The 141,168-nt window shown below is 40.1% G+C and overlaps 1 protein-coding gene and 1 pseudogene across 3 annotated transcripts; one reads left to right on the top strand and one right to left on the bottom strand.

Annotated features, from left to right (window-relative positions):
- Positions 1 to 20,867: 20,867 nt before the first annotated feature.
- On the top strand, positions 20,868 to 88,286 carry SLC39A12 (solute carrier family 39 member 12). 3 transcript variants are annotated; one of them, XM_028114200.2, is made up of 12 exons: positions 20,868 to 21,197; positions 28,442 to 28,723; positions 32,721 to 32,928; positions 40,643 to 40,809; positions 45,410 to 45,581; positions 49,617 to 49,789; positions 52,384 to 52,536; positions 54,807 to 54,917; positions 57,754 to 57,820; positions 62,278 to 62,436; positions 64,231 to 64,418; positions 88,158 to 88,286. In XM_028114200.2, the coding sequence occupies exons 1-12, from the start codon at positions 20,937 to 20,939 to the stop codon at positions 88,284 to 88,286; spliced, it is 2,070 nt and encodes a 689-aa protein (XP_027970001.1). In that variant the 5' UTR covers positions 20,868 to 20,936. The 3 variants fall into 3 exon arrangements, with proteins under 3 accessions (XP_027970001.1, XP_027970002.1, XP_027970003.1); XM_028114201.1 differs by having other exon boundaries at positions 20,937 to 21,197; positions 54,810 to 54,917; XM_028114202.1 differs by lacking the exon at positions 54,807 to 54,917 and having other exon boundaries at positions 20,937 to 21,197.
- Positions 88,287 to 110,848: 22,562 nt separating this feature from the next.
- On the bottom strand, positions 110,849 to 111,144 carry LOC114217353 (small ribosomal subunit protein uS14 pseudogene; annotated as a pseudogene).
- Between the last annotated feature and the right edge of the window lie 30,024 nt (positions 111,145 to 141,168).

Here is a 141,168-nt window from a genome sequence, read left to right as displayed (position 1 = left end):
ATCTCCCCACCCCAACCCCATTCATATGTTTGAGACCTAATTCCCAATGTGATGGTCTTAGGAGGTGGGGTCTTCGGGAGGTGGTTAGGTGATGAAGGTGGAGCCCTTGTGAATGGAATTGTGCCCTTATAAAAGAGGCCCCAAAGAGCTCCCTTGGCCCTTCCACCATGTGAGGAGACAGGTAGAAGGTGTCTGTGGATCTGGAAGCAGGTCTTCACCAGATACTGAATCTGCTGACAATTTGATCTTGGACTTCCCAGCCTCCAGAACTGTGAGAAATAAATGTTTGTTGTTTCTGGGAGCAGCCCAAATGGTCTAAGACATTCTCCCAATGGTATCCTGTGCCTATACCCCCTTTATAATTACCATTAATAAATATGTGTGAGTTGATGATTTGTCTCTCTTGTCCAGTCTTAGAATATTAACTCAGGGAAGGGAAAAGCCAGACATTATGTGGTCCTGAGCAGAACCTTAGATCCTTTCTATTTGCTACCGGAGAAAGCAAAGAAATCATCCCTAGAGAGACTCCCAGCTCATGAAAATGTCAGTTGCTGTGGGTCAGGGTTTGCTCATTAACATGAAGTACATGGAAACCTTCTAATGCTGTGACCATCAGAACTCTGTAATTTACCTTTATTTTCTTGAGAAGATGGAAAAAAACATCATCAGCTTCTTTGATAAAAATTGCAATGAATATTTCAAAGAGGATTCTGTCTCTTATTTTCCCTCAATTTTCTGGAAATCAGGAGCAGCCCTTGGCAATGAAGGTAATAGGGAGACTGATTAAGTCCCTATCATGCTAGACACAACGGCCTGCAACTGAGTAATTCCAGATGGTCCTAAAGTGTGCCTAAAGTGTGTTCTGCTGACTGCCATGTGCCACCTTAGGGGTGAATTCCAAGGACCCCCCCTCCTTGAGCTGTGGGGACAGAGGAGGAGATTTGAAATTTCTAAAAGAGAAGAAAGAAGGATGTGGGATCGATACTCTCTAGGTATCCACATCTCTGAATATGACGGTTTGCTTATCAGGCAAGATTTGAATCCCTTGAGGAAATACCGGGTTAAAAGATGAGCAAAATCTCTATGTGTTTTGTGTTATTGATCTTGGGTCTCAATAAAAAGTCCCGATTTTCTCTGGATGTGTCTGGACTTCTCTCTGGGCCTTTGTTCCCATATGTCAGTAGGCTGTAACTAGATACGGATTATGCAAGAACTGCTTTTGTCAGAAGAGTCTGCTTCCATATCCCATGTGCCCCGTCGGCGGCTGACAGCAATGGCTGGATGGTAGCCGTGCTGGAAACACCTGGACTCAAGCACCTGTGGTGTGTGTGCCACAAAGCAGGTAGTGGGACTCCTGCTTTTACCATCCAGGGGGCCACACCTCACCCAGTGAGGACCCCCAGGCCAACCTGGCAGAGCATGAAGAAGGAAGCGGATCCAGTGTGGGGCCTTCTTCACTTGAGCAGCTGACAGAGATTCTACTGCCAAGCAACAGAGAATCTGGCATAATCTCTGAAGAGCCTCGGCCAACTGGAACTTCAGAAACCACAGCTTTCCTCTGAGCTCCCCCTCAAGATGTGTATAGTCACTGTGCTTGTTTTGCTTCCTCCGTGTTCTTGTTTAAAAGCCAGATTTCTCCCTGGACAGGAAGCAAAATCTCAGTCTTCTGGGGTTGCCATGAGGGCAGAGAGGAACAGGGAGAACAAGTTTGGGGAGGTTAGGGCAGTATCAGGTAACCTTTCCTGAAGTCAATCTTTAGAGTATCCAAGCCACTGTGTTCTTTTGGACTGTCTTCAACTAAGCATTTTCCACAGTGCCAAGCCTCAGGATATCAAAGAACTCACAAAATATTCTCTCTCTCTCTCTCTTTCTCTCTCTCTCTCTCGTAAGCAGCAGAATGATTTAGCTAAGAGGACATTTCTGCCAACACATATCACATAGACTGAGACAATAAAAAAAAGAAAGAAAAGAAAAGAAAAGAAAAAATTAAAAAAAAGACCAAAGAGAATGAGAGTGAGTTCTTGGTGGAAAGAACACAGTCACTCCCGTTCCAAGAGTTCCTGTGATTGGCCAACTTAAGCTACTTTGGTGGCTGCCGTCACCCCTGTGGCACTCAAAAATGACTAAGACAATGGGAAACGTGGTACCTCAATGACCATAACAGGTACCACAACTGGGTAGCCAACAACATCCACAATCATGCATTTTTTAACTCACACTTTGTTTTCTTCATTCGATGGTATTTCAGTTTCCATTGTATCTAATAGTAGTGTCCAGAAGTCAAGTGCTGTAAAGAACCACAACAGAAAAATGACAATAGTGTAAGCTACAAACTCAAAAGCTGTTGCTGGGACCTAGCCAGGGGTACATGGTCAAATAGACACACTCTGTTCTTCTGAACACACCAATCGTAACCTGACAACTTCCCCAAATATTTGACAAATCTGCAAAGGCGGTCACCCCCACACTTCTGGCAGGCCATTCTGTAGTTAGTACAGAAAGCAGAGTTACATCCGTTTGGTTGAGTGTTGAGGCCAAAACCACCATCACAGGGATGATCAACATCATCACCCATCACCCCTAAGGAGTCCTGTCTAAGACAGCAATGATCACCACTAGGGCATGAAGAGTTGAGTCAGAAATGAAGATACCATCCATACTGACCATGGGGCTGAAGGCCACACCCAATATCACATGCACATTATGAAACCTTACAACTTTCAAGAAGGAGGTTGAGATAGTATGCAGATTACTGATGACAGAAAAATCCGGAGTTGAGGCCATTGTCGGCACTGTCTTGACAGAGCTTATAAAAATGCTAAAGAGGCCAACAACAAACTCAAGACAGCATGGATCCATTGAGTCATACATGCTTGTTGTCACAAAGCTTCTGAACGGCACTAAACAGATTTTACCCTTGGTGGCCCTTTTAATTTCTCTTGTCATATTTATCTTTAAAAGCTACAAGAAGAACTACACCCAACAAAGTGCTTAACTAATAGACTTTAGATGATTATGAAGGAATTATTGGAAGGACACTTAGACAAAAAACGATTTCTGTATTAAGTGTGCTGGGAAATCTGGGGGACATTTCTCCTTTGTGATCTGTTAAGTCTGAATCAGGTATTATTTTATGCATTATTTTGATGCAATTTGAGAGAGATGCTAGATACTTAATAGATCTGTTACAAAATTAATGTATTATTAAAAGCTCTCTCCTCTTTTTGAAATTAAAAAAAAAAAAGTTATGTCACAGACCAGGAAAGTGTAGTAACTCTGTCAGCATAGATGTAAGTGATCCCAAGTTCATCATGGACTTAGTTTATTGGGTCGTTTTTCAGCTTGATCACATCTAAAGAGAGAATTCTTGTGGATCTTGACTTTCTTCTCCCTTTTGATATGATGTTTATGGCCCATTCTAGTTAGAACTTCTGTGAAATGTATGGTGAGTAATTAGTTTTGTTTTTGTAAGTAGTCATTTAAAGAAAAGAAAAATAAGATCCTAGAAAAATAAGTAAGCGTGAGAATGAATAAATACCACGTTCACGGCGTGCCTGAGTGGCTCAGTTGGTTAAGCATCCACCTTCAGCTCAGGTCATGATCCCAGGGTCCTGGGATCGAGTCCCGTGTCATTGGGCTCCTCCTCAATGCGGAGTCTGCTTCTTCCTCTGCCCCTCCCCCCATCCATCACTTGTGCTCTCTCTCTCTCTCTCTGTCTCTCAAATAAATAAAATCTTTTAAAAAATACCATGTTCATGCTGATAAATCTCAAATTTATATCTTTAGCCTTAACTTCTGCTTGGAACTTTTAACTTGCCTCCTTGACTGCTCTACTTGAATGTTTCATAGATAGCTCACATTTAACCAAATAGAACACAGCCTTGCCCTCACACTATTACTACTCTGATCTCCATTTTGTCAATGGCAACATGAGGTATCCAGCTGCTCGCTCTAGACAACTTGGAGCCATTCTTACTTCACCTCTTTCCCTTGCACTCTGTATCTGTCACCAAGTCTGTTCAATTCAACTCCCCAAACAAGCTCTTGGACTTGTCCATGTTGTCCTCTTTCTATGGCAGCTCCCCAGTCTAGCCCCCATCATCTCAAAAGTAGCCTGCTCCCTGATCTCCCTGTTTCTGCTTCTGTTGTCCTCCATTTGTCCTCCACCTTGCAGCAAGTGGCTTTATTAAAATATGAGTCATATTATGTCTCTCCACAACTCAACACCTTTCAATAGCTTTTAATTTCATTTAGAAGACCACTCAACATTCTTACCATGACCAGTAGGACCCATGTGATCTGGCCCTGGCTTGCCACATGCTCACCACCCATACTCCAGCCAACTAATCCTCTCTCAGCATTTCAGAAAGTAGAACTCTTTCACCCCAGGGACCTTCCACATATTGATCCCTCCACATGAAATGTGCTTTCTTCCCAGCTTCAAGAGCTAGAGCTATTAGATCCCTCAGGTCATTTTCATTAAGGTAGACTCTGATTCTGTTGGTCTTCAACTCAGCCTCCTGCTTGTTTCATAACACTCATAATTCTTTAACAGTTCCTTTATTTGTTTCTTTCTTTCTTCCTCCCCTTCCCAATGTAATGAAGGCAGGAACCAATGTCTAGTTTGATTCATCAGTGAATTTCTGGTGCCTTCTGCAGTCTTTGGCTCATGATGGTGTTCAATAACATTTGTTGACTCCACTGAATCAATGGAAGAATTTAAATAATAAAATAATAAAAGAGGGCATCGGGCGGAATCCAGGGGAGTGCTAAGATGAACATTGAGGTGCAGGATACAAACCTACCAGGAAATTCAAAAGAAGCAGTCAGAGAGGAAGAATTCTGCTAGAATATTCTGAAAGCCAAGCAAAGGATGCACTTCAAGAAGGAAGGTAGGGGAGAGGTAGGCTCTGCCAGATGCTGCCAGATGTCAGGTGAGACATGGGTTAAAGCTGTCTGCTGGATTTAGCACTACAAGAATCATTTGTGACCTTGGCAAGAGCAGTTTCAAGAAGACTGGTGAAGGAGAAGAGACATCAGGCACAAGTTGCTGGAAGGAAAGATTTCAGTACAAGTATAGGAAAGGACCTAGGAGAGAGGGAAAATGTAAGAGCCAGCAATGAGACTATGATTAATGGAATACAGCCTTCCTGGCATCCACTTCTGTGGAACCCAAAGCCCAGGTGGAAGAAAGAAGAGACTTCTCTAGAGTCGCAGTGAAAGTCACCTGGGGGGCTTTTAAAAGTATCAATGTCTTTGGCCCTACTCTAATCCAATTAAATCAGATCTGTAGGGATGGGGTCTAGGTAAGATATTTTTATAAAGCATCCAGGCTCTTCCAATGAATGTGCAGACCATAGTTGAGAAATGCCAGTTTAAATAACTGTTTTTACCTTTCCTCCTTTTGTGTGCTGAAATAGCACTTGCAGTTGGGGGTAGTTTCTTTGCTGGGCAAACACTAAGTTGGGGTAGTTGACTGGTGTCAGCAGGAAGGGGTGAAGAAGTTAGTGGGCACCTTTACCTTTACCCAGTCAAATTGCTTTAAATCATGCATACATTCATTATAAAATGTGGTAGAATACACATAAAATTTGCCACTGTCATCATTTTTATGTGTGTAGTTCAGTAGTCAGTATATTTACATTGTTGTGGAACGAATCTCCAAAACTCTTTTATCTTGCAAAACTAAGACTCTACACATAAAATTTGCCACTGTCATCATTTTTATGTGTGTAGTTCAGTAGTCAGTATATTTACATTGTTGTGGAACGAATCTCCAAAACTCTTTTATCTTGCAAAACTAAGACTCTATACCTGTTAAATAACTTTCCATTCCCCTAACCCTCAGCCCCAGGAAACTACCATGCTACTTTCTGACTCCATGAATTTGACTTCTCTACGTAGCTCACATAAGTGAAATCATTCACATTTGCTCTTTTGTGACTGCCTTATTTCATTTAGCATAATGTTCTCAAGGTTCATCCATACTGTAGCATGTGTCAGAATTCCTTTCCTTTTTTTTTTTTTTAAGATTTTGTTTATTTGAGAGAGAGAGAGAGAGAGAGCACGAGTGGGAGGGAGGGGAAGAGGGAGAAGCAGACTCCATGCTGAGTGCAGAGCCTGACACAGGGCTCGATCCCAGGACCCTGACACCATGACCTAGCCAAAGGCAGATGCTTAATCCATTGAGCCACCCAGGCGCCCCAGAATTCCTTTCCTTTTAAAGGCTGAAAAATATTCCATTGTATGTATAGACCATATTTTGTTTATCCATTCATTAGTCTTTTGATGCTTGGTTGCTTCTACTCTTGGGGATTGTAAATAATGCTGCTATTAGCATGGGTGTACAAGTATTTCTTCAAGACCCTGCTTTTAATTCTTTTGAGTAGTGCCCAGAAGTGGAATTGCTGGATCATATGGTAATTCTATTTTTAATTTGTTGAGGAACTGCCATACTATTTTCCACAGTGACTACAGCATTTTTTATTTCCACCAACAGGGCATAACGGGTCTAATTTCTTCACATCCTTGCCTACACTGTTTTCTGTTATTTATTTTTTGTTAGTAGCTACCTAAAAGGTGTGAGGTGGTTACATCATTCATTTTTACTTTCGCTAATTTTTTATTTTTTATTTTTTTGAAGATTTACTTATTTGAGAGAGAGAGCATGCATGAGTGGGGGGAGGGGCAGAGGGAGAGAATCTTCAAGGAGACTCCCTGCTGAGCAGAGAATCTCATGGGGGCTCAATCTCATGACCCTGAGATCATGACCTGAGCTAAAACCAAGAGTCAGACACTTAACCAACTAAGCCGCCCAGGTGTCCCAAATTTGCTTTTTTTTTTTTTTTAAGATTCAGATCTTTCTTTCTTTCTTTCTTTCTTTCTTTCTTTCTTTCTTTCTTTATTTGAGAAAGAGGGAATATGCCTGAGAGTGGGGAGGGGAGGGGCAGAGAGAGAGAGAATCCCAAGTAGGCTCAATGCTTAGCACGGAGCCCAAAATGGGGCTCGATCCTATGACCCTGAGATCATGACCTGAGCCAAGATCAAGAGTGAGACACCTGGGGCGCCTGGGTGGCTCAGTTGGTTGGGCATCTGCCTTCAGCTCAGGTCATGATCCCGGAGTCCTGGGGTCAAGCCCAGGGTCAGGCTCCCTGCTCTGCCAGGAGTCTTCTTCTCCTCTGCCCCTCACCCCACTCATGCTCTCTCTCTCTCACTCTCTCATTCTCTCAAATAAATAAATAAAATCTTAAAAAAAAAAAGAGAGTGAGACACTTAACCAACGGAGCCACCCAGGCGCCCCTACTTTTGCTATTTTTGAGAACTTCTTCAGTCAGGCTATAGTGGGTACTATTGGATTTTTCAATGGATCTCCACCCTGGGGGAGACTAGGATTGGGTAAACTGGACTTCAGCAAGGCCCTGACTCTCCTTTTCTTGTAGAAGTTTTTGACATCTTGAAAATAACAGAAAACCTTACAGTTACAAATCATGTCCTCCAGTCAGGTTCTTCCTCTCTGGAGAAGACATGCGCACACAGGCTTGTCTAAAGTTTTCTGTCACTCTGAATCCCGGAGAGGTGTGAGGAGGGCAGATTCCATTTCTCAGTGCTGCTTGTTTCTGGGCAAACCTGTGCTGCTCATTTTATGTAAGATCAAGATAGAGGCTTACAAAGCATGCGAGGGAATAGATAAACCAAGCCGTTGACCCCTTTCTCTGGCCCCATCTATAGAGGACAATGTTAGGCTGGGAGAGAAAATCATGATGTCTGCTGAGCTCAGGGGTGGAGGCTTTAAAAATGTATATATTTGTCAAGAATCTATGTACTTTACTATTACTCTATTATAACCCTGTTGACTTCAGCAAGCAGGACACCCTTGATGAAAAAAAAATGGAAAGAAAATATTAAGTTTGTGTTATGAAAGTTTTCATACCCAAGAGAGTTGAGAGTGTGGCACCTGATTGTACCAGATTTCTGCTTAGATTACAGAAATGTGAACCCCAGTGCCATTCAGGATCTAACTTTTGTTACAAGAGGTAGAGTTGCCCTTGCCTTTCTCAGAGAAGCCTGCACAGGCTAAGCCATTAGACCAAGGAAGTGCTTGAAGGCTTTTGTCTGCTAATGAGCCAGAATAAGCTGTGACTCCCCATGGGGTCACTTCAGAAGTCTTATTTATATGTCACCTGAGGAAACCTTGAGAGTTGAAACTAGATGGCAATTTGTGCTCAGTGATAATCATTTTGTTCAAGGGCATTTCCTACCTCTCTGCTTCACTTGATTTCACACAGACCTCTCTATTTTACTAGTGTTCAAGTCTACTTGCCTTTTTTTGGCCCTCATGGAGCCCACACGGGATAAGAGATTCCCACAGAACACGCTGTATGTATCATAGTACTTACCCTGCTGCATGCTGTTGGACTGTTGGCCAGGCTTTTTACCGACAAACTGTGATTGTGGGCAGGGATCATGCTCCATTCATCATTGTCTCACCAGCATACGGTGATGTAGGCATGCTCAATAAATATCTGAGTATGATACGATGTAAATATGCAAATAACACCTAGTGCTCATTGAGCATTTCCTATGTGCCATGTACAATCATTGATTGTATTAGTATTTAATTTAATTGTATTAGTATTTAGGTGAACCCTCACAACAGCTCTATGAAGGAAAGTTTCTATTCTTATCCTCTCATCACTGAGAAAACAGATAGAAAGTTTAGGAAAGTCACAGAAGGTCACACAGCTAGCAAGTGGCTGAACCAAAAATGGAGCCGGGGCAGTTGGGCCCTTGAGTCAGTAAGCTGACTTTGAAAGAAATCAAAAAGGAAAGGAATTAGGGAAAACAAGGACTTTTATCTGTCTGAACTCCCTTCCTGGGCAAAACAGAGCACACAGGTCACCAAAGGTGGACGAGGTCAGGCTGGAACGGAACTGGCCATGAGGCAGTTTCTGGGGAAAAAGCAAAGAGAAGGCCAGCAACAACCCAAAGTCATCAGCAGCAAGGCAGTATTCACCAGAGACAGCCACCCAGAGCAGAGGGTCTTAGTGGTGGGGGTGCAAGGCCAGTGGGCTTCCCAGCTCCACCCACTCTTCCTTCTCCAGGATATCACTCTTCCCCCGGGCCATTGGGGTAGGGTGTGATATCAAGGATTTCAAGTTGAATTGCCAATATCAGCACTGAGAATGACCAATCAGGTAATTCACTGTATTCGTTACATTTATCATCATCCTCGTGAATAAAGAGATAATGCATATACAGGTACTCAAAAGATTCAAGAGGATGGGGAACGCCCGCACCACTCACCCCTACAACCCTATCCCTCAGCCACTGGCAACCACAGTTGGACGTTTCTTGTATATTCTAGAAATCAACCATATATATATATACAGAGAGAGAGAGAGAGAGAGAGAGAGAGAGGTGTGAGAAGGGCAGATTCCATATGTATGTATATATACACACACACACACACATACACACAAATACGTATACACACACATACACACATGTTTATATATGCACAGCATTTCTCTGGAAGAATATATAAGAAACTTTTAAAAGTTGTATATATATGTCTATATATAGGAGTATCTACTCATCCATTTTCATCCTCCTAAGGTTTTCTTCCTTTTTTTTTTTCCACACTGCTGTCCCTTCTCTGTTGTCTTTATTAGATGAGTTATGCTTCTTTTTTTTTTATTGTCATTATAATGGAGTTTGGAGAGGCGATCTGAGATAAACACACACCACGTTTAACTAGAAGTCTTGTTAAAAGGTTTCGGAGCACAGGTGGAGACGACAGGCCCAGCATTGGGCAGTCACAGATGATCTATGGGAAGCTGGGTCAACTCAAAGAAGAAAGCAATCCAACAAAATCCTGGTTTTAATAATAATAACAGTAATGTTCATTTGACATTATCAGCGCTAGGTAATGTACTTCACACGGTCTCTCTCATTTAATCCTCACATAAAATAGGTACTAAATCATCATCTGCATTTCAGAGATAAGAACACTGAAGCTTACAAAGATCCAGTAAACTGGCCAAGGTCGTAAATCTTATGAATGACAGAGCCCAGGATTTAAACTGACATCTGCCTGAAACCTTTCTCTTAACTCTCTTAAACATAGACTCTTCTGGCTAAATCCTGACCACCATGAATAGATTGGCTCATACTTTAGTTTTATGAATGAATGAATGTCCGGGAGGACAGGATGTGCTGAGTGCGATTTTCCAGGGTCTGTCGTTCTCTTCAAACGGCATTCGACAAATAAGAAGAGTATTATCTTAGGAACTGGTTGATGAGAACCAGTTTTAATTCTACTCGAAGGCATCCCAGCTATGAGTTCTGAAGCCATCCCAAAGCACCCTACGCCTCCAGCATTCCCCTGGACTAGCCTTAATCTTTTTACACTCTCTTAAACTCCAAAGTCAAAAGAAGTTCAAATTGGACATGCTATGTAGTTTCAAAGAGAAGCTGAGTCTCCAGAAGTTCTTAATATAAGAGGAAGCTGGGTTTCAATAATATTATATTGATATGATAGTTAATATCATATGTCAACTTGACAGGACCATGAGTTGCCCAGGTAATTGGTTACACATAATTTCTGGAAGCGTCTGTGAGGGTGTTTCTGGATGAAATTAGCATTTGAATCAGTTGACCGAGTAAAGCAGATGGCGCATCTTAATGTGGGTGGGGCTCACGTAGCCAGGTAAGGGCCTGAAGAGAAAAAGGTGAAGGGGGAATTCATTCTCTCTATTTGAGGATTTCTGAGCTAGGACATCAGTCTTCTTCTGCCTTTGGACTTGGGCTAGAACTTATGCCATCAGCTCTCCCGGTTCTAAAGCCTTTGGACTAGATGTCTTGGGACCTCTCAGCTTCCATAATCACATGAGCCAAGTCCTTAACAATCAATGAATCAATATCTAGCTAGCTAGCTATATCTATCCATCATTTATCTAAACTTTATCTAATTATCTCCTACCGGCTCTGTTTCTCTGGAGAAAGTGACTAATCTAATTGGATGGGTGGTCCCCAAAATACAGTGAATAGGGCCACTGCACTGCCCATCTCTGGGGGGCCCCATTCACCTCATGGACTATGTGAATGATACTAAGTCAAGTTGAGATTTCTACTCTCATGAATCCAGGGCCCTTTACCAGCAGTCATGAGACCCCAACGAGGCTTCTCCTTATAATATAGAAACGCCCTCCCGTTCCAGGAAGGTCGAATCTAGGTATTTGCAATATACCCTTCACAGTAGGAATCCTGGGACATAGCAGTTATTTGAACAAAGGTGCTCAGTTCAGCAAGCAAGGCCCAGACATTAGCTGGAGTTTTTTGGTTTTTTTCCTTCATTTCATCTATAGAAGAGGAGGATTGTTAAGTAGAACAAGAGATCAGAGCATGGGTCCCCATGATAACATTTTCTCCTTTCAGCACCTTATTATCTTGACCATGACTTTTTCTTTTTCAGTGGTTGAGCTACTACTTTCTTTTTAAACTAGTCCTCTCCTTCCCCAGCAGCAGGTCTCCTGATCACATCCATTTTCTTTTATCCATACAGGGATCACACAGTTCTAATCTACTTTTCCTCCTCTGGCTCATTCATTCAATTATTTATTGACTCATTCATCAGATATTTTTCAGCATCCACTATAGGCAATGTACTTTGTGTGAAAACCGGGATACAGCAGGGACAGGAAGACATAGTCCTTGCTCCTAGGGACCTTGGGGGAGTGTAGGAAAGACAGGCTTTAAATAAATGATTTCATTATTGAAGCAAGTATAATGGAAGAAACTTACAGGAAGCCATGAAGGTACGTATTGCGGTCAGAGAAGTCTTGAGAAAGTTAAAAAGGACAGAATGAGTCAGAGTTCAGGGTAATTGCTAATTGGAGGGCCGAGGTGTGGGCAGGGAAGAGCGTGTGGGGAGAAAGTACAGAGGTGAGAAGGTATAGAGTGAGCAAGGTGGAAGGCCACTGCTTGGAGTGATCCTGCCCCATTTCTTAGCTCCCAGTCTTTACAAACACCTAGTTGAGATGATCTTTTTATTTTCCTTTAAATTCTCCAAAGTTTAATTAAAAAGGAGACCCCTGGATGGAGTTATTTTTCTCATTGGATGTAGTTCACTAAAAATGAAGTCCCTAATCAGAACTGAGAGATTCCTCCACCCCCCCACACAACACAGGACGTACCCTGAACCACTTTGTAGTATTGTTGTTTGGGGCTGGGCTGAGGTCTCCCAGCAGAAATGAGGACCGGGGAGATCAGAGAGTGTAGACCGTTGTATTTCACACGAGCTAGAACAGGAACTTGCCCATAGCAGGTTCTAAACAGGTGCTGGCTGAACTGAGTTATTCTGTGTGGATTTCAAGGTTTTCTGGAAATTATCTCTGGAAAATTTACTATTAAGGGAACCATTTTTCTCAGTAAATGGTAAGGACAACTTCCGTTTTCTAACATTAATTCTTCTGGGATTATTTCTCCCAAACAACCGCTCTATTTCCTGTCCTATTCTGAACCAGAAGCTGGAATTTCAGTGCCCCTTTGCCCCAGGGGTTTTGCACAGAGATGATGAGATAAACATAGACATCACCACAGTGTGAGACAAGCAGGATAAAAGCGAAGTATCGCCAGGCACCGGTGATGATGAGGATTCTACTACTACGGCGTGGGAACCACGGGGGGCTTTTAAAAGACAGTGGTGTCTGAGCTGGGTCTGAGGAAAAGCGACACAAACAAAAGGAACAAAGATTTGGCGGTGGAAGGGAGAGAGGGCCATTTCCACCTGAGAAAAATAGCATGAATACTAGAACCTGGAGAAGCTCCGGATAAGAGACGTGAAGGAAAGTGGCCTGGAGAAGGAGCTGAAGAAAGAGAGGCCGGAGATGGACTGTTCATGGAATTATTACTGTAGAGCTTGCAGAATAATTGCAGAGTGATGACAGTCCATTAATTGAACTCACATACCAAAATGCCATAAAGGCAGGTGATAGCCCCATCTTAAAAACGAGGAGGCCCAAAGGGCCCATACCATATCCTACGTGGGGCCAGCATTCTTTCCCCCAGGTCTGTCTGATTCCTATTATCACCACAGCCTGCTTTAAAGAACTCTAAAACCATCGCAGCTGGAGGTTTGAAAAAGTATTTCAAAGAGCCCTCAGCTGGTGTGGAGTTCCACAAACAATAAAAAATACTTTCCAAATCACAATTATCACTCTTCTCAGATTTATATATTAGGATTCCCTCCTTTAAAAGAAGCATTTTGATGCTAAAACAAATAAATGAATTAGAGAAGGAAAACTATTGATGTATTCCAATCATCTTTTTAAAATGATGATTTTCCCCCCCCGTTGTGCAAAATTACACATATTTATTATAAAAAATGTAGAAAACATTAAAAAAAAGAAGGAAAAATCACCTATATTCCTACCAATGGAATTACCCATCCGTTGACACCAACATCTTAATCTTAAAAGCAGGCTAAAGTGTTAAATCACGATTTTGCCACTTTTCTAAAAATATTCTAGAAACTTCAGTGGTTTTGGTTTGTGGAGCAAAAAAATATGTTCGAGGGTTATGTACCTGAGGAACTATTACTAATTTATATTAATATTCTCGCCATGAATATATTTGACATAGTTATGATCTCTGTAACATTTTACACAAATGTGTAAAAATAACTTTTTCTTATTACACAATGTGCCTAATAACTGGATAAATACTGGAAAGATTTCTTTCCATACTGAGAATAAAACCCACCAAATAATAATCACCAAACAATTTATTTTGTAGAATTCTTGTGAATGCCATTAGTTAATATAAACAGTGTTGAATTATTCTTTCTGGCAATAGTTGAGTTCAAAAAAAAATTTTAAATTGTCATTAACTTAAAGGCTATTCAAAAGATAGAAATTTCAGCATATCACTAATTCTGAAATACCCATCCGTTGACATCAACATCTTAATCTTAAAAGCAGGCTAAAATGTTAAATCAGGATTTTGCCACTTTTCTAAAAATATTCTAGAGACTTCAGTGGTTTTGGTTTGTGGAGTAAAAAATATGTCCGAGGGTTATGTACCTTAATATCCTTTCATCTCAAATTATAAAGGATTAGTTCTTCATTTGAGGAACAAGCAAAGAAGACATTAAATTAAAAAGGGACACATTTCCAGTGTGTTAGACTGGCACTGAAGATTCTGAATAAATATTAGATGTTGAATATATCCTTTGTCATATTTGTGGCTAACCCCAGGAGGGCTTGAAAACAAGTGAAGCTGGGGTGTGGCTGGAAGATGGAGAAAGATGTTGTAAGACGTTCTACCCTCTCCACTTCCCCAGAAAAGAGTACGGGTGAAAAATACAGCCTTTTGGATGTGAACTCTTGTAATTCCCCATGCTTCTCCCGTTGACACTTTATGTATGCTCCCCAGGGCTCCCCACCTCCTGGTATTCACCTCCTTCTGGTGCCCCTCCCAGTGTGGGTGGGACACGTGACTCCCTTCTGAAGGGTGAAATAGGAAATGTCCCTCTGTGATTCGAAGTCATAAGATGGCCAACAGTTGTGTGAGTCTGAAAGGCCCTCCTTCAACCCGCAAGTCTTCCAGAGAAACCCCATCATTGCCCGACATCCAGGCTGCAGCCTGATGAAGCTCCGAATCGCAGAGCACACGGGGGCCATGCCTGATGCACAGAAACCGTGAGATCATAGAGACTCTTAATCTCAGGAAACAAACTGAGGGTTGCTGGGCAGGGGGGCGGGGGGGGGTGAGGTGGGAGGGAGGGGGTGGCTGGGTGATAGACATTGGGGAGGGTATGTGCTATGGTGAGCGCTGTGAATTGTGCAAGACTGATGAATCACAGACCTGTACCCCGAAACAAATAATACATTATATGTTAATAATAAAAAAAAAATGTGTCCTGTTTAGAGCCTTGATTTGTGTGACTCTGGTATGCAGAAATAGGTGACTAATACACCTATTTACACAATGATTCACCCACAGTGAGTCAGAAACTCCTTATGAAATTAAGTGGTCAGTGGGCCTCTTCAAACCCACTCTCCATTTCCATTAGCTTTTTCCCTGTCTGCAAATGTCACTTCCAGAAACAGAAGATGACAAGACAGATGATTGTCTAAAGGGGTACCAGCATGTGCATGTGAACCTGAACAGAACAAATGAACAGAAGCTTTGGTGAAATGGACCTCACAGGGGTCAGGGCTTGAAACTGCAGGGACAGGCCGCCAGGCTTCCTGCAGTGACTTGGAGGAGAACTTTAGTGTTTAGGCGCCTTCCTCTGTCTTCCTGCTGCTCCAACTTGAGTGGGGAGGCCCTATGGCTTCCTGCTCCCTAGGTCACTGGGGCCACGTTCAGTGTCACTTCTGCCTTCCAGACAGGATGCTCCCTTCGGCATCCCCAGCAGACTCCTGCTCACATTCACCTCAGATCTGGGTCACACACCTCACTTCTAATGAGTCTGGAACAAAGTGAGGGGTTTTCGCTGGGTACTCTGTTGCCTTGAATAGATGGAAGGAGGAAGGACGGACATGGGGTAGACATTCTAGCAAAATTCTGCCACTTAAAGCTTTGTTCTCGCAGAAAGAACCACGGAAAGACAGAAAAAAGGAAGAGAGGAAATAAAAACAGCAGAAACTAAGGACATGGGAAACAAGCTATAAATGGGGATTCATCAAAGCCAAATGGGAAGGTGAATTTTTAAAATGACTAATAAAATAGATTCATTTCCAGCAAGACTGACACAAGATAATGAGTAAAAATGATGAGTTTTAAAGTCATGCATATAACATAATCCAAATTAGGTTAAAATAATAAAAAGAGATACATTAAAAGGTAACATATAATACAGAGAGCACCTTTTTTTATATATACTCTTAGGTATTTTCTATAGCTTTTTTAAATTAGTGATCATAGATGGGTTTTATAAAGAGAAGAAAAATATCGTTTGAAAGTTGCACATAATAAAATGTATGTTTTATTTATTTTTACTATCAGCTTCCAAATCAAAGATGGCTTAAAGGTCTAAGTTCAAAACAATTGACGTGTTCTAATTGTTTTTTTTTTAAAGATTTTATTTATTTATTTGACAGAGAGAGACACAGCGAGAGAGGGAACACAAGCAGGGGGAGTGGGAGAGGGAGAAGCAGGCTTCCCGCTGAGCAGCGAGCCCGATGCGGGGCTCGATCCCAGGACCCTGAGATCATGACCTGAGCTGAAGGCAGACGCTTAACGACTGAGCCACCCAGGCACCCCAACATGTTCTAATTGTTATTAATACAGTGATGTTGGTAATGTCACAGAATCAGAAGATGTGCAAGATAGTCCCTACCCCTTAGGGACTGCCATCTCAGCGGAATATTCTGCTTTTCCTCTGATAAATCGTTTAGAGTACACATAGCATTTGTTTAAAATGCCTGGTAGGTAGTCCTGTTAAGTATTACACAGGAGTAGAGCCCAAGGTTCTGCTTACATTCTTTCTTCCTCTGAGAGTTTTTGGACTGAAAGGTTTTGGGGAAGAATCGAAAAATCAGAACGTAGCAGATTATTTCCTTGTTGATGGGCTCTCACCTGATTCATTTGTGCATCCCACCCAGCCCATGCTGTGCTGTAAAAAAGTTTGCACTTACAAATAAAACCAAGGGAACTCATAGCACCAACTTCGATATGGATAGGCCTGGATTTCTGGTGATACCTACCAGCCGTGTGACACTGGGTATTTCTGAAATGGACAGTGAGAAGTTCATTAGGTTCTATTGATATAACAGGAGAAAATATACATGAAGTTGCTTAGCATAGTGCCTAGGCATAGAAGACACTCAAAAAGTGTTAATGAACATTTATTATTATTATTATTTAGAGAGGTTAGTGTCTTGGAAAAGAGGGAAGAAGACCATGTAAAGGGGCACATGGGGAGAAACTGGGGCCAGAGGCAGCTCCGAACGGTAGGACCTCCTATTCCTGCCAGAGCTGGCCCCACAGCGGGTAGGCTGGATGCTGAAGAAGTGCACATACATCGCTCCACCAAAAACAAAGCCTCCTTTCCTCAGGAAATTTCCTGGAAAATTGGTGAAATAAATATAGAAATCCATGATAACTATGGAAGTGAATGATGATCCCTAAAGTTGTACAATGCCGAATATGCAGAACTATACAGGGCAGCCCTGAACTGGACCCACCAGATGGCTCTATCCTGGTTTCAGTCTTTGACGTTGCTGCCATTTATTTTAGCTTTCCTGGTGGGCCCCTTTAAATTCTTTCTAGCTCAAGGCAGGGTACACATATAAAGACATTATAAGACCTGTAGAAGTTTGAAACACAGGCCATACCAAAAGACAAAGAATCGGAACTGAAGGAAAGACTGGTCGGTCCCACCTTCTCTCTCACTTCTCGTCCGCTACGACTTCCCGTGAGAGCACGAAGTGTCTGTATATTAAGACATACTGCATCAGATGAGCGTGGTCCCAAATGGGGCTAAATGCCTTGTAACTATCAATCAGGAGTAAATTAGCTCCTTCTTCGTGCAGGGGGCTAGCTAACATCTGAAACTCATTACCCCTAGAGGTTGGTTTGGTTTGCAGATACAAGCATGTTTAAGAAAGGCTGGTTTCAGGCAGGCTGCGCACCAGCGGTTAACGTTACAACCCAGAGTCAGGCCCAGAAGGTGACGCCACCACGTTCTGCTAAGTGTTCTGTTCCCTTATGACTCCTACTTTTTTCCTGCCGGCCCTCTATGGCTTGGCCGGACTTGGACCCTACATCCTGGGCTTCTGCCTGCCCCACCTGAAGGCCGCCTCACCAGGGAAAGGGACAGGACCGTGGCTGGTGGCTGACTGTGGGGTGCAGCAAGCCCTGGGGGCAAACAGAGCAGGCTCTGCCATGTGACATTGGGAGACAGTTCACAGGTTTGGGGGGTGTCGTGCGGCTGTGCGTAGGCTGGGGCAGGTGGTGGGAGCAGCTGAGAGTTCCTGCAGGAGGTAATGGCCTCGGGCCCTATTAGGAGGGAATCTGTAGCCACGCGGAGCCGGAGACTAGAAAACAGGCCTTCCGGGGTGGACATCGGCACAGAGGAATCGGGAAAAGTTCCCAGAGTCTCAGAAGGGCCACTGTCCTGGGGCCCCAGGTTAGAGTAAATCAAGATCCGGCCCTGCTGCACCCCACAGGTCATGCAGTAAAGACTTGGTTAGGGAGGACAGATTTCAGAACCTGCCAATTAGGGCAGGGTCGGGAAGCCAGGGCTTAATTCCAGAAACAAAGCCAAGCGGAGGTACTGAAATGTACCACATGACAGGAGCACTGGGTAATATGCTCAGTAGGTTTTGGACCACTTTGCTTTAGACACCTCCCAACCGATTCCTGAGACAGATAAGGCAGAGGTGGTCCCCCCGGGGGTGGGGGAGTGGTCACAGGCGATGAGCCTGAGCTGCAGAGAGCTTTCTCCATGCTCCTCTGCCCCAGCCCACTCCCTTCTCTGACCCAATTTGGGGCCCTAGCAGGGGAGCCCTGACCTGCTCCTCACTCCTCTCTCTGCTGGACTAATGATTTTTTTTTTAAAAGATTTTATTGATTTATCAGAAAGAGAGAGAGAGAGAGCACAAGCAGGGGGAGTGGCAGGCAGAGGGAGAAGCAGGCTCCCTGCTGAGCAAGGAGCCCGATGTGGGGCTCCATCCCAGGACCCTGGGATCATGACCTGAGCCGAAGGCAGACGCCCAACGATTGAGCCCCCTAGGCGCCCCTGGACTAATGATTCTGAACACTGACTCCGCTCAGCTCACCAGAGAGCTCAGGATAAACACACCAGGTCCCTTCCCTTGACAGTTTAGGTGAATCCACGTGCTGTGATGTGTCACTGAAGAGAAGCTGGGCATTTCTGGGAGCTTTTGCCTCCCCTGTTCCTATGAGTGTTACAGCATTCTCTTAGGTTGTCTGCCACTGTTGCTCCCAGTTTTCACATTGTTAATGGCAGAGAAGACGGATTCTCCCAACCGCTTTCTCTTTTCATTTCCTCTGCCCCCCACGCCAAGCCCCACTCCCTCCACACCCCCTCACCCCAATCCGGGAATTGAACTCAGAACCCGGTCCCTCCCCTGCATCCTTCAGCATCACTTTGGCTTTCACGTACCATGTGCCATGTACACGCACTCTGTCCATTTTGAAATCGTGTGTTTGAACTTCTCTTACCTCCTCCACAATTTAGCACTTTGTTCTCTCAGTCATTGTTTCCCTAATAATGTGTTGGGGTTTCACAGGGCCTTGCGGGCCTTACATAATCGCTTCTACCGCAGACTCTGGGATCAGAATATATTTGCTAATTCAAGTTCCCCACTTCCATTCACTTCCTTCCCAGGTAAGAACTTTATGCCTCCAACAAAATACTTTTCTTCTTGTTTGAAGACCTCTTTTTACAGATTTTCAAATGCCTTAAGTCTTTTAAACCTCTGCACCTTATATAATTAAGGCTTTAAAGAGCTTATCTTCTCAACAAAACTTTGGCTTGAGCGTGGCGAAAACAGTTACAGAATCAACTGGAAAGGAAAAAAAAATCTTGATCTAACTCTAAAGCCTTTCCATTCTGCAAGGTGAAATCCTTTGACCTAGATCTGTCCCTTAAAAGGCAAGTGACTGTAAGAAATTCTAAGATTTTTCTCAGACTTTTAAGAGCATTGGTAAATATTGATATAAAAAGTCAGGTTCATTAGCCACTTTTATTTGATTTTCCTGAAAACCTGCCAGACAGAAAGATCTCGTTGTTACCCCCAGAGCAGCTCTCTCCATAGCAACTGAAAACTTCTCTGGGTTGAAATAATCCTCTCCAGCTTCCAGGGCACAGTCAAGGAATTTTAAAAACAGAGGACTTTGTAACCACAAAATACTCTCTGAGATTTAAAAGGCCACGGAGCTCCAGATAAATAATCATTTCTCTTTCTTCTAACGGTAAGCACCACGTTTAGAAATGTTTGTCTCATCTTCTGTCATTTTCCAAATGCTAACATAAGAATCTTAGACTCTCTCTCTTTTCTTAACTGTAAAAGTAATCCCAATATCTCTGTTACTACCCCCACAGTCATCATTAGCTCATCTCTGGGCCAAGATGTGACATGAGATGCTGTTAACATTTTGCATTCCTTGAGCAATCAGTTGAAGAGATTAATTTTTTTGCAGAAAGTTGATTGGCTCTCAAGTTGTCCTTCATGCCTTCAGTGACCATTGAGTATGTGGATTTATCTCGGCTCTTGTGATCTTGAAACCCTCGGGCTTTTCTGATAGTTCGTCCTGGTAATAAACAAAAAACTAAAAAATGACCAGTGTTGTCTGGGCATGATTGTTTTCTTCTAGTGCCCTTCCTTAACCAAAACCGTCTCATTCCATGTGATATGGGTAATTTATTGAAATGTATTTTCTGTTTATTTTCATCTACTTACTTGAGCGATGAGGACCACCCAGCCCTGGGAGTTCTACTTTAGGATGGGATAAAGAGAGAGTATTTCCTGCCTGGGTCCTAGACTGGTACCACCTTGCAGGGTGAACAGAGAAACTTCTTCTTCCTAATTCTGCTCCTCTGGTGAGTTTAGAGAGAGGCAACCCCACAAACTTCTTGGCTGTTCTACAGTTTGCAAAGTCCACAGCCCTGAGCGCAATCCCACAAACTTCTTGGCTGTTCTGCAGTTTGCAGTGTCCACAGCGCTGAGCGTTGCCCGCTGTTTGTAGTTATAAATGACCTAAAGACGCCCCGCTGTTCAGAACCCGCTTGCCATTGCAAATCAGCTTAGCCACCCCATTAATGAATCCTTTCAAAGACTGTGCTGGCGCAATAATTAAAGCCTTTCCTTTTCCCCTTTAAAAGTCCTCCGATTACAAGTTGACACCGACAGCAAGCCACCCAACTCCATCACACACCGACTGGAGGTAAAGGAAGGGTGGAAATGAGCTTCTGGACAAAGCTACCAGTATTGGGGGTGCCATTGTTCCTTGTCCTCGGCCTTGTTCCCGCTACTGAGACGGAAAGACCCTCCACCCAGGCTAGCGGCGGCACCTGGAGCCCCGGCCACCTGATGGAAGTACTAGGAGCTCTGTCTGCTGGTAACCCCCCACCCCTGAACCATTCGCGGAGCCTCATCAAAACATTGCTGGAGAAAACTGGCTGCCCACGGAGGACAAACAGAATGCAAGGAGACTGCAGTCTGGTTAGTGCAATAGGATATGGGATCAGGTACCAGGGCGGGTTCAAAAAAGAGTGATGGCTTCTCTAGCCCTTTACTTCAGTAAAGCAAACTCGAAATGCAGTTTCCGCGTGAGCGGGGCGGGGCGGTGTAATACGCCCACTGCTAGGGTGCTGCCAGTCACTCAGGGTCCTCCCGCGAGCAATTCAAAACAGGGAGAATTTTCATTGGCTAAAATGGCAATGTTTAGGGAAGTCTTTCTGCAACCCTCCAGCATGTTGGGAGGTATTTAGTTGCAAGTGTGAACTTTTAGTTCTCTTTTCATGTGTGTGTGTGGTTGTGGAGCACTTGTGCATCACTGGTTAGATGCTATTATTTTTTTCGGGAGCAGAGGGATAGTGATAGGATATTTGTCTAGCATTGAATTTTTCTTAAGTACTTTATCCTGGTGTGTTCTAGTGTGTTGCATAGTGGGTCGTTCATGAACTGGATAATCATCCTCTTAAAAATGACACATCTGAGGGGCGCCTGCATGGCACCTTCCGTTAAGCCTCTGTTTCTTGGTTTCAGCTCAGGTTGCGATCTCGGGGTCATTGGATCGAGCCCCGCGTCAGGCTCTGTGCTGAGTGCGAGTCTGCTGGAGGTTCTCTCTCCCTCTCCCTCTGTCCTTCCTGCTCGTGCTCTCTCCCTCTCAAATAAATAAATAAATCTTTGAAAAAGAATGACACATCTGGTCTGGCGGAGCTAAAATGAGGCCTGTGGCTGGTGGGCCCGACTCCCAGCTTTGCCTTGGTCTGCCCCCATGGCTCTCAAACCCTGTCCACACCTCAGCATTGCATGGGCAGCTTTCACCGAATACCGCGTTCCGCCTTCTTCCTTCCTCCATAGAAGAGATTTAATTTGCTTGGGATGGAATTTTTATAAAATTCCTCCGCAGACCGCTTTCGTGTAAAATCCACATTAACATAAAGTCAGCAACTAACTAAAATCAGAAAGTCTCCATGGGGGAGGGGGGCGAGCCCATATTGTCAGAGGAAAGCAAACAAGAACAAGCAAAAACACTATTCACCATCCCTTTCCTGATTGACGAGATTTTTTTTCAGAATGAACCTACAAATAAATAAATAAAGACATAAATAAATAAATAAATAAATAAGCAAGCAAATAACTGCCTCCAGAAAAAGAAAAGAAAAGAAAAATTGGCAGACTTTCTCAATCATGCTTAGTTCTAGAGGAAACATTTCCTGGCCAAGTGTTTTGTTTTTTGTGTTTTTTTTGTGAGTGTTTTTGTTTTTGATTTTGTTTTTCATGACAGAAGGATCTTACTAATAGAATTTTTTTCTCTGCTCTGTGCAAACAGTACATAATTCGATAATTAGTGAAATTCCCAAAGGCTCCCAGAGAAAACATGTGTTATAATAGGCAACTCATCTGTAATGACATCAATTTATATATATAGCAACATAAGACTTCCCCACGGAACTAACTCGGAGTCATATCTTATTAATGTCCTCTGAGAATTTGCTTCAGGGAAATGTTCTCCTCTAATGACATCAAGTGCCTTATTAAGGCCGGTTGAATATTAGTCTAGCTAGGGCAAATGTAAACATGCAAAATTATTCTGTTTTTTTTTTGGGGGGGGCGAGGTTGTTTTGCACTTTTTGTTTTCCGTGACATTATCAAGTGTTTGGCCAATTTAGCTTCTGTTTGAGCTATTTCCTTTCTTAGGAAGTGAAACACTTGTCTTTAATAGCCCTCTTGTTGCTGCTATTTCTCAGTGGAAAAGACTGAGGTTAAAAAGAAGGGGGGGGCAAATTTCCACTTCACCTGCTCAGAGGACTTCACTTCACCTGAGTCCCCCATAAGCGAGGATCCCATGAAATCTCTCCTTGTCATTCGTAAAAAAGCCGGGGAGAAACAGTGTCCTATTGGTTTGACAAACAACTGCATTCTGGCACAAACCATAGCTCTTCTGCTGGTTGTTGAATCTCTTAATGTCTTTTTAGGGACTTTGTCCATTTAGAGGCAGGATTTGTATTAGAAATTCTGTGGTAAATAAACTCTTTAAAAAAAAGGAAATTCTATAGTGAAAAGAGGGCAAGGGAGTAAGTTCATATCCCTAAATGTCTGGGGAAAAAAGAGGGAAGTGGGTGTTTTAAATTTGTGGGGAGAAAAAATGTTCCCAATTTTACTTCAGGTTTAGGTAAAAACTGAATGAGTGTGTGTGTGTGTGTGTGTGTGTGTTTAAATCAATCTGCAGTATCTGAAAGCACTGTGCATTTAAAAATAAATCCATTCAAGCTTTAGCCTTTGAAAATGGATAGTCTTGAGCTTTTTTTCTTTTTTTATAAGAAGGGTTAAAATGGAGTTTTAATGAATTTAATGAGGGATTAAGTAACTCTAAGAGAATAAATTCCACTTCAGTTATGGTGGGAACCATGACCCTACATGGGTTCCAGACGTGGTGAAGGGATAAGAACCTGGTGTCTGGGGTCAGCCAGCACTGGGCTCAAATCCTTGTTCTGGTAGCTTCTAGCTGTTAGGACATGTTGAACCTCAGCTCCCTCATCCATAAGACTCCAGGGCTGGTTCTCTCCTCAGGGAGCTGTGTGTGAGGACCACATGGCCATGTGTGAACAAGCTGGGGCATGACAGCTCAAGCTCTCTCTGTCCCCTCACATTTCCTGTACATCATGGACATGACCAACCCCTTTTCCCAGGGACTCTGGAGCGGTGCTGCTGAGAAACAAGATATTCCTCAGCATCCCCCTCCTGCCCTGCCCCCAGACTCCCTACCCCCCACTGTCCCAGGAGCTTGGGGGTTTTTATCCAAGATCTCTAGAAGATTCTCAGACACCTTCAAGGTAGAGAACCACTGCTTTAAGGTCCTGCATTTAATTCAACCCCCCCTTGTCATTTCTGTCACAAGATAAACAGGGGACAGCTCAAACTTTATCTTAACTTGTTGATCTAACAGGTTTTTCTTATCTCAGGAAGACTTATCTCTGTCAGAAATGCCACAGAATCTGCTACAGACCCACAAAAAGCCAGTGCCTGCCATTAGCCAACATCCTTCCAACTCTTGGTTTGGCAGGAAAAGGAAGAAATATAATTTCCTTCTTACAGTCAATTATAAGACACCCCCCCCAAAAAAAGACCTTATAAAAATCTAAGAACTTGAAAAAGGCCAGTGGATTTATCCATAACCCAGAATCGAATTTAAACATCTTTGGATCTAAGATCTTTAAAGTTTGTCTACAAAGGTGACAGTTGCCCTATTAATGCAGGAGAAAGATTTCCTACCGCTTTTTGTCACTGGGGCTCTTCTAGCATTAGTGGTGAAGGAAACTGAATGAGGCAGCTGGGGAAGGCGATCTGATTTGACTCTAGGAATCCAGAATCTGTGTCCCCCCCCCGCACCCCCCCCCCCCGCTCCAAATCTTATGCCTCCCCCTGACAAGATTAAAGGGAAAATCAATGGATTATTCCTGAATGAGTCCATTCTTCTTTAACAAAGAATCACTTCACCAGAGTTAGCGACTTGAATGGATCTCGATGCCTAGGGGGTGGAAGTATTTGCAAAATTGTGCTAGACATCCTCTCCCAAACACAACCCAAGCCACTGCTAAAAGCTCTAGCCACTGAAACAAATCTAGTGATGATGAATTAGAAAGTCCAGTCCCCCACCCACCCCCATAGTGCTTTCTGTCCTGTCAATGTCTGTTAGTTCTTCTGATGTTCCTGACAGTAGACTTTCCTCAAGCCACTGCCTTCCACACGAAGGTAACTTCTTGCAAGTCAAATATCCTTAAAAGGCACAAAGTTTTCAGCCCACAGTCATTTGATTCCCAACTGAGCTTTATTCAAGCAAGCTCCAGAAAATTGAAGCAAGGTTTAGGTAACTTCTGTCCATTCAAGATGAAAGAAATCTCTTTCGTCATTCAAAATGAGATGCTCCGCAACTATTTAAACATTTTCAGTCAGAAATCAAGTTACTTTCCACGTTCTATGCTTTTCACAAACCGTATCTTACCTTATTTTCTGCTGCTCCAGGCCACATCCCTCCTATTCCAATCCTAGTGAGGTACATTGAAAAGGAACCACAAATGGAGAGGTGTCTCAGGCACCTCGGATGGGATGAAGGGTGGCCACGTACTCTGCTGTGTGCTGTCAACCAAACCCTGGCCACATGTGCCTGGTCTGGTGGCCTCGTGGAAGTCCCATTTCTTGTCCTACTGGCACTTTTTTCCGACCTACCCAGCCCTCCTCAAACAACCTGAACAGCACTTGACAGTTCGTCAGCAGGAACTCATTCAATCTTCTCATTGTACGATGTTCTCATTGATTTATATTCGAGCCTTACCCATCCCTTGGTCTCCTTTTTTTTTTTTTTAAGATTTTATTTATTTGAGAGAGAGAGAGAGAATGAGCACAAGCAGGGGAAGGAGCAGAGGGAGAGGGAGAAGCAGGCTCCCCACTGAGCAGGGAGCCTGATATGGGGCTCGATCCCAGCACCCCGGGATCACGACCTGAGCTGAAGGCAGACACTCAACGGACTGAGCCACCCAGGCGCCCCCAATCCCTTGGTCTCCTAACTGACCTCTTTTTCTATCAAACAGGAGAGAGAGAAAATTACTGGTTGAAGGGGCTGCACATTAAGTACATAGGTGGGTCTACAGCTTATGTTCTTCGTGGCACAAAACAAAGGAATAAGAGAATAAAACCTATCATTTGCAGAGGAGGAATTAAGATTGGGCAACCACTATTAGCTTCGTGTCCTTAGGTACATTACTTACCCTTTCTTTGACTTGGTTTTCACATATGCTATAGATATACCTTCCTTATAGAAGGAAGACATAACTCATGCTGGATTCTGTGCATTATCCCTGCATACTGCACAGAAATGTACCCATTATTCACTATGTGTTAAATAATTGGGTTATTGGTATTCTCAGTGCTTAACAGTACACAGAAGTATTTGGTGGGTTATCAAATAAGCTGAGGACATTTTGTTTTTCCATTTAAAATCATGGAATAATATTCTTACCATCAAAAAATTCATTATCTGACATTTTTTCCAGAACCAATTAGATTTGTTTTTCTAAAAGATTTTATCTATTTATTTGACAGAGAGAGAGAGCACAAGCTGAGGGGAGAGGCAGAGGCAGAGGGAGAAGCAGAATCCCCACTGAGCAGGGATCCCAACGCAGGGCTCGATCGCAAGACCCTGGGATCATGATCTGAGCTGAAGGCAGACGCTTAACCGACTGAGCCACCCAGGCGTCCCACCAATTAGATTTATGTACTGAGGAATGCTTGACTACCTAAGGTGCTTGACACTGTCCTGGGCACATGGCTTCCAATAAAGGATAGCTGATTTTTACCAATAGTTTGGTTTTAGGAGGTTATATGTTATTACAAAGAATGGCTTGATTACACTTTTGTTTCAACTGATTCACCTCCTTGAGTCTTGGCAGCAGTCCTGCCAACAGCTACCAACCCATGAACTTTTCTTGTGGGCTAATCAAGAAACAGAAAAGGGCTGGGTTGGTTTCGGTGGTGGAGCTTAATAGTCACGTTGAGTTGGTCTCGTTGGGAAGCCTGTTTGCTGAGTTCTTATCCCAGCGCAGTTGAGTTGGGGAGTGAACGGAATCTGTAGGGCTTGTGAAGAATGTGATGAATGCTTTGCTTTAGAGACAGATGACATGTTTCTTCCTGACTCAGACGGTATGTCCCAGATGTTAGCCAGTGGGACGCACAGCACACATGCAATTAGGACGCCTGGAGCTTCCACCTCAGAGAATAGATTAAAAGATATTCTAGTACCTTGTCCCACAGTGGGAAAAAAATCCCTCTGGGGGGCTCGGGACAGGCATCCCTCCATGCCTTCACTCTGAGGCTGAGGCTGTGCAGTGCGCTGCTTCTGGGATCCTAGGAGAATTCTTAGGAGCACCTCACTGTCTTTGAAGCAAGGCAGCTCCTGTCTTGTCAGGAGAGCTTCTATTCCACAACCCTGTGTGTATCTTTTTTTCTCATTGTCCCATCACGTTACCCAAAACACCTTCTGCCACGTAAACTTCCCAGATGAGCTGAGCCAGGCGTCAGGGCCGTGGGTGTGAAACAAAGAAAGCATCGTGGAAGTATTTTTAGCAATTATCTTAGGTAGGGTAAAGGTGAGGCAGATGGTGTTCATTCATTCCATTTCACGCCTCAGAAGCGCTAGGCATTGTGTTCGATGCGGAGGATAGAACTGCGCACAGACAAAACTTGGTCCTAATGGATCACTTCTTCTCAAGGGAAGAGAGAAAACAAACATGGAGAGCAAGCAATTTTAGAATACTAGTGCCACGAAGAAAATAAACCTGCTTTATGCCGGAGCTGTCCCTAGCCCCTTGTGACTGTTGGGCACTTGATACATGGCTCGTCTGAATTGAGACACAGTGGGAGGTGCAAAGTACACACCAGATTTTGAAGACTTAGCCTGACAAAAAGAATGTCAAATGGCTCCTAAATAATTTTTAAAAAATTTTGATGACATGTCGAAGTGATCCTATGTTGCATGTATGTTTTAATAAGGTACATTATTCGATAAGTTATTAAAATTAATTTCACTTTCCAAAATGTGGCTCCTGGAAAATTTAAAGTGATGTGTGGCTCACCTCTGTGGCTGGGGTCCTGTTTCCATCGAACAGCGCCACACTGGAGAACATGGGGCAAGGGTTGGGACTTCCTACTTTGGATAGGGTGTTCGGGAAGGCATCCCCGAGGGGGTGTCACTTTAAGCTAGATCTGAGAAATGAGGGGGCGGAAGACCTGGAAGGTGGTGGGAAGGAGCTTGGTGGGACTGATGGAAAATCACAGGGGCAGAAAGTTAAAGAGTGGTGGGGCGAGGCTAAAGGGAAGGGAGGGGAAGGACGTAGGCAAGAACCAGACCAATGAGAAAATGGTGTAAAGCTCGGATTTCATTCTAAATGCAATGGGGCATTCCTTTAAAAAGCCAAAGAGTCAACTGGTTTTACTCCAGGCAGCAAATGGACAACCGGAGATAGAAGGACTACCCTCAGGGAATAAGGGCTCCCCAGGAGGGTATCATTGATGTACAAAAGTCCAACCTGCACTCTCTTATTAGAAGCTGACTACTGGGGCTGCCCACTTTCCCCCCGTATTCAAAAAATAATAAGCAGGGGAGGATCGATGGTCGTTAGCGTTCTAGGACTATTTGCTAAGCTTTGTTTCTACTTGTGTGCTATTTTGTGTTTTTGGAACAGTGCTTTGAACCAGATGCCCTGTTACTAATAGCTGGAGGAGATTTTGAGGAGCAGCTCCGAGAGGAAGTGGTCCAGAGAGTTTCTCTTCTCCTCCTCTATTACATTATTCATCAGGAAGAGATCTGTTCTTCCAAGCTCAACATGAGTAATAAAGAGTATAAATTTTACCTACACAGCCTCCTCAGCCTCAGGCAGGACGAAGACTCCTATTTCCTTTCACAGAACGAGACAGAAGATATCTTGACACTCACCAGGCAGTACTTTGACACTTCTAGAAGCCAGGTAAGAAGGGCCAAGGAGCCAACTGGCTTTTGCTGCTAAGATACAGTCTCCGAGCCTTGTTCCCTGTCACTTATTTATCCCTAGGACAGCCAAGGACTTTCAAGAGAGGTATTTGTGAGTTTTAGCTATGGGATGTTAAGTGATGTCATTTAAAACTCTGAGTATAAAAGGGGGAGATGGGATGACTAATTATTGTAAAATGAGTTCCAGCCAGAAGGTGGGTGGGTGGGTGGGTGGGCAGGAAAGCCAGGTGACGGGGCAACTCTCTTCTCCTGAACACGAAAGTGAGTGAGTCACGGCTCCTGATCAGTCTCCAAGGACTGACCCACGTAGGGGAGGGCATCATGCCTATTTGCCTTGCCGTCTGGCCAGGGGAAAAGAAGGCGGGGCCGTTTGAGAGAGAGGAATTTATCATTAATTACCTCACTGGAGAAACAGCTTGCAAAAGTATTATTCATGACCGTCAGCACAGACAATATCCCTTCTGCAGCTTTTGATTCGTGCTGCTTCGGTTCAAGGGGTCTCTGGAAGTGGTTTTCTCCCCTCAGGGCTCCCACTGTGAGGAACCAGGTGTCTGGTCTCTTCTGGCCTTCCTTACTGTTCCAGCAAAAGCTGGCCTTTCAATTACCTTTATTAGCTTTGCAGTGGGAAGTCTGAGTGGATGAAGTGCTCTGAACATTAAAAAAAAAAAAAAAAGAAGTTTTTTAAGCCACATTTTCTTAAAGAATCGAGCAGCCGCCCATGCATTTTGAAGAGTGTCGTGAATCAGTTTTTTTTCTCTTGAATTTTTCATTGACATGTGTCTTTGAGCTGCTGTAACAAAAATACCATAGACCGAGTGGCTTCTACACAAGAGAAATTTCTTTCTCACAGTTTTGGAGGTGGGTGAGAGCCCCCCCATCCTGGTTTACAAGAGACTATCTCCCCGCATGGTAGGAGGGATAATGGAGTGCCCTGGGGTCTCTCTTATAAGGGCACCAATCCCATTCACGATGGCTTCACCCTCATGACCCAATCACCGCCGAAAGGCCCCACCTCGTAATACCAGCACAGTAGGTGGTAGCATTTCAACGTATCAGTTTGGATGGTGGGGGGGGGGGGGGACACAAACATTCAGTCTATAGTGATGTGTATAGGTGTGTTTGATTTTTTAACTGCAATTCTGGCTCCTGGGAGCCCCGAGGTACCTGTGCAATCATGCCGTGGCCTAATGACCAGCAAATACCTCCTCCCATTTGCCGTAAAAATGTTTAATTTCTCTTGTGATTGGCACACAGATGGAAAGACTCTTTCCGAAGGACTGTGTGGGCATCACTCTGGTAACTCTCATCTCATGAATCTCAAAATAGGGCCATATTTTTGTTTCCACTTCCAATTGAGAAAATGGTTTCCTTTCTAGAATTCAGTTTCTGCTTAAATAAGGAAAGAGGCCCACATATAATTTCGTCGGCGCAACATCTATACAAGATCGGTTCATATTAGCCACTAGGATTTTAGTCATCCCATCTGTTGCTGCCTTTTGATGCAGATTAAGTGAGAATGAGAACCCAGCACTCAAAAGCAGATGGTGTGTATATGTTCAACGCAGATTTCTGGTTATCCAACACATACTGCAAATACCTGGGCTTCCAAGTGTATGTGAGATTAAACATTCCTAGAGCAGAATAAAATAATTCAATATTATGGGTAGGCCTACTTTCTCCTTCTATTCATTCAAGAAGAATTAAGAGCTCTTGTTGGGTTGTAACCCTTGCTAGGCCTTAGACCAGTTGTCTCCTGGAGGATGGCACTGTCATCCTTTAGCCCATTTATTTGGGCTGGAATTCCCTTAGGAATCCTTAGTCAGTCAATCCAGACTTTTACAGGAGGCCAGTTGGCCTCTCACTGGAGGATGCTGCTCTCTCCAACTAGAGAGTGTGAGGTCACAGAAGGTGCTGGTAGACCAGGCCTACCACCACCAGCATCTCTAGGTCTTGGTCTGCACAGGATTCAGCCGCAATAGGTGAAGCCACTAAGAGCTGCTCCGGGTAGGCCTTCACCAGCTCAACAGAAACAGCTCTACACCCGAGTACGCTAACCCAGCCACCCTCCCTGGTGGCCCAGAATGTACATATCCCTCCATTCCTTCATTCTCTTTTGTCCAACTATTGTTTAGCTCCTTGACTCAATCTCTTGCTCCCAGTGCTCTCTGCTCTTTCCACTGTTGGCTATTACCGTGATAAATAGGGATCGGTATAGACTTCTCCACTAACTCTGACTCTTATATGGAGGAATAGTGGATGGTATTACCGTCCTACAGTTGATAAATCCAGAAACCTGAGCCATTTTTAACTCTTCAGACTCCTTCACATTTTCTTCCAAGTCCTTTGTAATATTCCTCAAATACATCCACTTCTTTCCATCTCCAGTGCTACCATCTGAGGTCAAGAAATACCTTGGGTTAATCAATAACTTCTTATTCTTTTTTTTTCTTTTTTTTTTCATTTTTTTTTAAGATCTTATTTTTCTTATTTTTCTTTTTTTTATTATGTTATGTTAATCAACCATACATCATTAGTTTTTGATGTAGTGTTCCATGATTCATTGTTTGCGTATAACACCCAGTGCTCCACGCAGTACGTGCTCTCTTTAATCAATAACTTCTTAACTATACTCCTGCTTTTAAATTCTAGCCCTGGAAATTTATTCACTACTTTGCCACCAGAGTGATATATTTCTATAACATACCTTATTGTATTATCCTTTTTTTTTTTTTATAACATTAATGGCTCCTCTGGAGCCTTTAGGGGAAAAGTTTTCATAACACTGAGTATAAGCCTCTTGCCACCTTCTCCAGCCTACTGTCTGTCAGATGCACAACTAGACACTGGGTCCAACAATAGTAATGCTAAGATTAGCTAACTCTGTCCTATGTACCAGCTACTATATTAAGAATTTTTCATGCATTAGCTCATCTAATCTTAATAACCTTTGTGGTGGGCAGCATTGTCCTTTTTTACCGATAAAGAACATGAAGGTTAACAAAGTTAATCATTTTGCCCGAGGTCACTCAGTTACAAATAGCAGAGATAATATTAAAGTCTTATCTGTCTATCCCAAGCACTGTGCCGTGGCACTCGCTTTGATGATATGAAAGTCCAGTAACGCCCCATCCTGTGTTTCCATTTATTTCTATATACAAGAGGAAGAGTATTGAAAAGCATACGCTGTGGAGTCAGATCTGAGTGCGCACTGGGACTCCGTTACTGGTCTGGTGATCTGTGTAAAGGGTATCCACTGCACAGAGCTCTGGGAGAATGAGAGAGCATAATATAATGGACTTAGCATAGTGTCTGGCACATAATACGCACTCGATAAATGTTTAAATGAGTGAATGGATATACTAGTGGAATGCAAAGCAAGATTCTTGCCTTTCAGATGCTCATAATTTAATTGAAGAAAATTGATGTGCAAATGGAAAAGATCCTATGTCTGATGGGAGTTCAAAGAACACAGACTGTGCTAGCTTTGATTTGCACTTAGCACACATTGAACTTGAGACTAAAGGCAGGGGTGAAAAGAGAAGTTTTCTGTGCTGACACAAGGCACCAGAGCCAATGTGAAGTCAAGGTCGGGAATATAGATTTGGAAGTCATTACACTGCAGGCTCTTCTTAAAGCTGGAGAGAAACAATTCACCAACTGGAAGGTCGTGAGCAGTAAGAGCAAAGGATCTTCTTGGAGAAAACACATCTCTGAGAGGGTAATGAGAAAGGTTAGGTAGATAAGGACCAAAACGATGGGAGTTAGAAGGTCCAGCGTCAGGGCGAATAAAAGAAACAAGAATTTTCCAAACAATTCTGAAACTAGAGAATGACGGTATTCATGTTCCTACAAACAATTCAGACCTCTTTAAGGTAAAGAACTATTTCTTGTGTTTTGGGGAAATCCTAGCGATATTTTAAACCAAATAGCTTCAGAGGTTCAAACTTTTCTTTTGACTGTGTATCTGATTTCAGTGTATGGAAACCAAAATGCTGCAGGAAAAATCTGGAATAGTGAGCAGTGACGGTGCTGATGAAAATACACTTCCTCAGTTGGCGGCGACAATCATCGCTTTGTCCCTCCAAGGTGTTTGTCTGGGGCAAAGGAATTTGCCTTCCCCAGACTATTTTACAGAATATATTTTCAGTTTTTTGAATAGTTCAAATACTCTCCACCTCTCGGGTAAGGATGCTTTTCATGAATTTAACTCCCAAGTCATACCTACTAAATGAATTGTGCCCAAAAGAAAGACTGATGCTTTTTGATGACTAAATTTGTTTGGGTATGTTCTAAACACCATTTTATCTTACCGTGTAGTAAGACAGCTCAGACCTTTTCAAGGCAAACATGTTATTGTCTCTATGTGGCGATGAGGCAAAAATAGGGACTTGGATCATTTGATGGTGGTATTGTGGATTCAGAGCCAAGGGAGAGATTTTTACGACCTGCTCTAAGTACTAATGAACACTTTTCGACTTAGTACATAGCCCTGAGCCAGGGGTCACAAAATATTGCATAAGAATGATGAAATAGTATGCCAAATGGTGCAAGAACCTTGGTAGTGTTTGCTTGTAACTATAACAGTAAACTATTTAATTTTAAATAAAAGTCATGTGAACTATCCTTTCTGGCTACATTCATGACTGCCAGCTTTTTGGAACTCCAAGGTAAAATGGGATGCTGGGAATGGAATCAGAATGTTTGTTTTGCACATTTCTTTGTCCTTGACAAGACATTAAAAATGAAATGAATTTTAATTTTTTGGTAAGATTTATTTATTTTAGAAAGAGCGAAAGAGTGAGGGGGGAGGGGCAGAGGGAGAGAGAGAATGTCAAGGAGACTCCCTGCTGAATGTGGAGCTGACTCGGGGCTTGATCCCACAATCCATGAGATCATGACCAACTGAGCCATCCAGGTGCCCCAGAAACAACATTTTTAAAAATCTGTATCAAATTTGTACACCAAGGGCTCCAGGAGTGTCGCATAAGAGCTGGTGCTGCTCCTGACGCACTTCCTCTTGCGAAGTCACAACATAAAGGGGTGTGACTTTACCAAGGGACCAACAACACCCGTGATCTGGATAAACCCCCCCAAGTCTGAAGGGATCGAGAGCTGGAGCCATACAATTCAGTGTTAAACTTTCCCTGGACCTATTTGCCCAACAATTTGAATGACAGATGTGGTTTTCTATGTATATTCCATTGTATATACATACCACATCTCCTTTACCCATCTGTCTATCAGTGGACACTTGGGCTGTTTCCATGATGTGGCTATTGTAAATAATGCTACAATAAACATAGGGGTGCATATAACCTTCTGAATTAATGTTTTCATATTCTTTGGGTAAATATCCAGTAGAGTTACAGGATTATATAGTGGTTCTATTTTTAGTTTTTTGAGGAATCTCCATACTGTTTTCCACAGTGGCTGCACCCGTCTGCATTCCTACCAACAGTGCCCAATGGCTCCCTTTTCCTCCACATCCTTGCTAACATTTGTTGTTCCTTGTGTTTTGATTTTAGCCATTCTGACGGGTGTGAGGTGCTATCTCATTGTGGTTTTCACTTATGTTTTCCTGATGTCAGTGATGTTGAGCATCTTTTCATGTGTCTGCTGGCCATCTGGATGTCTTCTTTGGAGAAATATTTGTTTCTTTTTCCCATTTTTAATTGGATTATTTGATCTTTTGGTGTCAAGTTGTATAAATTCTTTATATATTTTGGACACTAATCCTTTATTGGATTTTCATTTCCGAATATCTTCTCCTACTCAGTAGGTTGTCTTCTAGTTTTTTTGATGGTTTCTTTAGCTGTGTGGGAGCTTTTTATTGTGATGTAGTCCCAATAGTTTATTTTTGCTTTTCTTTCCCTTGCCTCAGGAGACATTTCTAGAAAAATATTGCTATGGCCTATGTCAGAGAAATGACTACCTATGCTCTCTTTTAGGATTTTTATGATTTTAGATCCCACATTTATGTCCTTAATCCATTTTTAGTTTACTTCTGTGTATGATATAAGAAAGTGGTCCAGTTTCATTTTTTTGCATATAACTGTCCAGTTTTCCCAAGACCATTTGTTGGGGAGACTTTTTCCCATTGCATATTCTTACCTTCTTTGTTGAAGATTAATTGACCATATAATCATGGGTTTATTTCTGGGCTTTCTAATCTGTTCTATTGATCTATGTGTCTATTTTAGTGCCAGTACCATACTTCTTCGATCATTGCCACTTTGTAAGTATAACTTGAAATCTGGAATTGTGATACCTCCAGTTTTTTCTTTTTCAAGATTATTTTGGCTATTTGGGGTCTTTTGTGGTTCCATACAAATTTTAGGATTTCTTGTTCCAGTTCTGTGAAAAATGCTGTTGGTATTTTGATAAGGATTGCATTAAATCTGTAAATTGCTTTGGATAGTACAGACATTTCAACAATATTTGTTCTTCCAATCCATGAGCATGGACTATCTTTCCATTTGTTTGTGTCATCTTCGATTTCTTTCACCAGTGTTTTATACTTTTCAGAATACAGATCTTTTACCTCCTTGGTTAAATTTATTCCTAGGTATTCTATTATTTTTGGTGTAATTTAAATGGGACTATTTTCTTAATTTCTTTTTCTGCTCTTTGATTTTTAGTGTATAGAAATGCAACAGATTTCTGTGTATTGATTTTGTATCCTGCAACCTTACTGAATTCTTTTATCAGTTCTAGTAGTTTTTTGGAGGAGTCTTTCGAGATTCTATATATAGTGTCATCTCATCTGCAAATAGTGGAAGTTTTACCTCTTCCTTACCAATTTGGATGCCTTTTATTCCTTTTTCTTGTGATAGTTGTGGCTAGGACTGCCAGTACTATGTTGAATAGAAGTGGTGAGAGTGGATATCCTTATCTTGTTCTTGACCTGAGAGGAAAAGCTCTCAGTTTTTCCCCATTGAGGATGATGTAAGCTGTGGGTTTTTTTATATAGGGTCTTTATTATGTTGAGGTATGTTCCCTCTAAATCTACTTTGTTGAGGGTTTTTATCATGAGTGGATGTTGTACTTTGTCAAATGCTTTTTCTGCATCTATTGAAAAGATTGTATGGTTTTTATCCTTTCTCTTGTTGATGTGATATATCATACTGATTGCTTTGCAAATATTGAACAACCCTTGCATAACAGAAATAAATGCCACTTGATCATGATAAATGATTTTTTTAGAGATTTATTTATTTGACAGAGTGGGGCAGGGGCAGAGGAAGAGGGAGAGAATCTCAAGCAGACTCCCCACTGAGCAGGGAGCCTGATGTAGGTGTCAATCTCACAACCCTGAGATCATGATCTGAGCGAAGACCAAGAGTCATATGCTCAACCAACTAAGCCACCCAGGTGTCCCAGTAAATGGTTTTCTAATGTATTGTTGGAATCAGCGTGCTAATATTTTGTTGAGGATTTTTGTATCTGTATTCATCAGAGATAATGGCCTGTAGTTCTCTCTCTCTCTCTCTCTCTCTCTCTCTCTTTTTTTTTTTTTTTTGGTGTCTTTATCTGGCTTTGGTATCAAGGTAATGCTGGCCTCATAGAATATATTTGGAAGCTTTCCTTCCTCTTCTAGTTTCTGGAATAGTTTGTGAAGAATAGATATTAACTCTTCTTTAAATGTTTGGTAGAATTCACCTGTGAAGTTGTCTGGTCCTACACTTTTATTTGTTGGAAGTTTTGTTTTGTTTTGCTGTGTTTTGTTTTGGGGGGTAGGGGCAGAGGGAGAGGGAGAGGGAGAGGGAGAGAGAATATTAAGCAGGTTCCATGCCCAGCATGGAGCCTGGTGTGAGGCTTGATCCCATAACCCTTGAGATCATGATCTGAGTGGAAATCAAGAGTTGGATGCTTAACTGACTGAGCCACCCAGGCACCCTGGAAGTTTTTTGATTACTGATTTGATTTCAGTGCTAGTAATCAATCTGTTCAAATTTTCTATTTCTTCCTGATTCCATTTTGTAGGTTTATGTTTCCAGGAATTTATCCATTTTTTTCTAGGTTGTCCAGTGTGTTGCCATATGATTTTTTATAGTATTCTCTTATAATCCTTCATATTTTTGTGATGTCAGTTGTTATTTCTCCTCTTTCATTTCTGATTTTTTTGAGTCTTCTCTTTTTTTTTCCAAGAGTCTCACTGAAGGTTTAGCAGTTTTGTTGATCTTTTCAAAGAACCAGCTTCTAGTTTCATTGATCTGTTCTATTGGTGTTTTTATTTTCTATTTTGTTTATTTCTGCCTTAATCTTTGTTATTTCCTTCCTTCTCCTGGTTTTGGGTTTTGTTTGTTCTTCTTTTTCTTGCTCTTTTAGGTGTAAGATTTGGTTATTTACTTGAGATTTTTCATGCTTCTTGAGGTAGGCCTGTATTGCTATAAAATTCCCTCTTAGAACAGCTTTTGCTACACCCCCAAAATTTTAGACTGTTCTGTTTTCATTTTCATTTCTCTGCACGTACTTTTTTATTTCTTCCCTGATTTCTTGGTTGATCCATTCATTGTTTAATCTCCATGCATTTGTGCTCTTTCCAGATTTTTTCTTGTGGTTGATTTCTAGTTTCATAAAGTTATGTTCAGAAAATATGCATGGTATGACTTCTATCTTTTTGAATTTGTTGAGACTTCTTTAGTGTTTATATGTAACCCATTCTAGAGAATGTTCCATGTGCACTTGCAAAGAATATATATTCTGCTATTTTAAGATGGAATATTCTGAATATATGTTAGATCCTGCTGGTTCAGTGTATCAATCAAAGTCACTATTTCCTTGTTGATTTTTGTTTGGATCATCTGTCCATTTATGTAAGTGGGGTGTTACAGTTCCCTACTATTTTTGTATTACTATCAATTACTTTCTTTATGTTTGTTATTAACAAACAAGTTTTATGTATTTGGATGCTCCCATGTTGGGTGCATAAATATTTACAATTGTTATATCATCTTGTTGGATTGCCCCCTTAATGATTTTATAGTGTCCTTCTTTGTCTCTTGTCACAGTCTCTGTTTCGAAGTCATTTTATCTGATATAAGTATTACTACCCTGGCTTTCTTTTTTAATCCTTGTGCATGATAAATGCTTCTCCATTCCTTCACTTTCAATCTGCATGCGTCTTTAGGGCTGAAATGAATCTCTTACAGGCAGCATATAGATGTGTCTCACTTTTTCATTCATTCTGTCATCCTGTCTTTTGATTGGAGCATTTAGCCCATTTACATTCAAAGTAATTATTGATCGGTATGTATTTATTGCCATTTTTTTTACTCATTTTATGGTTATTTTTGTAGTTCTTTTCTGTTCCTCTTTTCTCTTACTCTCTTTTGTCCTGATTAGTTGGCTCTCTTTAGCAATATACTTGGATTCCTTTCTCTTTATTCTTTGCATATCTATTACTGATTTTTGATTTGTGGTTACTGTTCAGCTTGTAAATAACATGTTCTATACATAGCAGTTTATATTAATTTGATGGTTGCTCAAGTTTTAACCGATTCTTTACTCCTCTCCCTGCCCCCACATTTTAGTATATGGTGTCCTTTATATCCTTTTATTTTGTGAGTCCTTTGATTTTCATAGATACATTTATTTTTATTGCTTTTATGCTTCCTATTTTTCTTGCTCTTCCTTATGGTCTTTCCTTGCCATGCAAAGGAAACATTTCTTGTAGGGCTGGTTTAGTGATCATGGGTTCCTTTAATTTTTGTTTGTTTGGGAAACTCTTTATCTCTCTTCCTATTCTGAATGATAACCTTGCTGGATAGAGTATTCTTGGTTGCAGTTCTTTTTTTTTCTTTCAGCACTTTGAATATGTAGTGCCACTTTCTTCTGGCCTGCAAAGTTTCTGCTGAAAAATCAGCTAAAATCCTTATGGGGTTTTTCTTATATGTAGCTGTTATCTTTTTTCTTGCTGCTCTTAAAATTCTTTTTATCACTACTTGTTGCCATTTTAATTACTATATGTCTTTGTGTGGACCTCCTTGAGTTGATTTTGCTGGGGGTTCCTTGTGCCTTCTGGGTCTAGATTTCTTTTCCCTTCCCCAGATTTGAGAATTTTTCAGCTGTTATTTCACCATCATTTCTGAAGAATTATTTTGTTGGATATAAAATTTTTGATTGACAGTTTTTTCTTTTAGCACTTTGAGTATATCATTCCACTACTTTCTGGTCTCTGTTATTCAGATGGGAAGTCAGGTACTATTTGTATTGTTGGTTCCTTGCATTTGATAAGTCATTTTTCTGTTGCTGCTTTCAAGATTTATTTTTTTCTTTGAATTTCATCAATTTTGCCTCAATGTGTCTGGGTGTGGATCTTTTTATATTTATCCTACTTGATGTCTGCTAAACTTTTTGAACATGTAAATTAAGGTTTTACATCAAATTTGGATAATTTTGACATTATTTCTTCCAATATTTTTTCTACATGTTTCTCTTCTGTGATTGTCATTACATATACGTTGGTATACTTGCTGTTGTCCCATAGGTCTCTGAATTTGTTCTTTTTTAAATCTTTTTCTCCCTCACTCTTCAGACTGGATTATTTCTATTAATCTATCTCCATTTTCAGTAAATCTTCCTTTTACTATTTCAAATATGCTGTTGAACTCCTCTAGTGATTTTTTCATTTCACTTATTGTAGTCAACATCAAAATTTCCATTTGGACACTTATATAATTTTGAATTTCTTATTTCTCCTATTTGTTGACTTATTATTGTCACACTTTAATTCTTTAAATATGATTTCCTTTAGTTCCTTTAGCCCACTTTTAATTAGCTGCTTTGAAGTCTTTTTCTGTTAAATCCAACATCTGGGAATACTCAGAGACCTATTTATTGACTGCTTTCTTCCCTGATTTTGGGCCCCACATTCCCATTTTTTGCAAGTCTTATAATTTTTTTTTTCACTGAAAGTCAGTTATTTAAAATGAAACATAGAAGTAAGTCTAGTTCGTAATTTTTCTTGTCATTAATGATAACATTCAGGAAAATACCAGAGACATTGTCTTCACAAGCAAGAAGATGGATAAATCCAAATAAATTCACCATTATATTTAATTATTCTCTGTATCAATCAATTTAAAGCCTAGAGCTCTACTAAGGGAAACTAAACTGTAATCTATAAACTGGCAACCATACCATGGTAGCATTAGAAAACAAAGTCAGCGGGGTGCCTGGGTGGCTCAGTTGGTTAAGCAACTGCCTTCGGCTCGGGTCATGATCTCAGGGTCCTGGGATCGAGCCCTGCATCAGGCTCCCTGCTCCACGGGAAGCCTGCTTCTCCCTCTCCCACTCCCCCTGCTTGTGTTCCCTCTCTTGCTGTCTCTCTGTCAAGTAAATAAATAAAATCTTAAAAAAAAAAAAGTCAGCTTGTCTCTACAATCTCAGATCCCTTTTATTTCCTTTCTGGTTTCTGCCTAAACAAACCCTTAAAAGGAAAATAATTTTATTTACGTAATCAAATTAAAGTTATTGTTAATCTACTAAGGATGTATATAGTACCTCAAGGAAATAAATTTCCTAGGGATTAGGCCAGTTCTATCTTTTGTTTGCATTTTTATATGGACCATCTAGAAAAAGAAATAGTTGGCTCAAGAGAAGGTATCTCTTGGGAGGAATTGCCCATTGTATCATCCCTAGGAGATAAAAATGGTAGGAACATCTTTGTAAGGCTGATTTAGCTCCAAAGCTTAGTCAAAATCTTGTGAGACAATCAATATTCACATGAAGTATAAGTGTTCTTTTATTATTGTCCAGAGTAACATCTTGACTTTTCATTAGAACCAAATTTATCTAGCAAAATATCTATGCTGTGGCCATAAGAAATTGTGATTATCCTGAGATTGACTTATCTTTATTCTATGTGACGCCAGATTTTGTGTGAAATTTCTAGAACTAGACCAACTCCTCAACATTCTCTGGACCAAAAGTACCTGTATCAGAAAAGATAAAATCCATCAACTTCAAAGGAAACAGAACAACCTATCAATCTATGATTGGGGCTACCCTAATCTATCCACGGGCCAAGAGTCAGATGATGGTTCAGCTTCCTGGGATGAGGTATGGTCGTTATTCTTATACCACCAGTTGCTACTGTCAAAGTTGTGAAAGTTCTATAAGAGTTGTGGAAAATTTAAAGGATAATGGGTATTTCCTTAAATGTAAAAATATTCTATTTCTACAGTGGTCATGGTTTTTTTTCTTCTACAAATAGATCTCTGTAGACATAAACATGAGGCCAAGACATGTAGGAAAAACATATAGTGTATGTGTGTGTGTATATATATTTTATATATATATATATAATATATATATATGACTCTTTCCGCCCTTGTGTCTGTATTAAATGCACAAATAATTAATTCAGCAAACACACTGAGCATTTACTACCTGCCAGTCACCGTCATGGCCATTAGGGATACAGTGCTGAACAAAAATATGCACAATTCCTTTGGTGCTTACAGGGTAGTAGGAGTATACAAACATTTACATATATACTTACAATGATGAATGAATGCTTTAAACGTAGATTAGGTTATGAAGAGATTACTTTGACCTGCGAGTAACAGACAAATATTTGTATAGTAGGTAGCACTGAGAAGTTTTTTGAGAAAAGGTGATATATGAACTTATAAACATATTTATATCCATTATTACCTAAAGTTGTACTCCAAAGTACATTCACTAGTCTATCTTAATGCTCTTTGAAAAGGAGTGCTGTGGTCAAATTGGTTTGGGAAATACTAGAAATGCATATTACTCTGTAGCTTATTAAGTTATCTGGGGAGGTCCTTTAGCAAATAAACTTCTTTAATCTTATTAAATCCAGCATTCCTCAAACCTTGACTACAGAATTCTTCCCAGCCCTAACCATTTAAAATCCTGATAAATTGATGTTTCACAAACATGGCTTATGTTTATTGAGTATGTACTATGTATTAGACAGAGCACTATTTCACCTGCATTGCCTCATTTAATTATTATCACAACTATATGAGGTTAGGGTATATTACTCCATACTACAGATGAAGAAATCAAGACATGGAACTAATAAATAATTGCTTCAGCTCACAGAAACTAGGATATACACATAGGTTGTCTAAAAACATACTCTGTGCTGGTAACAGCTGTGCTATTGTTTGGGAAATGTTGATTTAAATAAAACTATTTTTGTTATTTGTATCTTAGGTGAGCAAGGTGTAGTCAGTACCTTAAAAGGGCCAAATCCCTTACAGATTCTTAACAATGCAGAATGTTGTTCCTTTGAGTTATTATATATGACTGGGCGGTATCATATATTCCCTCCAACCCTCCGAAGTTTGTATCTCTTAATCCCCTTCATCTATTCTGCCCACCCCCCACCCCAAACCCTCCCCTCGGGGAGCCACTAGTTGGTTCTCCATATTTACGAGTCTGTTTCTCTTCGTTGTTGTTGTTGTTTGCTTGTTTTGCTTTTTAGACAAAAACAGATTATTAAAATATTAGATATTTTTAAAAGTAAATTTCTGTTACTTCTGCTGTATATGTGATATATATGTGAGATATATATATATATATAAGATATAAAGACATGTATGAAAGTTGATTCTTTCAAACTCATGCTAATTGTATTCAACACAAAGTGAAGAGAGCTGATGCCTATGTTAATCTTTGTTTGCCAGGTCTTCTTAGATGCTTCTTCAGGGCTGGCTTTTAGAAGGGAGCAAATTTGCCTAAGGAGACCTTATCTTCATAAAGAATGAAAATTGTTTCTTAAAATTTGAGAACTACCTACTTAAGGCATGTGACTTCCAAGAACAGTAATAGTCATTTCCTGTGCTAACAATGCAAATGGTTCTTCTCTGTCCCAATATGTCACTGTCCTTGTGACTCTTGATAGGACCCTAAGATAGACCAGATCTGAAGATCCTGCTTATGTTATTTAGACCAGTGGTTCTCAAACCAGTGTTGTACCTGGGAACTTCTTGGAAATGCAAATTCTCAGGTCCCACCCCAGCACCTGCTGAATCATAAACTCTGAGAGTAGAGCCCAGCACTCTGTCTTTTAACAAGCCCTCCAAGTGATTCTCAAAACTGAAGTTCATGAACCACTGCTTTAGAATGTTTGTAAAGTTATCATAGAAGTCTGATGACATCAAAACAAGGATACACATAATTTGAAGTTTTATGCAAAGGAATAAAGATATTTTAAAGGCTATTGGCTGGATAATCTAAATTTTCATTCTAGTTTGTTCTTTATTAAAAATATTGGGGTTTCAGATATATAGAATATAATGAATCACCATTAAGGACATTTGTGTTAGTGATTTCAGAAGAAATTTAAAACAAACAAATGACCTAAATAACACAGGAACAGCAAATAAAGATCAAGGGCACAGAAGCTTTTAATAGAATATCCTTACTCTAGGAGAAGGTAGTCTAAGACCAGAACGATTCAATTTCTTGGCAGTGAACTGGTGAAAGATGCATAGCATTCTGTTCATGTTTGTCTCTGCACTGTTTTACTTACCAGTCAAGCACTTTTCAATGAGAATGTTTATTACAAAGGATTCATCATCAAAAGTTTGTTGCCAGTTTCCCTTTGTTGTTGTCAGGATATTTAATGGTGAAGTAATTATATTCCATTAGTAACAAATGGTACAAAAGAGAATATTGTCTTTGGCACAGATTATTTTGACAAAGGGGAAAAGACAAACCCAGGTTTAGCTTTCTGTCATTGCTTTTTGTAGTAGAAACCTTTTGGAGTTTTGCCCAGTCCTTTTCTGAGAAATTCCTTCCTCACTCACAGGCGTGAGGCTGGCAGCCATGTCTGAACAATCTGATCCCACCTCCTATCTCGTGGGCAAAACTGATTGAACCAGAGGGACGTCTGACCCCAGAGAGCCCATCTGTGGCTTTGCTGAAGCAATCAGATCTCTGTCGGGACTTGCAGACTCCACTCAATCTTGGGTTTGTGGGCTGAGGGGTCACTTCAGAGTTGGGGCTTATATGACCTTGTGTTTACTAAAGGAGAGAACACTGGACCGCGAAAGGAAATAGATACATGCAGCAGGAAACAGAAAGGAGAAAATACTTGGCCCCAAACAGACAGAGTCAGAAACATCTTTGGTTCTGATTTTTCTAGCTTCAAGTTGAGTTCCTCTTGAAGTGTGGCTGCCTTTTCAATCTCAGAGATCCTTAGCATCCTTCCAATACAAACTCCTCTTGGTTCTCACTGATTTGAGTGGATTCTCTTCCCTGCAACCAAATCTTTCCTGATCAAGATAAAACATTTTTTATTCATGGACTCATCCCCCCAAAAATGTCTTTTGGGAAAACCCAGCAAATACGTCATCATTTTCTGATCAGCAATGTGCCTTTGTTAAAAATCCCTACATTCCCCCACAGAGCAAATCACACAAGCCTTGTAAAGTACTGGTTTTCTTCAACTACCATATTGATTGTGACTACAGCTCACAAAGACGTCGCCCTAGGGTTTGATTTCACCATTTGTGCTGCTGGAACTATATACACATTAAAACTTTTAAATGCCATTTTTGATACACACAGTCAGCCCCGAACACTCCCGAGATGCACAAATTTCCTTGTGGCAATGTTGAGAGACCTGTTGCCTTTGTTGTTTACGAATAACCCTTACCTCTCATGAACATGTCTATACAGCATAGAAAAACAGCAAAGGAATCATAATGATTTCAATTGTTTTGGTGGAGAAGGGAGGTCGGTTACAAAGGTGTCCGTATTATTTAGTGTTTACACACATGCTGGTTGACACAGCATTCACTTTTTTTTTAAAGATTTTATTTATTTATTTGAGAGAGAGAATGAGAGAGAGAGAGAGCATGAGAGGGGGGAGGGTCAGAGGGAGAAGCAGACTCCCCGCCGAGCAGGGAGCCCGATGTGGGACTCGATCCTGGGACTCCAGGATCATGACCTGAGCCGAAGGCAGTCGCTTAACCAACTGAGCCACCCGGGTGCCCAGCATTCACTTTTTAAAAACATTAACTTTTGCTTTTGAAAATACACGTTGCCCACACAGGTTTATCCAATCAGAGAATATTAAAGACAACGATCTCATTACCTCAGAGCTCCTGTTTATCATATGAAATCTTGACTCTTGAGACAAAGCCATCCCCACTGAAAAGCAAAAAAAAAAAAAAAAAGAAAAGAAAGCATCAAGGTTGCCTTAGACTGCTGGTTAGAAAACAATTCGACACATTGTAAAATACAGTGCATGTTTTCAGGAAAGAAAAAAAGGGTGCAAAACTCATTCTAATCATACTCAAAGCAAAAGTGAGGTGCAGCTGACTTTGATCAGAGGTTTAAAATAGGGATGCCTGGGTGGCTCAGTCGGTTAAGTGTCTACCTTCAGCTCAGGTCATGATCCCAGGGTCCTGGGATCAAGTCCCACATCAGGCTCCTTGCTTGGCAGAGAGCCTGCTTCTCCCTCTACCTGCTCTGCCGGCCGCTCCCCCTGCTTGTGCTCTCTCTCTCTCTGACAGAGGTTTAAAATAATCCTTGGAAATTATGATTGCAGGGGAAAACAGGCACGAGTGGCTTCTTGTGTCCTTTTTAGCCATTTGGTTTGGCTCTGACTTCTCAGGAACGGCAACTGATGGAAAATTTGTTTGCTGGAATTACTAACCATGTTTTCCCCACGCAGTCTTGCTTCTCTGCGGGGCAGCTGGTGGAGATATTTCTACAGAACAGTCTTTCACCCATTTCCAAGGAAGACTTCAAACGAATGAGTCCTGGAATCATCCAGCAATTACTCAGCTGCTCTTGTCAGCTGCCTGAGGACCAACAAGCAAAGCTGCTACCAACCACTCTGGAGAGTAAGTGGTGGTGCTTCCTGGAGAAAGTTAGTGCACACAGTGTAGTAACAATAGTGACCGTAGGATATGTATTCTATATACCAGGCACTGTTCTCAGCATTTTACATTTCTCAACTCGTTCAGTCCTCACAACAACACTATGAGCTAGACACTATTATTATCCCCATTTTACAGATACAGGAACAGGCACCTAGAAGCCAAGTGACTTGCCCAAGGACACACAGCTGGTAAGTGATGGAGTTGGGATGTAAACCCCGGCAAGTGGGCCCCAGTGTCATTGTTTTCAGCCACTGTGCTACGTTACCTTTCACTGAATATTTCCTATTTTGCATGTAAGTCACAGAAATTGATTTTATCCTCCCTGTATGACTCAGTCATGGACCAGCTTCAAAGTTCCTAGTTGAGAAGTGGCAGGGTATAAGAGAAGGAAGATGAGCGATGGAATCAGAGATGCCAAGTTGAGTCGTGCCTTCTGGCCCCAGCCAGCTCAGTCATCTTAAGCCCTCTCTTTATTTCCCCAAGGCTGGCTTTTATTTTTTTTCCTGCACGGTAGGAAAACAGTGATATCACACAGCTCTCCAGCCTTTCACACATCATGACACACGTTAAAAAAACAAAGGCATGCTGGGGTAAACCAAAGAGCTCCTCTGGGGTGGAAGTGGCCATGGGGGGAGTTGTCAGCCTCCCGAAGTGAGGCTGGATATTTGCACGCCCCGGGAAGTGAAGGCTGGATATTTGCACTCCCCTATAACCCACTGAATCACCACAGTAGGTGAGCTCCAGTATCAGGCTTCACAGGGTAGCTGTAAGTTTCAAACGGGATAATGTGGACAAAAATGGGTTCTGTCACTTAAAGCACTGTATATTTAAAAGAAAAAGAAATCGTGGCCAAAAACATCCAGGATGAATAGCAAAAATGTGACAGTTAACACATGCACGCTGTAAATATTGCCAGTGATCAGAGGGCCTTATGTAGGCTTTTTCAGAGCATTTTTCTTTCTATCTGAGATAGTCTTGCAATGTCCATCAGGGATGAACTGTCCAGCACTTCTAACACACTGTGAATTCTGCAGCATCAAGTGGCTCATTTGAAGATTTTATGTGAACAAAGACCTGCCAGAACCAAATATCTAAGACTCCATATTCACTGAAAGGAAAAAAGCTTCATTAAACCTGAACAATGAAATAATTCAGCACCTGGTGGTCAGCGTTTGCTCAGAAATGGAGAAGGGGAACAGACCATGGCACCTAGGAGCCTCCATGAGCATATTTACATGCCCACCCCCGGACACCGTATCTGTTACATGTGGGTCCCTGCAAAATGGCTTTCTGAGCTGAAAATCTGTGAGAAATGCTTGTCTTTCTAATGAACAGCTAGACCTCCCCTGGGGAATGGTCTTCCTGAGAACAATTCAGAGAAATCACACTTACCAGAGAACCCATTCCTGCGCTCAATTTAAAAAATGTTGCATTGTGTCACTTAAGGGGAAAGGCATAAATAACAGAAAATGTGGGATGAAGACAGAGGCTGGGGAGATGTTAGGAAGAGAAAGTGTTTTGCGTGCTAGAACCTGACCCTTAAGCACCACCTGCGCATGGGTTTCCAGGAAAGAGTGTTACGGCCCCGTATAAATTAGATTTCAGACTTGTTCAAGGGAGCTGCTCAAGAATGGCTAGGAATTTAATGACTAGGTCAAGTTCTATTGTAAGGATGTATAAATGTACATTTATATAGAACCCGTCTGCAAGCTGCCTGACTCCAGTCAAGATGCCATGACACTTCTGTGAGGACCTAGGGGGATTAGCAGAGTCCTGTGGCCACGAATGTCAGATTTTATGGTTTTCAGGCTGTCTTTGCCTCACGATCAGGTGAAATCTGATTCACAGAGGACCTGAACAGATTTCTCAGCTCTCGAGTTAGAAAGGGTCCTTTCCCCTCCAATACCATACTGTAGTTGCCTTTTAGGACAGAGGGGAGAGGAGTTAGAAGAATCAAAGGGCTGCAAATTTTCCTTTTGCCTGGGAAATGCCACACCCTGGTTTATCCTTGTGAATTCTCGACATTTTCTGAGGTTTTGTAGCTATCATAAAAATGTGGCAACTTTGAACTTCATTAGACGTCCTTTGAATGTCTGTAATTTACGTATTCAGTGAGAAGAATGACATTCCCATATAGAGTCTATTTTTGGAAGAGTGGGATACGAACCTTGGGTTAGTATCTCCAGGGATGTATTTATAACATAGGTATTTTTATTAGGTCGGAACAAAATAAAACCTCTGAGTGTATGTCTGTTCCAAACCATTTTTATTATTTAAAAATTTTTTTAATTGTGGTAAAAAATTGAAATTGAGATGAAATTTAATCATTCTTAAGTGTATAGTTCAGCAGTACTTTCACATTATTGTGCAATAAATTTCTAGAACTTTTTCATATTGCAAAACTGTAACTCTATATGCATTAAACAACTGTCTTATAGAGATTCCCTAGACGTGAAGGGGTGGGGTAAGAGTGGGAAAATTAAAATTGGAAAGTTTTTTGCTTCTTTTGAGTACACTGCCAACTCTATTTTAATATTAGACTCCTGTATAATTTAGAACTTATAATTCAATAAAAGTCTTCTTAAAAACAAGACTATTACTATGTTACCAGCTAGTATCATTAATACGACCTAACGTCGGGGTGAACCTTCCAGAAAAGTACAAGAATGATCAAAATAGGATATTTTCTATTTTAACTAATTTTAAGATGGCTGTTTCTCAAAATCTACCATAGGCTTTAATTAGTATGATAACTGGGTTGTTTGATTTAACTTATTATCTGTAGTCACTAATGATGATTTAATTTTGTAGTTACCTTCCTTCATTGTTTCCACATCAATTTGCTGTGGCTTATTAGTAATTTCTAAATAAGTAGAAGACAGAGTATTTGCTCTGAATATTTGCAACCAAAGGGAAGTGGTGGCCTGGAAAACTCTTTATCCCCAAATCATTTATACAGTTGACCCTTGAACAAAGGTTTGAATGGCACAAGTCCACTTATATGCAGATTTTTTAATCTATAATACCGTACTGTAAATGTATTTTCTCTTATGATTTTCTTTTCTTTCCTTTTAAATTTTTATTTTAAGTAGGCTCCATGCCCCACATGGGGCTTGAACTCATGACCCTGAGATCAAGAGTCGCATGCTCAACCGCCTGAGCCAAGCCAGGCACCCCTCTTATGATTTTCTTAATGACATTTTCTTTCCTCTAGCTTAACATTGTTCAAGGGTCAACTTTACTTGACCCTGAAAGCCATTTTTTCCCCTCTTTTTTCATCTTTTCTCTTTCCTTCTTTGCTTCTTCTTCCCTCATACATATTTGCTTTTGTTTGAATAATCTTAAAAATTGCACTTCCTGAATATTTTTTGAAAATTTAGAAACCTAGAAACATGGGATAAATTTAGGCATTCTAAAAAATGATTGTGATAATTTAAAACGTGGGCTGTCCAAATTCATATTATCAACCGTTACACATTCATTGATCAGTTCTTACTACTACAAGCACTCATCTTAGGCACTGATGAGTTACGAATAATTTTGAGAACTTTTGAAAGAAAAGTACTCACCTTCTACAGAAGCATAGGTCTTTGATGGCCCCACACCATGTGCCCCCTCTATACTCTGCTTCCTTGACTTCAGAAGGTTTAAATGGGATTAGAAGGAAATCATTACCGGTATATGGCAGCCGATGTTGTGGTTTAACGCGAGCGAAGTTCATTTCTTTGGCGGTGGGAGGTAAGCTATGTCCTTGCTTGCCATGGTGATTTCCGTAAGGGGTAGTTGGGATCACTTCAAAGCAACAAGGTTAATGGTGAAAGTCTTTTCATTCTTTTCCTTAAAAATGAAGACCTTTTACACACTCGACCACTCATAGAACAATTCCATATCCCCATCAGATGTATTGTAAGATGGGTTTTTCTGGCATTTTCTCTGGCTGGGGTACCACTAGCAGATGAGGAGCTCTGACTGCTTCGCACTCTCCGTTTGGCTTAGAATATGGCTACAGCACGGCGGCCGTGGCCTTGCTCACACTGGGCTCCATGCTCGGGACGACGCTGATTCTGTTCCACAGCTGTGAGGAGACCTACAAGCTGATTTTACAGCTCTTTGTGGGGCTGGCCGTCGGGACACTTTCTGGTGATGCTCTGCTCCACCTTATCCCTCAGGTAACACTGTTCTGTTTTCCATGGAGCGTTTCTAGTTTCCATTTCCATCGAGTCACTGGCCATGTCGATACACAATGTCACAGTGACTCGGCCAGTGTCCTTGGAAATAAGTATCATTTCCCCAAAGCACTTAAAGGGGAAAAGAGAGAACCAGTCCTTAGGTTCACCACATGTTATTCTTATTTTTTAAATAAACCAAAAAAGGTAATCAGATGCAGATTCCTATTAAGAGAAATTCAGGAAGTAGCCACTAATTATCTGTTAAATAAAAATGAATGGGCTGTAAGATGTTGTGCTGCGTTTTCTCCAGTTGGTCCCCAACGCTCCTCAGACCCTTTCTCTGTCCTCTGCTCTATTTTTTTTTTTTTCCTGCCCCAGAAGATTGCACCTCCTCAGCTTCGTCGCGGGCTGAATTGTTGTTTGCCAATGGGAGGCACAACAGAAGAGCCAGGGTGGGAGGAGAGAGGGGCAGGCGTGTTTCTTCCCCATGCCCTCCTGGCTCTACACTTGTTCTAGAAGTCGCTGATTACCTACAGCACTACAGCTCCCGTGGGAGGACTCCTCCCCGACTCCACCTCCCACTGAGCTGCAGAAATACTACTTCCAACCTTTGCCCTTTCGGCCCTAAGAGTGAGAATGGTTTCCTGGAGTTGCTAGCTTCTGGGCATCTCATTAGCCCTTGCTCCTCCTCTTGCTGCCCGCACCTCTGTCATCACACCATCAAGAAGCTCTCTTCATTGGAACCATCAAAATGTATTCCTTTTTTTACCTCATCACGTCTAGATTTTCCATAAGAAAAATGTAAGCACCAGGAAGCTGGCTCTTTGCTGAATTCCTCTGAGGCTCTTTATTTGTCAGAAGTGAAAGGACAAAGACCTGAGATGCAAGAGTTCAGGCAGAAGGGGCTCCAGAGGAGGTTATTTCTTCCCTCTGAAATCTCTCAGGATGGAGAATGATGGGCAAATGAGCCCCCCTCTTGCAAAGCCGGAGATGTTAAAAATTTCCACAAGCCTCTGGCAATTTCCTACAGGGTCACTCTTGTTGCTCAAAGGCTCAATAATTATTAGATGTTCTGAAAATCACAAAGTGAGCATTGGAAAATGAAACAAACCATTATTTGTTTTAATTTCCCTTGTAATCTAATTTTCTGGAAATATTTCAGGGCTTATTGGCTTGAGGCAGGGGCTGAGGCCTTTTCCTAGGTCTCTTTAGTGGTTGCAGAGTTGCTCACTGCCTGAGATTCTGCAAAACAGCAAAAGCTTCCTGTGCCTCCCCTCAACAGGAGCATGCAGTTCTGCGCAGGAGGCGTGGACTTGGGGGGACGGGAGGGGGAGGCCATCCGCTGGCTCTGCAGAGACATGTTCAGAGAGGAGCTTAAAAGATTAGCTAGGTTTCCTGAAAATTGGAAGGCAACTGTTTTCCTGGAAGGAAGAGTTGTGGGGAAAGGAAGAAAGGTGCAGTACAAGTGTTTGGAAAGCTAGAAAAATCAGTGGCTCCTGACTGTGATCTGTGGCTGGTGGTCAAAGGGCTACACAGAAACAGGAAAAACAAGACTGTCATGATTTCCTTTTCTCAACTAGCAACATGTATTCAACTGAAAGGTCTACATTTTATTCTGAGATTGTAGGGTTTTCTTCTGTTTTGTTTTGTATCCTTGACATGCCCATTATTTTGTGAAATAATAGTAATTATAAATATTAGATGGGTATCCTTTAATGTCTTTACCAAAAGGAAAAGTTGACTAACATGTATTGGTTTTTAGTTACGTTCATAAACTCAATGTATATACTCGGATGCATATGTACGCTCATACATGTACTCATGTGCCTATGTGTGTCCGTACCTACATATGTGCATGTATGTTTGAACACATACATGTACAGTATGTATGCATAGAATTTCTTTTTCCTTTTTTTACTTTGGCGGTCAGTAACATCCTAAATGAAACCACTGAGCTGTTTCCCAAACTGCCTTCTCCTGGGGAGGGAATATGATACATACTGATTTACTAGCTCACAAGAAATCATGAGGTCAACCAATGGGATGAGTCAACTAGAGGAAAATTCCTCCTACATTTCTTGTATCCTTTTGCTTCCCAGACAGCTGACAGTATTACTGGGTATATAGTACACACTCCATGGAAGAAGGCTTTCAGGCAGATTTCTCACTTATCTGAACATTTATTAAAAGTTTTCTGCAATTGCAGTGAGGCATGGGGGGAATGAACCTTGGATGAAATGTATCTTTATCTTTCTTCTGGATACAAAATACATTGATCTGTTATGAAGACTTGCTGTGCAAACACATAGGGATTGAACTCTTGGGGGAAACAAAAGGACTGAGAACATAGGAGAATTTGGTTCTCCTTTCTTTTCTCTTGTACACATTTTGTTTGACCCTGATCAAATCATATAGTGGAGGCAGTCACACAACTAAGAGCAAACTGGGCTTTGAATGATTCTAGCAGTTGTTATGGGGTTCCCCAGAAGGAAATGTGAATATATTCAATACTGGACCTATTAATCAATATTTAAGTCATCAAAAGCTATTTCTTTGTGTCTCTCCCCCCCCCCCACCCCTTTTTTTTAATAAAGGTCCTTGGTTTACATAAGCAGGAAGGCTCAGAGTTTGGACATTTCCATGAAAGCAAAGGCCATATTTGGAAACTGTTAGGATTAATTGGAGGCATCCATGGATTTTTCTTGATAGAAAAATGCTTTATTCTTCTGGTATCACCAAATACTGAGGTATATTTTAAATTTTATTTATCTTTTGCTTTAAAGCTTCACAATATTCATCTTTTATTTCAAAAGTCCTTGTTGAAAAGTAATTGACATCTTCATAAAATTCTCTAGGTAAGGGATGGGGCTCTGATTTCCAGAATATACTGTTGCTGGCCTGTTAAGGTATTTGTTAAAACCCGCTATTTGACCTTTTTGGCTAGTTTAGAAACAGGAGACTATTTCATGTCTGGGAATGAAGGGGCCCAAAGGTCTAACTACTAATCAGCATTTTGGATGTGTTTCCTAACCAAAAACAAACATGCAGACAAAAACTTTGAAAATTCACAAAATTACCCATCATTTTCTATCCTAAGAACATTTAAAATTATAAAAACAAGGAGCTCAGAAATGGGATTTGTGGCAGATCTCTTTTTTTTTTTCAGCTGAATAATTGTATCCATTGTGCCTGTATTTGATCAATTTCTACGTCTGTGATGAAATGTAAAATGCAGTATGGTTTTTTTTAATGGATTTGTTTTGCTCTTTCACATTATCCTATCAGACAATAGATTAACTGGTGGGATGGTTAAAAAGGTAAATGCTTGCAAACAGCTCTAGGAGACCAAAATAAAGCAAATTCTCCTCACAAAGTCCTGGGGCTCTCTAGTCCTCCGTAGTTTTCCACTTATTTTCTGGCTTTCTCCTTGTTCACATAATTTATAATGTCTGTGCTCAGGGAAAACTTTCGCAGTCCTTTAAAATATCCAGCACTTGTCTATTATTATTCCCAAATTTATCCGAGATTCCAATTCTGCACATCAAAAAATAAGATGGTTTTATGGATGGACAGAGGGATGACGGATGGAGAGGTGATAAAACGGCGGTAGTCAGATGTTAATGGTAGGATCTTGGGAGTGAGGATCTGAGTGATAACATTACAGTTCTTTCAGCGTTTCTGTCTATTTGAAACTTTTCACGGTAAAAAAATGCTGTCGAAATTTTCTTTTTTAATGAACAAGGGTTTTTCTTTGTCCTGGAGACAAAGCCAGAATACTATAATAATTCAGAAATTAGGAATGCAGGTGCCTGGGTGGCTCACTTGGTTAAGCGACTGCCTTCGGCTCAGGTCATGATCCCGGAGTCCTGGGATCGAGTCCCGCATCGGGCTCCCTGCTCGGCAGGGAGTCTGCTTCTCCCTCTGACCCTCATCCCTCTCGTGCTCTCTATCTCTCATTCTCTCTCTCTCAAATAAATAAATAAAATCTTAAAAAGAAAAAAGAAATTAGGAATGCTTGCCTTGATCACAGCCCCTACCCTTGCACATTCAACAACTTCACCTCCACAGAAGGGGTTCTCATCTCAATAAACACAAAAGACAATAATAGATCCTCTTTGTCCACAACAGATTAGCGTTCTCGGCCTGGGAAAATTAAACGACAAAGTCAACATATCAACCTGTGTGTAGTAATTAGAAATTTAACCAGGATAGAGATGAGTGAAATAAATTCTGGCCATCCAAAAATGTGCAGAGCTTATTCAGATTGTCCTTGGACTTGTCAGGGAACTTAAAACGAGCTTTAAGAACAGAATTTCAAGACTCATTATATTGAGTAAAATAAAAGGAAGGCAAATGTTTTAGAAGGTACAAGTGCTTTAGTGGATGAATACATTTCTGAAGATATTAATTTCATAGTTACAGGGTGTAATATAGTTTCAGTTATCATCCCTTTGGCATCCCCATCAGAAAGAATGCAATTTAATTTTGTAATAAATATAATTTTTCAGTAAAAAGACAGTATAAAAACTACCACTGTTCAAATCTTTTAAAATCATAACTAGACATTTAAAGTTTCATTCTTTAAGGCACTTGGAATATGAACGATGTTTCAGAGCAGTCCTGTGCTTCTCCAAGGTGAGACATTTTAGCAAGTATTTATCACGATGAAATTCTCTCAGGGCTTTTTTTTTTTTTAAGGATTTTATTTATTTATTAGAGAGAGAGCACATGCCAGGGGAGTGGCAGGCAGAGGGAGAGGGAGAAAGAAGCAGGCTTCCCGCTGAGCAGGGAGCCCGATGCGGGGCTAGAACCCAGGACCCTGGGATCATGACCCGAGCTGAAGGCAGACGCTTAACCAACTGAGCCATCCAGGCGCACCCCCCCCACCCCGTGTTTTTTTCTGTGCCACCCACCACTTTGGACAATAAGGAAACTGTTAAATGGAACCATGGAATTGACAGAGGCTACACCTGTGTTTTTCTGGCTTCGGCACTAATTTTAAAACATCCTCATCCAGCAGGGTGTGTCCTTGATTAATGGGCATGTGGGCCATTCCCACCATCTTGCACTCAACTCTGAATTAAGTGACCAGTCAGGCAGAGGCAAATCTGCTTCAACTATCCAGTTGGTAGGTTACTGATCTGAGGTATTTTACTGATTTGATTACCTTCTTTCCTTTATTCTTTGATGAATAGATGAAAATCAGTAGGATAGATAAATCCACTCCTGATTTGCCTTTCTTAACCACGATAAGTAGTTTGGAGAACTTTGCCAAGCACCCAAAAGCTGTTTTAAAGAGCAAAAAGCCTTCCCACAAATTCAAATCCTTGCTATCTATACCACTTTGAAACATATATGATCAGCTCGACATAATGTATATCTCAATCATTTTGTTAACAAGTTTTCATAAACCAGTTGACCTTTAGGTTTTCCATCCTGAATAATCCTTAGCCATGGCTAGATGGGGCCAAATAAATGTTGAGCAAGGAATTCATGCATCTAGGAGTGGGGTGATCATTTTATACTGCAGGAAAGAATGGATTCTGTCCCACAAGGTGTCTTTTAGTAAGTGGTTTCTGTTACATTGAGGTTTCCAGGACAAACATTCCATTTGAAGTTGCAAAATACACCTCCAATCAGGTTTAAAACAATGTCCCCGCTCTAATTCTCAAAGTAACAAGTAAAGGGACAGGAAAAAATATGAAAGTAGCAAATAATAGAAAAATTGCCTCCTCTAACCATGGCCTTGGGGGAGGTGTTTACAGTTCAAGGATAGATTCCTAACCTAGAGATAAGTAAGCTGAGCCTGAGACATTGCCATAGCAAAGAGAAGTCTGCTGGGAGATTGCGGATCTAGGGCTAACTCAAATATGAACAAAAACAAGTCATTTTAAAAGCCTTATTATGTTTATTGCTTAGTTACTTCACATGTGGCTTGGAAGAAGATAATTTCAGGCTGAGATTAGTTTTAAAATCACTTTCAGGCTGATTTTACTTTATTCCTTCTGTTTCAGTGAAGGGTTTCAGAATCCCAAGATGCATTTAAGCAAATCTTTGATGCTAACTTAGTGAGTTTTGAACTCTTTGAATATGCTAGCTTACTAAGAATATACTCACTATTCCTTTTGTTATTTTAGCTGCAGGATCACCCTTAAAGTGAATAAAAATAATATGAACTTTTAAGATTGTTTGGTTCAATTTCCTGGTTTTTCAGGAAGGAGCGGACCTCATAATTCTCACCAATCAAGGAGTCCTGAAGGCTTGCCTCTAAATTCCTTTATGCAGTATATAGTTTTTTGGGGAAAAAAAAATTCTAGATTATTTGAACTTCTGTCTTTTAATAGAACTTTAGAACCTTTTGATTTTAATCAGGCTTTCGATGTAATGTAACAAAAAAGAATCACGTTGTTTTCTTGTTCACTCTTACCCTGTATCCTTCGGGTCCTACCTTAATTCTCAGCCACTTATCCAAAAATAGCCCATTATTGCATCTTTTGAGTAGATGCTACTGTTCAAATATGTGAGATACAAGTTTACTTTCTGTATTTCACATTTTTTAAAAAGATGCTTATGCCTCACATTAAATTTGTCTCAAAGATTTTTTGGAAGTTTATTTATTTAAGTAATCTCTACACTCAACGTGGGGCTTGAATTCACGACCCCAAGATCGAGTCGCACACTCTTCCAACTGAACCAGCCGGGCACCCTTGTGAATGTGCCTTTAAAAGGACATGTTCAATAGGCAGATACAGGTTTCCCTCACTATCTGAACGTAGAGCATTCTTATGAAACCTTTTGTAAGCAAAATGGTATAAAGTGAAGAAGCAGTTACCAACAATTTACATGGAAAAATGTGTGAGCATTCCCAGACACAAAACATGACCTCTCTTAGGACCGTTTGATACCTTAGGACACATTTTGCTAACAGGTGCACACAATAAATCGAGATAAAGCACAGATGCTCACAGATACAGGTTGAAGCTCTGGTGGCTTGATGCTGAGTTCCCGGGGAAAGCGCTTGGTGGCGCCACTCAAGGCAGGGGTGCGCGCTGCCGCTTTAGCCTTGCCACAGAAGGGACGCTGAAGGCTGTTGGTGCTTTTGGCTTTTTTTCGTAAAAGCAAAGATCCTCTTCGGATTTCTTTCAGTTCATGAAAACGGGTCTTAGTGTAGGTTTTTCGTAAAAGCAAACGGGGTGTGACATGAGCTTAAGAAAAGCAGGGGCTACTTATGAAAAGTATTCTTTCACATCATGGAATGAGAATCCGAGGCCCGGCGAAGGGAAGTGACTTTCCCGAAATTGATCCGTGAGTCAGTCTCTGAAATAAAATCACATAATCTTAACTCACAGAAGTCAACTGCAAAATCCTACTTCTCTGTCCTATGAAAAGTATTAAAAAAAAAAAAGCTTAAACTGTATATTTATCTTTTGTAAGTCTGTTGATGTACTTTCTTCCTCAGTGAGATTCTTCTACTCGTGGGCAAAGCAGAATATTATATGCTCAGGAATAATGGGAGGCATTGCATAAGTTTGTTCTCTATGCACAATACACGATGTCCTTTAGGATCAGAGAATGAATCCTAGACCCACAGTCCACCATACAGAAGTGTCAAATTAGGTCAAGAATCAAGAATCGTTTTTTCTACAGCTTTTGGGTTTCATAAAGGCTTATATAATTTAAGAACCTGAATTACAGACTGTCTCGGTAGCCTCTAGCTCTGTGTGGAAGGTTCTGATCTACGTAAGAGAGCTATTTTCGTCTAAAGGTACACAGGGCCAAAAGTTTGCCCCCTAGCCCTTCGGCTTCACCTTCTATGCTTGCCTATGAAATTTCAAAGTTCTGATGTACCCTAGAGTATTCAAATGTTTAAAAATCAACATAACTCTCCAGAAGTTTCATTTTTACACCACAATGATGAGCATTGCTAATCTTTCATCAGTTTTGTTTTTTTTTATCTAAAATAGAAAGGCCCAGAAGATTCACAGGCAGCTGAAATTCCTGTAGGCAGTATGACAGCCTCCGACAGAAAATGTGAGTACCAATTTTCAAGAGCTATACTTTAAATATAGAAAGTACCACAGAACAAGGATTATGTCTGTTTGAAAACAATGTGTGGAAATCAGATAGATTTCTTCCTGGGTTTGTATCTTATTATTACAGGCTTCATGAGAAAATGTTTAATACTCATTCCTATTGGTCTTCCACACACACTGCGCATTAACATCAGTTGTACTCCATTCTTTAAAAATGATGTTTTCCTAAACTGTTTAAAACGGATCCTCTGAGAACTGCAGTCAGTGTAAATCCATATGCAGTTGTCAAGGCTTCTGTAAAATCGCGAGCGCAGCATACAGTGTAGACTTGCGGAATCACTATGTTGTGCACCTAAAACTAATGTGATGTGTGTCAACTAAATATCAATTAAAAAAAAAATTCATGCTTACATGATGACTGAGGCTTTTACTTCTTTCTCTATGAAGTCTGGAGACTTCTGTCACAGTCTCCTGAAATTTAGCACAAACGTCTGTCTCATGTGTGATGTTGTCCCTGGGACAGTGGAGGTCAAATCAGAGATAACTCATCATTCATATCTTATTCTACAACTCACTTGTTCGTATAAATTTCAACCAACCTTTTTCTTTCTGTGATTTTTCCCTATTTCTGAATTTAATGTACCAATTTTGTATACGACTTTATTCCTTTTGGCTTATGTTTTTGAATAATTTTCTGAATTCTTTTGGTCTCTTTCAGTTTTCATCCGTTGCTTCCAAATCTCTGCCCAGTATTTCTTACTGATAGTACCCTTTTGTGACACAAACTTCTCAGTGTTTTAATGTTAAACAGTCATGATTAGTTACTCCCATTCTACCATAATAGATTAGTTACCTCGTAATAAAAATAGCTAACATTATATGCCAGGCATAGTGTTCAACACATCATGGATTATCTTATTTAATACTCCTATGACTGAACAAAGTAAGAACAATTATTATCCCAGTTAAACAAGCGTAGAAACCAGTTGTTAGAGAGGGTAAGTTACTGCCTAGGATTACATAGCTAGTAAGCTCCAGCAGAACTAACGAATGCTAATGGACCAACAATTTCGTGTTTGTCATTCATTCATTCATGCATCCATGTCTTCTCTCACATTCTTTCATTCATTCAAGAAATTTTTGAAGATGTGCTGTGTTTCAGGCACTGATGCATGCACCAGAGAATAAAATAGAAAGATCAGAGAATACATTTATCCCTAGTTTATCCCTAGTTTGCAATGTGGTTGGGGATATAGATACTAAAGGATCAAACATCATTGTAACGAAATGTGTTATATATATTAACCTCGGTAACTTATTTATTTGATTCAAAATATGTGATTATGTAGTCTGTCTAATTCTGCTCTCAGGACACGGCTAGTAATATTTTTCCTTCTAAATCTTTAGTTCCCAAAGAGATTCTAGAATGCCTGGCACCTAGTAGGTCTGCAGTGGTCATTTCTTCACTATTGTTTTTGCAAGGAGGGAAGAAGGGAGAAGGGTACGCCCCGTCAAATTAGGAGTGCGGTGGTCGATGCTAGATCAGGGAGAAAGGATGGTCTTATTCAAGGATTTTGGAGGTCTCAAATCTTTCTACTTCAGATATCAAGCTTGGCATACAGAATGCACAGTGAACAAATCCAAATTTGATTACTCAACTGCCCTTTTGCCAGGGACATATTGAATTAGCTTCAAATATTTGATTACTTGTTTCGCATTACCTCATTGGTGGAACTCAGCTTGTATTTCAAAAGACAGGATGTGAACATCCTACCCACAGTCTGATTTAAATAAACAAAAAGCAACATGAGACAAGGTCCAGCCCCTGTTTCACCATGGAAAACCTCAGATAAGTTAGAAATGTGGAAATGAATATGACTGCCAGGGATATAAGCAAAGATAAAATATTATTGATAATTCTAAGTACATTAGATTACCAATGAATGCTGGTCTTATCTTCCACTGAATAATGTGTACATTATCTTAAACATTATATACAGTGTGCTTATGAGGTTTACATTACAAATATGTATATTTGCCTGTGGCTTGTTAATGTCCCTGATCTGACATTTAGAAACCCATAATCAGAGGTAATAAAATAATGGACAACGAAAATAGGTCACACTGTTTCTTAGCAGAGTATGAATTGAATAAAACTTGCCATTTGAATATATGCTACCTGTATCAAAGCTACACTAAAGTGCATGGAAATCACAATATATTTGCATGCTGCAATGTTGCCAAATGTATTGCTTTAAATTGTTTTATTTCCACAAAGAAGAGCTTTCTTTCTGAAAATTGGCAGGAATGGCAAAGCGACCTGGTAGGATTATTAGATTCTGAGAGGTTCCAGGCCATGCCAATAAGAACTCCCTGAATTCGATCATTTGATATTTATTCTATGTTTATATGACCATTGCCTGAAATTTTCTCACTTTTAATAAAGAATAGAATGAATTAGTAAACCTAGACTAACTAAAAAAAAGACTAACTAAAAAGTTAGTCTTATAGTGATAGGTCTAAATAAACCATGAATTTTAGAAGTGAAATGCATGGGACATGTTTGCACTGTAGTCAGTCTCGTGGCTGATAGTTGGGGCTCTATCTGCCATTTACTTGACTGAAGTTACTTATTATTTTTTTTAATAAGTAATTCTTTTTTTTTCCTTTTTTAAATTTTGAATTTAATTCCGGTTAACATACAGTGTGATATTAGTTTCAGGTGTATGATGTAGTGATTTTTTATTATGTTAATCACCATACATACATACATACATCAATAGTTTTTGATGTACTGTTCCATGATTCATTGTTTGCATGTAACACCCAGTGCTCCATGCAGTACGTGCCCTCGTTAATACCCATCACCAGGCTAACTCATTCCCCCACCCCCTCCCCTCTAGAACCCTCAGTTTGTTTTTCAGAGTCCATAGTCTCTCATGGTTCATCTCCCCCTCCGATTTCCCCCCCTTCATTCTTCCCCTCCTGCTATCTTCTTCTTCTTTTTTTTTTAACATATAATGTATTATTTTTTTTTAACATATAATGTATTATTTGTTACAGAGGTACAGGTCTGTGATTCATCAGTCTTGCACAATTCAGTGCTCACCATAGCACATACCCTCCCCAGTGTCTATCACCCAGCCTCCCCGTCCCTCCCACCCCCCACCCCTCCAGCAACCCTCAGTTTGTTTCCTGAGATTAAGAATTCCTCATAGCAGTGAGGTCATATGATACATGTCTTTCTCTGTATTTTGTGGTGTCAGATGTGAAATGAGTCAAACTGTATTCCCCAGACAAAATAGAAAACCGTATTATAGTACAGTGCCCCTGTAATATTGGACCACATAACAGAAACCAGGAGGTAAGCTTTTTCTATTTTTACTGAGTGTGTAATTATTAGAATATTGGGTTCAGTTCTAACAGCAACAACTACTTACGCCAGGCACACAGTGCATAACGGCTGAGTAATTAATGAAGTCTTATACAATGGAAATTGATTTGAATAGCTAGTCCTATCAAATGGCATCCCTAGGTGGTTTACTGTCTTAATAAGTGTTATCCCAGGAGTACTGTTTGAATGTATTAGTTGTCCAATTCCATGAGCGGGTTATGCTAATATTACAGTTTTAGGTTTTCGAAAACAGAAATTCTGTCCATTAAAACCTTGGACCCAATTATGATTGAAAATATGATACTAATCATTTCAGTGAGTCTCCACTAATCAGATAATGTATATTATGTAATGGAATCCCATGAAAACAACTCCTCTTTGTTTTGTTCAATGTCCCGCTGGCCTAATACTGAGGGTTATTTTTCGGAAAGACAAGGACACTAACTAATTGTACCAAAGCTAATTTGGGGGCCGGTGGAGTTGACCGTGGTTCTTGCTGGTCACAGGTGGGGAGTGAACAAGATATTTGGGGAGGACCATGAGTGCCAACCAGAAAGGGAAACTCAATGAGCAGAAAATGGCGGAGTGCATCCCAGCCGACTAATGCCAGGGACAGTCTGACCCAGAGGAAACAGTTTTGGAAAATAGCTTCATTTTAATGACATCCTATGGGGACAGTCTTCAATTATTTTAAAGTGCTTTACAAAAGATGCACATGCAGAGGTCACTGGTGGTATTTTGGAAGGTTATAACAATATCATGTTTATTTTTTTTCTTTTGGGATAGCTGAACAAGGTGACAGAATAGTGAATGCCATGCGTAATTCATCTCGTTACTAGTCAGATCCATTACGAAAACAATGACCTGCAGCCAAATGTGTCAATTACCATATGTGGGTCTCCAGTCCTGACTTATTTGAAAAGCTGAAACAAAGCGGGTTGCTTAATCTGATGCGATTTAAGAATGTCAAGGGTGGATGGGGAAGTTGGTTGTGTGTGAAGGGTTCCATGAAATGTCTGGTGCCCTGTTAATGCTTCTCACACCTTTCTTTGGTTCTTTAGGCAAAACCATTAGCTTGTTAGCAATAATGATACTGGCTGGAGACAGCCTGCATAATTTTGCAGACGGCCTTGTGATAGGAGCGGCCTTCTCATCTTCATCTGAGTCAGGAGCGACCACCACACTTGCAATCTTGTGTCACGAAATTCCACATGAAATGGGTAAGTCACAGAGTAGTGTGGCTGTCTCCCGCTTGTTGAGAAAGCCAGAGTGTATTTCTAGCTATGGTCTGTAGGCACCTTTTTCTGACACACAATTGAAAGGTGAATACTTTCCATTCGTAATCTATTTAAACGGCAAGAAGAAGACAACTAGAAAAACAAATTCTGTACCTTGGGATAAAATTCACTTAGACTCTTTCTGATGTTTCCCCAGGGCCAGAAGTCACTCGTTTTGGACTCTAGAGAGTTCTTTATGGAAGAAAGTCATTTAGAGAAACCTCGTTTTAAAGAACTTTGACAAAGACTTTAAAATCTGCATATTAAATGTGGGAAAAACATTAAGAGAGGAACTTTCCCCATTAGGTCAGCAAACAGGCCAATGAGATAAAATAACATTTAAATTAAAGCCAAACCATGGTTTCGTCAACTTGATTTATATAAAATGTCTAAGGCCAAGCATAAAATTGAAACGACAGGCGTCTGGTAGCAGATGCGCATCCATTTTTTCTGGATAATCTTAATAGCCCTGTAATTCAAATTCTGCCTCCCAGGAAACAAGAGAAGACAAAATAGACATTTCCAAAAGAGGCCCAGAAACAGCAAGGACTGGCTCCAGGCACACGCATGCCCTACAGAGGGAGCTCTGGACAATCTCATTGCCCCCCACAGCCAGGTCTACATTGTCCCTTTGTGCCACCCCAGCCTCTGGTGTTCAGTGTCTCCTGCTGGAAATCCTGTCACCCAACCCATCACCCATCCTTCTTTGAGCAGTTTATCCAAGGACCTTCCTGAATCCATTAAAATGTACCTGGTCTGGGTGCCATATACTGTGGCCTTGCCTTTAGCTATTATACTAAAACCACAGAGGAGTGTGACAGTCTGTGGCAAACCAGCAAAGATGTTTTAAGACCTATTCGTAGGGGGTGCCTGGATGGCTCAGATTGTTAAGCGTCTGCCTCTGGCTCGCGTCATGATCCCAGGGTCCTGGGATCGAGACCCGCATCGGGCTCCCTGCTCCGTGGGGTGTCTGCTTCTCCCCCTCCTTCCTGCTCGAGCTCTCTCTCACTATCTCTGTCTCTCTCAAATAAATAAATAAAATATTTTTTAAAAAAAGACCTATTCCTAGGACCAGTTAATGCCACAGAACTAAGAAACTGAGTTGCCAGACTGTCTCTTTATTGAATTTCAGCCCTTCCCTGTGTCCCAAAAAGAGACTCTCAGAGCACAAGGTCATTCTTCTTTAGGAGGAAAGGTGTGGGGAGAATACGGTCATTTTTCTATAATCATCAAGGCAGTAAAACATTTTCTAAAGGAAAAATTTTTTTCCTAACCAACTTTTGCAATGATTTTAAAATCTCATATTAAGTAGTTCTCTGTTTCCCCACAGGAGTTCTCTCAGAAATAAAGGATAAAAGCCAACGTAATGTGATTTCACCTGGCAAGTTTCCAGGCAAAAAGGTTTAAAAACCCTAGAACAGCAAGTACTTTATTCTGCATTTATCTAGGTTGAAAATGTCACAGGGTGTCAGGACCTGAAGAATATGTCACAGTTCTCCCCGCATATGCTAGATTCAGGACTAGTAAAAGGAAGACAGCTCTTGAAATGTAACTTCCTAATGGTATAATGAGAATCCTAGAGAGATATAAGAAAATGTTTTATCAACGGGTCAGTCAACTTTACTTGTAAAATTGGTCCCAGTCACTGAAATTTGAAGCAAACTAATAGCACATTACTCCAGCAAAGTCATCATCATTTACACAATGATTATATTTTCTTTTTCCCTTAAATTTCAGGAGATTTTGCCGTGCTCTTAAGCTCTGGACTTCCTATTAAGATTGCCATCCTTATGAATTTTATAAGTGCTCTCACTGCCTTCATAGGACTATACGTTGGCCTCTCAGTATCAACTGATCCGTGTGTTCAAAACTGGATCTTAACAGTTACTGCGGGAATGTTCTTATATTTATCCTTGGTGGAAATGGTAAGCTTTGTGGCTTTTCCATGTTGTTTTTCTAAACTCTGAAAATGTAAAACAGAGACAAAGCCATAAAATGGAAGGATAAATGAGAAGAGAGGAATATATTTAATAATATTAAAGACTAAGGAAATATTCTGTGTAATCCAAGAAAGTAAGTTGTAGGCAGAAGAAACATAATTTGAGATACAGAAAATATTGACATCCTTTTAGTGAATTTCAGTGGAATGAATGAATTGCCAAAAAGTCGATCATCAGTTCGACTGTCGAATTGCCAAAAAGTGATCATCAGTTCATTCTGCTCCAGCTTTGCATCTCTATATGGTGTCTAGCCTTCTAGCTGAAAAATGAAAAGTGCTGTAACATAGCCACCTATTTTGTTTACGCATTGGAAAATAGTTAACCGAACTTGCCATTACTCAGCTGTTTGACTTAATTAACCAACTGTATTTTTTTAAAGAAATGATTTCATCCTTATTTTTTGCTTTAAGTTTTACTTAAGTTTTACTCTATCATGCTGGTGACAAGAGAAAGATGATAGTATAGAGCCTCTCACATTACAACATATATTTCCTAAAGATGTCCTCACTGACACTAATGGAAACTCAGTTACCACTTTTCATCCTCTCCAATCTGATGAAGGAATTGAAGCTGGGAAATTTTACCTTTTTTTTTTTTTTTTGCCTCTTAAATTCTGGAATCTGCAAAATAAACCAGTCTTTTTGACGTCACCTTCTATTAGACTTGGGACGATTTGGATGTGTTGAGGTAGAAGTCCGAATAACTATCTTTTCTCATGTGTTGGAATCATGCATATTAAAATGATATAAATGAATGAAAGAAATACTGAAGAGTGAAAATCAATAGGAAGCCCATCCAAATGGAGTAAAATATATGATTACATGAATGCTAGAGTGGAACAGTAAAATAAGCAATCTTGAAGGTCATATGTGGAACAGGACCCTTGGGATTGACTCATGATCTGGAAGAATCTCGCTATTGTCCTGGAAGTAAGTGAAGAAAAATGTTTCATGGGGAAAAAAATCTGAAAGGCAGGAGCCTTTACTGAAACAACCAGGTAACAGTGAAATCTGGAGGTAGAATTCAATAAGGGGGACTCTTCAAATATAACACAACCATTTTAAACCCCAGTCTACATACTTCTGACTTTTTGGTGGTTTTTCTTAATTCTCATGAGATTAAGATAGATGAGGTAAACACCAAAAGGTACTTCCCTGTTTAGAAATGTTCTTAGATATTATTTATGATACTCAGGGAATTTCCTGATCTTGACGGTAAAGACGATGCTAGGGGAGCAAGGTCAACCCACCTCTTCTGAACCCCAATCCTCAAGCCAAGGTCAGTATCACAGAATGCTGTGAGGCTTCCAGTTTTAGAAATCTAGATTGCTAGCCTTGCATGGTGGTTTCAAAAGAACACTGTCACTCATTGCTGAATGTGGCAAACTACCTTTTGTCTAAAATGTCTGTATGTCAGTCCTCAAATTCACTCGTGAGTCTCCTGATTTTCATTTTCCTGCTTCTGAATTCCTTTCTCTTTATGACTCAGTTGGGGACAATTGCTGTATTCTTTGGAAGTTTATTCTGTTGTTTTGTTTTGTTTTTTTGTTTTAAGTCTGGATCTCCCTTCAATTATGATGGATGTATATTTATCTAGTTAATGCTTTTTCTTTGTTAGAGAGTCTGATCTCCCAAAATGGACCTGAGAACATTATCAAGAACCGTTTGTCGTGGAGAACCCTAAGCTAAATATGTCATTTTCCCCTCAGTGTTTCTCCCCCTGGCTTTGTTAGTGTAAGCAATCGCTTGTAAGAAATGTGGCAGATATCCTATGAGATTCCAACTAGAATGAATCTTGACCTTGTTGCAAATTCCTATTGGCCAAGGAAAAGCCGGCATCCTGGCAAAAAGACAGGAAAGAAAATACTCTCGAGTTTCCTGGGGCCACTTCGTATAATCCAGGTCGCCTGCTCTCACGGCCTTTTGAGTAACTTCTAAACAAATAGGACTCTTTCACATAACAGCAACTTTAACTGTTGCTGGGCTCTGGGGCTGTGCCAGAGAAAATAGTCTTCTGTCATTTAAAGGGAAGAAAACAAGGTTTCAAGATTGTAAAACAGCAAAGAAAATAAATAACAGTAACTAAAGGGTAAGGTTGGGGGGGGGAATACTTTCATGCACTGGTTATTTACTAAATGCTGGAAATTTACCAGGCACCTTCTGAGCAGGGCTAATGTGAAAAGATTAGCTACATTTTTGCCTTGCTTGTTTATTTCAAAGAAATTGGGCATGTTATTTCAAACTCCCAGAAGAAAAAGAACTAGGAGCAAAAAGGGGACCATTAGTAATGAAGTCAGCAAGGCAGAAAGGCTTCACTAGGGAAATCTACCAGCCTAAATTCTCCTAAATGGTATTGCCTTATCCAAGCACACTAACTCTCAGAGGCATTGAATGGTTTCTAAAGAAAGTTAAGAATGAATGCAGGCCTGGGTGGCCAGAGGAAACTCATTCTGTTATAAAGATCACTGTCCTAGGATGAATTTGTCCCAAGCAGAGGCTAAGACAAAGGCATTTGGGGAGGCAGTTCACCCTGGAGGTGATCCCAGGAGCAGGTGGAGTGGAGCAGAAAATGACAAAGTCAAGAAAAGTTGTATTTTTGTTAAGTCGACCACCACTATGGGCGATCCACCACACGGGGCCTTCTGGGTGTGGGGAGGCTCCTATTCCCATTGTTCAAAGCTAGCCCCACAAACATACCCCCCCAACACACACGCCCCTTTCAGGTTATGCATGTTTGAGCACCAAGGGAACTCCCACCGCAGTCCCAAGCCATCACATTGGAGAAGCCCAGGGCAAGAGAAGGAGGAATGCAGGGTGGGCTGAAGCAAAGTTCTGTGCAAAACTAATCAACACGCCCTTGGAAATGGTCTCTGCAGCAGTGGGTGAGCGTCAGAGATGAGAGAATACGAGGAACTCCTTCAGGGCAGGAGCCAGCCAAAAACTCAGAGAAGACTCAATACATGATAGTTAGTGGAACATGCTCCAAACCCAGTGGTCTTAAGGTAATATTTGATATTCAACCATCTCTGTCCTCCAGCACCCAACTTTGATTCTCCTCACTTTTCAGGCAGCACTTCGACTGACCCAGATTTCTTTCCTAGAATGGCAGCCCAGGTGTTCCCTGAGGGGTCTGCTTTGTCTTCGTAGGGCCATGTTTCCTGTGGTTTCCTGTTCCCCGTTGTCGTCAGACATGGAAGTACCAAGAGATGCTTCAAGGTTTCTAGATATGTTCCTTGCTTCCTCCGTTGTGTAGCCATAACCTTACCTCCTCATGGTAGCCAGTGGCAATGACTCCCACCAGTTTCACATTTGTCTGTGCTGGTCGATCTATTGGCAGGAAGAGCGCAAGCGTACTCACAGGTTCAAGTTCAGTGGAAATGCTCCCTGGTGTATTCTCAGAAACAAAGGTCTGTGATCTGACAGTGCTAAACTCTCCAGGAATAGGAAGCACAGATTCTATCAGTGTAAAAGTTGGCAATGATAGTGTATCATTGTTTCACGATTTTCTCTTGTTTCTGCTATTTTTATGATTCCCTTCCTTCTGTTCACCTTGCATTAATTTTCTGCTTCTTTTCTTCCTTTGTGACGTGGAAGGACATCTCATTGATTTTAAATCTTTTCTTCTTTTCTAATCCAAGCATTGAAAGCTATAAATTTCCCTCTAAGCCCTACTTTGCTGGATCCCGTGTCTTTTAATCTGTTGTGTGTTCAGTACGGATCCCATTGAAATGCCTTTAAATGACTCATGTAACTTTTTTCTTATGTAAATATGGTGCCTAATTGCTCAATGTTTGTAACTTTTATAAGTAGCTCTTAGTTATTTTAATTTCTTCACTGTCAGAGAATATACTCTCTATTATTTTAGTCCTTTGAAATATTTTGAGGCATGTTCCATGGCCCAGTGTATGGTCCATCCTGGTAAATGCCCTCATGTGCATTTTGAAAGTCCATGAGTGCAGCATTTTTGGGTGTAGAGTTCTGTGAATGTTAGTTAAGTCAGACTGGTTGACGGCTTTATTCATATTCTCAAATTCCATATTGATTTTTTTCTCCACTTGTTCTGTTAATGAGTGATGCTAAAATATACACCTATGTTTGTGGGTTTCCCTATTTCTTTCTTGGTTTTATCAATTTTGCCTCACACAGTTGAAGCTCTGTTATTATATGCATGCATATTTAGGGTTGTCCTGTCTTCTTGATTGAATTGATACTTCTATCCTGCGGAAAGATCCCTCTTTACCTCTGAGAAAACTCTATGTCTTGAAGCTTCCTTTGTCTGATGTTCATAGAGTCACATCTGCTTTTCTGCTTACTGTGGGCACAGAATATCTTGGCCATCATTTGTCTTCCCCTGTCTATAGAAGGTAAGGGGTGAGGTCTTGATAGAGCGTTTGAAGTGTAATGTAACAGAAGTGTCTGATCCAGTCAATAATCCCTGGGATTAATACGTTAGAATCCATTCATCTTGTCTATCCACTTTCTCCCAGTTGTATTTATAACCAGATCTATCGGTTTGGTATCTTTTTTGTATTCCCATGTTCCCTACAAAGATTTCATGAGATATGTTCTATAGATAATGCTCCCTTCGCCAAGATACCCATGTCCTCTTCTTGGGGACCTGTGAATACGTTGTCTTACATATCAAAAGAGACTTTGCAGATGTGATTAAGGTTTAGGACTTTGAGATGGGGAGATTAGCCTGGATTTTCTGAGTGGTCACGTTCTAATCACATGAGTCCTTAAAAATGGGAAACCTTCCCCAGCTGTAGTCAGAGAGAGATGTGATGGTGGAAGGAAGGTCAGAAAGATGCAGCACTGTGACTGACAATGGAAGAAGGGGGCCAGGACCCAAGGAATGCCAGCCACCTCTAGAAGCTGAAAAAGGCAAGGAAACAGATTCTGCCCAGGAGCCTCCAAAAGGAACACAGCCAGGCTGACACGTTGATTTTAGCCCTGTGAGACCCTTGCCAGATTTCTGACCTGTAGAACTGTTAGATAACAAAGTTGTCTTGTTTTAAGCCACTAGATTAGTGGTCATTTGTTAACAGCAGCCAGAGAAAACTAACATATCCCTACTACTACTCCCTAACTACTAACCCTGGGGTAGATGTGCTTGGGAAGAGAGGCCGCTATGTAGGACGGTCCCATTCTACTTGAGAACCAAGAGTTCCTTCTAAGAAAATTCTCAGAACTAAATAAAAAAGTCGGTGAGGATTTCTCATATTCACCTTCTCTAAAGTCTACAGATTTTCTCAACTAGAAGGAAAAGACAAGCCCTGGAAGTATTATTTTTCAGCAGTTTGGGCAAGAGAGACTTTATTTTTGATAAATATGATTTGTTATTTAAAGAATAAATTAACTCATTTTAAAGAACATAAGAGATTATGGCAAGGAAAGGCTTATTTTGGATCTGAAAAAGTTTCAGACTTTAGGCATTTTTCCTAAGGTTTTAGATGCTGCAAAACTGTTTCCATAACAACGAGCCCATAGAAACTTCAAGGGGCTATCACCACAGATAGAACTAGAGAAGTCCCTAGAATTGGCAAAACTGGACAACTGCCCAGGACCCCAGTACATGAATAGCACCCAAGCTGACAGTGGAGAAGTTGTAACTCTGAGAGGTAGGTGGTAGAGAAGGAAGAGCTGAGCTCACCAGTTTACGTCAAAACAAACTGAGACGAAACTCGGGTGCCCCCTCCATGTACATCATGGCCATCTAGTTGAGAATAGACCTTCTTTCCAGCCCCCTCCTCAACCAATCTCCCTAACTATGTAGTTCTCTGGATCTTTCTTCCTTCCCTCTGTGCTTTTTTGTTTGTTTGTTTGTTTGTTTGAAGGGATGCTCTTTTAAAACATTTCTTCCTCTTCCAGATTATTACTAATGCTCCTTCAATCTTGATTTCATTCAATCTTGATTTCATTTAATCTTGAAACTGCAAGATTGAAGAGCAGTCACTTAGAGTACCTTGCGTATCTGTCCCTTTTAAGAAGTGTCTTCTTGAAGTAATGTCACAGCCAGACTTTTGCCTGGAGGCTTTTCCAATTTCCAGATAATTTTCCTTGAGTGAAAGGCAGGATAAGAATATTTTGATTCCAAACTTAAGATCCTCTGCTTTGAAAATAAATCCACACACACACAAAGTAAGATCTGTGTGTTAAACCCAGTCAGTAAATAGGACTATCAGGAGTCAGATGAAGAGCATCCATTGGCTTCTCTATGTTTATTTTAATTCAGTGACTTTAATAGCTTCAAGATAGTGAATTGTGTGAAAAGAACATAAATTGACTGACAAAACAGCCAACTTTCTAGCAAGGCTTCTCAGCCTTTCTTAATCACATGACTACAAAATTAAACTAAAATAGACTCCTATGCTTTTAGGATATTGATCCTATTTCCACTTCCCCATTATTCTTTATCTTCCAATTTATTGATTTTGATGGAATCATGCTTTCTCAGAGAAAGCTAGATATGTCCAGTGTAATTCAGTCAATAATCTACAATCACCAAGTTGGTTCTGGTAAAAGAGTCCTTTCTCCCTCCAAAAAACTAGTAAGCTATCTTTTCTTTGAAGTTTGACAATACCTAGGTGTGATACCCTTCAAACAATATGCTTCCATAAAAGGAGATATTTTATTTGAAAGACATATAAAATAACCTTGATATACATATTTCCTTTCAACAACTATTGTACTTGAAATCAAGGAGTGCAACTCACATCATTTAAAAACTCTTTTTCTGTGGAAAAAAATGACAAGCATTTAAAAACCATTTCAGGCAGCAAAAGTAATATAATTTAACATGCAAAATTACTTCTTCATAAAAGCAAGAAGTATGAATCATTCTTACCAACAATTTTGAAAGATTTTTATTCCCTTTCTCTATAAATCAGTCAAACTCTATGCTTAGATATTTTCTACTAAGGAAATGACTAATAGACCCAATTTTGATAAATGTTGTGCCCTGAGATTTTTTAAAAAATGACTACCAGAAACGTTTGTATTTTTGTTCCTTGTATTTTTTTTCCCCTTCTAGCCAGTCTCTTAAACCATGCACACACATCTTCCAAAGTTATCCATTTCTTAGGAAAATACTAAAGATGACTGATGACTCTCTTTCCTGAGCTATACAATTAAGAATTTGGCCAACTGAATCACTTCCCCTAAGGAAAAAACGGAGAAGTGAACTATTAAATACAAGTTAAAAGCAGATAATATCCTTGTCTCTTGGAATTGTGTGTGGTCTTTGTCTTACAACGCAGTTTTCAAAAGAGATTTTTCATTTATTTTCTGATGTAAACTGCTTCATAAATTCCCTTGGGAAGATAAAATTGGGAAATTAGAAGTCTATAGTATCCTTGTTTGAATTTATTTTAAAGATTTTATTTATTCATGAGAGACAAAGAGAGGCAGAGGGAGAAGCAGGCTCCCTGTGGAACAAGGAGCCTGACGCGGGACTCGATCCCAGGACCCTGACCTGAGCCGAAGGCAGACGCTTAACCAACTGAGCCACCCAGGTGCCCCTCCTGTGTTTGAATTTTTAAATAAAATATCTAATGCTGAATTTTAAAAAATAACCTTAAGATAAGCCTCCTCTTTGGTACCTTCACCTTGGTGATCCCAGATACACTGAAAGCTGTAGTCCTTGCTTTCTTTCCTTGCAAAGGAAGATTAAAACTGCTGTATTAAGTTGTTTTGTGAAGAGAGCTACTAATTTAAAAAGACTTGAATTCAAAACAGGACTTGTGTCAATGGGAACAAATCTCCCAATTTTAGGATATTGTTGAGTCAACATAGTGATCTGTGTTGAGGGTGTTATTATTAGTAATCAAATATGATGCTAAAATCGAATGCACTTCTTTTTTTTTTTTTTGTCATATAGGATCTGTGAATTTTATTTCAAGACAGTATTATTATTATTCCGGCAACTGCTTTTACCCCCATGGAATTTTTAATTCCGTTACAATTAACATACAGTGTTCTATCAGTTTCCAATGTACAATATAGTGATTTAACAATTCTATATATCATCCAGTGCTCACCTTGATAAGTGTGCTCTTTAATCCCCCTCACCCTTTCACCCATCCCCCACTCTCTTCCCCTCCGGTAACTGTCAGTTTGTTCTCTCTGTTTAAGAGTCTGGTTTTTTGTTTGTCTCTCTCTCTCTTTTTTTTTTTTTTTTGTTCGTTCATTGTTTCTTAAATATCACATATGAGTGAAATCATAGGGTATTTGTCTCTGACTGACTTATTTCAGTCAGCATTATACCCTCGAGGATCCATCCATGGTGTTGCAAATGGCAAGATTTCATCCTCTTTTATAGCTGAGTGATATTCCATTGTATGTATAGACCACATCATCTTTATCCATTCATATTTGGATGGATGAATTGCTTCCATAATCTGACTATTGTAAATAATGCTCCAATAAACATAGAGGTGCATATATCTCTTCAAATTAGTGTTTTCTAATACCCTGGGTATTAGAAATACCTGGGTAAATACTGGGTAAATACCCAGTAGTGGAATTACTGATCATATGGTAATCTTATTTCTAATTTTTTGAGCGATTCCATACTGTTTTCCACAGTGGCTGTATAGTTTACTTTCCCACCAATGGCACACAAGTGACCCTTTTTCTTCACATCCTCACCACACTTGTTGTTTCTTGTGTTTTCGATTTTAGCCATTCTGACAGGTGTGAAGTGATATCTCACTGTGGTTTGGATTTGCATTTCCCTGGTAATTAGTGATGTTGAGCATCTTTTCATGTGTCTGTTGGCCATTTGGATGTCTTCTTTGGAAAAATGTCTGTTCATGTCTTCTGCCCATAAAATAGAACATACTTCCAACCTCCTTTACATTGCTGTCAAAAGAAATGACTAAGAGAATGAATTCAAATAAAACAAAAGAGAAAATATATAATAACAAAAGGATAGATTAGGTTGAAACCACCAGGAGATTATTAGAGGCAAGAATTGATAGAATATTTTTCAGCAAATAGTCCAAAGAAAATTTTCATCTTCCAGAATATTGTAGAAAGAGAAATCCAGCAGGGCCCTCCTGAGATTCTGTAGCCGATAAAACCTCATTCTGTGGATAGCCAACCTTCCCCAAACCAATTGCAGCCAGGGAGTCAGCCAGGTTCCTTCAAGGAAAGGAGACACAGACTTCCTTCCATCATGTAATAGCCGACAATCACAAAGAAATTTGAAGTAGTCCACACTGCAGACTATGAAAAAAAAGGATTCTAATCCTCTAGAAATGGACTATGTTATGGGTTAATTTCTTAATCCCTTTGGGCTGCTATAATTAAAAAAACAGACTGGGTGGCTTGGACAAACATTTCTTCTCACAATTCTGGAGGCTGGGAAATCCAAGATCCAGGTGCTGGCAGATTTGGTATCTGGGGAGGATCTGCTTCCTGGTTTGCAGATGGCTGTTCTGCTGTGTCCTCACATGGTGGAGTGCAGGGAGAAGCAAGGTCTCCCAGGACTCTGATAAGGGCACTCATCCCATTCAGGAGGGCTTTGTTCTCATGACCTCATGAAAGCCCCACTTCCTAATACCATCACACTGGGGCATAAGGTTTCAACATGCAAATTTTGAAGGAAAGAAAACATTCAGTCCATAATATCTATGCTTCAGGACTTTGAGATCTAAACGTAACACATGTTTCTCACTGCAAAGTGATAATAATGAATCCTTACCAGGCAATGAATGACACCTCTTCCTATCACATAATTTCTTGGATATAATTAAATCCTGCTTATTATAATATTATAATAAGCTAAAGAGTTAAAGCAATTGTGAAACCTTGGAGTGTGTGTGTGTGTGTGTGTGTGTGTGTGTGTGTGTGTGTGTGGTGTTTATTACGGTAAAGATACACATAACATGAAATTTACCATTTTAGGGACGCCTGGGTGGCTCAGTTGGTTAAGCATCTGCCTTCGGCTCAGGTCATGATCCCAGGGTCCTGGGATCGAGTCCCACATCGGGCTCCTTGCTCAGCAGGAAACTGCTTCTCCTTCTGCCTGTTCCTCCCCCTTCTTGTGCTTGATCTCTCTCTCTCTCTCTGACAAATAAATGAATAAAATCTTTGAAAGAAATCTACTATTTTAACCATTTGAAGAGTATAATTTAATGACATTAAGTATATTCACATTGTTGTGCAACCATTATTTAAAAACTTTTCTCACCTTCCCAAATTGAAACTCCATACTCATTAAACACTAACTCCCCATTATCCCTGCCCCTACTCTCTGGTAGCCACCTGTTTACTTTCTGTCTCTATGAATTTGACTACTTTAGGTACCTCATTTAAGTGGAATCATAGAGTATTGGTCTTTTTGTAACTGGTTCAGTTTACTTAGCCTGAGATCTTCAAGGTTGATCAATGTCAGCATGGGTCAGAATTTCTTTCCTTTTTAATGCTGAGTAATATTCCATTGTGTGTACACACAACATTTTGCTTATGCATTTATCCATCAGTGGACATGGAGTTGCTTTCACCTCTTGGTTACTGTGACTAATGTTGCTATGAACGTGGGTGTACAAATAGATCTTGAAGTCCCTGCTTTCAATTCTTTGATGTATATATCCAGAAGTGGAGTTGCTGATTCATGTAGTAATTCTAATTCTAATTGTTTGTTTTCCACAGTGGCTGCATCATTTTACCCTCCCAGTATCTCTGCATCTTCACCAACACTTGTTATAGTCCGTCATTTTGAAAATAACAGTCTTAATGGATGTGAAGTGGTATCTCATGGTTGTTTTCATTTGCATTTCCTGAATGATTAGTGATGTTCTTTAGCATCATTTCATGTGCTTATTGACCATTTGTATATTTTCTTTGGGAAAAAATGTGTATTCAAGTCCTTTGATAATTTGGTTTAGATTTTTGTGTGAGTTGTAGTTCTTTACATATTCTAGATATTAACCTCTTATCAGATATGTGATTTACAGATACTTTCTCCTATTCCATGTGTTCCCTTTTCACTCTGTTTATAATATCCTTTGATGCGTAAAAGTTTTTCATGTTGCTAAAATCAAATTTAAGCTATGTTTTCTTCCCTGAGCTTCTAATGACATATCCAAGAAACCATTGCCAGATCCAGTGTTATGAAGATTTCTGCTTACGTTTTCTTGTAAAGGTTTTATAGTTTTAGGTCTTACATTTGGGTCTTTGATCCATTTTGAGTGAATTTTTGTATATGGTGTAAGGTAAGAGTCCAATTTCATTCTCTTGCATGTGGATATCCAGTTTTCCCAATTCCACATGTTGAAAGGGCTGTTCTTTCCTTACTGAATTGTCTCTCGGCACTCTTGTCAAAATCAATTGCCTGTGTTTGCAAGAATTCATTTCTGGACTCTTTATTGTATTCTATTGGTCTATATGTCTGTCTTTATGCCAGGACCACACTCTTAATTATTGTAGCTTTGTGGTTAAGTTTGAAACCAGAAAGCGTGAGTCCTTGAACTTTGTTCTTTTTCAAGATTGTTTTGGTTATTCAGGGTCTCTTGAGATTTTTTAAAATTAATTTTAAGATGGGTTTTTCTATTTCTGTAAAAAAAAATCATTAAGAATTTGATAGGAATTGCATTAAATCTGTAGATCACTTTACCTACTATTGATATCCAAGCAATATTAAGTCTTCCAATCCATGAACATGGGATGTCTTTCCCTTTATTTGTACCTTCTTGGTTAAGTTTGTTCCTAAGTATTTTATTCTTTTTGATGCTATTGCAGATGAAATAGTTTTCTTAATATCCTTCCTTTTCAAAGTGTTCATTATTTGTGTATAGAAACACAGCAGATTTTTGTGTTGATTTTGTATCGTACAACTGCTGAATTTTCAATTGCATTTTAACATCTCAGAAGTAGAAAAGGTATTGGCACTGGGCAACAAATTTTTATTTATCAGAAGGACATGTTTCATAAGCAGTAATTTTTAAATGTAATATTATAGTGAATACAGTTGTTTAAATTAAAGACATTTACAAGTCAGAAGAATCCCATCATTAATCACATGAGCTCATTTCTCTCATTTTGTTTTTTAACTCACTAGAGACAGAAATCTGCCTCAATTTTATCCATTTTTTTCTCTTCTTCCTCAATTACAGTTGTATGAATAGATAAGCATGCATTGATGAGAATATATAAAGAAAAGAAATCTTTATTTTTTCCAAAAGTTAGAAGGGATGATGTTAAATTCTTAAGGAAGACTGTATGACAAATTTGATCTTTGTGTGATTTTTTCCTTTAGTAGAGCAACTTCCTTGTTATATTTATGAAATCAGTGACAGTGAATGCCAGATACAATCTTGTTTACTCATTAGGACTAACATAGGTTGCTTACAATTCAGTTCATCTAAAGTTTATTGAAAGCATGAGATGATCACTTCTATGAAGAAACAACCTATGTATGGCTTCCTGTTGTCAACAGTCTGGGAGAAAAGCAAAAAGGTCATGCGATTGTTTCTGTGGTTAAATACTTACTAAAACAAGTAAGTTGGTCAGCTGACAGATGAGAGAAGAAAGACAAACAAAAATCAGGCTATCTATTTTTATTGGATATATTAAGGCCAATAGTCTTTCTAATTTACAATTTTTCAGCAAGTTGTGATCTCATGGATGACTTCCTCAGAAAATTTTCTTGGAGACAGTATATGTATAAAGGATCATATAGACTGAGTGTTCGATTTTGCAAACACTGTGTGAACTTGTGGGTGTCATTAAGAACCATAATAAACTTATCTACCTACCTATTTAATGGAAAAACTCCTACATGTCTCTTTGTAATCATTTTTTAGTTAACATGTTATTTATGAATAATTATCAAAAAACCCTTCAAAAGATTAAAAGAAAAATTAATTGATTGCCTTATTAACAATGTCATAAATATGTGGACGAGTGAATATTCAAAGCTAATTTTTTTCTCATGCATTTGACAATAGAGAGATGTTCCAGTGCCTATTTGTAGCAATGATGATCATTTGAAAAAAACCTAGATATATTAGTGGTATAAGACTGTGGAAAATATTTGGAAAAAAATCCTTCTGTCCTGAGTATAAATAGAAGACTTTGAAATGGCACTATCTAATTTGACCTATGCCACTAAACAGTTCAGTAACTCAAAATATGCTTTAGTTTTTCCTTCTTCTTTTCCTTTTTTTGTTCTGTTTTTAGAATAATAGGAATGTGTGAGTGGAACAGAAGAAATACAAAATGATCCATAACCATTGTAATTCTTCTCCCAGTGGGCCTATACTTCCTGCTAAGAGTGTTTCTTTAATTTATCTGGTGACAGGGGTGCCTGAGTGGCTCAGTCGGTTAAGCATCTGACTTTGGCTCAGATCATGATCTCAGGGTCCTGGGATTGAGCTCTTCTTCGGGCTCCCTGCTCAGCAGGGAGTCTGCTTCTCCCTCTACCCCTCCCCCCATCGTGCTCTCTCTCTCTCTCGCTCTCACTCTCTCTCTCAGATAAATAAAACCTTTAAAAAAATTTATTGACTTAGATAATCAGCTTTTTTTTGGTCCGTCCTATTTGCAATAGTGGCCATTGCCCATGTATGGCTGTCTCATCAAGCACTTGAAATGTGGTTAGTATAACTAGGAAATGGATGTTTTTTAATTAAAAAAATTAATTTAAAAATTACTTTTTTAGAGCAGTTTGAGGTTAATGACAAAATTGGATAGAAAGTACAGAGAATTCCCAAATAACATCTGACCTATACATGCATACCTCCCCAACTCTCAACATCCCACACCACAGAGGTACATTTATTATAACTGATGAAACTATTTGACATTATTATCACCCAAAGTCTGTAGTTTACATTTGGAATCATGTGTGGCGGTGTACATCCTATGCATTTTGACAAATGACATATACCACACTTGTAATATCATATAGAATATTTCCCCTGCCTCTGTATTCTGCCTCTTCATCCCTCCTTTTCTGTTAACGCCTAGAAACCACTAATCTTTTTTTTAATCTCTGTAGTTTTGCCTTTTCCAGATGTAATGTAGTTGGAATCATACAATATGTGCCTTTTGAAATTGGCTTCTTTCACTTAGTAATATGCTTTAAGTTTCTTCCACATTGTTCTGTGGCTTGATAGGTCATTTCTTTTTAGCACTAAATAATATTATCTGGATGTAGCCTAGTGCATTTATCCATTCTTCTACTGAAGAACATCTTGGTTGCTTCCAGGTTTTGGGCAATTATGAATAAAGCTGCTATAAATATCCGTGTGCAGGTTTTTGTATGAACCTAAGTTTTTTATATATTTAGGAAAATACCAAGGAGTGTAATCACTGAATCATATGATAAGAATATGGCTAGTTTTCACGTTCTGCATGGAGCACTGGGTGTTATGAACAAAAAATGAATCATGGAACACTGCATCAAAAACTAATGATGTAATATATGGTGATTAACATAACAATAAAAAAATTTTTAAAAAAAGAATATGGCTAGTTTTATAGAAGATTTCCAAATGTCTTCCAAAGTGATCATACCATTTCGCATTCCCACCAGCAATAAATGAGAGTTCCTATTGCTCCAGATCCCTGTCAGCATTTAGGGTTGTCAATGTTTGGATTTTGGCCATGCTAATAGTTCTGTAGAGATATCTCATTGCTGTTTTCACTTGAAATTTGCTAGCGACATATGATGTTGAACACCTTTTAATATGCTTATTTGCCATCTGTGTACCTTCCTTGGAGAGGTGTGTCTATTCAGGTCTTTTAACCATTTTTTAAAAAACTGGGTTGTTTCTTGTTTATGTGTTTTAAGAGTTCTTTGTGTGTTTTGGATAGCAGTCTTTTATCAGATGTGTCTTTTGCAAAATTTTTTTGCAGTCTCTGATTTATCTTTTCATTTTCTTGACATTGTCTTTCACAGAGTAGAAAATTTAATTTTAATGAAATCAGTTTATAAGTTATTTCTTTCATGAATCATGTCTCTGGTATTATATTTAAAAAGGCATCCCTGGACCCAAGATCATCTGTTTTCTCCTTTGTTATCTTCTGGGAGTTTCATGGTTTTGTGTTTTCCATTTAGACCTATGATTCATCTTGACTTAATTTTTGTGAAGGGTAGAAGTTCTGTGTAGAGATTCATTATAGGGTTGTTTTTTTTGTTTTGTTTTGTTTTGTTTTTTTACATGTGGATGTCTGATAATTCCAACACCATTTATTGAAAAGACTATCTTTTTTCCATTTTATTATTTTTGCTCCTTTGTCAAAGACCAGTTGACTATATTTATGTGGTTCTATTTCTGGCCTCTTTATTCTGTTCCATTGATCTGTTTTTCTCTTCTTTCACCATTTCCACACTGTTGTGATAATTTTATAGTAATTCTTGAAGACTGATAGTGTCAACTCTCCAACTTCATTCTTCTCCTTCAATATTATGGTGGCCATTCTGGGTCTCTTGCTTCTTCATATAAACTCTGGAATCAGTTTGTCAATATCTATGAAATAACTTGCCAAGATTTTGAATGGGATTGTGTTGAATCCATAGAAGAACTGACATCTTGACAATATTGAGTTTTCCTGCCCATGAACATGGAATATCTCTAGATTTATTTAGTTTTTCCTTGATGTCTTTTACTAGAATTTTATACTTTTCCTCATATAGATTTATACTTGGGTATAGCACTATTTTGGGGGCTAATATAAATGGTAATGTGTTTTTAATTCAAATTCCACTTGTTCATTTTCCTCATATGTAAGAATTGATTTTGTATATTAACATTGTATCTTGTGACGTTGCTATAAGCACTTATTAGTTCTAGGATGGTTTCCTTTTATGATTCTTTTGGATTTTATACATAGATGGCCTTTTTTGGTATTCTTTTCATTTCCTTTTATTCTCTTACTGCACTCACTAGGACTTCCAATTTGATGTTGAAAAACAGTTGTGGGAGGGAACATCCTTGCCTTGTCCCTGATCTTAGCAGTAAATTTTCTAGTTTCTCACCATTGGGCATGATGTTACCTGTAGGGTTTTTTTGTTACAGATGGTCATAATGATTTTGAGGAAGTTTCTATCTTTTCCTAGTTTGCTGGGAGTTTTTATCATAAATGGGTGTTGAATTTTGCCAATGCTTTTTATGCATCTATTGATATCTTCTTTAGCCTGTTGATGTTGCAATGTAGATCACAGTACACAGTAATTGATTGTGGAATGTTGAACCAGCCTTGTATAATTGGATATATCCCAGTTGGTTATGGCATATAATTCTTTTTATGCATTGTTGGATTCGATTTGCTATATTTTGTTGAGAAGTTTTGCACCTCTGTTCATAAGAAATATTGCTCTATAGTTTTTATATAATGTCTTTAGTTTCCATATTAAGACATTGCTGGCCTCATAGAATGAGTTGGGAAGTACTCCCTCTGCTTCTAACTTCTGGAAAAGATTGTAGAGAATTAGTATGATTTCTTCCTGTTTGGTTGAATTCACTGGTGAATAACCTTTTCAAGGTTATTAATTATTGACTCAGTTTTATCCTGCTTGCTATTCCTTGAGCTCCTTGCATCTGTGATTTAGTTCCTGACATTAAAAAATGGGAGAAACTCACAGCCATTATTGCTTCTGATATTGCTTCGGTTTTTTTCTCTCTTTCCTTTTCTGGTATTATATTACACCTTTTCCCCCATGGTTTGGATATTGTGTTTTGGGGGGGGGGTCTTTTTAGTCACTTTTCTCTCTGCTTTTTAATTTTGGAAGTTCCTACTATCATAATTTCAAACTCAGAGTTTTTCCTCAGCCATGTCTAATCTACTAACAAGCCCTTCATTCTTCATTTCTCTTGTAGTATTTTTTATCTCTAACATCTTTTTTTATTCTTTCTTAGAATTTCCATCTCTCCGTTTATATTATGCTTGATTGCTTATGTTGTCTACTATTCCCATTAAAGCCTTTACCATATCAATCATAGCTTTTTGTTTTGTTTTAAGTTCCTGGTCTGATAATGCCAACTTTCCTACTGTATCTGACTCTGGTTCTGATGGTTGTTCAGTCTCTTCAAACTGTGTTTTTTGCCTTCACGTAATTCATGTTATTTTTGTTGAAAGGATGACTTGATGTACTGGGTAAAAGGAACTGTGGTAAATAGTCCTTTAATAATATAGTAATAAGGTATGGGAAGAGGGGAAACATTATATAGTTCTTTGATTGGGTCTTGGTCTTTTGGTGAGCTGGTGCTCCCAGATAGTGAAATTATTGTCTCCTCCCCCTGTAGGTGGAAGAGAATGGCTAGAGGGGGGTGAATTTGAGTATTTCCCTTCCCTAGGTAGGATAAACTCTAATAAAACCCCAGCAGGTTAGGCTCTGATAAAATAGTTTCTCCTAAGGGAAGTCCTTGTTAAGATCAGAATCCTCTGGCATATTTCAAAGTGGCTCCTTTATCTTCCGCCAGATAAAAGCATGAGGGGATTTCCCCCCAATACTCACTGTGAAAATTCAGTAGAGCTCCTGGCAGAAAAATACACAATAGTGTGGATTAAGACTTAAGACTGGGTCCCCCTAGCCTTTTTTAACTTTTAGGCTTACCTACACTAAATCTCTAGTAATTTGACCATTACAGTTTCTTTCTCTACCCTGGCACTGGTTTCCACAAAAGTTTCTGCTTGTAGGTTTCTGCTCAGGTAAGTCTGATTCTCTTTATACACTTGTCTTTCTCTCCCTTGTTCGTGCCAGCCATTTGATCTTGCTTTTCTGTCATTTCTGAGAAGAGTTGGTGATTTTTCAGTTTCTTCGTCTTTTTACTTGCTGTTGGGTGAATTAGTGACTTCTAATCTTGTATGACATACTGGAAACCAGAAGTCTTTGATATTAAATTTTTAAGTGTATAGTTTGCATGTGCAAACAGATAATTGCAGATTTGCAAGCCAAATCATGACTTTCACTCACAAATTTCCATCTTGTTGTCAGATGTGGGTCTTCTGCAAGGACACAATTAAGCTCATTACAAATGTGACAGTAAGAGCAGTGCATGGAATATGTGCCCCTAGAGAGATTACGCATTATTACAACAGCCTATAAAATAAGTTTCTGAGGTTTTCTCTCTCATCGTATTTCTTAGGAACAAGAGTGGCTCCTTTTAGCAAATGTAAATGTATATACCCAACTCAGTGTGCACAAAGGGTTTAAGGGATCTTCTGAAAAGAAGATGGTGTAAGTCAGTTATCAAGGGAGGTTCATGAATGGAGAAGCAAATCATTTCTCTTGAAAGTTGATAATGCCAAAAACTATGCATTCCTGAGAGAGGAAAAATATTCAAATTACAATCTTAACCTTCAAAAGAGACATCACCAAATATCTTCAGCAAGTGAATGTTGAATATTTATATTTAAATTGTAAATTTTTCATAATGAAAGGACTTTGATTTTTTTAGTGTTTTTTAGAAGCATTGGTTGCTGAACTTTCTTTTTCAGTATGTACATTTATGATTCATACTGAAAGCAAATGTTGAAATATCTAATGAGAGATCTTTAACACCAACAAGAAATCAGCTTCAGATTACAGATGGAAGTAGACAGAGAAGGCTTTGCATGGCAAGACTCTGAAGCTTAGATGTGTTAAGAGACACCAAAAATCTTAGTTCTAGAGAATGTTTTATAGATCATCCTCCTGTGTGATACGTCTTCCCTGGTATATAATTATTACATAGCACATTGACATTAGAATTTTTCTAGTTTCTTTCCTGATGGGTTCTAACGTTCTCTGTGAGTATTCCTTTTAAAACTTTAGCTTGACTATGAATACAGTTATGGAGACTGATTCAAGTGTAAATCATTTACTTAATATAACTTTCTAAAATGTTCAGAAATTCTAATTAGCAGTTGACCATCATACCTACATCTCAGTTCATTAGAATTATAGGGGTCATTATCTGCAGACAAGTCAGTCACTGTGTAGTCTTGGTGCATCTCAGGGAATTTGTCTCCTGTGTCTGATTCAAATTTGAAAACAAAACAAAACAATGGCATGATAAAAGGCTATCTTTTAGGTAAAGATTTTCTTTTTTCTTTTCCTTCTTTTTTTTTTTAATTTTTCTTGCCAGAAAATTACAATTCCTTGACTGTCATGTTTTGGCATCCACTGATTTGAGTTGGGGAACTTGCTAAACATTTCAGGTAAAAAAGAAAATTACTTTCTACCTCAAGGTTTCCAAGTTTCTGGCCGAAATCTAAAAAATATATCTCTTGTCTCTATCTCTGGGCAAAGGTGTTTTGCTAACATTTCTTCTCTTTCTTCCTGACCTTTTTCTTCATTGTTAACATACTCTATCCATCATTTCACCCCCTCTAGTCTTAGAGTATAAATCAAGATCTATAAAATTGTTCAATAAAAGAATTTAATTGCCCTAGAGGAAAAGGGGACTTTTCTCTCTTGAAATCCAGGGGGAAATGGGAAGTAATAAAGCTGATGTCAGGAATATTTAAAAAAAAAATATATATATATACCCTTAAAAATTAATTCATATGGATCTTTATTTTCCTTCAAAATTTAGTGGCCAAAATGATAAAAAAAAAATATGGGCAGATTCAAAGTAAGTGAAATGCTATAATCAGACATGGTTGAGATTTGGCATTTTATATTTGTATCTTTTGGAAAGACTTCTTGTAAGACTCTCTGGTATTTTGGTGTATATCCAAGAGATATTATGATTTATATGTTCATCCATAATCATTCAAAAAGGAGCCAATATTGTCTCAAAAGCAAGCTTGGCTAGACTTTCTTACCAAGCCCATTTATGTACAGACATGAAAAGTTCAGATAGACCATCCAAATTAAGATGATCCGTATCAGAATGAGACTCTCAAACTTTTTTCTGAAATGTTGATTTTCATTGTTTGTCCATTTTTGTAGGCTTACAAAGTTAGTCTTTCTTTAATAGCTTTTGTCAAGTACAGGTTGTCTGCCTTAAAAACAGAACCAATAACATAAACTTTATAACAAAAGCAGCATGATATCTATATGTTGCATAATATATTTTCATTATGTTTTCATCACATGCAATGACTTTTATGTCTAGTTGAACACCGTTAGCATTGATATTTACACTTTTTTCTAATTAGGTAGAAATGTGTCAGTCATTATAGGGATGAATTTCAGGTAGAAAGCTAGTCTTTACAGGCCTTTATATGTCCTTTTTAGAAGGTGGAGGAGAGACAGTAAAGTATCCCCCAAACTGAGAAAGCATGGTGAAAACAGAAAATGAAGGAGACCACTCCATATAGTTCACACAGAATTTTATTCAGGGTAATTTACTGATGGGGGGATAGGGCAGGCAGTGATCCATGGCAGCGGCATAGTTATTCTCTGCAAAATCCAGACCTTAGTGCACAGATTATATAGAGGGGATACTCAGAAGGTCATTGTCATGAGATTCACATGCACCTCCAAGGACTTGCATGCCCCTAATTGACAGCTAACCTTTAAATAGATCTTGGGCATCACCTGTGCATCAGGAAGGGGAAAGACAATGTTATCTCTAACAGATTCATGGGAGGTCAAAATAAACTTCCCCCAATCCCAGCCTCAGTGGGCATTTCTAAGGTATGTATATTAATCTCCAAGGGGGCCAGAACACGTAGCCCTAAGAGAGCTCACTGAACAAACATGAACACAATGGAGGGCCAAAGATGGAGTCTGTATTGTCTGCATTCCTACAGTCCTCTACAGTAACGAGATGAGCTGGCTTCTTGTCCTAGTTCTGACGTCACATCTATGTGACTTTGAGTAAGTCATTATCCTCCTTGAGCCATTGCTTCCTCCTAACTAAAAGGAGTTAATAATTTTGTCTCTTGCAGGATTATGAGGAGTAAATGGGGGTGCAGGATATAAGAAAGGGCGTGATAAAACAGATGTAAATGAAAGTAAGCACTGCACAGACCTTCAACCAGAGCATCCTGAAGGACCTCCAGGAAAAAATGAGCTGCTAGGAGGCACACCTACATGGATGGCAAGATATTGTACAGCCAGTTATCTTGATTAAAAAGTGAAAAGCAGGGATCCTGCTGCAAAACTTCCCAAGAGATATTGCATTCATGTGAATGGTGGCTCTTGGAGCTGTAAAATATTCATGGTGTTTTCTTGGATAATGCCATCTACATACTCAGAATCAAGGATTCTTGGTTTTCTTACTGGGAGTGGGGCCACTGACAGAGCTTGGAAACTCTTCTAAACACATTTATTCAATTTTATCGTGTGTTACACACTATAAGCCAACAGCTGGTCTATAAACTTAGGCTGGTGAGAAAAACAATAAATCAAACAACGGTTTTTTAAAAATTGTGGCATTTTTTAATTTAGTCGGGACAGAAACTTGTTTGAGATTATGAAGGAAGTCCAAAGACACTAACTTAATCTCTGCAGTTTTGTATCTTAAACATTTTGGCTATTAAATCTACCTAATCAAGACCTACTTCTTTCCAACCGAAGACCCTGAGTAGATGTTTGAGGCAAAGATGGAACTTAGAAAATGAGCTTTCTAAAATGTAGGTTAAGAAATTGATGGTTTGAAAATGTATCTCAAGTTCTATCTGTTGAACTAGAACCGTTTTCACCACTATGCTTTGTAATTTGGCTGAAGTATTTTTCTCAACAATTCACTAAAAACAATCACGATGGTTCAGTCAATTATTCATATTTTAGGAGTATTCGCCTAAAAAAAAATCTTTTTAGAAATTACTTCTACTTCATCCGAGATGAACAGCCAGGTGGCACCAGACACAGTAGACATAAGATGAGATGTTAATTCATCCACATCTTGAGGATGAATATTAATTATCTTGCTTGCAAAATAAGGAGAGGGAACTACACAATGTCTTAGTGTATTTAGAGATAAGGTTAATCAAAGTTTGAGCCTTTATGTGACCAGAGATGGCATACTTATGTCTCACAGATGGTCTGATAGACAAATGATTGAGACAGAATGAAACTGGTCACCTATGTTTCCTGGCCTTGAAGTAAATGCTTGAGGGAAATTGCTTACAAACTGTTGAGACTCAGATGTATTGGGTAACTCCAATGCATGTATCTTGTTATTCCCTCAAGAGTACCATCGATTGCTAGCTCTTTGGGAATAGTCTATGGATTTTCAAAATGTCATTGTAAATTTATAATAGATAATGAACCATATAGGATTACTCTAAATTAGTATGGTTAAGCTTATGTTTAAACATGGCAGAAAAACATCAAAAGGACACATAATTTGTTTACGGTTATCCACCCAGGACAGCATTTCTGGATCCTACCTTGCCTTTTGGCCCACTGCTCAGTGTTAGGGTGTGAGATAACAGGTCACAATAATCCTAATCCTCATCTCGTCAATTTCTCTAATCAAAAGGGAGAAATATCCATCTCAAGCATACCCAAAGAGAACAATCAGGATGCTCTTGTACAGACATTAAATAAAAAACAAGTCAACCCAGAAAAAGAATACATCAACCTTTTGACTGCCATAAATCTAAAACACTGGCATATTTTATAGGTTTTACCTTTTTCTTCCTGTAAATAACTCAGGAGTTTTCAACCAGAGGTGATTTTTTTTTATCCCCGCAGGAGACATGTGACAACATCTGGAGACATTTGCGGTTGTCACAACTGGGGTCAGAGGTAACAGCTGACATCCATCAGGTAGAAGCCAGGGATGCTGCTGAACATCCTTTAACACACACAAGAGCCCCCATAACAAAGAATTATCCAACCCAAAATGTCAATAATGTCATGGTCCAGTGAAGTCTTGCCTCCATGTTGACCTAAGCCAGTTTTCCAATAGAAATTACTATGTCATGCAAGAGATATAGTCACTCTCACCTTCTTAGGATGAGGGATTCAAAGGAACATGAGACGGAAACCCCACGAGGATGAAAGCTCCAGCATGGGGAATACGGTCCATGGTATTCTAGCCTTGTAAGGTGACCGACTGTCGCTACATCTGTGGTGAGCGCACAACGTATAGAGATGTGAAATCACTATGTTGTACACTCAGAACTAAGATAACAATGTCAACTATACTTCAATTAAAAAAAATAAATACAAAGAGATAAAAAAAAAAAAAGGAACACGTTGAGGTGCTTTTCCCCTGGACGCTCACAAGAACATTTTCTTCTACATGGTATTAAAGCCATTCCACTAACCAAACAGCTGCCTCTTGCCTCTCCAAGAGTAAAACACAGCCCTAGGGCATGATGTCTTTATCATTCTAAAGGTCAGGAAGACCTTGGTGACCTCTTTGGTGATCTCTTTGAAAGGAAACAAATATATGCTTCGTAACAACAAGTATATTTAGCGGCTTCATAAACCTAACAGAACAGTCAAAAATAATATTTAAATCTACTATCTATTTACATTTAAGCACTCTCTGAAAACAAAAGTAAGGGTTGGGTTGGCTTTCAGCTGATAACTATGTCATTTTAAGACTTCTGGCAACACTAGGATCCTTCTAACCACAGTTGAATGACTTAATTTATCTTACATTTTTAAATTTTGGTCAAGAGTAGGTATTAAGCATTTTGTAACTGTTTTGGGAATTTGAAAGGTTATTAAGTTCTGAATAACAAGAGTCTCTCATGTTTTCCCACCAAGCTTTTCCCAGCAGTGAGTATATCTGGATCTTATTCTGGTTTTTTATTCTTTTTTTAGCTTCCTGAAATGACTCATGTTCAAACACGGCGACCCTGGTTGATGTTTCTCCTGCAGAACTTTGGATTGACCCTAGGTTGGCTTTCTCTCTTACTGTTGGCTATATATGAACAAAATATTAAAATATAAGTTAAAGAGTCTCAAAATCCTTCAAAAGCAAATTTATACGGCCTAATTTTGTTTCTTTTGTTGTACTCTAGAGTGGCTGGTAAATCAAGCATTTTTATCTTCGAGGAAGGGTGTGTGTCATTTAGTTCATTAACTTATTAATTCTATGATGCACTTTTGTTTTAGGATATAAATGTCCAATTGTCCTCAATTAACATTTTGGTATCAGTACCATGATGGAACTCCTATTTTTTTGAGTAATTAAGAATTTCTAAATTAATGCTGGTAAACTTTCAAACAATATTGTTTTGCTAACAAAGAATGTAGTGTTTGAAGTGGACAGACGCCTGCTGGGATCAAATCGGCAGCAACTTCTTTGATGTCAATAATATTTTTCTTCTTGTAAGATGATAAACCATAAGCAAAATAAATGACAAATAACTGTAATAAAGTCTCGTGTTAATGTGATGATTTGTATGACCCTCTCTTACTGGGTGTCATTTCTGAGTCAATTCTTGCAAAACCGGTATAACATAGTTCACCTGGAAGCATTACCCACTGGCTCATAAATGCTTATAAATCAGCAAATTCAGGAAGCCTAAAGGATAATAGATCAGCATTCTTTCTAACCACCAAATGAAATCTGTTCTAGGTAAGGAGAAATGGGAACAAAAAGGGAAGTTAAGAATATTTTTTAAGTCATCAAGCTAGAGTCAGGCAGTAGATCAATGCATAAACTCTCACAAATTCCACAGCCTATGGATATAATATTACTGATGATGCGATATAGTTTATATTTTCTTGAGTAAACCTAAATGTTATTTCAGTAGGTAAGTTCGTGAAATGTGAAGCTGCATTACTGATAACCCAGCAAAATTATTAAAATAGAAAATATCCCTGGCTTTAGTTATTTTTCTTGGAAAATAGAGGCCTAATATTTTTCTTATTTTCTTAATGATATATCTTGACAAGGGAAAAAGCCCACTTCACTGCCAAAATTACTCATGGCACTCGATCAAATACGTCTCTTCTGCTTCTTTCTTACCAGTACATGGATACTCTTTGCCACGTCCCACCCAACCACCATCTTTTTCAACCACCTTTATTTGATTTCAAAATGAGGCTGGTTTCTTCTTCAGTGGTCTTTAGAGCTTGATTTAAGGGGGCCTCATGATAAAGTGCAGTAGTTCACAGATGTTGGCCTACATTAGGATCAACTGGAGGATTTATTCAAACACAGAATGTTCGTGTCCGTACAGAGAGTTTCTGATTCTGAAGGTCTGGGTAGGGTTTGAGACTTTGATTTTGAACGACCTCCAGGTGATACCGATGCTGCTGGTCGGGGGAGGGGGGCCCCCTTTGAGCTCCACTGGTGTGGTAGAAGTCAGGCGCACCTGGCTTCAAGAAAGAGCAGGTGCATGACCCTGTTGCCCAAATGCTGTGTGATTCTAATTAAGTTGATTAACACTGCAAACCTCATGCCAGACCAGCGTTCCTAGGTTGCAACTCCTTTCCCTTTGCGTCCTTGCCTTGGAGCATCGGATCAGTTACAGGAGTCACCGGATGAGGAGTCCACAGGGAGGCACTTTTATTTAGATTTGCCTTGAAGGTAAGCAGACCTGACATCACGTTTTGCCCTTTTTTTGTTAAAGAACCTAGTAATTTGGAGCTGAACAAAAACACCTTTGTACAGGTCACCACGGCGTGGAGGTTGCATACAAGAAGCACCTGGCACCATCTGTGTTTTGGTTTCTATGACCAAGGTCTGATGTTGACATTAAGCCTTAATTTATGCCAATTTAATTAGGAAAGCTCTGATGGATGACTTTATTCAAAATTCATGTTTAGAGTAGTTTGGGGCGAACTAAATTAAAATGTTCGATGTGAGCCACTCCATAACCTTCAAGTTAGAGTGAGTTTCGTCTGACCTCTAGGATGAGGTTGTGGGCATGGGGTGGAGGGGCTTGAAGGGGGCCACGTGTTGGAATGAGTGGAGGGACATCCCCAGTAAGCATTTTGCAAGCCTACAACTAGTGCCCTGATTGTAAGCCATCAGTCCTGGCCATAGAGGTCACCTGTAGGGTAACCCTAAGAATGGTATGATGTAATGGCTTCTGAGGGCACATTTCTAGGCTCACCACTCCTTGCTTCTGCTACCTTAGCTGGCTCTTTGCTAATCCACTGAGTAACCCAACAGCCTGAGATGAACCTCCAGCCACAAACAATCTTAGAATTGCTAGAAATTCTTTTTCCTCAAAGTTGAGTGGTAATGATAAAACTATTATGACAATTATTTGCCTTCTAAATATGGACAGAGCCTAAATTTGGCGTGGCTGAACTTCGTCATCCCGGTAAGTCGTCTAAACCATGTGTTACTCACAAGATTTGTTGTAATTGGTGTTTTCCTTGAAGCCAGATTTCTCAATAATGTTAGAGTATTTCTGTTTGTCAGGCCTAAATTTAGGATTCCACTGTATTTCTCCTTGGTGACTGATTTGTTTTGTAGTCACTGAGCTAGAAATGGCCCACGAGCAAAATCAAAGAGCCAATCACACAGAAATCTTACTTGGACAGCTATCACCCACTGGCAGCCATATTTAGGGGAAGGGGAATTGGCACCATGTCGCTGTGATGCTAAGTGTGGGGCCAGGAAACATGGGTCCAGTGCTGTGTACTTACCAGGATGAGCGTGTTCTATGTATGTGCCTATAAATTGTGGCCAATACCATTCCTCCCAGAACCCACACTTTGGGGGTGAGACTGTGCCTCTTTCTGTAAGACACACCCATCAGGACACTGTCCTTTTTCCTTCAAAGCTGGAGGGGAAGGGTTGTATCACGAGGCTGCTCATCAGTAGGGTAGACTGGACTAATCAGGTTGGGACTCCGGTGTGATCATTAAAAAATCAGGCTTTACACTGGAATCTTGGTTCAAATCCCAGTGCTGCCATTTAATAACCTTATAACTTCCTGGAACAACTATCTCTTCTCATGTAAGATAAGGCTAAAAGTGGAACCTAACTCATAGGATGGTGGTGAGTTTCATATGAGATACTTACTGCTCATGAAGCACTTAGCACAATGCCTGGAAAACAGAAATGGCTCCATAAAAATGAAATTACCATCAGTACCGCCTTTGTTGTCAGTTTCACAGTTCACCTCTCCGAGCTGTACTTTGGGTGAAAGAAATGTCTTATCTTGGTGAAGAATGGAGATCCAGGCTTTTTATGTAATGTCTGCAATCCTCTAGTGATGCCTCCAAGCCAGTCCCCACCAATCCTTCAAAGCTGCCCGCAGGTTGTTTCACCTTTACTCACTTCCGGAGCCAGAGAACTGGGTCTCCCTCCGGTCGGCCCCACTCTGCCCATCTCCCTGGGAAGGCTTCGTCCACGTGTCACAATGCTTGCACTCAGTGTGAGCCCCTCTCTCTCTTACTCTTTATCTCTCGTAAAAAAAAGTAAAACCTATTATATTCTACCACCCCCCGCCCCAAAGGATGTGGAGGTTGAATCATGGAGCCTGATGGCGAGAAACGTGTCTGAGGTCATGGTTACTGTTACAACTCGATTTCAACTCAGGGAGAGCAAAAAGTAGTTCAACAGATCACCCGTGTTGCTAGTGCACCTGTTGAGGGAATGAAACCAGCTCTAAAAAGAGTCCAGCCCCATCAGGGTAAGCGGGACGTCTGGCCACTAGAGGCCTGCCCTGTCTATACAGCCAGATGCCCTCTGGCTGGCAGCACACACAACCTGCACTGGACCCCGAGGGCACCATGGGGTGTGGTGCTCCATCTCCCCCAGACGCTGCACATACCCTCAGTGCCATAACTCCCCTCAGTGTTGGGGAATGAGGCCCACATTCTCATAATTTTGCTTACATAGGCAAAACCCAACTGAAACTGTAGGGAGTTTGAGAAACTAAAGCGACATTCCCAAATCCAAAGTGATCTTACCCCATACCCATTGCTTCTTTGAAGGGCCTACCTATGAAATGTATTTGCACAACCAGACTGCACCTACCCACCCACCCGCCCTGCTCCTGCTGCAATAACCACATCTCAGATGTGGATATTTGTCATATAGACCTTCCCCTTGCACATTCCTCAAGGCCCCACCCCCAATACACACACTCCTTAACCTGCTTTGCAAAGCCTCTTGTTTCTCAGAAGTTTCTCTTTCATTATATAACACTCTCCACATCCCTAATCATACTGAACAACATCAAAAAATTTCCCTCTTCCTCTGCCCGCCGAAAAAGATGCTTTGTCCAGCTGCCACCCACCTGGGCTCCCACTGATTCCCATCTGTACTCTTAGCTTCACTCAAAATTTTGGAAAGTATGTAGGACTTCTGTTTTCTGGGTTAGCTTGTCTCCTTGACTCAGCATTCCCTCAAATATCAAGCAATGAAGAGTGCCCATAGACTCAGCCCGCAGGATCACATAATGCTGGTGCTGGAACCGAAGTCAAACATTTAATTCAACTCTTTGATTTTATAGTGGTGTCATAATGGCAAACATATTTATAGCACTGTGTATATGTATAGCACAGACACTGTTAAAAGTGCTTTATGAGAGTCATGGAATTCTCTTAAGAACCCTGAGAATGTAGGCCTAATACTATTTTCATGCCCCCTGTTACAGATGAACAAACTGAGGCCCAGAGAGGTCAGTTAACTTGCCCACCCTTACAGATCTAAAGTAGCCTGGCTCCAGAATCTGTCATCTTAATCCCTACATCACATGGCCTCTACAGAGGGGAAACTGAGGTTTGGAGAGTCTGAATGATTGCCTGAGCTCTTATCTCTCTGTAAAGGAGTTGACGTAGGACTTAATTCAGATCTGTGAATCTAGTCCAGCCACCTTAACAATCCCCAGCCCTCCCTTGTCCTGCCCAGTCAAACTCTTCACCTGCAAGACCTTAGTCATTTGAGGTTGCCTTTACTACCTAATTCATGTTCATTTCTCCCCATGAGGATTTAGAGTCTAAGCAGCAAGGGTTTTTTTTTAATTGAGATATAGCTGACATACAACATTATATTTCAGATGTACAACAAAATGACTCGATATTTGTATATATCATGAAATGTTTACCACAGTGAGTCTAGTTCACATCCATCACCACACATAGTTACAAATTTCTTGTGAGGAGAACTTCTAAGATCTACTCTCAGCAGCTTTCAGATATACAACAGAGTATTATTGACTATAGTCACCATGCTGTGTGTTAACATCCCATGACTTATTGATTTCATGACTCGAAGTTTATACTTTTTGACACCTCCGTGTGTATCTCCACCCCTATCCCCCTGCCTCTGGCAACAACCAATCCATTCTCTGGACCTATATATTTGTTTGGGGGGGTTTCTTCTTGTTTGTTTTTAAGATTCCACTTATCAGTGAAAACATACAGTATTTATCTTTCTCTGACTTTTTTCACTTAGCTTAATGTCCTCAACTTCCATCCATGTTGTCAAAAATGGCAGGATCTGGGGTGCTTGTGTGGCTCAGTCAGTTAAGCGTCTGCCTTTGGCTCCGGTCATGATCCCAGGGTCCTGGGATCGAGCCCTGTGTCAGGCTTTCTGCTCAGCAGGGAGCCTGCTTCTCCCTCTCCCTCTGCCTGGCACTGTCTGCTTATGTGCTCTCTCTCTCTCTCTCTCTCTCTGTCAAATAAATCAATAAATAAAATCTTTTTTAAAAATGGCAGCATTTCCTTCTATTTATGGCTGTATAATATTCCATTGAGTGTGTGTGTATAATGGAATATTATATGGAATATTAATATATATGTGGAGTATATATATTATATATATATAAAGGAATACTGATACATATGTGGTGATGTATACACCTTGCATCATTACATATATATCAATATTCCTTTATATATACAGTTCATGTCTAATACATATGTATATATATACATATATATATAGAAGTATATATATATATCACCACATATATATCACCATATACAGGTATAAATATAAATCTCAAATTTTCTTTATCCATTCATCCATGATGGACACTTAGTTTTCCATATCTTGGCTATTATAAATAATGCTGCAACAAAAATGGGGGTGCAGATATCTTTTTGAGTTACTGTTTTCATTTCTTCAGATAAATACCCAGAAGTGAATTGCTGGATCAGAAGATCATAAGAAGTGTCTTTTTGGGGAATCTCCATACTGTTTCCCGTAGTGGCTACACCAATTGCATTCCCACCAGTAGAGCATGAGGGTTCCTTTTTTCTCCACAACCTCACCAACCCTTGTTATTTCTTGTCTTTTTAATACTAGCCATTCTGACATATGTGAGGTGATAGCTCATTGCAGTTTTGATTTGTATTTCCTTGATGATTAGTGCCATTGAGCATCTTTTCATACACCTATTGGCCATTTGGAAGTCTTACTTGAAAAATGTCTATTCAGGTCCTCTGCCCGTTATTTAATTGGATTTTTTTGTGGGGGGGAGTTGTTTATTTTACCATTGAGCTGTATGACTTCTTCCTCTACTTTGGATATTAACCTCTTAATAGATATCTGATTTGCAAGTATTTTCTCCCATTTGGTAGCTCCCTTTCTGTTTTGCTGATGGTTTCCTTTGCTGTGCAGAACTGCTTAGCTTTATAAGGTCCCGCTTGTTCATTTTTATCTAGGCTTTTGGTGTCAAATCTAAAAAGTCCTCACCAAGATTGATATCAGGGAGCTTCCCACCTATGTTTTCTTCTAATAGTTTTAAGATTTCAGGTCTTACTTTCAAGTCTTTAATCCATTTCGAGTTGGTTTCTGTGTATGGTATGAGACAGTGGTTCAGTTTCATTCTTCTGCATGTAGCTGTCATTTTTCTCAAGACTTTATTGAAGAGACTGTCTTTTCCCATTGTGTATTCTTGCCTCCTTTGTCATAAACTAATTGACTATACATGCATAGGTATATTTCTGGCCTTCAGTTCTGTTCTTTTGATCTATTTATCTGTTTTTATGCCAGTATTATACTGTTTTGATTACTCTGCCTTTGTAAAGAGTTTGAAATCAGGGAGCATGATGCCTCCAGCTTTGTTCTTCTTCCTCAGGATGGCTTTGGCTATTTGGGGTCTTTGTGGTTTCATACAAATTTTAGGATTATTTGTTCTACTTCTGTGAAAAATGCCATTGGAATTTTCACGGGGATAGCATTGGATCTGTAGCTTGCTTTGAGTAACATGGACATTTTAACAATAATTCTTCCAATCCATAAGCATGGAATATCTTTCAATTTATTTGTGTCTTCTTCAATTTCTTTCATCAGTGTCTTATAGTTTTCAGTGTACAGGCCTTTTACATCCTTGGTTAAATTCATTCCTAAGTATTTTATTCTTTTTGATACAATTGGAAATGGATTGTTTTCTTAGTTTATCTTTCTGATAGTTCATTACTAGTGTATAGAAATGCAACAGATTTTTGTATATTGTGTTGCTGTGTATTTCCCTGTTTAGGTCTGTTAATATTTGCTTTATGTATTTATGTGCTGCTATGTTGCATGGCTAAATATTTACAAGTGTTATGTCCTTTTCTTGGACTGACCACTTTATCCTTATGTAATGACCTTCTTTGTCTCTTGTTACCATTTTTGTCTTAAAGTCTGTTTTGTCTGTTGTAAGTATAGCTACCTCAGCTTTCTTTTGATTTTCATCTGCATGGAATATCTTGTTCCATCACTTTACTTTCAGTCTGTGTGTGTCCTTCCTTCTGAAGTGAGTCTCTTACAGACAATATATAAATGGAATTGTTTTTAAAGATTTTATTTATTTATTTGTCAGAGAGAGAGAGACAGAGCACAAATAGGGAGAGGCAGCAGGCAGAGGGAGAAGCAGGCTCCTCGCTGAGCAGGGAGCCCGATGTGGGACTCAATCCCAGGACCCTGGGATCATGACCTGAGCCGAAGGCAGGCACGTAACTGACTGAGCCACCCAGGCGTCCCTAAATGGAATATTTTTTTACCCATTCAGCCATCCTATGTCCACTGATTGGAGCATTTAGTCTATTTACATTTAAAATAATTATTGATAGATACATACTTATTGCCATTTTGTTAATTGTTTTCTGGCTGTTTTGTAATTCCTTTTTTCTTCTCTTGCTCTTTTTCTTGGTGATTTGATGATTTTCTGTAGAGGTCTTTGATTCCTTTCTCTTTCTCTTTTTTGGACCCACTATAGGTTTTTGCTTTCCATTACCATGAGATATATAGATATATATACACACTTATAACAATTTATCTTAAGTTAGTAACAACTTAAGTGTGGATGCATCTAAATCTCTACAATTTTTACATTCCCTCCCAACATTTTATTTTTGATATCACAACTTACATCTTTTCATCTCATTCATCAATTAACAAATTATTATAGTTTTAGTATTTTTTACTTACATTTGTCTTTGACTTTCATATGCCTTTATAAGTGATTAATCCATCACCTTTACATTAGATTATTCTAATTTTACTATACATTTACCTTTACCAGTGTAATTTATACTTGCACATGTTTTCCCTTCACTAATTACTACCATTTTGTTTCAGCTTAAAGAAGTCCTTTGAACATTTCTTGTAAGGCCTGTCAGGTGATAATAAGCTTCTTTAGTTTTTATTTGTCTAGAACTCTTTATCTGTCCTTCAATTCGGAAAGAAAATTTTGCCCAGTAGAGTATTTTTGATTGGCAGGGTTTTTTTTCAGCACTTTGGATATATGGTGCCACTTTCTTCTGGCCTGCAAAGTTTCTGCTAAAAAATCTGATGATCTTATGGGGATTCCATTGTTCTTGACAACTTATTTTCCTCTTGCTGCTTTGAAGATTTTTTTCCTTGTCTTTGAATTTGACACTTTAATTATAATCTGTCTCTCGGTGTGGGTTTCTTTCGGTTTCTCTTATTTGGATCCCTCTGGGATTCCTGAATCTGTATGTATGTGTCCTTCCCCAGGTTAGAGAAGTTTTCAGTCATGATTTCTTCAAATAAATTTTCTGATCATTTCACTATCTCCTTTCTTTCTTGGACCCTTATAGTGCAAATGTTGGTTTGTTGGTTTGCTTAATGGCATCCCATAAGTCTGTTAAGCTATATTCGTTCTCTTTTCTTTTGATGCTTCGAGTGAGTTAGTTCCACTGTCCTGTATTTGAGTTCACTGATCCTTTCTTCTGCTTCATCTGACGTTGAAACTTTCTTGTATTTTTCAGTTCAATTATTGTATTCTTCAGCTCTGTGACTTCTATTTGGTACTTTCTTATATTTTCTCTATCTTTGTTAAATTCTGTTTGTTCATGCATTCCTCTCCCAAGCTCTGTGAACATCTTTATGACCATTATTTTGAACTCTTTTTCATATAAATCACTTATCTCTGTTTCATTAAAGCCTTTTCCTAAGGTTTTATCTTGTTCTTTCATTTGGAACATATTCCTCTATTTCTTCATTTTCCTTGGCTCATTATGTTGGTTTCTGCGCATTAGATAAAACAGTCCTCTCTCCCAGTTTTGAAGGAGTATACTCATGCAGGAGATGAAGCTTATTGTTCAACCCTGCCCTAGCTCTTGGTTGTCTCTCAAACTTTTGTGATTGTCCAAGCAGTCTTCTTTATACTTTAGTGACTCCCAATAGTTGAGGGTGTGCCACACCTGTCACTGTCCCAAAGGGGAGGATCTCAGTCAACACCTAGATTCAGGCTGATTAGAAGCCAGATCCTCAGGTAGGATCTAAAACATGCAAATTTATCTCGTTCAAAGGAAGACTGGAAGGCAAGTGTTTCTGTCTGCTCCCTCTGGCTGAACCCAGATGTGAGAACCGTTTGCTTTGTTGCCACCATCCCATTGAAACTATGGACACAAGTCACACTGGCCACCACAGACTATCAAAGGATGTGTTCTCTGTGTAGCAGACACAAAAGCTGGGGTGCCAGGCATAAAAACTGAGGCTTCAGATGTGTGCACAAGCTCCCTTCTGGCATATGCCAGTGCTCTGGAGCACAACAGAGAGAGATCACCATGATATCACTCACACTCTGAAGTCTCTGAAGAGGATTAGTGTCAATCCTTCTGTGCGTGTTTAATTGGAAGCCTGCCCTCAGGCCACAGCTACAAAGACAAGCTAATAGGCTTGAATAGCAAGACTGGTTGCCTCAGCCTGTTGCCTCTCTCCTGTGCTCTGTGCATGCGTTGGAGCTGGTCAAGAACTCTTTCTCTCTTTGTTTCAGTCCTGGGGGACCCACCAGCATAAACCACACTGGATACCAGAGCCAGGCAATCTAGAGGTTTGTCCTGGGCAGCGGCTGTAAAAATCAGGGCACCAGATAAATATAGAAGCTCCTTTCTGGGAGATAATGGTGCTGGAATGAGGCAGAGGGAGAGTGCTAAGATGGTGCCTGTCAACCTCTGTCTTTGAAGAATATTTCACTAGATCCCTAGCTGTGGGTTAAATTGGATGCCTGCCCCTCAGGCTGATGCTTTAAAATAAGCAAATAAGTCTCTTTCACAAAAAGTCTGGGCACTTTTCATTCAGCTTCCTCTGCCCTGGGCCCTGGCATGGGTGAGGCTCTGTGTAAGCTATTTAAGAACTGTTTCTTAGCTCTCTGTAGTCTTGTGGGCGGGGCGGGGGGGGGCGGGCAAGTCCCATTAACTTTCAAAACTAGATGTTTTGGGGGCTCATCTCTCAGGTAGAGCTCTTAAAGTTGAGATGCCAGATGTGAGGTTCAAAACCTTCGTTCCTCAGGAAAAAGGTTAGGATTTTGAGTTCCCTCCCCGCTAGTTTTAGGGCTTTCTTTTCAGAAGAAATTATCCCTTCTGTAGTTGTAGGTTTGTCAGTGGGAAGAGGATCCTTCTATATCCACATCTTGAATCAGAAGGTGTTTATTTATCTTGTGATTTGGAGCAATAGAATAAGCAATTGCAAAATGTTAGATGTGCAAGGTCACCTAAAGTGTTTACTATGGATTAAAAAACTCTAAGTTTTAAATGCATTGCCCTTCAAAAAAATGCAGAGAGAAATACCTGTCTCTCAGGTCAACTCGGAAAGGATAGATGCTCTTTGGATACTAAGTTACCCAGATCAGCAGTTACAATAAATGAATATTAGGAATAGTTGTCAGAAATTGTCTACATATTTTTTCTGCTTAAGAGAGATAGTATTCTGTTATAGTATTATGTGTGACGAACCCAGGTAATGAGTACAATACTGAGACCAACACTTAGAGTTCATGGAAGTAAGTTTTGCCTTTTTTTTTTTTAAATGAAGTGAGGACAGAGGGCATAAACAGAATTATACTTTAATAATAATAGTAATAACTATTATTTATTGAACTTCTTTATACGAGGCACTTGCTTATTGCTTTACCTATAATATTTCTCTCATCATTTACGTCCCATGTTAAACCATTTTGGAGATGAGGGACTTGAATCAGAAAGTTTTAAGTAGCTTAATGAAGACCACACGGCTCATAAATGGCAGAGCTACTGTGATTCCATGGTCTTGGGTCTTCCCCATTACACACACTGCCTCAGACAAGAAACTCAAAAGACAGCACTAGAAGAGGTCATTCCGAAGTGCTGTGTGGGAATCCACTTTCTTACACATCTGCTTCCAACAGTGGAACAAGCTACTTTGGAATGAGGGGGGGTTCCCCAGTTGTGAAAGGCTATTATTAAGGCGATGTGGAGCTAGATGACCTCTAAGCACCCCCAACCACCACCACCACCAAGAATAGGAGCTGACAGCCATGCAAAGGCATTTTGTTGGAAGGAATGGAAATTGACAACATATTTGTGTTACAAAGGCTCAAACTTCATAGTATGTAGAACTCAGGGAAGAGAATCACTTTCCCAGCTATTTTTGGAGCTATTTTAGGTTTGCCAACTATATCTGAGGGTTCTTTTTTCAAATATCCAGGTCACTATCATAACACTTACCAAAAATTTTGAAGTTAACTCTTTCCTTGTCTGTGTTTTCCACTAGACTTTTAGTTCTTCCAGGGTAAAATGATCCCTCTTATTCATGTTTATACTCTGAGAACCTAGCATACTACCCCACAGGTGCTAAATAAAAATTCGTTAAAATGAACTGTCTGAAAAACAAATCAGAGCACGTCATTCCCTTATTCAAAATATTTTGTTTCTCCCTATTGCTTTCAGGAAAATGTCTGAGTTACTTAACATGGACTAACTTAACAAATCCATGACTTGTCGTCTTTCTACTTCTCCTGTTGGGTTTTCAGTCCCTCTTTCTTTGTGTTTTACGTTCCAACAAAATCAGACTACTTGTATATTTTCCTCGTAGTATTGTTGTTTCTCACCTCCATGAGTTTGCAGCGTGGTCCCCTCTATCTGGCATGCCTTGGGCATGACTTCCTTCAGAAGTTCTTCCCTCATTCTTCCTCCTAGGTCTCACCAAACCCAGTGGGATTCTATCACCATCTTTTCTCCTTTCATTGAATCTCTATCATGGTAATCATGGCTTTGGTGTATCACTGTTTAGACAATACTCTTTCCCACCAGAAGGCAATCTTCTTGAGAATAGATACTACATTTTGTTTATCCTGATATTTACAGAACCATCATCTTTACCTGGCCCATAGAAGGCATTTAGTAACTATTTGATGAATAACTGAATAACTCAATTAAAGTGCTTTGGCAACTGAATTGAAAATTCAACCAATATTTCAGTTTTTAAAATGTTTTCAAAGTCTATTTGAAAACAAACAGAAAACCTCACAGAGATGCCAAATTGCTTTGTCTTCATAAATAAGAAGCAGATCTAATTTACCTAAAGGCACTGAAAGGAAGAAACCATCCCCATTTGCTTCATATGAGCTGATTATCTGGTTGCTTCATAGATTCATAAGTTAGCTGAGATGTGTCTAGAAACGTAAAACATGTGTTTTACGTAAGTATTTATGGTGACAAATGTTAATCCCTGGTGGAGTTGTGCAAATCTTTAGGCTACAAAGAATTACTTTTACGAGTTTTTTATTTTTTTATAGTGGTATATAATTCTTTTCTCAATGTTGTTTTAATGAAAGGGTTTTAGGAAGCTTTGATTATCAAGAGATTATGATTATCTCTTAAATTCTTCTCCTGGGATAAAATTTATACATCACCCTCCATAACTGAAACCTGATAAGTAGAAAAGATGAGACCAATCTAATGAAATGCCAGCCTAATCTTTTAGATGGGGTCACAAGTTAGGATATTCAAAGTATTTACCCATAGTTGTACAAGTATTAGTTTGGTGTTTTTGTAAATTATTATTATTTTTTAAAGATTTATTTATTTATGAGAGAGAGAAAAAAAACATGAGTGGGAGGGGCAGAGGGAGAAGGAGAGAGACTCCCAAGCAGACTCTGTGCTGATCGTGGAGCTTATTGTGGCACTTGACCTCATGACCTTGAGATCAGGACCTGAGCAGAAAACAAGAGTTGGGTGCTTAACTGGCTATACCACCCAGATGCCCCTTTATTTGTTTTATTATTGTAAGTTATTTTTAAAAATCTTTTAGTTATTATTCTAATAGTGTCACAAGGTAGTTAAAATTGCCTTGTGCTATTGACTAAATGTTGTTTGTGTCCCCCTAAAATTCATATGTTGAAATTCTAACCCCCAAGGGTAGTATTTGTAGATGTGGCCGTTGGGAGGTGATTACACTCTCATGAATGGGATTAGTGTCCTAAAAAATGGAGCCCAGAGAGCTCCCCTCACCTCCACCCTGTCAGTACACAGTAGGAAGACAGCCATCTATGAATCAGGAAGCAGGCCTTCACCAAACACTAAATCTGCCTGGGACTTGATTTAAGATTTCACAGCTTCCAGAACTGTGAGAAATAAAATTCTGGTATGTATGAGCTACCCAGTTTAAGGTATTTTGTTATAGCAGCCGAAACAGACTAAGACACTTTGGTTTTCAGGAAAGGTGATGCTAGATTCTTTTGTCAAGCTCAGAGGCTATAGCTAGCTCCAGAACTCAACAGTTGGCATACCACTGTTCAGAAGTTTCCTTTCTGACTAATATGGGAAAAGATAGGTAAAACACGTGACAGGATCTCTGTTTAGGTATCTTTTTTTTTTTTTGAAGATAGTGATTCTAGGGATGAGGGTTGGGGGAGCATCCCATATCTCTATCATATGACATAACGAAAACACCCCTCACACCACTGCCATACCGTGACCACCATCTTCATTGGTTAAGCACTGACTGTGTACAAGGCACTGTTCTAGGTACTGTAAGTATCACCTCCTTTAACCCTTAGTACGACTCTGAGATAGTTATTCTTTGTTTTTTTAATTTTTTATTGTTATGTTAATCACCATACATTACATCATTAGTTTTTGATGTACTGTTCCATGATTCATAGTTTGTATATAACACCCAGTGCTCCACACAGAACGTGCCCTCTTTAATACCCATCACCAGGCTAACCCATCCCCCTCTAGAACCCTCAGTTTGTTTTTCAGAGTCCATCATCTCTCATGGTTCGTCTCCCCCTCCGATTTCCCCCCCTTCATTCTTCCTGAGATAGTTATTCTTACGTGGGTACACTGATGTTTGTAAGAAATTGGTGAGGGGTTGACATCTATCTTTTAGGGTTAGTGTAAGAAGTACAGGAGAAAGCGCACTTGAGAGTATTTGCAAACAGTAAACATCTAAACAAATAGTAGATAATTTCATTCTGGACAATTTATTTAAAGAAGAGACACACTCAAAATTGAGCTCATGTCATAATATTTGTCTGATTGTCTAATTATGTCCTGAGTCAAGACTATTGTTGATCTGATAAGTCAGTACCTTAAAAGTTAAATAGAATTCTTCTCTGAAATAGACATGCAATATGAATATATACAACTTAATGTACAGAATCAGAGAACGGTTGGCCTGGAAGGAAACTTTAACGGCTTCCAGCTCAATCCTTTGTTTTACAAAGGTGGGACTTAAAATACCACGAGGCTAGTACAATGTGGCGTGACCAGAACTATGTTGGGGAAACATAGGTTCTGGACGACAAAGGATTGGCAGCAAAGGAACGAGAGCTATGGGAAGAGGTTTGGAGAAACTGGTTTAGTGTTGGGGACAAGGAGTGGGAGAGGGAGAGAAAGCTGTCCAGACACAATGCTGGAAGGGGTGCCACAGCCTCAATCCTATTTCCAGAAGCCTTCTTTCCATTTAGCATCGAAGAATCAAAGAATCAAGGCAGCAGAGTCGGGTGGGCTGGGGTTGGAGGCTCTGACCAGGATAATGGATGGGTCATTGCATCTCAGGGTTAGACCAGCGTGTTTGAATTTCCACACCACCCCCAAGTGTCACTCTACTATTGGCTCATCAGAGGATTCAGAAATCCAGACAATGGAGGCTGGGGAGTCACACAGATCCTGGCCAAGGTGCTGCAGAGCTGAGCTTAGAACCCAGCTCCCCTGACTGGTCCTCTGTCCTCCACACTGCCTGTCTGATTTGAAGCTGTGTTCTGCTGTGGTCTTCCTTCCGGGACCTCCACTGTCTCTTTCTTCACCAAGATCTTTCCTTACAAAAGGATTTAACAATATTATTGATGTCACCCTCTAACTGAAAGACTGAGAGGTTTGGGGGAATCATTCTACATCTGCATCCTATCACATAATGGGAATAGCTGTTCCTCCCCCCACCCCACCCTGTACCACTGCCAGCCCTAGGACCACCACCTTCATCTGTGAGGCACCCATGTGTACCAGGCACGGTGAGGGTATCTACTACTTGGAGGTAGTTATTCGTACGTGAGTTCACTGATGTTTAGAGAATATACATGCCACATATGGGTATCATTCGACAGTTCAAATGAATTTACTTCTTTCTATGGTCTGTCCAGTGATTGTGAAATTTGTTCATTAGTTCTGGCTTCCGTAGCCTGACATATTGAAAGAGCATGGGCTCTGAAGCCTGCCTCTGACACTATTTGTTGTGTTAACTTGAGCAAATTCCTTAGCCACTCTGAACCTCCATTCCCATCTGAGGCAGGTGCAACACTTTCTGCCTTGCAGGGCTGCTATGACATGTGTAAGCAACGTAACAGAGTTCCCAGCATATAATAAGCTGTCCATAAATGATAGCTATCATTGTATTGTTACTTCTCTTAGGAATATTTTGATCAGCCCCGTTATAAGAAAATGAGTAAAGATTAAATTGAGTTCATTCAAAAGCAATAGGAATATTAACACTAGCACAATTTGCCAAGCACTTTCTATATTTTGGGCACTGTTTTATAAATAATGACCTGTATTATCTCATTTAACCCTCACAACGACCTTTACTACCTAAAGTTCATTATGAAAACCAAGGAGTAAATACTGGAAGTAGTTAGCATCGTAACTGGCATCTAATGAGCTGTGTGTTTATTAAAACAAAAAAAGATAAATACTATTATTTGCCTCATTTATCAGTTAGGGATATTGACTCACAGAGTGTGTGACTTGGCCCAAGTCACACAACTAGCAGGAGGTGAAGCTGGGACCCAAATCCTGGCAAGCCAGTTTCTGCATCCCTCACAGTGAAGTGTCACAGCAAAGAGTACTGGTATTTCCCACAGAGTAGAAGGTTGTACCCCATGATGGACATGAGGGTTATCTTCCATAAACTGGTGGAGTTGTCTTCCATGTTGCCTCTTTCCCTCATTTCCTTAGATAATGATTCCTTCCAAGCCCCTAACATCGAGTTCTCTCTCTATCTTCATCTGCTTGGGTGGTCCTTTGTCTCTCAGAAAACAACTCAACCATAATGTTTCTTTTACTCTTTCTGCTCACATAGGGACCATGAAAAGTCACCCCTCTCTCAAGAGACTTACAGTTTTAAAACAGCACCTTTTCCATCCACGCCGTATCTTGCGGGTCAAGCCAGATCAGAAATCATATGCCTTTTTGTCCCCTTCTCTGAGTTTTTCTAGAATGTTCCCAATTCCCCTTCCGCACGAATCTCTATATCCTTTGCTCAAAGCCTCAGGAAACACATTCCTAAAAATGTGCATTTGTGTTCCAGGAGAAGTGTGGGGACATGTTTACCTCCTAGCTGCCTGGGTCTAGTGTGGCAGAATGTATGCTCCTTGTTCGTCCAATCATTTTTACCTTTTCTTCTGCATAACCTATATTGCATGTGTTCACACAGAAATCCTCGTTTGTATTCCAAGTCTGTTATTTTGATCTGCATGATAAGACAATCACTGTCATTTGAATCCATAGCTTGCGGGGGACCTCCTTTGCTTTTCAAGTACGATAAGTTCTTAAACACAAGCGAGATGAAAAACATATTGTGCTTCCCTCGGGGACTATTTAAAATGTAAAATATAAATATTTCTCCTTTGAATGTACTTAACTTAGCAAGCCTGTGTCTGGTTTGTGTCCTTTCAGTCATCACACTGACACTGTGTTTGCTATTCCTTCATTTGGCTGAGTCAAAATGAGCTGGAGAAGCGAAAATCAGCCCTTCAGCCTCCTCTGTGGAGCCGAGCACGCGAAAGCTTGCCAAATCTCCCTTGATCACATAATGCCTTTCAGATAAGGTTAACTCCGCAGTAGGCCCTGCCTCGTGTTCATGCTTTATGGTGACAGATAGGCTGGCGCAGGGTCTCCTGTTGCAATGAATCCATTGCGAGGAAAAGCTAAGAGGACAGTCAGCCATTCAGGGAGCCACACATCCCCTTGCCAGGCTCCGCACCTGGGGCTCGTGGTCTTGGTGAAGATAGTGGACACTCAGTCCTCCAGGGACAGCACCCCTGGGGGCGGGGAGTGGCTTCTCAGTCTCCCAGCCAATGAAACGTTTCCTCAAGCCCAATCTCATGAGGAAGCCCCATGAGGATGAGCATTTGGGGGGTGGGGTGAAATATATTTCATATAAAATTTGCCATTTTCACCATTTTTAGGTGACCGATGCAGAGGCATAACGACAGTCACAGTATGTGCTGCTGTCCTCACTTCCTCATCACACTTCTTCCACCACCAGAAACTCCATGGCCATCACGCAATGACTCCCCATGCCTGCCACAGCCTGGGCAACCTCCAGACCTCCTTCTGTCTCGTTGACTTGCCCATTCTAGATACTTCATATCATTCGTTCTACGATCTTTGTCTTTTTGTCTCTGGCTTATTTCACTCAGCATATGTTTTCAAGGTTCACCCGAGTTGTAGCAGGTGTTAGAACTTCGGTCCTTTTTTAAAAATTGAAATATAATTAATATACCGTGTGATATTAATTTCAGGGGTACAGTATCATGATTTAATGACTCTGCGTTTCTCAGTGCTCATCATGATAAGTGTGCTCTGGATCCCCTTGATCTCTTTTGTCCTCTTCATCTATTTCTTTTTATGATGAAATAATATTCCATCGTATGGATATGCCGTACTTTGTTTATCCACTCACCTGCTGATGGACACTTAGGTTCCTTCCACATTCTACCTATTGACTATGATGTTGCAATGAATATTATCATACAAGTGCCTGTTCGAGTCCCTACTTTCAGTTGTTTGGGGTATACACCTAGGAGCGGAATTGCTGGGTCATTTGGGAATTCTATGTTTACCTTTTTTGAAGAACCATCAAACTGTTTTCCACAGTAGTTGTACCATTTTACATTCCTACCAGCAATGTGAGGGTTTTAGTTTCTCCACATCCGGGCCAACACTTACCATTTTCCATTTTTTAATTATTATTATTATTATCATCATTATTATTATTGTTGCCATCTTAGAGGATGTAAATCTCGTCGTGGTTTTCATTCACATTTCCCTAATGACTAAAGATGCTGAGCATCTTTTCGTGTACTTATTGGTTATTTGTTATCTTCTTTGTAGATACATCTATTCGAGGCTTTTGCCTTTTCGAAATTGCATTGTGTTTTTGTTGTTGAGATTTAGGATCTCTTTATATATTCTGGAAATATGATCAGGTATGTACCAGATATATACTTTGCAAATATTTTCTCCAATCTGTTAGTTGTCTTTTCACTTTCTTGATAATGTCCTTTGATGCACAAAAGTTTTTAATTTTGCTGAAGTCCAATTGATCTACTTCATCTTTTGTTGCTTGTGTTTTGGGTGTCATATCTCAGAGTCTGTAGCCAAATCCAAAATTATGAAAATTTACCCCATGTTGTCTTGAACTTTTTTGAAGACTTATTATGTCTCAGGTAACTTTCATATAAAATCTTATTGAATCCTTATAGCAAATTATTTGGTATTATTGTCCCCTTTGATTGATGAAGACATTTAAGCTTAAAATAATAATTTGCCCAAGATTGTGCAACTAGGAAAATGATAGAGCAGGCATTTGAAAAGTGCTTCTAAATTCCTAATAGATACTAATTAGGGGGTTCAGGAATGAAATATCATCACTTACAAAATTTCTCACGAATTCCCCCAAATTGTAACTTATTCTTCAGAATACTTCCAGCATTCTTTATGACTTTACTCATTATTATGGATATCTAAAATGTTGTGTTTAGTAAATATGAAATATTAAGTTTAGTAGTATTTATAGGGTATGGCAAATGTTCAAACATTGGAAAAAGCCAGCAGAGTTGGTTAGTATTCAAATAATGTAATATTTAGAGCTCCTAACAAGATTAACAGAACTACAAAAACATCTTGTGTAGAAATTGCCAATTTAAGGATTTCTTTGCCTCTACATCTTGTTATTTCTCAAAACATCATCCACAGGATTTAAATAAAGCATACAATGTGTATAAACTTATTAATATTTATTTTATGTGCCAGAATGACTCACGATTAGCAGCAGGTAGAGCCAGAAGCACACACTTATAAACAGCTACAAGTAAGACTGACTGATTAGATCATAAATATTCCCCTTCTATGTTGATTGCTAAGCTTTCATTTTTGCCTAGAGAATTACGTTTTCCCCTTTCCCCCAGTTTCTCAGCTGATTTTTTTCCTCAGGATGTAGAAAAACATAAATTTTCTGAGAAATGACAAAAAAGAATTCTTGCATAGAAACACTAATTAGAAGCTGATCTGGATTTTCCCCCTCAAAACCCATATTTTTCCTGTGGCTGCATCTGGCAGCCTCCCAAGGGAGGCTAAGAAGGAAGGGGAAAAGGGAAAAGACCACTGGGTTTTATGAGTAGGAGGTCTTCCCATATCATAGGTCCAAAGTGTTTATTTGTTTCCTATGGCTTTGTTACAAGTTACCACAAATGTGGTGCCTTAAATTAAGGCAAATTTATTCTCTTACAGTTCTGGAGGTCAGAACTCCAGAATCAGTGTCACTGGGTTAAAGTCAAGGTGTCAACAGGCTGGTTCCTTCTGAAGGCTCTGATGTTTTCTTGCATTTTCCAGCTTCTAGCAGCCACCTACACTCCTTGGCTTGTGGCCCCTTCCTGAACATCAAAGCAGATCACTCCAGTCTCTGTTTCCACTTCAGCTCACCTTCTCCTCTTGCTCTAACTCCAGCTCCTCATCATTGCTCTTTAAGGACTGTTGTGATTACATTGGGCCCATTGGGTAATCCGGGATAATCTCCCTCTTTTAAAGATCTTCCAACTAATCACATCTTCGAAGGCCCTTTTGCCATAGAAAGCAACATTCACAGGTCCCAGGGAGGAGGAGGAGAACTAGAAGGACTCAGCTCTGGGACCATTATTCAGCCTCCTGCATTGGGCATTGTGGTCTACTCTTCAAGTAAGAGAAAAAAGGCAGATAGGCATGGCCAGGACCTGACAACAAGTGACCTACCTATGGCAGGACACTAAAGAATGTGCCCAGGTGCCAGTGAGGCTTCATTGTACGAGGAGAAATTCAAGGTCTAACAGAACTCAACAAGCTCTTATCCCAATCAAAGTCAAGAGCTCACAAGAGGTCTTAGCTGAATTACAAAGGGTTCACGTGGAAAGAAAGGAGGCAGGGTTCCAGAAGGCTGATGCTCCAAAGTTCAAGTGGACAGCCATCGAGCGGAATCTGTTAGTAGAACCAGAGATCCTGCTTAGGCTCAGATTTAAAAGAAGATCTAGTCTCTTGGAAGGAAAACAGACAAGAATGAAGTGTGTCTTCAGGGTTTGCAGGAGAACCAGGAGAAGCAGTTTAGGCCTGCACTCGGAATTCAGAATGTGGAAAAAAGCAAAAACATAGATATTTGGCCCGAGTGGGTTAGGAGAGTGTAGGTTTTAGAAATCACGTTATCCCAACCTGGTATGATGAGTTTTGTGTGGGGTAGGTAAGTGGGGACTCAAGAAAAGTATGAGGTTCTCTATGGTTAGAACTAAGAATAAGCTCAGGCAAATCAGATTTGCAGAAACAAAGATTTAGTTATTCCTCAGGCTAGTGAGCATTTATATATGGCATGCATGTATGTGTGCACACATAGGGGCGTATGAATTTTAGAAAGTATATACATTTGATTTATCTACTCTCCCAAGTGATACATAGCAAGATTCCCTGTAGCTTCCTATTGCCAAAAACAATATTGCAATTAGACTCAAATACTTCTCCTGATGGACCCATGTGAGGATTTCTTTGATAGTACTCCTGCAACAGGATTTCTGGATTATAGGGTAGGTATAAGTGCTTGGTCACTCTGTGGAATGACAGCACCAGGCTACATTTCCCCCAGCAGTGCATGAGGATTCAGATATCCCCACATCCCTGTCAACCTTTGTCACTTCTAGCTTTCTAATTTTGCCTTATTAGGTGGTATGTCATGCCTCTGATCACCTGTCACATCAGCCTTAGAAGTATGTGACTATCCTCTGCTATAGATTGCTTCTTTATATCCTTTGTTGACTTGTTTATTGGAATTGTTACTTTTTTCTTGGTTGATATGAAAATGTCTCTTGTATTCTCAGATATTAATCTTTTGTTGATTTTAGCCATTACAGATCACTTTTCCATTCTGTGAGTCTATAATTTTATCCACAATGTTCTTCACATTTCACAACATTTTTAAGTTCCATGTAATTGAACTCGTCAAGTTTGAGTTTTTATTGTTTGAGGTTTCATTTAAGAATTTTCCCCATTGGAGGGAAAACTGAATGAGAAGAAGTCGGAGAGGGAGACAAACCATGAGAGACTCTTAACTACAGGGAACAAACTGAGGGTTGCTGGAGGGGAAAGGGGTGGGGGGCAGGGTAACTGGGTGATGGGCATGAAGGAGGGCCCGTGATGTGATGAGCACTGGGTGTTATATACAACTGATGAATTATTGAACTCTACATCTCAAACTAATGATGTACTCTATGTTGGCTAATTGAATTTAAATTTAAAAAAAAGAATTTTCCCCATTGAAAGTCACAAAATTATTCCTCTACATTTTCAAGTAACTTTAGGTCTTCAATCCATTTGGAGTCCATCTGTCTGGCGCTAGCTAGTAATTCAGGTTTATTTGCATCTGACAGTAGTCCATTTTCCTAACACTAGCTACCAAATAATCTATTCTTTCTCCATTGATTTGTGATGCCACTTGACTATTAAATTCCCCTATACACATGGATCTGCCTCTGACCTCTGTTTTCTGTTTTACTGGTCTACTTTGGTGCCAGACTATACTGTTTTTATTACCATGACTACGGTAAGTCTTAATAATTGATACATGTCTTGCTCATAGATTTTTTTTTAAAGCACTCATAATTGGAGTATTTTTTATTTTATGTACAATGAGTTAACATTAAAGTAGGTACCCTGGTTATCTGCAGTTAACGCAGGTTATCTTGGATGACCAATTCAAGGAAGTTCACTTAATCCAACTTAATGAAGCCTCTATCCTTCGCATACTGACGGAAACACGGGCGGCACGTACTGAGGCCGTATTTCCGGACTAGACCGTGCCGGTTTGAGCAGACGCGGCAAGAACGAGAACCCTGGCCAAATTTCCTCAGATGGCTCCAGTACAGCTGCTGGTGACCCATCTTGCTCTCTCAGGTGCAATGAGGCAAAAGGCTCATAGATTTTCTTTTAAGAGTAACTTAACTCTCAAAGACCTTCATTCTTTTATTTTCTTTTTTAAATTGAGATATAATTCACCTATGGTATAATGCACCCTTTTAAGGTATACAATCCAGTGGTTTTTAGTGTGTTTGTAACCATCACTATACACTAATCAGAACCTTTTTCTCACCCTAAAAAGAAACTTTGTACCCACCAACAGTGACTGCATTTCCCTTTCCCCAAGCCCCTGGTAACTTGTAACCTACCTTCCATCTCTATGGATTTACCTCTTCTGAACATTGTACTTAAATGGAATCGTACAATACGTGATCTTTTGTGACTACCTTCTCTCACTCCGCATAACATTTTCAAGGTTCATCCATCCAGTATGTATCGGTAGTACTGAGTTTTTTTATGGCCAAGTAATATTCCACTGTGTGGATAGACCACATTTTGTTTAACCATTCACCAGCTGATGAATATTTGAGTTCTTTCCACTTTTTACTATCATAAATCATGCTGCTATGAACATTCATGTACATATTTTTGAGTGAACATAGTTTTCAACTCCCTTGAATGTATACCATGGAGTCAAATTCCTGGGTCATATGGCAACTCTGTAACTTTTTGAGGAACTCCCAAACTGTTTCCCAAAGCAGATGCACAATTTTACATCCCTGTCAGCAGTGTATGGGGGTTCCAATTTCTCCACATTCTTGTTTACTGTCAATCTTTTCTATTGTAGCCATTGTACTGAGTATGAAATATTACCTCATTTGGTTTTGATTTCCATGTTTCTAATGATTAATGATGAGCACCTTTCCAGGCACTTGTTGGCCATTTGTATAATTTCTCTGAAAAATGCCTATTCAAATCCTTTGTCCATTTTTTAATTGTGCTACTTATCTTTTTACTGATGAATTATAAGAGTTCTTTATATATTCTGGGTACTAGACCATTACTAGATCTAAGTTGTGAATATTCTCTTCCATTCTGTAGTCTGTGTTTTCACTTTCTTTATGGGTCCTTTGGAGTGTTCCTGTGTCTGTTAGAGGCTACTATATGTTTTCACTGTTCAGTCCAAAAAAATTAGAATCATTCTTGACTCTTCTCCTTCTCTTTTAACCTACATCCAATCTGTAAGGAAGTCCTATTGCTCTGCCTTGGAAGTGTGAACAGAATCTGACCCCTTCTCAGCATATCCATTCTTACCCTCAGCAGCGCTCCTATCTTTACATGGAATGTTTCTTAGGGTCCTAGCTCTTTGCCTTGCTTCTACACCAACCCTCAAATTGTCTCTTCTCAGTACAGTCCCAGAAGGATCTAGTTACAGTCTAACTCAGATTGTATCACTCCTGTGATCAAATCCTCCTCAAATCGCTAAGAGTAAAAGTCAAACTCCTTGCAGTGGCTTAGGACACCTGCAAGTTCTGCCCCTCCCCATGAACACTTTTCCTGCCACTCACACCTCACTCAGCTCTGCCCCAGCCACACTGACCCTTTGCCGTCTGTCACCTCTGGGCCTTTGCACATGCTGTTCCTCTTCCCTTGATGCGTTTCCACAGGTGACCCCAGGATTCTGATTTTTTTTCAGATGTTTGCTTCAATGCCATCTTTCAGTGAGGACATCCCTGTTTACTTTATTTAAACATCACACCTTATCCTCATCACCACTTCCCCGTCCCCTGGTTTATTCTTCTCCATAGCACTTGTCCCCTTCTAGTTACTCTATGTGGGGCTTGTTTTTGTTTCTGTCAGTCTCTCTCCACCCCCACTTTAGAAAGTAAGTTCTGTGAAGGCAGGGATTCAAAAGACACTAAGAGGCACAAGAGCCCCCCAGGACTTTGTGAAACTTTTCTGTTTGGAAATCAATACAGCAGCAGTTCAAAGCGTCCCTCTCTCCTACTCAGTGGCGATTTGAGTGAGGTCTTTCCTGTTCCTCTGGGCAGGGCTGCATCCACCCTAGTGCTGGGACTTCCACAAGGCTAAGTTCATGGCTCATTTGTTTTTATTTGTTTGCTTTTTAAAACCAAAAAGTGAGTAGATATCTTGAATAAAAAATGGAATCACTGAGTCCTTCCAAAATCAGTTCCTTCTCTCCTTTTTCTCTATAGGCAATTCCTGATTGGAGTCTGACTTCCCTTCCCCTCCTAGAACACTCAACTGCTCCTCAGCAGCTTCTCACAGTCACTGGAACCCAGGGGTGAGGGGCCCTAGAGCATCAGCTTCAGGATAAGTTGCCCTCTGTTACCCAGCAATCCTGCTTCCTCCATCGAGACCATTCCCTCACCCTCACTCTCTGTATGTAGTGTCTTTTTAAATTTGTTAGTGTAGCGTACATACCAAAAGCACACAAATTGTAAGTGCGCGGCTCAATGAATTTTCACCAGGTGAACACATCTATACAACCAGGACTCAAACCAGGAAATCAAACACTACCCAGAAGACCCCCAGCTGGATTTGTCGCACTTTTAGCAGATGAAGGAGGCCAGGGCAAGAAAACAAGCAGATGGACCATAGAATAACATGTTTTGTAGCTTTAAAATAATATCATAGCTTTTCAAAAATGAGCTCCCACTGACTGTGCCTGATATTCCTGAATTTCCAAAATGAGCGCATCTGATCTCCGTGCCCATATTTGGTATACAATTGGGGCACCTGGGTGTCTCAGTCAGTTAACCATCCGCCTTCGGCTTGGGTCATGATCTCAGGGTCCCGGGATGGAGTCCCGCATCGGTCTCCTGCTCAGTGAGGAGTCTGCTTCTCCCTCTGCCCCTTCCCCCAGCTTATGCTCTCTCGCTCTCAAATAAATAAATAAATAAATAAATAAATAAATAAATAAAATAAGACCATAGCTTTTCAAAAACAAGCTCCCACTGAATGTGCCTGATACTTCTGAATTTCCAAAATGAGCACATCTGATCTCCGTATACATACATATTTGATATACAATTTATACCAGCATTTTAGCTTTTTTCTTCATTTTAAAAATACACTTAACATTGTATTGAGTGAGAGCTCATTTTGAGTGGATGTGGTCAGTGTGTCTTTTGATACTGCAAGTGGATGGCTCCCAGGACAAGTGCAGCATGGCACCATCCCACTTTACTCTGAGATAGCAACACTCTCAAAATCTTGTCACCCCTGCCCTCCAAGCCTTGCCTGGGACCCAAGCTCTCCCTACAGTAAGCAAAGTAGACAAATATCAATGCCCCAGAAGTGCTGAGAAAGCCTCAAGCTCAAAATATCCCCCTGGGTTCATTGAATTCAGCTTCCCTAAGTTTTACTTTCATTATCTACAACCTAGTCCTAGAGTCCTGGAAATATTCATAATAATAAGGCAGTGGGAATTTAATGAAATAATATAGTTGTGGTAGGCAGAATAATGCCCTCCTCCCACAAGATGCCCACACCCAGATCCCAGGAATCTGTGAATCTGTTACCTTGTATGTCAGAATGGACTTTGTGGTTGATTATAGACCTCAGGATGGGAAAATGGCAAAGGGGAATTAAGATGACAGATGGAATTAAGGCTATAAATCAACTGCCTTAAAACAGGGAAATTAGCCTGAATTATCTGCCTGGGTCCAAGTGTCGTCAGAAGGACACTTAAACATGGGAGAAGAGGCAAAGGAGAAGGTCAGAGGGATGTAAAGAACTTGACCCACCGTTGCTGTTTTTGAAGGGGAGGAAGTGGCCCTGAGCCAAGGAATATAGGCAGTCTCCAGAAGCTGGAAAAGGCAAGGAAATAGATTCTCATCTAGAGCCTCTAGAAAGAAACACAGCCCTGTCGACACCTTGAGTTTAGCCCCGTGAGAACGTCAGGTTTATAATCTCCAGAAGCGTAGGATAATAAATTTGTGTTATCTCAAGCCACTAAATCAGTGGTGATTTGTTATTGCAGCCATAGGAAACTAATATTTAAAGATCCTAATCAAGGGCCAGGTACATAATAAATTATCCATAAATACATGTTAGTTATGCATGGTAAATAGGGAAAAGGAAGCCCTAATGCTTCTAAAAGCTTTAATATTTCATGATTTTGTCCAGGGTTGACCCTGTATATGTCATTGAGGTCCTTTTCCTAACTCACGTAGAGATTCACAGAGCTGGATTTAGAAACTAACATAGTTCCTCCTCCTTTTTATGGTCAGGGCCAGAGTTGTCGTGTCTAAATTCACCCCCGACAATCATTGCAACTGTTCAGTAGCCAGGTGTGTTTAGTGGCTCCCAGGCTGGACTGCGCGGACAGACAGCATTTCCATCATCATAGAGAGTTCTAGTGGTCAGTGCTGGTCTAGAACACAGTAAGTGATAGATAAATATCTGAGGAGAAAAGAAGGAAAGAAATAATGATGGGAAAGAAGAAGAGAGGAAGGTGGGGAGGATAAATAAAATTCCAAAACGATGTCAGGAGAAACGATCCAAGACTTGGGGGGGGCGGGGGGGGCGGGGCGCAAAGAGCTTACCAAGTACGATGTCAGGAGAAACGATCCAAGACTTGGGGGGGGGGCGGGGCGCAAAGAGCTTACCAAGTAAGATGTCAGGAGAAATGATCCAAGACTTGGGGGGGGGCGGGGCGCAAAGAGCTTACCAAGTACGATGTCAGGAGAAATGATCCAAGACTTGGGTGGGGGCAGGGGGGGCGGGGCGCAAAGAGCTTACCAAGTATGATGTCAGGAGAAATGATCCAAGACTTGGTGGGGGGGCGGCGGGGGCGGGGCACAAAGAGTTTACCAAGTACGATGTCAGGAGAAATGATCCAAGACTTGGGGGGGGGTGCGGGGCGCATAGAGCTTACCAAGTACGATGTCAGGAGAAATGATCCAAGACTTGGGGGGGGCGGGGCACAAAGAGCTTACCAAGTACGATGTCAGGAGAAATGATCCAAGACTTGGGCGGGGGGGGGCGGGGGGGGGGACGGGGCGCAAAGAGCTTACCAAGTGTCCTTTCAGCAAAGGGCTGGCGAGTCATTTGGAGATGATCTGATTTTGTAGCTCTGTGTACCTCTGATTGACTTTTTAAAAAAATTTTTTTATTGTTATGTTAGTCACCATACCATCATTAGTTTTTGATGCAGTGATCCATGATTCATTGTTTGCGTATAACACCCAGTGCTCCATGTCTGATTGACTTTTTATTACCCAGGCAATTCTACATCTCTGTGAAGGAAGAAGTTAGCATGCTGAAAACTGATAGCAATGCCAATGATTCTTGCCCACAACAATGCAAATAAATGTTGTTTCACTAGAGAAACAATTCACTTCCTGCTGGTATGAAAGGCAATCTCAAGCATTACATCTGATTGCCACATAAGATATTAACACATTGTACTTCTATTAACAACTTTATTTCAGCGTTGGTAACTGACTATGTATCTCTCAGTTCTTCAGTCTTTTTTGACATAGCCTTAGTATCTTACCGGTTCCTTTTCCTGATTTTTGAGTTGGTTAAAATCTTGGACATGTTCTTTTTTCAGATTTTATTTTTAAATAATCTCTATACCCAATGTGGGGCTCGAACTCCCAACCCCAAGATCAAGAATCACCCTTCGTGCTCAGTCTCTCTCTCTTTCTCGAATAAATAAATAAATCTTTAAAAAAGAAAATTCACCTACCAAGCCAGCCAGGCATCCCATGTTCATATATGCATGAGATGTATGTTTCTAACATTTAAAAAGTTACACCTTATGAATTTTGGAGGTTCAAGTGCCATGCTCAAGTGGGCTCCACATGGACACCTGGTAAAATGTACCACTTGGAAAGCACACCTTAGGGGCTGTATAAGCCCAGGCTTGCCTTTTTGTGGCTCCCAGAGTGAATAACAAAAAGCAGTAGAACCTTAACTTTGCTGACTCTCTGTTCTTTAGGTTCTTTTGTCCTCTAATGTTTTTGGGTTTTGGAGCGCATGTATGTTGTTTCTGATTCTAGTTCATGCATGTCCACTATGTCACTTCCCATTGGTTGTAGCAATGATGAAGGATTTAGTTTTATGGGCTGTTTGGTGTTTCTTAGCAGATGGATGATGAAGAGCAAAGAGCACCATGTTTTACAATTTTTGAAAATTATACTCTAGCAGGGCAAAGGGAGTGACAAATAAAGAGATACTCTTTTGCTAGAGGTCCTTTTTGAGATACTGGTTCCTGTACATGTTATTAAAGAAAATCAGAGGGACGCCTGGTGGTTCAGTCAGTTAAGCATCTGACTCTTGATTTTGGCTCAGGTCATGATCTCAGGATCATGAGATTGAGCCCCGTGTCAGGCTCCATGCTCAATGCAGAGTCTGCTGGAGATTCTCTCTCTCTCTCTTTCTCTCTCTCCCCCTCTTTGTCCCCCTCAGTCTCTCTCTCTCTTTCTCAAATAAATAAATAAATCTTTAAAAAAGAAAATCAGAACCTAACAGTACGGTGGGAAAAAGAGATTTTATTCAAAAATGATTGCAATAGAACTGGGCTCAGTTCTGAAGACAGCATGTGCACATATGCAAGTAGACATTTATGGCCCAGGAGCAGGGTGGGGGTCACTGGATGCAACATTACTAAGGAAACAGAGGGATAAAGGATTCCAGCTAACTCAACTTGACAAAATTTTGCTAAAGCTGGGCTGTGTCATTAAACATCTCGTGGGGGAAGTTGGGAGATCAAGAATTTGATCAGACATCAAAGTGATCAGTTATCCAGAGCATGAGAATTCCTCTATCCTGACTTAGCTTGATTTTTGCTAAATTCAGGCAATGCACAGACAGACCCAGAAGTCCAAAGGTTGAGGCCTAATTGAGACGAGGGTCCAGAATAGCCTGTTTCAAGTTTGCTCAAGGAGAGAGTCTTCGTTAGCCTGAACAAAGATGAGAGTTTGGGGTGGCATTTGGAAAGAAGGAAGTTGCTTTGTACAAGAACTGAGAATAAGTATTAAGGGCAGGGGCGAAAGTGGAAACCTTTTGAGTTTACTTTTTTGTTTGAGATGGTAACAGGAAGAGTCTTTTAAAAGAACCCTGTGTGGTCAAGATAGTTTTTTTATTTTGTTTGTTTGTTACTTTTATATTTCGAAATGTTAAAAGAGGCAAGAAGCCATAAGAAATAAAGAGAATATAGCCAAAACAGAGATTTCTTTGATGGGTATAAAGAGAAATAGGAATAAATACAGTGGTGTCAGGGAGGAAAGTCCACGGGGAGCTGCCAATTAAACTAACAAAAGACAGATTCACAAGAGAAAAGGCACACAATTTTTATTAATATTTACAGGCATGGCAGTTCACAAAAAGAAGTAAAACTCAAAGAAATGGTTAGACTCAGGGGTTTTATACACACTTCACAAAAACAGCAGGGACTGGGCTTCAAGATACGAGATATATTGGGGAAGTAGTAGGAAATATGTGAGAGAACCAATGGAAGAGAAAGGTTATTTCAGTAAGATCTGTTTATGCAAAGTAATCTTGATGTCGACTCCCCTGTCTCTGAGGAGGTGAGTTGCTCTTCTCTTTCTGGGCAGGGTGGGGAAGAGAGAGGGGAAGGAGGAGGGAAGGAGGGGACACCTTCACACTTTTAGGCAGAGAAGGGAAGGACAGAGAACTCTTCCCGCATCTGTTGATTCTGAATTGTCTTCGGCTCAAAATAATCTTTATGCCAAAGTGGCATATTTTGGGATGACATATTCTGATTCCCTTCGATGGCTTTCTAAAACTGTATTAGGTTTAGATGTGTGAAGGTTAATAAAAATGGAAGAAAACAATTATCCATTCATTTATTCATTCATTCAATACATTTTTTATTGAGGGCAACTGCTGTGCCAAGCAGTTGGCCAGGAGCTAAAAATAGAAGGATGATATTCTTTGCTCTTTAAGGCTTTCACACAAGCAGGAGACAGATACGGAAGAAAATTAAATGAACTACAATGCCATACGTACTGCAGTATAAGTACATGATACCAAAGAAATACAATAGGATTAATGGTCTATTTTGGTCTGAGGAAAACATATCAAACAATGCAGGAAAAGATGAATATTGCAGTTATTTTCCATAGCTTCTGACAAGCCCTGAGTGCAATCTGAAATAAGTCACTCTGTGACTCAGTAATGACAATTGTCAAGTGGCAGACTTAGCTAGTAAATTAGAATTCACCGGAAGCCATGTTCAATAAACAATTCATTTTCAGGTGTTACCTTGGTTGAAAGGGCATGTCTGTTTTACTAGTTGCTAATTTTCTTCAAAGGAAAGTAAACCAACAAAATGGTAGCTAATTGTATTCATAGCCAGTCATATGTTACCGTAAAAATATATACAATTGGGGGTTTAGGGAATCCCGTGGCATCTCCAAAGTCTCCTTCAGACTGTCTGTTCCAGGAATGTATGTCCTGAATACCTGTAATCTGACTTCTAACCCAGTCTGGGGAACTTTGGAGAAAACGTTTTTGAACTGAATTTTATGTAGCGACATCTGTTCCCTGGGGGAAAATGCATTAGCCAGATTTGTTTACTTATTTCTATGCCTCCAGTTAATCTTTTTCTTAGAAGTTACCAATAGCTTGCAAGTAAATTCTCACAAGAACTCAAATTTACATAATAGGCTCTTTTCAGCTAGCTAAACTTACCTGAAGTCTGCTATTGTTTTCCTGACTGCTTGATATCTCTCAGCATACCTATTACAACCCATTCTCCAACCTATTACCAATAAAGTTTACCCTTCTTCAGCTGTCAATCAACAGGCAGGATCTCTTTGAATTAAATCAGTTGCCCAGGGCAACGCTGAAGTGCTACATATTTCGAGGAAATCAGCATGACTCTTTGAAGTAAAAAGGGGTAATTTTCCATTCTTTGTGCCAGTACAAAAATCAAGCTTTGGTGTGACAATAATATTAAATGTGTTGATCTTCAATCACAGCCCGACTCAATGGCTACTAATGCCAGAAGAAAGGTTCTTTTGTATGAAAATTCTTTCTGTGTCTTTGACCATCCTAGTGTGTGTGAGGGCAGTCCGGGTGGCCATGCAGGTGGCCCTATTAGGCGATGACAGCTGTAAATGGCCATTTATTCAGAAAGCCAAGCTGCTCACTCCTGTTTGTGGAGAAGGCAGCAATTATTTAAAATTACTTCTCAAAATCTTAACTCTGGCTTCATGTGTTTCTCTTGTAAATGCTAAGTTCATGTTAGCCTGTGCAATTTACAAAAGGATTTCCAGAATTAATTTTTGTCTGGCACCATTTTTTCTCGTGGGTGTTTCTGTCAGGCTGCTCTGTGATTCTCGATGAGCATCGCATCCTCTCTCCCACACACCGGCCCTTTTACAGACCGGGAAATAAACCGTGATGGCTTCAAGTCCACAGAACTGGCAGAGTTGAGAAAGAGGGCCCAGGGGTTCTAATTACAAATCGCACTTGAAGTGGGTCTTAGGATACCTTCTAGAGCATTTTGTTTAATCAGCTGTACACAGAAACTTGTTGCCATGTTACAGAGTTCTCAAGAGGATCCTTGAAGCCTAAATATATATGTATTATGTGGTTGACATTTCAGAACACTATTTCCTTCCCCCTCAGCCTCCATTGCTAGTGAGCCTTAAGGAGACAATGAGCCTTCCTTCCTTCTCTCAAAATCGTCCCATCCCTTTCTTTCATAGTCCTTCAGTCTGTTCGCCTTCCTCCTGAGCCGTTGGAATGGCCACTGAAGTAGAGCTGCCCCCAGTTTTCCCCCTCCCCCAGCCAGGTCACCCCACCCAGAGCCATGCAAGAAATAACCTAACCATGTTGACTCTCAGGCTCCCCATCCCTAAAACTGGAGTCCACAGTCTTGGAGGGGTTTGGTGACTCCTTCTCAGGGATCTCTTACTTTCTCTATAAAAAATGAAAAATTTTGTGTCATTATGCTGATGACAAGATCTAAAACTAAGTATTGAATCATCTGAGTGCCTATAACCTAGGGTTGACAACGTCACCATCTGTATTTGTCTCTGTGTTCACTTGTCCCCTACAGAGCTGGTCAAAAAAAAAAAAAAATTTAATGTAGTTTTTCTTTAACTTGGGGTGAGAACTATAAGGGACTTTAGATCGAGTGAACTAGTGAAGTAGGTTTTTTAGAAAGGCCATTTAGACCCCAAAATGGCGATTTTCAAAGTCGAGGCACATTTTACAAATTTTTCGAAGATTGAAGATAATCATGCTCAGTGGTAGAGGATTCTTGTCGAATTGTCTCCACCGTTAAAAGCCTCAATCGGATGGGCGTTGGTCATATTTGCATTTCACAATACAACACGGATCCGTCTGCTTCCTCCCGTTAGTTGGTCTTCTGGCTTTCTGGCTGCCGAGGCTGCGAGTTTCAGAGCCGTGTGCTCAGTGCCTCAGGGCCGCAGAGTTTTATGACGTGTTGCCCCACTGCCGAGCCTCAGCCCGGCCTCCCACGCTGTTACCTGTTCTCAGAGTCTGGTCACTAAGTTTTTCAAACTGTCAGGTGCACGTTTCAGCAGAGCAATCACCCATTTGCTGGCTCCTCATGGCTGTTGCAGCTCCAGATCATGTGTTTTCTCTCTTATTGCCTTCTGCTTTTAAGATCCCTGAGGCTTTTGTGTCTTCCTTCCCAGGAGCGTGGCAAAGTTTGGCTTGATGGGGAGGGTAGGGTCAGGGAGCATGTTTAGTTCTTTGGGGGAAGCATTATTGACTTGTTTATCCGGTAGCTGGGAAAGCCTTCTCATTTGTGGTTTCTCCTACTCCTCCCTCTTGCCTTTGCCTGCCTTCCAGTACCTCCTCTCCTGTCTCTGTCTCTCTGTCTCTGTCACACGCATGCGTGTGTTTGTGCTGTCCGGTAAGTCATGTAAATTACTTTTGACTCCTAATTCCTCTCCTACATGACAATGCCTTGAAAAAAAAAATGAAAGCAATTGTATAACATGTGAACTGGGTCAGGTGCTCTGCTATTAACTTTCACACACTGTGTCCAAGACACTTCGAAGAAATCCACCTCTGCCATTCAGGCAAAAGAGGGGATATCTTGGCTCCTATCTACAGATCAGCTCCATTTTTCCCCTAATCCCTTTTGCATTTTGCACCCCAGGATTTCAGCCATGGGAGGGAGACGAACCATACTCATACTGGTTGGAGTGCAAAACGCTGGAGGGCGGGATGTTGGCTTCACCTGGGTCACGTACCCACCCTGGAACCAATCAACTGGGTCCAGGGACAGGCATGTCTTCTTAATGTGGCAGCTCCCATACGGCCCCAGGGAAGGACCTGCAGGGGGTAGGAAGGGAGGAGGGGCTACTAAGCAAATCATCTTAGGGATCCATTTCCTATATGGCGTAGTATATGAAAATCTCAGTGATCACAGGAAGTCAATATTGTTGTTCCAATTTTACAAATAACAAAAGATTTCTGGAGACGTTAAGCCACGCAGGTGATAAATGGTTGGTCAGATTGACTTCTGCATCAAAATTTATCCCGTTTCCAATGTGACATGACACAGAATAATATTTGTTTGGAGATGAACATTGAGTTTCTTTAGTAAAATAAAGGAATTCTTAACCAATTGTTATCCAGTATCGCTCACTGAACTTCGCTAAAAGTCATCGTTTTCTTAGTTATTGGTCATATTATCCCAATAATATGACATTAGAGCTACAAGGGACCACGGACATCTCTGCCCGAAACCCTGCTGGAACTCCAGTTGCCTTCAAACTCCATGTCAGCAGCCTGACTCCCCACACTCCCATCACCCAGTTCCTGGGCTACCTGAGTTCCTCTCACTCTCCACTCTCCTCACCAGACCCCAGATATCATACCCCTCCAACTGGCTCCTTTGTAAAATCTTAAACCCAAACCTTGCACTCTCTGACTACACCTTCCCCTCATTCTGGCTCTCAGGCATTCCCACCACACCCGCCATTGTCTCAATGAAGTATCCAACACTTTGCCCCCAGTTTCCCCTCCTGCCTCCATCTCCTCCAGCCTCCCCTTACCTCCCTGGGACACTTCTTCACGTCAGCTAGTCTTTACCACTTTCCTCTAGCCATGGTCTTCACATCACGCTGTGGAGCGATTCCCCAATCTTGAACCAAAGGAATTGTTTGTGTTCTCCACTCATTTGTACTCTTCAGAAATAAAATCACCAAAACCACAGATTGGCACCATGAAGCATGAATCTCTGGGCACTCACTGTCCCATTCTCCACAGTGCCTATTTCAAGACTTCACTGTTTTCTCAATTCTTCTACCCAATAGCGCCCTCCTCATGCTCAGCAGGTGACCTTGCCTGCTACTTCAGAGGGGAAATTGAAGCCTTTTTAGTAATAATCTTCTCACCTTCCAACCTGGGAACCTGTGACCTTTAGTAAATGTTTTATCACAAAGGAAGACCTGACCCCCTCTCTCTGGACTCTGGGGGCCAACTCCCCTTCTTCTCAGAGAGCACAGTCTACAGATTTTCTTCCTGCTTTCCTGAATCTTCCATATCTTTCTATCTATAGCTCCTTTCCCTCAAAGGTAAAAACTACTAAGTTTGACCCATCAAAGCAAAACAAAAAATATAACTTCCATCTTTAGACTGCTTCTGGTCTCTCACCAGTAGGATACAAACTCCTTGAAAAGAAAGCGGATCTCTCCTCAGCATAATCCCTGCTCTTATTAGAAATATTTATTAATATGGGGCATCTGGGTGGCTCAGTTGGTTAAGCACCTGACTTCGGCTCAGTTCATGATCTAGGGGTCCTGGGATCGAGCCCCACAGCAGGCTCCCTGATTAGCAGGAAGTATAGCCTGTTTGTCTCCCTGCCCCTCCCCCTGCTCGTTCTCTCTCTCCCTCTCTGTCTTTCAAATAAATAAATGAAATTTTTTTTAAAAAAGAAATATTTATTAATATTTTATAAAATGAATGAATGAATGAATGTACAAATTCAAATGCTTTGATTGATAGGTAAGGAAACCGAGGTCAGCTCATTGTTCAGACTTATATAAAGCCAAACCAGGTTTTATGAGATATTTGTAAATGATAGGTATTTAGTGTCTCCAACACTTTAGTCAACTGGTATAAGAATAGATATTCAAATACAATATACAACATGATTTATACCTAGTCTGGGATGCTTTTGAGATACTCATTCTGGAGTTGCTAAAGAAGAACATCGTGTATGTGTAGAGTAAGCTGATTGGGGATTTACTAGAGTGAAGCAACTGCTCACAAGTAATAGTTACTAAGGAAAGACTCTTGTCAACACGGCAGCCAGAACCTTTTAAAATCTATGTCAGATCATGACACTTCTCTGCTCAAAATCCTCTATTGCTTCCCACCTCACTCGGAATAAAAACCCAAGCCCTGACCATCACATCCAGGGTTCTCCAAGGTCTGACCTTCCTTCTCCAGCCTGATCCCTCCGTTCCTCCTGGCCCCCTGAACCTGCCGACCTTGCTCCCTCCAGAACCTCTGCCCTCCTTCCTTTGCCTGGAAAGCCTGTACCCTGGGGAGCCACCTCGTACACACTCCCTCACCTTCCTTTGCTCAAAAGTCACCTTCTCAGTGAACTTTAGGAAGCTCTCTATCAGTCAACAGAATTTAAAGGATGACGTTCTCTGCGTAGAGAAAACCATTTGGGAGGACATCTCCCTGCTGTGTTATGGGAAGAGATGACAGCTCCCAGAGGCTTAGGAAAATTTCGGACAGGCTTTGCCCTGGAATGGCTCATCTCCCTTTCTGCCTCTGAATGCCTCCCTTCTCCCTTCACAGAAGAAAGGAAGCTGGTGGGCTGATGCTTCCCTTGGACTAGTCAAAGCCTCAGCACTCAGCCCCTGACATTCCATTTCCAAAAGTGCCTTCCCATTTTGCTCTTTCCTGCCCCCACCCTCCCATCGAAACCTCCTTTTCCTCAGAGTGACTGAATTTGTGGGGTGTATTAAATGTGTGGGCACTACAGATAAGAAGTCTGCTATGTTTATTCTCTGCACAGTTTGTTTGCGTCTCAAAACCTGAGCATATTAATTCCAACAAATAGTGAATTGGTAGATGATCCAGGGAAGCTATTTTTGACTAGGAAAAATCCTGTGGGGGCCTGGGCCTCCTTTGGGGATACAGTCTGTCACTGTGACAATATAACAACAGCAAGTGGATACTTTACCTTCTAGAGTTGGTCAAACCCTGATATGTGAGGAATTGTTTTTAAAGTTTCCAAAAAAACATGAGTCATTCCTATACTGAGATTTTAACAGCAATATGCCCTAGCTAATATTATTCAATTTGGCATTTCACATATATATTTTTTTTTCAAGTGGTCTTTTTTTTTTTTTTTTTTTGTAAAGCCAATACTACAGCATTTGAGCAGGGACCCTAGTCCTGCATTATTTTTGGCTGAAAGTGCTCATTAATTTCAAAGGGTAGTACTTGGTGATCATGACCTTAAGGATGTGTTCTCTTTTTAAAGGAAATGTTTGGCCATGGAACTGGACAACTTATCACAGGCACTTAATTTAACATGGAAACCCAGCTGTTCTTTTCTCTGGAAGTCTTAGTAACTGTTAAGGAAGGTAAAGTGGGAGAATTGGAACCCAAACCTTGGTTCATGGGCCAAAACTGTTTTCAGAAGAAAGGCCTCCAATTGGCTGAAGAGAGAGTTCAACACACGATGGACACCCCCCAGAATAAGAAGCCAGAATTCTCAGGGCACCTCAGACAACTACAGCCCAGCCTCCTTGAGCTGTCCTTACTTGGCTGGTGGCCAGAGGAAGATTTGCGGAACTCCTGGGAAGCATGCCCAATGCAGAGTTCAAAGCTCCCTATTTGAACAGATTCCGAGTAGCAGTAGATAAAAGGCTGTCATCGTTTTAGAAAAGACTAGGGTGCTTTGCTTCGTGGCCTGATCTCCGAATATTTCAGAATGTGCTGGTCTCCCTGTACCTAGTATATCCCTGTCTATTTGTCTTTAATCAGCAGCTTTACCCAAGCTGTATTTTGGGGGTGGGTTTCACAAAATATCATAGCTTTAGAAATTACAGAGTAGTCAGAACAAAGGCTTTATGTAGAAAGGAGCAGTTGTTATAAATTGTATATAAATTCCCATTCACCAGATAGGATTCCAACTCGGTCCATATGCAGATTTCAGATTGGATGACTGGTTTTGAAATGTTGCAAGGGGGAAGACTAAAATTCCTTCCTTCAAATTTTAGCTTGATAGCTTAAGAGATTCCCTTACCTCGCCACCATTCTTTAAAGGTAAGCAAAATATAATTTTTGGCTTTAAATCTATGAGCTACTTTGGGGTAGTATTTAAGGGAATCAGAATGATTCTTTGTGTATCAATGAGGATTAAGAATATAATAAGACAGTCGGAAACTTGTCCTTCAATAGATACTGTGGTAGCTCCTTGAGGAAAATTACTATGTCTTTTCAAATGGTTTCCCTAGAGCCTAGCACAGTGCCTGGCAGGTTGTAAGTGCTCAGGAAAGTATGTGTTGAATGAATGAATGAGCGAATGAATGAATGAACAAAGGACTAAACAAACACTGGGGATTCATTTTTTTAGAAAGTATAATCTTTGGGCGTTTATAAGAGGAAATCCTTACAATATTTTAAAACAATATCGGAAAGTCTATATGTTTAGGAAGTTCAGATAAGTCACTTAAAGAGAAACTGGTAAACCTCTGAGCAGTTAGAACTGGTTGTGCATAGAGGAGAGATGGAACACAATATAGCTTGAGTCAAAGTCCATTTAGGCCACCCAAGAAATGGGAAATTGGATAGGTTGAGAGTGGTCACATGGAAACTTCTGACAGTTGGGTAAATATCGAGAGTTCCTAAGTAAAGGCAACTGGGAGAAGGTGAATATGATTTTACAGTCTGCCCCTGCCAAACACACATGGGAATGCACATCAGGGGCTAAGTCAACACCTCTTTGAGTTTCAAAGTCCTAGCTCAGGGTTCCCCTGGAATCCCTGGGAAATGCGCCTGGGCAGGTTTGCAATTTGCATTCTCTCCTGCTCTTTTCATATGGTGACTGTCTGAACTGGCAACATCAACTCTTTGAGCTCTTCCAAGAAGACCTTAACTCGGGCAGCCTGGGATGGGCCTCCATCCGACAGGTGCTTGATTGCTGCCCAAATGGACCATCTGCCACTTTGGATGAGTCTCTCATGGAGTCAGTGACAAACGATTTCAGGTCTGCACACTTCATTTATCATCTGTTGTTTACCCTACATGTGACTGACTCAAGCCCATCACCATCCAGGCTTAGTGGGTTGGTGGTACCTGGGGTTTCTGTACATGGAAACGCATGCGGTACCAGGTCCTACCCAGGCCTTGGGAGTGGGAACTGTGAGGAGGGCAGTGGGGCTGGGAGGGCGCAGAGTAACTCTGAAGAGCCTCTGACTAACTGTTGTGAGAAGCAGTATTGTAAAGGGGGAGTTTATTAAGATGTTTTATACTGGCATCCTTGAGATTTGGTCAGAGGCTCCAAAATCATTTTCGTATGTTGTGGCATTTGATCAACACTGGGAGCGCCTTTTAAATTTCTTTTCCTTTCCGTGTATCCCTCACACAAGGCACTTATTTACTTTTCAAAGCCTTTTTGGCCTCTGTCACTATTCTGACATTAATGAATGAGTCCATTGGCTTGTATTGATTACTTGCTGTGAGGTCAGCACTGTGCTGGCCCCTGTAAAGACCTTGCTACCTGCCCAGCTTTGAAACTCGGTCACTTCAAAGAGATTATCATCTAAGTAAAGAAATAGAACTAACATGGCAGAGCACAAAGTGCCACAGGAAATCAGGGAAGAGGCGCATCTGTGAGGGATGGGCCAGTCTAAGAAGGCTTCAGGGGAAGCTGGAGCTTGGGCAGGGTAGAAGGAGGAACTGGAAAGAGAACAAAAGCAGATCCTTGAGGAGAATAGCCCAGTCATCAGAGGCAAGTAGTGTGTATACGCGTGTTGGTGGGGCGTGAAGGCTTGAGCTGTGTTGGTTGAGTCCTGGAGCCCAGGGAGAAGTTGCTACAGCCTTTCAGGCATGTGGTAATGAGAGCTTGGGCGAGGGTGTCAACAATGAGAATGGAGAGTAACTTGGGTCATTGAAATACGTGAAAGGAAACGAAATAGGAAATCCTTTATATTGACTGAATGTCAGAACTATTCATTATTTCTTGTTTTTCCTTCTCCCTACAATTTTATGCTCTAAATATTCTTAAACATGATGTTTTCTGAATTCCTGAGTACATTGAAGATTATATCCTTCTTAACCAATCTTCTAGCTGCAGCGTATAATAGAAAATAGAATGAGGGTATACAGTGTCAAATCACAGGAGCCTATATTCCAGCCTGGGCTCTGAGTGGTGTGACCTTGGGCAAGCTAGTGAACTTTTCACCAACTCCAAATTGAGGACAGGAATGTTCCCTAAGACAGGTGTGAGGATTAAAGGTAGGTGAAGATTCCTAGCATATAGGACCCCTTTCCTTTTCTTCCTTCAGGAAGCTCATGAAAATCTGGAGAGCACCTGGCCTGTTCAGTCCCAAGTTGTAGACCGTAGATTTGCCAAATACCAGCCATATAGACTTTACAGGACACACTTGCCCTTCACCTTTGCAATGCCATTTATCCCAGTGCTTACACAATATCCTCTCTGGATCCCCAACTTTACATACTTCATTTTTTCGCCTTTCCCTCTACCCCAATAGATATTAGAGTTTGCAACCTAAAAAAGCATAAATAAATAAATAAATAAATAAATAAATAAATAAAGGCACACGCTTTTGTAACCTAGAAGCAGATATCCCTGGTTCCCAGTGGGTCTTCTTACCAGGCCTCAGTTTGGCCTTCCCTATCAAAAATGTCTCTGTATTTGCTGCAGTTATCTTGTAAATGAACTCGTCTTTCCCTAAGTGGGTGACTTTTTTTTTTAATACAAAAATAGAAAGCATAACTTAAGCAATAACAGAGTTGAGTGTTAAGCTTATTACTTTCTGGAAATACACTAAATAGCAATGATGTAAAGAACAAGAAACAAACATTGTGTTTGAATTATTTTTTAGCCTTCTGATTATTTCAAATTATCAGCCAGGTCTCCTGTGTAACCCTTACCTACCCGCAGGCTAGGCAGGGAAGATGGGCTGCTGAAAGGGTACTTGAGATGGGAAGAGAGAGCTTGTTTCACATTAATCAAGAATGAGTTCTCCTCGCTAAGAATACCATACCATCCATAAGACTTTGAGTCACAAGCCAGATCAGATTTTGATGTGCAAAGCTGAATATCTAGGGTATAAGGAAGGAAGGATTCTGAGTTCAATGTCAACTATTGGTTCAGTGTCCCTAAATTGTAAGAGAACAGGTTTTTATTGAAGACTTACTGTGTGCCGAGTATTGCAAATTCCAAGGATGTTCCGAAAGAGCCTGAGGGCTTGTGTAAGTGGCAGAAAAATGCTCTTATTGTCAAAGCTGGCAGAGTTTTGGACAGGCTGCCCTCAAAGGCCAGAGCACTGTTTAAGTGGGAAAATGGTCTTTATATGGGAAAACACCTAACAGGCCATTAGATTCTACAAATACATTTCAGAGCTAGTCCAGATGAGAGAAGGAGAGAGGCTGGCTTCCTAGTAGCTAAGACAGGGAAAATATCTGGATAGAGAGAGGAGTGGAGGTTGGTGAGACCTTTCTCCAATGAGAAGGATGGCACCAAGAATGTCCCTGTGCTAAATGACTTGGGCGTAACAGTGACACCCAATATTCAATCCCAAGTCATCTCCTGGTTTTCTATGTTGTGCTGATGTCCATTATTATCCCGGTTTTTAATAAGCCTCAACTATAATAAATATATGTTTAAAATAATTTTCTTTGGAGAATGAAGGAGGAAAAGATATCCAGAAGAATTGTGAAAGATTTTATAATGGAAAAAAAAAAAAAAAAAACTCCGTGTCCAGAGCACCCTTCTGTGTGACCTCCAGCTTTCGTTGTCTTTTGGGCTGTTTTATCACTCTAGAAAGTAGAATAACAGTAGTGATACAAATGATTCTGTTCCTAAAAATGCAAATTATGTGGGGGTGCCTGGGCGGCTCAGTCAGTTAAACGGCAGACTCTTCGTTTCAGCTCAGGTTGTGATCTCAGGGTCATGAGATTGAGCCCTGTGTTGGGCTCCACGCTCAGTGGGGAGTCTGCTCAAGACTGTCTCTCCCTCTCTCTCTCCCCTGTTACCCCTCCCCCCTGCTTGCATGCACTCGAGCTGTCTCTCTCAAATAAATAAAATATTTTTTAGATGCAGATTATGTAGAGGTGCTGTTGATTGTTGCCATGTGGTATTGGCCACTTTTACTTTGCTCTGTACATTTCTTTCAACATATATGTGTATATTTTTAAACATTCTTATTTGAAGAAGTGGTAACATCTTACTGGGTCCCTCATCATTAATAAATTAAATCTTTGGCAAGTGTTTATTATACATTTGTACCACCATCACAATTTAACTTTAAATTTTAAATTTAAAAAATTTTTAATTTAAAAAAAATTATTTACTTATTTATTTTTGCGAGAGAGAGAGAGAGAGAGAGAGAGAGAACGAGCAGGGGGAGGGACAGAGGGAGAAGCAGGCTCCCAAGGAGCAGGGAGCCCAACGCGGGACTCAATCCCAGGACCCTGGTATCGTGACCTGAGCCGAAAGCAGACGCTTAACCAGCTAAGCCACCCAGGCATCCCCCAAATTTTTAAATTTTAACTTTTAATTTCAGTAGAGTTGACATATAGCATTATATTCTTTTCAGGTGTACAACATGGTGGTGATTCAACATCTATATACATTATGAAATGCTCACGGGAAGTGTAGTTACCATCTGTCATCATACAGCGTTATTGCAGTACCACCGACTCTGTTCCCTATGCTGTGGCTTTTATTCCTGTGATTTATTTATTTTATAACTGGAAGTTTGTAGCTCTTAATTCCCTTTATTCCTCCCATCCCCCACCCCCCAACCTCCCCTCTGGCAACTACCAGTTTGTTCTCTGTATTTGTGAGTCTGTTTCTGTTTTGTTTGGTTGGTTGGTTGGTTTTGTTTTTTTTAGATTTCACATATAAGTGAAATCATAGGGTATTTGCTTTTCTCTGTCTGACTTAATTCACTTAGCCTGATACCCTCTAGGTCCATCCATGTTGTCCCAAATGACAAGATGTCATTCTTTGTTATAGCTGAGTAATAGTCCATTAGAGGTAGATATCGATATCTCATATCTTTTTTATCCATTCATCTATGGATGGACACTTAAGTTGCTTCCATATCTTGGCTATTATAAATAATGCTATGAGGAACCTAGGGATGCATATATCTTTTCAAATTGGTGTTTTGGTTTTCTTCATGTAAATACTCACGACCCTGAGATCATGATCTGGGCCAAAACCAAGAGTCAGACGCCCAACCGACTGAGCCTCCCAGGTGCGCCCACCCCAAAATTTCTCTTTGAAATAAATTAACAATGTCATGCCTCTGGGAGGAAAGGGAGCAAAGATATCCAGAAAGGGAGGCAAGGGTGGTGTGGTTCTCCAAGGAGCTTCATCCCTCTGAGGAGTCTCAGTGAGGGCAGCGCTAGAGAAGTAGAGGTTAGGGTTCTGCACAGGAAAACCTCAGGTTTTTCTTCTGACTCTTCATTATCATCTCCTTTTCTTTGTGCAGCCCTCACTCAATCCTCCCTGGGAATTACCACCCCAAATCGGCTTCGCCCTAGTGGCAAATGTATGAAGGCTTTATGAGAAGAATCTCAGCCACAAATAGCAAAATCAGAGGTGCCCTTGTAGCCGGATAAAAATAATAAGCGTGAGGTCACACAGACTTGACTTTTCATCCTAGCTCCCAGTTCTTCAAAATGTAGTAAATTCTTCACTTCCCTAGAGATTTCTCAGAAATGAAATGCTGAGATAACAATGCTAACCTTAGAGGCTATTGATTGGTAGGTAGGCAGGTAAACAAAGACAATTCCTAGAACTTGGCATATGGTGGATATTCAGTGTGATTTCCCCTTTCCCTGAGACAGCCAGCTCCAGAGAATGAACTAGATCTGAGAGGCTACAAAAAGATTTTAGGAAAAGGAAAGATGAGATTTCCAAACAATTAGGATTTGGGGCTTGGGTTTTTCCATCTTTCTTTCATTAGGTTTGTACCTGTCCAGGAACAGATGTGTAGTTGGTTCTCAGGGGCAATAGATTTGGTCTCTAACGTCTTTCTGCCCTATTGCAGTGACAAAAGAATCCTGATCCATCAGTAGTCTGTCCTCCATCGGTTATTGACCAACCCTCTGGCAAAGATACCAGGCTGCTGGCAGCGTAAACTTTGAGCAACTACATAAAAGATTCACAAACTAAGGGGGAGTACATGCTGTCTTGTGTGCTCACTCTTCAATACCAGTACATTCTGGATTTGTTTGTGGCAGGTAGACTCAGCCTCAGGACTCTGTCTCCCCCACCACTAGTCATCTGGTTGACTCCTACCCACAAAACTGCCTGTAGGTGGGAATAATGCCGCCTCCTAATCAGTGAGGATGACTCAGTGTGAGCTTTTTGTTCCTGATTATTTTCCTGTAATTTTGACTTATCTAGTCTAATGCCATGGCACTGGTAATATTCCTTTTTTCTTCACAGGACTATCTGTAAACACATTGCTCTTTCAGAGAGTGGCGTCAAAGCCAAGGGCAGGAAAAGAATTTCCAGAATGGTCGATGAGCAGGTCACATTTTAAGAGGATTCTCAGGCATGACCAAGAACACGCAGTATTTCAATTCCATTCATCCTTCACTTCAACACTTCTTGCAAGGTCACTCTACCTCCTGATTTGGGAGGATACAAAGCAGCTCAGCCCACTGGCGCCGTGGGGGCCCCTGATTGTCCATACTGCAAACACTCTGAAAGAGGGATATTATTTGATGCCATGTACTATTCATTCATCTGTGTATAAATGAGTGATCTGTGGTCACAAGCGTATGCTGAATAGGGCTGTTTTAAAAAGAAGAAAGAAGAAAATGAAATGTTAAGTCAGATTTTTGTGGGAGGAGTCACCAACAAGGTGATGTCAAAGCCCAAGACGGAGTGCTTTCTGGCTTTGGAAGACAGATGGCAGAAGTTGTTCTGACCCCGTTTAAAGAACTGGCAGTCTTTTGTCCATGCCCTGCTGATAATATTTCAAATTGCTTAGATTTAAACAGTTGCTATAGGCAACATATTGTTCAAACTATTAAACTCGGGAGGGAGGTAAAGATGGCAGAAAATCACCCCATTGTTCTCCTTTGCAAAATAGCAATGCTGTCCTCATCTCTGTCTTACAGGAATATTAAATGCTTTTTTTTGGTAAAATACTTTGAGTTCTTCAGAGAGAGAAGCTCTGGAGATACTAGACATTGTTATTTTTTAACATATTAGTAAAATACTCTATTAAACTATGCTTGCACATGTAGATTTTATCAGACTTTAAGGCCTTACTCTCTTGGTTCTGATCAATTCCCTTGAAGTGAATTTTCATGTTTATGGTAGTTTGTGAAAATCAAAACCAGCGAAACCAAATCACGAATATGATTGCTCTTTTCCGACAGCTAACACATGGAAACAGATAGGGTACCTGAGTCCACTAGAACTTGTTCCATGAACTCATGTAAGTCACCTGTGTTTCTCGCAGATTTCTTAGTTCCTGAGAGGTTCCAGAGAACCACACCTTGCTCCTTTCCCGAATGGATAGCGTTTCTGTTGTAATAACTAAGTGAATCCCCAGGGTGCAAAGCACATACAAACATACTCTATTGCCTCATTTCTTATGTTCTCCCAGAATTCCATTAGAAAGTGTCCAGGGTCCTTTAGAGAAGAGAGTGTGCACAGGATCTCATGTTTCATGGATCATCAGAAGTGCGCAGATTAACCATTGTGTGAGGTAACTAAGTCTGCTTAGATTTATTTCCATTACCAGATATAGAATCCCTGTGATTTTTCTTGGTACTTAGTTGTCAAAACGTCTAGGTACTCTTTTGATAAATCATTATCATTACATATAATAATAATAATAACACTAGTAGCCACCATTTCTTGAGAACTTGGCAGAACCGTGAGAAAGACTTCACATGCATTATCTCCTCTAACCCTGACGATAACCTGTGAAGCAAGTATTATCCCCATTTTACAGATGAAAAAAACAAAAGCTTAGAGAGAGAAAATAATTTGCCCAGGACACACATCCAGAAAGTGGTAGAGTTGGATGGTATTTATGCAAATAATTAGGTGCTGGTGGTTTTTTTTTTTTTTTTTGGGGGGGTTTTGTTTTGTTTTGTTCCATTTTAGTGATCCCACATAAAAGGATAGAGTAAAATGTCTGTAGGTTTTCTGCATATGTTGTTTCTGATCAGCCAGGGGACCACAGATTAAGTCAAGAATGTCAACAAGCGTTTGTATTCTGTTACCCTGCCTCCCTGATACAGGAAGGTCTAATGGACCAGGTAATACCTCGATTAGTTCACTCAACGATTGTTTCTTGTATGAGTCTTCTGATTTTATTCATCCTCAAGCCCCTGCTCCAATCTTCCTCCTCCACAAAGCCTTCCTCAGTTTATCTTTATCAGTTTGTCCTTACACCCACTTACCTGTTATCCCTTTACTCCTAAAATGTGATATGTGGACCACTGGGGAGACACGAGAGGGTTCTAAGTGACGTACAGACAACATTTTTAACAGTTTTAGTTTTCCGTTGCTTATTAGAGAAAATCTAACTAGCACCGTAAATCTGCGAATTCACAAATATTATTGTTTATGACAAAGCTGAATTTCTTTGTCAGTTAAAGACTCTAAATACAGGACCTTAGTGTTGGAGATACAGGGTGTGACTTCTGAAGTTAAGGAGATGTTGGGGAATACCATATACAATGACAGATTATTATATTTTATAATGTCTAATTTTCACTGTATTTAAGTTTTATTTTATAAATGTGACTGTTACCTTCACGAACACTTCTGAAAACTTGCTACATGTCCATTTCTATACTATATCTAAACCTAGATACATTACTTCAATTCTTTCTTATGACAACTCTGTGAGGTATGTACTATTACAAACCCATTGTAGAGAAGAGGAAACTGAGGGTCACAGACATTAAGAAACCTGCTCAAGTGCACCCAGTAAACAACAGAGTTAAAATCCAGGTCTATCTAATGCCAGAACTCATCTTATTACCATCTATATGGCCTCCTTTCTATTCGTATATTCCTCAAGGTTAGAAATTGTTGGAGAGTATTCTAGTGTCTGAAATTATTGCTAGAGTACTTTGCCTTTACCAGAAAAGTTTAGAAAGCTAGAACGTCTCAGAAGAAGGGATGACTTTTTTTAAATAATAAAGATTTTTCTCTTTTCGAAGAACATAAAATAAGCATCAAGAATTGGAATAACATTGTGTCCTTCCCAGTAATAAGCAGAGTGAGTGTTAAGTGCTAAGATAATTCTGTCTTTAGTGATTCTTTAGAGACACTCCTGATTGAAAAAGTAAAGAAAACCCCCCCAATACCTTTGCTTCAACATACACACTCACATACTCAACACACACACACACACACACACACACACACATACACACAGTATTTTAGATGTCAAGCCAAAGTTCTGTTTCAGGCAACCTGATTGTGGGGGGGTAGAACTGACTTGGGGGTGGGGCATAGTCAACTCTGGGAACATAAGCAAATTTTGTGGAATACATTCACCCTGCCAATTTTCCCACTCCATTGCTTGAACTAAGATCCAATCCTCTCTACACTAAACAAAAAGATAAGAATATCAACCTGTTAAAAATCTGTGTTGGTTTAAAAACCAAAATGAAACAAGCTGCTAAAGCCAGATTGACTTTCTTTCAAATCCTTTGAGTTTTTAATAGAGAAAAATCTCCTTTATATTTTATTGATGAACCCTAGAGATAGATTTGGGTTTTTGGTACATGGCATTCTCAATTATTAAAGTAGATTCATTATGGTGATTGTGGGAAGAAAACTTCATCCTATTTTCCCCAAGTCATTACCTTGATCACTTTTCATCTGACACTGGAATCCTGAGTTCCTCAGGTAGGTAGTGAATGGGCTGACCCTTCCAGTCTGGGCCTAGGTATATATATATTAGTCACGTTCCCCAGAGAAACAGAACCAATAGCATGTACATATATTTCCATATATAGAGGGGCATGGTATTTATCATAAGGAATTGGCTCATGTGATTATGAAGACAGTTAAGTCCCGAGATCTGCAAGGTGAGTGAGCAAGCTGGAAACCAAGGAAAGTCAATAGTATAATTCTAGTCCAAAAGTCAACAGGGTTGAGACTCAAAAAGAGCCAATATTTCAGTGTTAAGCCCACAGGCAGAAAAAAAATGAAAAAAAAAAAATGATGTCCTAGCTCAAAGGCAGTCAGGCAGGAGGAGCTCCCTCTTTCGGAGGAGAGTCAGCCTTTTTGTGCTATTCAGGCCTTCAACTGATTTGACGAGGCCCACCCACAGTAGGGAAGGCAATCTTCTTTACTCAGTCCACAGATTCAAATGTTAGTCTCATCCAGAAACAGCCTCACAGACACACCCAGAATAATGTTTGACCAAATCCACGTGGCCCAGTCAAGTTGACATATAAAATACACCGTTACAGTATACTCTCCCCTTTGTGATGGAACATTTTTAGACTGTATCTACTTAGCCCCAACTTCGCAGAATTTCCCTAAGCCTAAAAAAGTTCCAAGCTTCTTCTATGCACTTCCCAATGCTAGACCCTTAGTAAGGAATCAATACATGTTGTTGAAATTACTTTAAGTTGCCAATGGCAATCAAAGCTTGGGAGACAAAGAAGGTGACAGTGGACTCCATCAGCTAAACTTCTATTTTCTGTACGCTGGATCTAGGTGTTAAGAAAACAGAATTCCTGGGCGCCTGGGTGGCTCAGTTGGTTAAGCAACTGCCTTCGGCTCAGGTCATGATCCTGGAGTCCCGGGATCGAGTCCCACATCGGGCTCCCTGCTCGGCGGGGAGTCTGCTTCTCCCTCTGACCCTCTTCCCTCTCGTGCTCTCTATCTCTCACTCTCTCTCTCTCAAATAAATAAATAAAATCTTTAAAAAAAAAAAAAGAAAGAAAACAGAATTCCTTGAAGACAGTAACAAATGAGACTAGCTGGGTACATCACACGTTGTAGATAAGAAATAAATGTTTGTGGTACTGAGAGTGTTAAGGAGCATTCTCAAAGGTACATTGTCTCCAACAAACCATATTTTTAACATTTGCATAATTATTAAAATGAGATTTCAGAATTATTAAAATGTTGCTTTCAGAATGATCTTTGGTACTTAGTTACAAAAAGAAGGGTCAAAATACTTCCACGTGTTCTAGAAAATGAATGGGCATACAGGGTTTGAGGATGAATTATGACAATGATTTGCATTTTCTTCTTTGTTGCCAAAAATAATGTTAGGGCCTTCTGGTGTTCGTGGCAGGCAAAATAAATGCCCTTTGTCTTTCCTCTCGTCAGAAACACACTAAATCATTCAGGGTTGTTTGAAGTAACTTCTTCTATTTTTGGTCCTGTTTTCACGAGCATGAAATCTCCCTTTAGAACCTGGGGAATGCTTTCTCTAAAAAAGCCATATTACAATATGTTGATCAGTCCTGGCTATTTGTATGTGCATCTCATGGTCTTGAGGGAACAACGTCACTTTGAGAAAGGGATGCCCTTCCCTTGACTTGGGCATCCAGCCAGGAACCGGGGGTTCTCTCTTTCCTCCACATCCTGCTGGTCATACAAAAGCACACTAGCACCCTGTGTCAAACTATTTTTAAAGAAAGATGAGTGATGATAATATTCTGCACCAGGCCGATGACAATAACCTGAAGGTTTCAGACGCCAACAACCTCTTGCTCTTTCAGGGTCTTTTATCGTGATGTCCTCCATGAAATTAGTTCCATAGTTTGTCACACTGCCCTCTGCTGGCCTGGCCGGTACTTGCTGATACAGAAAAACGAAAAGATTTTCGGAAGGGAAACTTCAGCATCCTTCTCTGGCTCTGACCACTGATTATAGCTCTTCCAATGTAATCCATAAGTCCATCCAAAAAGTGCCACTTCTATAACACTCAAGGATCGCTTACTCTTTGTCGGGCAATATAGGCACTGAGAATATAACAATGAACAAATCATAGACTCTGCTCTAAAGATGGTCTGGTAAACTAGTAATTATGGCAAGAGGTGAAAATGTCCACATGTGGGTAATGACAGTGTTGGTGGTCTTCCTGATTGTGAATATAGATCATACTCGTTCTGTTGGTATAAGAAGATTATATCCCGGTCTTGATGTACTTACCACAAATATTTGGCATCATAGATTTGTGACACTCTGTATTTCCTTTGGGTGTAGGCCTGTTCATTGTTTGTTGGCAAGATTAATGCTTAAGGATGCCTGTCCAACAATTTGGACAGGTAGATAAAATGCAGTGAATGGTTAGGCCCAATGTTTTAGTCCACAGTTACAAAGACATCCTAAATCATTGAGACATATCTAGAACAGCAACCCAATTTCGAATACATTTGGTATTCTGTACCTTCTGACCAATATTCCTCAGTGAACAAACCACACTAGAAATATGATTTGATTGGTTAAAGCTTAAAGAATAACAAACAAATAATAGTCATTTGCAATTACAGCAAAAGCATGACCATAATTTAACTCAGAGGCTTTTCAGGTAAATCTAAAGATACAGGTGATCAATATGGGGTCAGAGTAAGGATCGTGACTCTGAAGGTAAGCAAAGATCCGAGATGGTGACTGAGAGAGGAGCCTTCATCTTTAACTATTCCTTGCAGTTTTGGAACTGCAAGATCATTATCCCAGGGGGCTGGTTATTTTACTTTTCTGAAGTTAGGGTAACTGCCATTTGGATCTTGGTCCAAAGGCATCTGAGTCAAAGAAATTCGACAATTTTCCACTCAGTTGTGCTTGTTCTATGATAATAGAATTCAATTAAAAAATTTTTTTTCAGGGCACCTGGGTGGCTCAGTCGGTTCAGCATCTAACTCTTGATTTCAGCTCGTCTCTTGATCTCCGGGTCCTGGGATCGCGCCCCGTGTGTTTTGGGCTCCGTGCTCAGTGGGAAGTCTGCTTGTCTTCCTCTCCCTCTCCCCCTGCTCTCTCTCTCCCTCTCTCTTAAATGAATAAATCTTAAAATTCTTTTCAATTAATAAACTATAAACTATTTATAAAAACAATTTAAAGGAAGCCTGAAAGAATGTAGTTGCTTAGGTATCTTTTCTCACTAATAACCAGCTTGCATTAACCATTGCTTAGTTCAACCTAGTTTTCTTTCATACTTGAGTAGAATATGCCCACCTAACTCGCCCTGGGTTTTTGGTCTTGTTCTGTCTTGTTTTAGCATGTCCGTGGCTTCAAGATCTCTATGGCTATCTTTTCATAAGAATTGTACATTGGAATTTTTCCTCTTGTTCTGGATTTTACTTAAGTTAAAAACTCAATAGCTTCCAACTTAATGAGAAAAGCTACTAATGTGCCTGCTCAATGCTCATAATTAGTCCTCTGAGTTCTAAAATTTTGTCATGTTCTCTATGACATCCATTTTTGTCCTCCCTACTCTAGAAAGTAAGTAGCTAAAACTATCAGGGAAGGCAGGAATTGTAGAAAAAATACACTTGTGGTAACCTAAAGTGTTCATTTCATCATTTATTTTTATTATCGGAGAAAAGTTTCCACTGCGATGTAGTAGCACTCCTTTTGCTATTTCTCAGCACTCGAGCTCAGATCCTGGGGAGATCTGCCATCGTAGGGGAGGCTGAGACAGAGAAACAAGGCTTACTCTTTGTGGGAGAAGTTGTGCTTGGATAGAGGTCTACCAGCAACCAACTCAAACTTATCACTGACTTCTAGCAATGTACTTGAGGTATAGCAGGTGAATGTTTGTTGAAGGAATGGTTAAATGGATGAGTAAATTTCTTTCCATGCCTTGTAAAACCAAGGGTTATTACTAGTGCAAGGTCACACAATGACATATTGAACAAGTATAGAAACGAAGCCAAATTTCTTGACTTCCAGCAAATGTGCCCCATTCTATCACCCACATGCATTGACAAGGACCAGATGTCACTCAGCCCTCCTTGTATCTGCTTTCACAGTCGGAGTTGACTGATAGAGTGCAAGGGTGGGGGAGTGGCCTGTTCTCCATTCTTTTCTTGGAATTTTCAAAGTGGATCTTTCAAAGTTGTTGCCTGTTATAGTTTTGTAAGAAAGTGAAGCGTGGAAAAGGTCGATGTTTAGAGAGTCAGACATTTGAAAATTAGCCAAACTACCTCAATCTATTTCTTAGATGGGTTTATATTTGACAAGAAACTGAAATATTATCGTACCATGTTTTCTACACCATAAAAAGTCAAGTTGTTTTTAGACATCTTGTGATCTGGAAAATAGAGGGTTTTATAATTACTGGCCCTCCCACCACTCGCTGTGTTTCACCCCATTGGATGGTGATATTCAGTAACAAATTTAGTATATTTAAGGATATCCATAAATCCACAACTCAATTTAGTCTTGAAAGGTAAAACCTTATAAATAGAGTGCAGTTTGGGTCCTGAAAAAAAAAAAAAAAACTCAGAATCTTTAATAACAAATGAAGTTAAATTGCTCTTAATTTATTTAAGCTGAAAAATGTTCTTCTAAAAACAGACTTAGATCATGAGACCCGTAAAGAACGTATCTGAAGGTTCCGCTATCAGAAATAGCCAGCATAACACAGGAAATGTGATCCTTTTTTGGGCATGAAGTGAAGGCTTAAGTGCAGGTACTTGGACATTCTCTGATAAAGTAAAATGACTAAACATTTATCTGGATTAGGAGTTTAACAAGGGGAAGAGAGGAAGCTGGTCAGAAATGATCTACAGGATAGGAATGAAGACCAGCTTTCTTTTGTGAGGGCTTTTCAAATGTTGGATCTCTGTCTCTAATAAAATAAATAAATATTCCCCAACACTTGGGATTATTTATATTACCGTGACCCCTTCCTAATCTGCTCATGTTTTAAAATCTCTTTCATTACAG

This window comes from Eumetopias jubatus, unplaced genomic scaffold (genome assembly GCF_037043125.1).
Source record: "Eumetopias jubatus isolate StellerSeaLion01/CBP00866 unplaced genomic scaffold, mEumJub1_p1.0 scaffold_8, whole genome shotgun sequence".
Lineage (NCBI taxonomy): Eukaryota > Metazoa > Chordata > Mammalia > Carnivora > Otariidae > Eumetopias > Eumetopias jubatus.
This window is presented reverse-complemented; position numbering and strand designations above follow the sequence as displayed.

Excerpts from the sequence above, each read along its gene's own strand:
- SLC39A12 (XM_028114200.2), top strand. The coding sequence starts at position 20,937 with ATGAGCTTCTGGACAAAGCTACCAGTATTGGGGGTGCCATTGTTCCTT. Across the intron at positions 21,198-28,441 it reads TGCAAGGAGACTGCAGTCTG|TGCTTTGAACCAGATGCCCT; the intron begins GTTAGTGCAATA and ends TTTTTGGAACAG. Across the intron at positions 52,537-54,806 it reads TGGTATCACCAAATACTGAG|CAGGGTGTGTCCTTGATTAA; the intron begins GTATATTTTAAA and ends ATCCTCATCCAG.